Here is a 122,181-nt window from a genome sequence, read left to right on the forward strand (position 1 = left end):
TCGTCCCCTTCTCCTCCTGCCCCCAATCCCTCCCAGCGTTAGGGTCTTTTCCAATGAGTCAACTCTTCACATGAGGTGGCCAAAGCACTGGAGTTTCAGCTTCAGCATCAGTCCTTCCAATAACACCCAGGACTGATCTCCTTTAGGATGGACTGGTTGTATCCCCTTGCAGTCCAAGGGACTCTCAAGAGGGGGTGTATATAATTATATACTATTAAACATGTTTCATGAGTTTGAGCAAACTCCAGGAGATAGTGAAGGACAGGGAAGCCTGGCATGCTGCAATCCATGGGGTTGGGAAGAGTCGGACATGACCAAGCGATTGAACGGCAATAATATATTATATGCTATGTTTATATATACCGCTGCTCTTTGGCTCAAAAGCCACCCTTTAAGAAGTTTGCAAGCATAAACTCTCAGCATCATTTTCCATCTGATTTCCACTGCGTCAGCTCCTTCTGCGGTACAGAATACTTATGACCTAGCCACGGCATGAGCCAACAGCAGTGTGCCATTGGCCCTGACCTTAACTCCTTAAATCATTTCTAACAAATGTGAGGTACAGGAGGTCCCGATTTGCAATCAAAGTCCAGGATCTCTGACAGGAGCTGGTTTTAAATCTCACCTCATTGTTCCCTGGGAGTTCCCCACACTAGTTTCTCTACACTTACTCACAGCTGCAGTATGAAAGAACTGGTCCACAGTTTAGCTTGTTCCTTACCAGCAATGTGACCCACCCAGCAAATTATCTAAACTCTCCAAGTTTATAGAATCCCTATCAGTAAAATGGGGTTAACAACCAATGTGCCAAAAATCAAATGACAAAGTATAGTAAAAGCATTATAAGCTGGAAAGCACTATGAAAGTATTGTATTCCTATATTGAGATGGGATTCCCTGTTTTTCTTTTCTTTTTTTTTTTCATCTTGGGGAGTTTTGTTTGTTAAGGGCTGCATTTGAAGCATGAACTTGAGGTTGAGATCTGGGCTGGACTGGATCTGCCTCTGCCCAGAGAGAACTCTCTCCAGGCCTTTCACTTCCCTCTCTGAATTTCCTTATTTGCATGTGGGAAATAGAGGTAACAATACCAATGACTCAGGGATTGCATCATCCTTGCACGACAAAGCGAAGGTCAAAGAGCTATCTGAGAGCAGGTTCACAATATCTGGTGGCCAAGGTCTCTGTTAGAAAACACAGGCTGGTCTGGGAACCTCCCCAGAGAGTGGTTGTTCCCTGAATGGCCACTTGGACCAGGAGCTGCTCCTGCCTCCGCCATAGATAGCCTGGGCTTTCCACCCACAGGCAGACTTTATATGGGGAGGACAGCATTTCACAGCATGGGATATCGCATGTATTTTATTCCCTGACCAAACTGTTCCTTTGAGATGACAAGTCATTCAAAATAATAATGATGATGATGATAAACCCTCTCTGCCCCAGCCTTTCATGATATTAAGGGTTTTTCACAGCCTAACAGTGATAGGGACAGAGTAAAGGGACAAAATAGGTGCTTAAATACTTAATCCCACTAGGTAATTGTAAGTAGAAAAAAAATGGGAGACCCCTGTTAATATTTACTCAAGAAAGCAGGTTTGCTTAGCAACAGAAGCATGAAACATGCCCCCAAACAATGAAACAATGGTGGGGGCTTCCCTGGTGGTTCAGTGGTTAAGAATCTACCTGCCAATGCAAGAGACATGGGTTCGATCCCTGATCCAGGAAGATTCCACATGTTGTGGAGCAACTAGGCCCTTGGGTTACAACGACTGAGCCCAGGCTCTGGAGCCCAGGAGCTGGAAGTACCGAAGCCCATACGCCCTAGAGCCTGTGCTCCACAAAGAGAGAAGCCGCGGCCACAAGAAGCCCATGCACCGCAGCTAGAGAGTAGCCCCTGCCCAGCATAAGTAGAGAAAAAAGACCCAGCGCAACCAAAAAAACAACAATGGGCAGCATGAGACCCATATCCTGCCCAGTGAACTCAGCAAGTTAGGACACGCTCTCTGCACACATAAAAAATAACAGCAATTTGTAGACCTAGCTTGACCATGTAGGGACAAGAAAATTCCCTGCCCAACTTGGAGGAGAAGCTGATGATTTCTTCCTTTGATTGTAAAAATGTAACCCACTAAGTTCTCAGGCAGCATCTTCTAGCCTGCCTGCTTGTAAGTCTCACAACGTCCTATTCTAATAAATCACTTATCTATCACTTTGTTTCTTGCTGAATTCCTTCGAGCTGGGACATAAAGGACCAGAGCTCTTCAGAGCCCCCCAAAATACCACCTGACGGTTTCAACAGAAATCATTTTTCTTTAATGTGAGAAACCACATAATGAGCATTTACATTGGTCTATACTATTACAAAACACAGCCACATGACCATTTTTAAAAGCTTTATTGAGATACTTCACCCTTTCAAAGTATACAATTTGATGTTCAGAGAAGGAAATGGCAAACCACTCAAGTATTCTTGCCTAGAGAATCCCGTGGACAGAGGAACATGATGGGCTGCTGTCCATAGGGTCACACAGTCGGATACGACTGAAGCGACTTAGCATGCATGCATGCGTTGGAGAAGGAAATGGCAACCCACTCCAGTATTCTTGCCTGGAGAATCCCAGGGACAGAGGAGCCTGGCAGGCTGCCGTCTGTGGGGTCACACAGAGTTGGACATGACTGAAGCGACTTAGCAGCGGCAGCAGCAGTACATTCACAATGCTGTATATCCACACTGTTGTGTAACCATCACCACTGTCAAATGCTAGTACATTTTCATCACCCCAAAAAAGAAAGCCTTTACCAATTAGCAGTCACTCCCCATTCTCCCTCCCTAGCCCCTGAAACCACAAATCTATTCTTTGTCTCTATAGATGTATCTACTCTGAACATCTCATATATATTTTTTGTTTCTTTTTTGTTTTTTTGTTTCTTTTATTTCTGTCTTCTCTCACTTAACAAAATGCTTTCAAGATTCATCCATGTTGTAGCATGAATTAGTAACTTTATCCCCTTTTATTCACTGACTAATATCCCATTGTATGGATATGTCATATTTTATTATCCACTCATCTGTCGATGGACATTTGGGTTGTTTCCATTCTTTGGGTATTATAAATAGTGCCATTATGAATATTCTTGCAGAAGTATTTGTATAAGCATATACCTTCAATTCTTTTGGGTATATACCTAGGCATGGAATTGCTGGATCATATGGTAATTCCCAGGGCCTTCCCAGGTGGCATTAGTGGTAAAGAACATGCCTGCCAGTGCAGCAGCCGTAAGAGCCACAGGTTCGATCCCTGGGTCAGGAAAATCCCTTGGAGAAGGGGATGGCGACCCACTCTAGTATTGTTGCCTGGCGAATCCCCATGGACAGAGGAGCCTGGTGGGCTACAGTCCAAAGAGTCACAAAGAGTCAAACACAGCTGAAGCAACTTAGCACCACAACATGGTGACTCTACGTTTAATTATTTGAGGAACGATCAGGCTGTTTGCTCTAAATTTTGCATTCCCATCAGCATGTATGAAGGTTTCAGCTTCTTCACAAATTCAACATTTGCTATTGTTCATCCTTTTTTGTTATAACCATTCTAGTGGGTGTGAAGTAATATGATTTGCATTTCTCTAATGACTAATGAGGTTAAGCATAGTTTCATGTCTTATTGGTTATTTGTATATCTTCTTTAGGGAAAAGTATAATCAAGGCCTCTGCCCATTTCTAAATTGAGTCTTTTTGTTGCTTAGTTGTAAGAGTTCTTTACATATTCTGGAAACTAGAACTTTATCAGATGCATAATTTGTAAACATTTTCCCCTATTCTATGGATTATCTTTTCACTTTCTTGATAGTATTCTCTGGTACGTAAATGTTTTTAATACACAATCTGTTAAATTAGAGTGAATCTTTATTTCATCATTATAAAAGTGACATTTTATTACACTCACAAACTAAAAGAGGAAATCATTCTCATGTGGAATTGGGCACAATTCAGCAGCCATTTCTAAAAAACTTTGAGTAAAACAGAACTAGAAGAAAAATACTGGACTCTGATTATGAATTCATAACACAAACAAGTAGGAAACATCAAACTAAATGAGCCATCCTGAAGCCACTGCCATCAGACACAGGAAGAAGGGATGGATGTCCACTGTGATTCAATGCAGGGGGCCTGGGCTCACTCCTTTGTCAGGGAACTAGATCTCGCATGCCACAACTAAGACCTGGCATAGCCAAAATAAATAAATAATTTTTAAAGATTCAGATCAGTATATAAAGTAAAATGTAAAGCAGTTAACAAAAGAAATATTAGAAGGACAGCTGAATAAGCTTAGGTTGGGAAGGTCTTGTTAAGTAAAGCAGAGAACCTAAAAACCTTAAAAGACAGATTGGGGCTTCCCTGTTGGTTCAGTGGTAAAGAATTCGCCTGCCAGCGCAGGGGACACAGGTTCAATCCTTGGTCTGGGAAGACTCTGCATGCTGCAGGACAACTAAGCCCCCGCGCCACAACTACTGAGCCAGCACTCTCGAGTCGGTGCCCCGCAGCAAGAGAAGCCGCCGCAATGAGAAGCCGGAGCAACACGGCAAAGGGTAGCCCCCAATCCCCACAACGAGAGAAAGCCTAGGCGCAGCAACAGAGACCCATCGCAGCCAAAAATTAAATAAATAGTTTAAAAAAAAAAAAAAAGAATGAGGAAGAAAGTGGTCTTTTCCCCTCCCCACTTTTCCTGTGATTATAAAACTGTAGCCCAATAAATTCTTGGGGTGTGGCACCCTCTTGCCCCCTCACTTGTAAGCCTTGTAAGAACAAGGGTTCTATTTTAGTAAATCACTTCTTATCTATCACTTCGCCTCTGAGTTCTTTCTGCACTGAGACATAAAGAACTAGAGCCTCTTGGACCACCCCAAAATACGACCTAACGATTTCTCTAGGGGTGTGATGTACAACATGATAAATATAACTAACACTGCTGTACACTATATATGCAAGTTGTTAAAGAGTAAACCCTTGGAGTTCTCATCACGAGGAAAAAATTTTTTGTCCTATTTCTTTAATGTTGTATCTCTAGGAAATGATACTTGTTCACTAAGCTTATTGTGGTCATCATTTCACGATGTAAGTCAGTCAAATCATTATGCCATACACCTTAAACTTATACAGTGCTGTATGTCAATTATATCTCAATACACCTGGAAGAAAATAAGATAAAAATACCTTTGCTAAAAAAAAAAAACCTGGGAAAAATATACGTGCAACACATTTGATGGACAGTGATTACTGTCTATGGCAAGCATCTGCAAACATTTTCTGTACAAAGCCAAACAGTAAATATTTGAGGCTTCAGGGCCTCAATCATAACCCTTCAAGTTTTTCTCTGTAGCACAAATGCAACCATAAACCATTCATAAACAAATAAGCACGGCTGTGTTCTAAAAAAGCTATATGGATACTGAAGTTTGCATTTCATATAATTTCCACAAATCATTTTTTTTCAACCATTTAAAAATGTAAAAACTGAGGGACTTCTTTGGTGGTCTAATGGTTAGGAATCCACCTGCCAATGCTAGGACACAGTTTTGACCCCTGGTCCCAGAAGATTCAACACACCTCAGAGCAACTAAGCCCACACACCACAAGTACTGAAGCCCACACACTCTAGAGACTGTGCTCCACAATGAGAAGCCACTGCAAAGAGAAGTCTGCTCACCACAGCGAAGACTGGCCCCCATGCGCCTCAACTAGAGAAAGCCTGTGCCCAGCAACAAAGACCCAGGGCAGCCAAAAAAACTAATAAATAAAATTATTTTTTAAATTATAACATCATAATAAAATTGATAATCACTGTTGGTAATAATGCAAAGTAAAGGAATATCCCTTTAAAAATGCAAAAACTGGGAATTCCCTGACAGTCCAGTGGTTAGGACTCCACACTTTCATTGCTGTGAACCCAGATTCTATCTCTGGTCAGGGAACTAAGATCCTACAAGTCATGCTGCTGCTGCTAAGTTGCTTCAGTCGTGAGCAACTCTGTGCAACCCCATGGACTTCAGCCTACCAGGCTCCTCCATCCATGGAATTTTCCGGGCAAGAGTACTGGAGTGGGTCACCATTGCCTTTTCTGACAAGTCATGCACCATGGTCAAAAAAAAATAAATTAATTAAATAAATAAACAAATAATTTTAAATATAAAAACCATTCTTGACTTGCAAGCCTCATAAAAAAGATAACTGGTCAAATCTGGCCTAAGGGCCATAGTTTTTGACCCCTGTCTTTGATGTACCAAAAGCTCCTGCTGCTTGGTAAGGAAAGGCAAAGGGCAACGGATGTAAACCTGCAGGAAAAAACAATCTAAACGGTCACTAAGCATTTGTTACAGGATGTAGAATGAGATTTTTTCCCTTTCATCTGAATACAATATATGATGAATAATTCCACATTCTAAAGAGAAAGTCTTGACATGCTCTTGAAAACTTTCTAGAAGAGACCAGAACCAGTCCTTTGACTATCAACACTCATCACTTATCTCTAGGTAATAATAGCTAATAAAAAAAAACTGGGGGACTTCCCTGGTGGCTCAGATGGTAAAGAATCGGCCTGTAATGCAGGAGACACTGGTTCGATCTCTGGGTCAGGAAGATCCCCTGGAGAAGGGAATGGCTACTCACCCCAGTATTCTTGCCAGGAGAATCCCATGGACAGAGGAGCCTGTCAGGCTACAGTCCATTGGGTCGCAAAGCTGGGCACGACTGAGCAATTAAACATGATAATTCAGAAAGGGAGAGAGAGGAAGGGTCAAAGTCATTCTTAGCCTTTTTAACACCCAGAACAAACAATGTTTTAACTCTCTCACCATTATATGACACTATTTTGGTAATTACCATGTAATGAAACCATATCCAATATTGAAGGCATTATATATTTCAAAATAGATCATGTCATTTTCTAACAACTTCTTCTGCTTTTTTTCTTTGTTATGCTCTACTGGGTCAATATTAAAAAACAGAGACATTACTTTGCCAACAAAGGTCCATTTAGTCAAGGCAATGGTTTTTCCAGTAGTCATGTATGGATGTGAGACTTGAACTATAAAGAAAGCTGAGTGCCAAAGAACTGACGCTTTTGAACTGTGGTGTTGGAGAAGATTCTTGAGAGTCCCTTGGACTGCAAGGAGATCCAACCAGTCCATCCTAAAGGAGATCAGTCCTGAGTGTTCATTGGAAGGATTGATGTTGAAGCTGAAACTCCAACATTTTGGCCACCTGATGTGAAGAACTGACTCATCTGAAAAGACTCTGATGCTGAGAAAGATTGAAGGCAAGAGAAGAAGGGAATGACAGAGGATGAGATGGTTGGATGGCATCACCAACTCAATGGACATGAGTTTGGGTAAACTCCGGGAGTTGGTGATGGACAGGGAGGCACGGCGTGCTGCAGTCCATGGGGTCGCAAAGAGTCGGACATGACTGAGCAACTGAACTGAACTGATTGGGTCAATGTCTTTTCCTGTTGAAGCAGTACCCTCCTCACACTGCTATCAGGGGATTTGCAGATGTAATTATGTCCCCAAATCAGTTGATCTTAAGGAAGTGACATTATCTAGGTGGTCCTAACCTAATAACATGAGCCCACTAAAAGTACTGTCCCTAGCTGGTGGCAGAAACTTCTAGAAAGGAATGCAACTTAGCCAACACTTTAATTTCTACCTTACTGAGAACCCAGACATGTTGTGCCCAGACTTCTGACCTACCGATCTGTGGGTTAAAAGATGAATGCTGTTTTATGCCACTAAATCGGTGATAAATTATTACTGCTTGTCCCCAGGTGGACTGATCCCACCCTCGTCCTTGGCACCCACCAGTAAGAAGTCTTAGGGGGATGTAAGGTAGTTTTCCTTCTCCAACACTCTCTCAGCTGCAGTTAATATGCAGAGTACACCCTGTTTCACAGGGCCGGACTGCAGCCAAGACATGGGCTCTGCCTGGCCCTTCCTCCCGCATGTCCTCAGGTGCCCCCTAAAAGTGTTTGACCCCTATAGTGCAGTCTCTTTTTAATGGTCTGTTGCTGCTGTTTTGCTTCTATTTTTTGGCTGTGCTTCAAGGCATACTGATGTTTGTTGCCCAGGCAGAGATCAAACCCAGACCCCGTGCCCCTGCAGTGGAAGTGCAGTGTCTTCACCACTGCACCACTTGGAAAGTCTCTCTAGTACAGTCTTGAGAATCACTGCTCTAGTGATACTCTATACTTTCTTACCTCTGGATACTCAGTTTCCATTTTTTAATTGCATTTCCTTCTTCACAAACAACAACAACAAAAAATGAAGAGCATCTTTGTGTATAAAACTTTGAACTTTGGCTGGTTTTCTTAGGATAAGAAATGCTGAGTCAAGAAGGATGAATATTTTTAAGGCTCCAGATATATAACAACAAGTTTTTCTAGAGACTCCACCTACCTACCATCCCATTACTGAAGTATAATGTCTAAGGCTGAGCCAATGGAGATTTTTGGCTCAATGAATTAGGAGATATTTGGGGGGAAGACCCTCTTCTCATCCTACCTTTGAACTCTCTCCCACTTACTGACTCATCTTCACTCCCAAGCTTCCAGTAACTCACTGGGAACCTATACCTGAAAATTCCAATTGGGTTGTCTCCAAAACTAAATCACTTGTCTCCTTTCCATTTCTTCTCCACTGAAATGCTCCAGATCCAGAGAACAGATCTATTATTGTGACTGGGGCCATGGTAGTAATCATGACAATAACCATGGCAACCAGATTCCCTAAAGAAATCATACTGAGGGCAGAGATGACCCAGGAGACTGAGTGGGACCACAGACCTTCTTCTCCCGCGTTGGGCACAGAATGGGACACTTAATGGCATGTACTGGAAGCACCTGCGCACCAAAGGACAAGACGAAAGAGTGACAAACACACCTCAATGAGTAACATGGAGCAGGCAGTGCCCGGAAAGCAAGGTACAAAACCGGGATTTTGGTGCTGGCAGTTACAGCTTTGGGCTTCCCTGGTAGCTCAGCTGGTAAAGAATTTGCCTGCAATGCAGGAAACCCCAGTTTGATTCCTGGATAGGGAAGATCCCCTGGAGAAGGGATAGGTTACCCACTCCAGTATTCATGGGCTTCCCTGGTGGCTCAGATGGTAAACAATCCTCCTGCAATGTGGAAGACCTGGATGCGATCCCTGGGTTGGGAAGATCCCCTGGAGGAGGGCATGGCAACCCACTCCTGTATTCTTGCCTGGAGAATCCCATGGACAGAGGAGCCTGGCGGGCTAAGAGTCAGATACAATTGAGCGACTAACCACAGCACAGTTACAGCTTTTGCACGCAGAAGGCTAGCTTTCATGCCAGGCAAGTCACCCTGCTTATTTAACTTACATGCAGAGTACATCATGCGAAAATGCGGGGCTGGATGAAGCACAAGCTGGAATCAAGATTGCCGGGAGAAATATCAATAACCTCAGATACATAGATGACACCACCATTATGGCAGAAAGCGAAGCGGAACTAAAGAGCCTCTTGATGAAAGTGAAAGAGGAGAGTGAAAAAGCTGGCTTAAAACTCAACATTAAAAAAACTGAGATCATGGCATCCAGTCCCATCACTTCATGGCAAATAGATGGGGAAACAATGGAAACAGTACAGTTTATTTTCTTGGGCTCCAAAATCACTGCAGATGGTGACTGAAGCCATGAAATTGAAAGACGCTTGCTCCTTGGAAGAAAAGCTATGATCAACCTAGACAGCATTTTAAAAAGCAGAGACATTACTTTGCCAACAAAGGTTCATCTAGTCAAAGCTATGGTTTTTCCAGTAGTCATGTATGGTTGTGAGAACTGGACCATAAAGAAAGTTGAGTGCCAAAGAATTGATGCTTTTGAACTGTGGTGTTGGAGAAGACTCTTTGAAGTCCCTTGGACTGCAAGGAGATCAAACCAGTCCATCCTAAAGGAAATCAGTCCTGAATATTCAATGGAAGGACTGATGCTGAAGCTCCAATACTTTGGCCACCTGATGCAAAGAACTGACTCCTTGGAAAAGACCCTGATGCTGGGAAAGATTGAAGGCAGGAGCAGAAGGGAACGACAGAGGATGAGATGGTTGGATGGCATCACCGACTCGATGGACATGAGTTTGAGCAAGCTCCGGGAGCTGGTGATGGACAGGGAAGCCTGGTGTGCTGCAGTCCCTGGGGTTGCAGAGTCGGACACGACTGAGCGACTGAACTGAACTGAAGGAATCTCTTCCCAGGTGGTGCTAGTGGTAAAGAACCCGCCTGCCAATTCAGGACATGTGAGAGATTCAGGTTGGATCCCTGGGTTGGGAAGATCCCCTAGAGTAGGAAATGGCAACCCACTCCAGTATTCTGCCGGGAGAAGCCCACGAACAGAGGAGTCTGTCGGGCTATGGTCCATGGGATCGCAAAGAGTCAGACACGACTGAAGACTTGGCATAGCACCAGGGCTAACTGCGCAGCCGCCGGTAGAGGCGGCAGGCAGCGAGGCACCAGCGCGCGAGCCGGCGCTCAGGCGTTTGTGCTCAAGCTCCCTCGGCCGCGCGTGCGCGCGCATAGTCAGGGACCTGACAGCCGGAAGCAGGGGGAAGGGGTGGGGTTGAACCCGGGTCTCGCGCATGCGTGCGCCGTACAAAGCATTTGGCGGGTTTTTCCGGGCTAATCTATTTTGCTTCCATCAGTGAGAAGCTCTGCGGTAGCTTTTAGGAAGCAGGATGTTCTCCCCAGGATAACGAACTTCTCAAGATTTCTGTTTTCTTCCTCTAGGCGTTTGAGAGCTTCCAAAAAAAGAGAGAAAGAAAAAGTGTTTCTACGTGACTGACAACTGGGGCCTTCTGACCGCCTGATCTTGGTCCATTTGGTCACTCTCCGCCTCAGGCCCTCGGAGGGTGAAAGGATCAGAGGAACCTCGTTCTGCTCATCGATCTCCACGCTTGTGGGTTTCTTGGCGTCAAGTCGGAGCTGGGGTGGGCCCGGCCCCGATCCCCCTCCTGGGTCATCATGGCTGTGTCCGCCCAGCTCTTGGTGGAGGAGTTGCAGATCTTCGGCCTAGAATGCGAGGAGGCTGTGATTGAGAAATGTGAGTTCCTTGCCCCCTCGCTGGACCCCAGCCCAGGTCAACCCCCCCCCCGCCCCGCCCCCTGCTCGATTCCGTGGTTCACCTCCCTAGATGGGGCTTGTCAGTGTTTGTGAGATGAGTGAAACTGAGTTTGAGACTTTGAAATGCTCACAGGGTACTGCTTGGATCCCAACTGAAAAAGAATGTGAAAAATGGTTTTCAGTCAGCGCAGTTGCACAGAATTTAAAGCTCAACAGCAAAGCAAGAGATGTTGGGATTTTGAAATGTAGCTTTTTCTTCCTGGCTCCTCCCTTTCCAGCCTACACCTAAACTTCTGCTGATCCATCACTTCTCATCAAAACTGTTGGTCTGTGCAAATATGAGTCCCTGACGTGGGTTCCTAAAATTGAATTTTAGCTTTGCAAGGAACTTTAAGGAGCTTGTCATCTGTTGCTGACAAAGCTTACAGGTGGAGAAACCTATTGTTGTTTAGAGGCTAAGCGTGTCCAACTCCTTTACGACCCTTTTCAGGACTGTAGCCTGCTAGGCTCCTGTGTCCATGAGATTTTCCAGGCAAGATACTGGAGTGGGTTGCCATTTACTTTTCCAGGGGATCTTCCCGACCCAGGGATCGAACCCATGTCTGCTGCATTGCAGGCAGATTCTTTACCACTGAGCCATGGAGAAACAGATAAGGAGAGTTAATTGCCTGAGCTGGTCTGTGGACCAGATCTCCTGCGCCTGTGTCCAGTGCTTCGTTGTATTGGTGAGGCTCTAGGGCAGTGTCAGGAAGCAAACTGTTAGGAGGTATGGAGTTCCTGGTTTTAGAATCAGGGTGATCAGGCATCTACCTTTACCCTTCATCAGCACAGTGAACTTCTTTTTTAGTATATAAAACCAGAATGCAAACATTAATTTATGAGAGACTGGAATACTCTAAATTTTTATCTCCAGGGCATTCTCTTCCTAACAGGAGACCTGAATGAGAAAACCAATCATAGTCAGAAATTTATTTGGTGAGCCTAGAGTCAAAACAAGGAGAAATCAGTTTTGTGAACTAAGTTTTTAAAGGCTTCAATCCAAGATGCCTGCTGGTTCCATTTCACATAGAACTACGTTGGCAGTGATGTTGGAATTCTAGACTTGTACTTCATAATTGCTAACCTCATCTGGACCTTAATATTGCCTGACATATCATACCATATTTCCCTGATCACTCTGAGTCTCCTGTGGGAGACATTCGTCACCTGCTCCTCCTTTGACAATCTTCTGTCCCACGCTCACTCTCAGCTGATGAACTTACTTTCTGTTTCGCTGAGAAAAATAGAAGGACCTGTGTCTATGCTATATTCCTTGCCTCCTCCCATTACAGTGAATAAATTCTCCATATTTCCAGCAAAAGCTACACGTTCCACTTGAGTCCTGAATCCCATTCCTTCTGTCCTCCTTAAGGACATCACTCCAGTAATTCTTCCCTTTCTTATTTTCTATTTTCTCTCCATAAGATATTTTTTCCTAGTAGTCTAGGAATGTGACTCTTATCCCAACCTTTAAACACTCCATTGTTGCCCCGTCCCGCTCCAGTTATCTTCTCCCAGTTACAACAAATCTTCTCAGAAAGATGGCCTCTTCTTCAGATTTTTCCTCGTTAAGCCCATTTCAGTCAGCTTTTTCATCCCCACGACTTCACTGAAACTCCTCCTCTCAAGGTCACCAATGACCTTCACCTGGCCAAAGCCACAGATGCATTTTTTAGTCCCCCTCTGAATGAGCAGCAGCATTTGATGCCATTCATCAGGTCCTCTTCTAAGGGTCCTCTCCTAAAATGCATTTTCCTCTTAGCTGCTTGGACACTCCTCCTGGGTGTTCTAATGTGCGTGTCACCACCTTTCAGCCTCTGCAGATTCCTCTGTATCCTGAGCCCCAAGATACACGCAGCTCTTTGGTGATCTCACCTGGTCTCATGTGTTTGCTGGTGGTCCCCAAATTTATAACTCAGCCCAGGCCTTTTGCCTGATCTGCGGGCCAGTCTACCTCCCACACATCTCCAGCTGAAAGTCTGATTGGCATCTCAGCCTCAGGTGTCTGAAGCTAAGCTCCTGCTCCCTCTCCTCAGAGTCCTTCCTGCTGCCTCCCCACCTCAGTTAATAGTAAGTGCCCCCTTCTAGATGCTCAGGCTAAACTCACAGCATCATCCCCCATGGCTTTCTCTCTTCACACCCCACATCCGGTCAACAAATCCCAGTGGCTCTACTTTCCGGATATTTCCAGCCTAGAGTCCAGCCACTTCTCCCCTCCTCTACTGACACCGCCTCGACCCAGGCAACCGTCATGTCTCACCATGGATTTGGCCATGGTTCTCTTCACTGGTCCCCCCGATTCTGCCCTCATCCCCTTCAGTCTGTTAACGCAGCAGTCAGGGGGACCCTGTTCAGTGGAAGTCAGGTTGTGTTACTGTTCTGTTCAAACCATCTAGTGATTTCTCAACTTTCTCAGAATAATTACAGGCACCCCCTTTACCCTTTCAGCTTGTCTCTGTCTCCTCCTTCCTCTCTGCATTCCAGCCGTGGAGGTCTTGCTGCTCTTGCTTCTCCCTCAGGATCCTTGCCTAAAAGCCCTTCCCCCTCAACACTGCCTGCCACACTGCTTTACTTCTTCCAGGTCAAATGTCATGCCCCCAATGAAGCCTTCCCTAATCACTGTGTTTAAAATTTCCAGCCCTTCCCTCCAGCCCCCTGATCTCTCTCCAGGCTTTATTTTTTCCACAAAACACATTTAACCAGCTAACATACCTTTTTTACCTATTTGGTTGTTTTCTGTCTCCCCTCCATAGTGAGCTGCATGAGAACAAGAGTTTGTCTCTTTGTTATTCGCTGCTATTAATATATTCTTGTGTCTAGAACAGTGCATGTCCTTAGTAGGTGCTGAATAAATGACTATTGAATAAATAAAGGATTATTTTCACTTTTCAAGGTGAAAGCCACAAGAAATGAACTCACTTCTTATGTGTCCAATTTCCCCCTACAGTGGTAGAACTGTGCATTCTGTATGGACAGAATGAAGAAGGAATGGCCAGCGAGCTTATAGCCTTCTGCACCAGCACACGTAAAGACTGCCTTTCCTTGGAGACCCTGAACTCTTTTGAGCACGAGGTAAGAAGAAACTGTAGGCAAACTAATAATGTGAATTTCCGTGTCTGCTCTGTCGGAAGGCGGAGCACTGTATTGAGGAGTGTGTACCTTAGAATCAGACCTGGATTCCAATCCCAGCATGAGCTTGGACCAGCTCCTTAATGACTCCTAACCTCAGTTTCCTCTTCAGTCAGTGGTTCCCATGATCCGTATTTTTTATGGTTATTGAATGAATTGAGAATGGTTGTGAATCCCTCCTAAAACTATGCTCAGCAGGTGGTAGTTCTTCAGCAAATAATTGGTGTTAATATTAGAATTGTTATGTGTTGGAGAGAAACAGTGACAGGTTAAGTCTTTAGTCTGTCATGTACATCTTTATTCTTCCTTTGAGGAATTTTATACCTTCGATTATATTTCAAATGCACATTATTATTTCATGACTGTGGGAAACGCGTCCTCTATAACTTGACTATGGAATAATATATTCATTATCTTTTCTTCCTCAGTTTCTGAGCAAAAGATTATCCAAAACCCGGCATGGTGCCTCCAAGGACAAAGTGCACGGCGGCCACGCAGGAGCCAGAGACATTGTTTCCATACAAGAGCTGTATCCTTTTCTGCTCCAGGCCCTTGTATCAAACTACATATTGTATTTTATCATTTGTCTGTAGGTGCATGTGTAAGTTAAGAACAAGTAATAAGGGATTTCCCTGGTGGTCCAGTGGTTAAGACTCCCAAGTTCCCAATGCAGGGGACATGGATTCCATCTCTGGTCAGGAAACTAAAATCTGGCATGCCACATGACATGGCCTAAAAAGAAATTTTTAAAAAATAAATAATTTTTTTGAAAACCACAAAAAACATGAGAACAAACTCAAATTAAAAAAAAAAACAAGTAATATACCTAGTATTCAGATTTCTTATTTGATCAATCCTTGCCTTAGATTTTGGGTGGAAGTTTATTGTTTCTCTTAACCATGGTTTTTAGAATTGAAGAGGAAGAGGAAGAGGAGACCCTCTTGAACTCTTACACCACACCGTCTAAGGTGCGTGCACCCTGTTTGGAAATTGCATTCTACACGTAGCATTTTTTTTCTTTATTCTAAAAATAACAGCACGGCATCTGAAGTTCTGAAGGAGAAAATTAGCCACTCATACAGTTCCTACTCTATTTCCACATATGCATCTTCCTTTCCGATCATGTGCGTAGATGATTTTACATGATGGCAGTCCTTGTGGACACACAGGTATCCTGCTTTCTCCAGTTAGCATATCATAAAATTTTTATCAATTTAATTTCTCCATAATTGCTCTTTTTTAATGGGTGTCTAGTTTTGTATCAAGTAGAGGCACTATAACTATTGCTTATCCAGTTTAGGTGTTGAACCCAAGGGTAAGAGGTGGAGTAGGGCAGTGGAAAGGCACTGTCCTCAAAGCCTGAGTCAAAGAGCTAAGTGACCTTGAGTGAGTTGCTTTTATCTCTCTGAGCTGCCATTTCCTCTCCTACATAGTCAGGGTTCATTCATTCACTTACTAAGCAACTACTGTGTGCCAGACACTGGATGAACTGGTGAATGAAACAGGCAAGGTTGTGCTCTGCCCTCAAGAAGCCAATAGCCAGCAGATAATACCCCGTGATATTATCTTGAATAATATCTTGAAGGGCTTGAAAACTAAATGAACATGTAAAGTGCCAAACCCAAAGCAATGTATTCGGTAATCATAGTTAGTCTTTATAGAAAATGAATTTGTGGCAATCCTCAAACAAGGAGCAAGCCTTAATCTGTCAAAGTAAATTATTCTGTAAGAAAAAAGATGATTAGGGAATTCCCTGGCAAGAGCTCGGTGCTCTCACTGCCAGGGCCCTGGGTTCGGTCTCTGATCTGGCAACTAAGATCCCACAAGCCACGCTGCATGGCCCCCCACCCAAAAAAAAGAAGGAAGGAAAGGTGAGTCATTTAAATGTGCCTGTGGAGAATAAGAAAGCTAAAATGTTCGCAGCATCAGAGTTCATATTTGAGAGGACTGACTCGTGGTAACTCAGGTCTCAGTAGACTGACGCATAAATCAGATGCAAATTTACTTAATTTACTGTTGAAGTACACACCTTTCTGATGGCTGAAATACCATATTGAGGACACCCCATTCCTGCTACAAAAGTACTCAGGAGGCTCAGTCACAGATCAAAGCTTGGCCATGAAATCATAGCTAAGAGATGAGCTGAAATGAATGAACAATTTGAAATATGCATCTGAAGCTCAGAGGAGAGGCAGACTGGATCTGGGGTAGAAACAGGAAAAAGGCTTAGACAGTGCCCAGCACGTGGGAACTCGGGCATCAGCGCAGCACGATGACAGGGTCAGAGCCCAGGGCTGGCCTTTCCCACCCAGACCGGTGCCAGGGGCAGGAGAGCCCATGTTGCAGAGGTGAGTATGTCAGTGGTCTTAGCTTGTCACCATTAAACATTTAACTTGTACAATGACAACTACTCTTTTTTTATTTTTAAATATTTATTTATTTCTTTGACTGCCAGTTCTTAGTTGCAGCATGTAGGATCTAGTTCCCTGACCAGGGATTGAACCCAGGCTCCCCTCCATTGGGAGTGCAGAGTCTTAGCCACTGGACCACCAGGGAAGTCCCACCAGCTACTCTTTTGCCCCTATGCTCACCATAAACCTTCTGGTTGTAGTCCGGCTCTCCACATGTCCTGCCTGACAGGGAGAGATGTGTCAGTCTGGGGATTTGAAGTTCCCATGCTGCTGGCATCACGTTTCTAATAAGTGAATAATCTGGCTATAATTTGGGTTCCTGTGTGCTGTGAGGATGTGTTCCCCCCAGGGTATGAGACTGTATTTCTCATTATGGGTGGATAAACCGGCCCGTAGTGTTAGCAGTGAGTCTCCTGAACTTGCTTCGAGTGAGCACACCCCAGGAACGTCTCAAGCTGGTTTACTGACACAATCAGGTTTCACCACGTGGCTAAGGGCTGAGCTCTTTGCTTCATCCTGGGAGATGAACCTGGAGTTCTGTAGCCCCCTATATATTAGAAGGGTCTTCGGGAAAAATAGTTGGAGAAAAACCTATTAAAATCATAAAATTTTTGCCATCGTTTGGCCCAGTAATCTCTCCTACTAAGAATCTCTCATAAGAAATCATCCAAATTCCAGGAAAAGCTACGTGTGTGATAGTGAGCACCTCAGTATTTGCTTTCTCCAGAAACAGATACACCCAACAATAGAGAAGTAGTTACGTAAACTATTATATATCAATTCCATCAACACAGCTACCAGAAAGGATGAAGACTGACAATGTGGGAGAAATGCTCAGAATTAATATAGAGCAAAAAACTCAGTATTTACAATACTTCAATGAAGGATCATATTCAAACTAAGATTATAACTATTAGAATTTTTTCAATTGGAAAAATATTGAAATACTAGAAAGGAGTATTTTTAAATGACTATTGTATAAGTGTCGTACATAAGGAAGGGTCCTTTTAAAATTTAGTTTCCATTCCAGCCACTTAAGGGTGCTTTCGAATCCTGCTTTCTCTCTCCTTGCCTGTCCGTAATCACCCCTGTAGGCAGCTTTGGTGGCATAACCTAAACCCGCAGCCAGGAGGAGCCCAAGGGCAGGGGAACGCCAGCCAACTAGCTGGCTGCCTGGTTTCCCTCCAGCCGAGGATTTTGTCTTTGCTCAGCCATAGTCTGTTGTCCCAGACTCTGGGGAGCAAGGGATCTCGGGATTTGCCGGCTTCACCCTCCACTCCAGGCATCTCTTTGGATTCTTGTTGATGAGCAAAACCACCCAGAAAACAAAACTGACCATCAGCGAGGCGTGTGCTAAATACTCTCCAAGTATGAGCTCACCCGTGTTATCTGCCTGGAGTCACTCCCTTCTTTAATTCTGAAAATGTGTGGTAGACTTTGCCAGAATAAATAGTAACATGGTCCCATCCCCTGACAGGAAAATGTGTCCGTGCAGGTTAAAACTGTGTGTGTAGCCAAACTCCCAGCTGCGGTAAAGCAGAGAGGTAGAGAAGGAAAGTGAACACACGAGCAATTTGACAGGACAGATCGCCTACTTGGCAGTCCTTTCGGGGGATGTCATTGGCATTTTTTTCACAGTTGCCTCCAAAATGGAGACAGTGTACTGATGAGGACTGTATTACAATTGCTGAAGTCTGAGATTCTGCTTGAAAGATGGGGCCTTCAGAAGAAAACCAGCTCTATGCGGTCTGTGCCCTTCATTCAGGCACATCCTCCCTTTCTGCCTAAGGATCCGCACACTTCACTAGCAACCCCTGGGTCTAGAGTGACTGGGCCCTTCTCCTGTTTTGCTTCTAGGGTTCTCAGAAGCGAACTGTCACCACCCCGGAAACCCCCCTCACAAAAAGGAGTGTGTCTGCTCGGAGCCCCCATCAGCTCCTCTCACCGTCGAGTTTCTCTCCAAGGTATGGATCCTGCTGACTCAGCTGCCAGGCAGCAGGCCTGCCCTCCCCTCTCTGGTTACCTGGTGGAGGCCGACACTACAACCTGACTTAAGGAATAGGGGTGGACGTTTCCCTCTGCAATCAACTGGCTGCAAGGCCGACTGCTCCCTACCTTCCCCACCCTCATCCTGTGTGGAAAATTACTGTTTAACAGTAGTTAAGGAAACTCACTTTCCACCCTCTTTTCTGGGGCTCATTTCCTAGATCAGGAACTGATATCTCCTACTGAAAACAACCTGTCTATTCAGAAGTCTGGGAGGCCTGCGAGTCTCTTGCCAGTAGGAGGCAAATAGGTTTCCACCTGCTTCTGTTAGTTCATGTGTTGTTGGGTTTCTTTCTTTCTTCTTTTTTTTAGGTATTTATTTTTAAAAAAGAAAAGCCCATATCTTTGTTCATAGTGTTGCGTAACCTGTTCTTTGTTCCTCACTCAGGTTACAACTAGTTGCCGAGAGTTTTCTTGTCCCTGAACCTACCCCAACTTCATTGGTATTTTATCCCTGCTGCCACTTCTGCACATAAATCCACAGGGATCACGTGTGACTTTTGGAAATCCATAAATGACATGTGTTCCGTGAGAGAATTCTGTAGTGAGAGCTCTGCTGAGGAGAAGAAAGGGCTTTAGGTGCTGCCGCATCGGGATGGGGCAAAGGAACAGTGATGTTCACCAGTTAGGGCGACACTGGCTGCCGGGAGTCACTTCTAGACCAAGCAGAACTTAAGACTTGCCAGCCTAAGGCTTTCTGTCACATCAGAAAGGAAGTGATAGGGACATCCCTGGGAGTCCAGTGGTTAGAACTTGGCACTTTCACTGCCGTAGTCCCAGGTTTGATCCCTGTCAGGGAACTAAGATCCCACAAGCCACTTGGCAGGGCCAGAAAACACAAAAGAGAAAAAAGAAAGGGAGCAATAACATTGTTCAAGATCAGAGGGGGTTAGATTCTTCCTTTTTTACTTAATTTTTTTTCTTTTTTTCCTTTTTTACTTAATTTTTTAAAAAATTTATTTGGCTCTGCCTAGTCTTAGTTGTGGCACGTGGAATCTTTAGTTGTGGCATGTGGGCTCTTGGTTGCAGCCTACAGGATCTAGTTCCCCAACCAGAGGTTGAACTCTGGGCCCCCCGCGTTGGGAGCACAGTCTTAGGCCCTGGACCACCAGGGAAGTCCCCTGAAAGGTAGTTGGATCCCAAGGGCGGATTTGACTTTAGTGTGGCCCACTCCTGCTTTCAGGAGTTTTCACCCTGGCTTCCGAATAGAACTTTCTAGATTTAGAAGGGCATCTTTGGATGCACAGAGATGGCTGGTTACAGAGCGGTTCTCGTAGGTGCCAGCACCATGGCAGCAGTTCTAGTCTCTCAACAAACAAGACTTTGAAACTTGTAGATCTGTTTGCAACGGACCCCGTGTGAGCATCTCCCTGGGTTAAAGGGCCGGCTGTAATGTGCGCCTCACAGCTTCGCAGGGAGGAGCTTGGCGAGTCGAGATGCGCTGCCTAGTCATTCTTTAATGCACGCTAGTAAAGCTGACATCAGAAACTGGGTTCGTAATTTATGAAAGTAACTTCTAAATTATTCAGGTGGAGGCAGCACTGGAGACAGAGGTAATTAATCAAGCTCGTTTTTTGTAGCCTCTCTGGCAGCACCCACTCTAACTGCCCACGGAGAGCTGGTTCCTGCAGGGTTTCAAGGCGTTAAATGAAGCCTGTGGTAACCAAGCCTCTCGGTGCACTGTGTTCACAACCAAAGGCTTAGAAGACCTCGCTGTCCTCTAAGCAGATCAGCCACACTCGTGTGTCCCTGGAGGTGGAATTTATCAGTGAGTGAGGAGAAATATGAGAACTTGCTGGTTGAGACTTGGAGAATGGGAGTGTTTGTTCACTAGCTGACAGAATTCATTACCTGTCCACCTCCAGAAACACTGGGGAAAGCTGATTCCCTTTCATTTAACTTCATTTTGTTACTGTTTCTACCTTGAACTATATCATGAGGTGTTATGTGTACACAGAGCAACTTTTGGCTTATCCACAGTTCCAGGCTCTGATGATATTCTAACAAATGCTAAAAATTCATAAGAAAGAAAACGGTACTCGAAACTGGCTCTTTAATCAATTCAGAGTTTGGATTTTGTTTCACTTTGTTAGTTTTAATCCAGGAGAAGACCTTTTAAACTGCGTCTCTGTGTCTAAGCTTTTCTAAACACGTTTGGTATTCCTCAACCCCCCCTCATTCCTGAAATTCCTTAAAGGTCCAGAATGTCCAACCCCATTAAGCTGATTAGATTTATAAAATGTGAGGCCAGGCTGGCATGTCTTCAATCCCAAATTTTCAAGAGGTAACCTCATCTTAGACTCCTCTCTCTTTTTAGATATGAACGCGGTAATGTTGATGTCTTTTGCTTCCAATCAGTGCTACTCCCCCTCAGAAATACAGCTCGAGAAGTAACCGGGGAGAAGTGGTCACCTCCTTTGGCTCGGCGCAGGGGGTGTCTTGGTCCGGGAGAGGCGGAACTAGTCACCTCAGCCTGAAGGTCTTGGGACATCCAGAGCCGCTCACCGGGAGCTACAAATGCATGTTTCAGAAGCTCCCAGACATTCGAGAAGGTATTTGTTTTTCCCTTTGACATTCTGGAGGGTATAAAACCACCTGGAAGGATTTGAATCAGTAACAAAGCGTCAGCTAGGCTGGTAGAACAAGTTCAAGGTTGCCTTTGATTGATAGATGTTGTCTGGGCACCCATATTAGGAAACGGATATGAGATGACCACTCTCAATAATTCTCCCAAATCACAATCACTTTGCTAAGAAAAAGCACATAACCATTTCCCAGTAACAACCACTTGAACTGTATAAAGGAAGCCAATTACAGTGTTAAAGGAAACAGAGACATTTATGGCTTCTTCCTTGGAAAGACTAGAAGGCTCTTCAGGTTGTTCTTGGCTTCCCTGAAACCCCCCTGACCACCTGAGTAAGGGGGAGGCTGGGGAGGGAGCCAGGCCAACTTTGGGACTGTGACCTCATCCGTGACCCCTTCCCTTCCCCTGCCATGGCCAAATGGAAGGCCGGGTTCAGCAACCAAATATTGGGCAATTGGCTCGAGCTTGAGAAAGTTACCAACTGGCCGGTGTCCTTGGCACCCTGCCTGCTTCTATAAAATGACTGACTAATGTTTTACAAGGTGTTGTGTTTTCTCTGCTTGGCAAGTAAAATGTCTTAAACATGCTTTTCCCCTCTGGGTTTTCAGTTCTGACCTGTAAGATAGAAGAACTTGGCAGTGAACTCAAGGAACATTACAAGATTGAGGCTTTTGCTCCCATTCTAGTCCCAGCACAGGTAAGAGTTGTTCTAATAGTCTTTCCTGATTGATATTGTTTTTTTAAATCAATGATGAAAAGTCAGCCTCCTGCTTCCCTTTCACTAACTGTCTATCTTCTAGTTAGAACATCCATCTTGGATGAACTTGGTAAAATGGGTTATAAGTGCTTTCTGGCTTTGTGACCAGATTAAGTCGTTTTCTTTGCACTTGGGTTAGAGTCTTGCATGTAAACAAGATTGAGGGCCTTAAGCATTCAAGTGTCAGGATATGAGAACAACAGCAAGGTGAAGATTTCCGGAAACGGTGACTCATGGTCTCTCCCCTTCTTTGGTCTCCGTCATCAGGGATCAAGTGCTGTGAATAGTGTCCACGTCAATAGTTTAATCTGGCATGTGTATAGTGCTTTCTCTCTAGAACGTACTTTAAGGGGAGATGTGTTCTCAGAGTTTCTTTGTGGTGCCTCTGTCACATATTTGCATTCAGAGGAGAATGGCCGGCTGGGGAAGATATGCAAAGCCATGTCATATAAGGAAGATTCGGGGGAGCTGGGAGGAAGTAGTGGAGGGGAGACTGGGTTGTACGATCTCATGGGGAAAGATTAGACTTCCTCGGTTTGCCCCCGGGAGTGAGAACAGGATAGAGGAAGCCACCGAGAGAGGAATTTCAGCTCAGTTTAATGAAGAACTTCCTGTTACAAGGCAGTATGGTGAGTGGTTAAAGGATATGGCCCTGGAGCCAAACATCTGGCCTTCAAACCCACACTTTGCCCACTGTTTGACCGTGGTTAAATTATCTAACCTTTCTGCTGCTGGTTTTTCTCATCTCTAACATGGATGCAATAATAATATCCACTTCACAGTTTTTGTGAGAATTAAGTGAGTTGATACACATAAGCCTTTAGAACAGTGCCTGGTGTTTAGTGAGCCCAGTAAACCAGAGCTGTCGTTAACAGTTATTCAGGAGATGTGTGAAGAAGGAAATGGCAACCTACTCCAGTATTCTTGCCTGGAAAAGCCCATGGATGGAGGAGCCTGGCGGGCTGCAGTCCATGGGTTTACATGACTGAGCGCGCATGCATGAGGAAGGTGGAGGGAGATGGATGGGTTGGTAGCAATAAACTGGTAGAACTTAAAAAAAGAGAGAGAGAGATCTGGTAAGTGGACTGGTGGCGAAGGGGTGGGCTTGGAGGCAAGTTCCCCTTCACTGGAGATGCTGTGGCTCAGACAGCCACTTAGAGGGGCTGAGACATTAGATGGTGGGCCGGCTAGATGCCCTTTAAGGGTCCTTTCACCCCTGGGAGCCGAGTGGTCACCTCGGGCTCAAAGTGATGCCCCACCAAAGACACGTGTGCTGTTGTTGGAGGTCTGTTTTGCTCTCCATCGCGCGAACCAAATTTTAAGCTCCTGTGTCCCAAAGGCTGTTGTTCTCCTGTGTATCTCGGTAGGAGCCTGTCACCCTGCTGGGCCAGATCGGCTGTGACAGCAACGGGAAGCTGAACCACAAGTCGGTGATTCTGGAGGGAGATCTGGAACATTCCTCAGGCGCTCAGATTCCAGTGGATCTATCTGAGCTCAAAGAATATTCTCTATTTCCTGGACAGGTGAGATCAGGGGTGTGACTTGCCTCTGGGTGCGGCTATGCTATCTGCTCCTGGTGTGTGTAGTGGGCTGTGGCCAACTGCCCCGCGCTTTTGACCTCCGATGCCAAGAGGTGTAACTGGAGCTCAGGCACCAGAGCAGATGCCAGTATGAGGGTTCCGATCCCCTGTGTGCTCCGACCTTGGCTCTGGGATCTGCGGCTAGGTTTCAACCCCAGCTCCACCCTGCAGGGCGGATGAGTATGGCGATGTTACTTAACCTCCCAAACCCAGAGTGTCCTGATCTGTGAAATGGGAATGATAATTCTCACCTTATAGGAATGTTGTAAAAAGGAGATTACCGTGTAAAGCATAATTATTATTACACTAATATAACCCCCTTCCTTTGTTTTCTAGAAAAACACCCCCAAGTTTACAATTACAGGATGAGAGTAGCTGGGCAGTACTTGTAACTCTATCACAGTAACTTACTCCAGACCTCCTGTTGATCAAGTCTGTCTGCTGCCTGCCTTTCAGGTGGTGGTCATGGAAGGAATCAACACCACGGGTAGAAAACTTGTTGCCACCAGACTCTACGAGGTACAGTGTGTGGGCTTCTGTCCATCCTGAAAGTCGTCCTCTGTAAGGGCCTGTTGATTCGCTTCTCAATTCTCAGTAGACTACAACCTACCTCTAGGTCAGGGCTTAGCAAACTCCTCCCCTAAATACATATTTCAGACTCCACAGACCTGGTCTTCATACAATGTCGACTCTGCGATCATAGCACAAAAGCAGCCGTGGTCAGCCCATTATCCAAAGAGCGTGGCTGAGTGCCAGTGAAAGTTTACTCACAGCAATAGGCGGTAGCCGGATTCGCCCGTAGCTTAGCAGCCCCTGCTCCTACAGTAATCCTCTGCAGGCTTCAGGGGACGCGGAAGAAGTAGCAGCACCGTCCTCCCAGGCAGAACACCGATCCTACAGTCGCCTGTTTTGCTCCTGCTCTTTCCTGGATGTTTTTTTGAGTTTAGTCATGACCTCATGCTACCAGGTGTCTTGCCCACTCTGAGCAGTAAAGAAAAAGGGAAGGGTCATCAACGCTGTAGTCTTACCTGGTAGCTCAGCTGGTAAAGAGTCCACTTGCAATGCAGGAGACCCTGGTTCAATGCCTGGGTCGGGAAGATCCGCTGGAGAAGGGATAGGCTACCCATTCCAGTATTCTTGGACTTGACTGGTGGCTCAGCTGATAAAGAATCCACCTGCAGTGCTGGATACCTGGGTTCGATCCCTGGGTTGGGAAGATCCCCTAGAGAAGGGAAAGGCTACCCACTCCAGTATTCAGGCCTGGAGAATTCCGTAGACTTTGTAGTCCATGGGGTCTCAAAGAGTCAGACACGACTGAGCAACTTTCACTTTCATCAACTGTGGGCTTTTAGCTCCAAGGAGCAAGACACCCACAAACATGCCCCCATTTAGTGCCCACCCCATTCCTGACCAGAGGCGGTGCCTGGGGCAAGACCTCACCACAGTTTTCTCTCCTGTTTGAAGGGTGTGCCACTTCCGTTCCATCAGCCCGATGAAGAGGATGGAGGTGAGCTAGTCTTCCAAGGGTATTTTGCCAACAGTACGGGTGGAGAGGAGTGGGCCAGGGTCTGGAACACAGTTCCTCTGGCCCTGGGAAAGCTTCAGAAGCTGTGAGAGCACCTTTCTGGAGCTCCAGGGGCGACCACAGATTCATGGGTTCACCGGCCCTTTGTGGTGGCGAGGGGTCTGAGCATATGTGGCTTGGTCAGCCTTACTTCCTGTGCTCTGATTCCACAAGAGCTGTCATTTCAAGACTAATGTTTAACAGGTGTTTGAAGGTTGCTTTGAAAAAGAAAAAAAAACAGTGGAATTCCCTGGCCATCCAGTGGTTAGGACCCCAAGCTCCCAGTGCAGGGGCACAGGTTCCATTCCTGGTTGGGAAAGATCTTGCATGCCGTGTGGCCAAAAAAAGAAAGGGAAGGAGGAAGAAAAGGAAAAAAAAGAAAAGGGTAAAGAGCACCAATTTAAAAAAAAAATTCCTTTAAATGCCATGTGATATCCTGGACAAGGAAAGGGGACATTAGTGGAAAAACCAGTGACATTTAAATAAAGTCATGAGCTAACAGTAACATACCAGTATTAATTCCTTCATTTTGATGAATGTACCCTAGTTATGTAAGATGTTAGCATTAGCGATTGCTGGGTGAAAGGTGTACACACCGGAACTCTGGACTCTGTTTGGGACATTTCTACGATTCTTAAGTTATTCCCAAAAAAAACCTGTATTTAAAAAATTAGACACATTTCTCAGGAAGCCTAGAGTTACTTGGTAGCTAACCGAGATGAGAAAAGATGAACATTTCAGTAAACTTGGCTTCAGAACAATTCCAAGCATTTTTGTAAGCAGAGCAGTAGACTGTTGAGGATTAATTAGCAGGGAGATAGCTGATGCTAGCTGTATTGTCAACATCCCCTCCACGTTAATATTGTGTGAGGTCATTCTTAGAGGCAGCCTGGAATTGGGAGCAAAATTTAGGAGTTTATGACATTGCACATTCTCTCAGGAAGTAAGTGTTTATGGAAGCTAGAGTGCTGGTATTGAATCAAGTTCAGGTAACAAAGGGAACAGACAGGGCTGAACTGCCCGGAGCCGGAGCTGTGCCAGGGGAATCTTTGGAAGCAATTGAATAAGTTGGTTTTATTTTGTTAATAGTTATTTTTATTTATTTGGCCCCATTGGGTCTGCATTGTGGCATGCAGACTCTAGTTCCCTGATCAGGGATCGAACCGGGACTTCCTGCACTGGGAGTGCAGAATCTTAACTGCTGGAAGTCCCTGAAAAAGTTGTTAATAGACAGTTTGTGAGCAAGGTGTTGGGCTCAACACCTGGGTGTGGAGACACAGAACACAACATGGACCTGGCCCCCGGGCACTCACCGTTTACCTGGGGCCGGCGTCTCCTGGGCTCCTGGGAACTGAATGTAGCTTTGTCCCCTCCCCTCTTCACAGCACCGGTATTACTCTCCTTGAATTCTCTATCTCAGTTCAGTTACTGCCACGCTCGACGAACAGTGGCCCTCATTCCTGGAATATATTCCTGAACATATTACTTTATATGGCAAAAGGGGCTTTGCAGGTGTGACTAAGTTAAGGCTCTGGAGATGGGGATTGTCTAGGTGGGCTCGGTGTAATCACAAGGGTCCTTATAAGGAAGGGCAGGAGGGGGCGGGTCGCAGAGATCAGACTTGTCAGGTTCTGGCTTTGAAGGTGGAGGAGGGGCCCTGGGCCAAGGATGCCGGCGGCCTCTGGAAGCTGGAAGGGGCCGCGAAATGATTCTTCCTAGAGCCTCCAGAAGGAATGCTGCCCTGCCCACACCTTGATTTTAGGACCTCCGACCTCTTGGACTGTAAGATAATAAGTGCGTATTGTTTTAAGCCACCAAGTTTGTGATAGTTTGTTATCGAAACCATAGGAAGCTAATAAAGCTGCCTGTTAAGAAGTCAAGGATCATTGCATTTGTTGTTGTAAGCTACAGAACCTGGTTCCAACTAACTTAACTTAAGAGAAATTTGTTGGGAAATTCAGGTAGCACACAGACTGGACAAGTGGCTGGAAAAGGCTTATAGCCCGTATCACGGCTCAGTAACGCCAGGTGTCCAGGTAGCAAAGAGTCCTGGGCTGTATTGACCAGGCACCTCAGCTGGATGGGTCAGCGCCAGTCTTTTTTCTGTCCTTGGATAGTTCACCTTGAGATTCTGGAATCCAGAGGAGTGAAAGGCTTAAGCCGGTCCGTGCCTGCTCTTTGGCTGGGGAGGAGGGTGCACCTAATTTACATCTCCATAGGGCAGAGGGGGAGGGGACCTTATGGACGCCAAGGCTGATTCTCCAAAAGGGAAGCAGATGCTTTGAGGAAAACAGCACCCCGATACAAGGCCTTGCACCCCATAACACGAGAGTCTCCCGTCCCAAGCCTTGCCCCCTAGCCTGTCTTCCTGGACCCCTAGATCTACCAAATTCTCCAGCTGCTCTCACCACTGATGATCCCTCCCACCGAGCTCTCAAACCTCAGTGCTGTCGGGGACCCCGCCTTGCCCTGGCTCCTGAAAAACTCTACCCTCAAGTGTAAGCAAAGTCACAAAAAGACAAATACCATATGATTCTCCTTAGATGAGGTTCCTAGAGGCATCAGAATCATAGAGGTGGTTGCCAGGGACTGCGGGAGGGGGAGCAGGGAGTTAGTGTTTAACGGGTACGGAGTTTCAGTTTTATGAGATGGAAAGAGTTGTGGAGATGGAAGGTGATGACAACTGCACAACATTATGGATTTATCTAATACCACTGAAATGTTGATTTAAACATGGTTATGATCAGGAGGAATTTCCCTGGTGTTCCAATGGTTAGACTCCGAGTTTTCACTGCTGAGGGCACAGGTTCAATCCCTGGTCAGGAAACTAAGATCCCTAAAACCACACAGCACTGCCCAGCCCGCCCCACCCCACCCCACCCCCCCGCCGAAAAAAAAAAGTTGAGTTTTGTATTTTACCACCGAAAAAAAAAGTTAAGAGGAAAACCATGTAAGCAAATGCCACTTTGATCAATTCTCTCGTGACTTCCACTTTCCTCCCATCGTCCACGCACTGCTGGTAAATGTCTCTGGAGTTCTGGTTGCTTGCACACTTGCCTGTCTGTGCAGCTCATGGAGGGCTCTTTGAGGCCAGGTCTTTCGATTCCCAGGGTTGCACATGTGAGACTCTTAACTGAGTCCCAAGGCATCTTGCCCTCATTGTCCTTTCTCCCACCATCCCAGCAGCTTCTCATCAACACCTTAACAATCCTTTCTGGCTTAGATTCTGAGCAGTTCATGGTCCTGGTGGCCTGTGGGCCGTACACCACATCTGACAGCATCACCTTTGACCCCCTGCTCGACCTGATCACCATCATCAACCGTGACCGACCGGACGTCTGCATCCTGGTAGGGCCCCTCCAGGGACACTTCACCTAGGGAGGCACCAAAGGGAGAATGGGGTGGGGGTGGGGGGTAATCTTGGAAAAAGGTCTGATGAGGTTCTAATCAAACTCTCCTCCTTCTTAAAAGTATTTTTGAGTTCTTGGTCTCCATCTTTGGTGAGGTGTGTGTGGTTTTTGTTTGTTTTAATATTTATTTATTTGGCTGCATCGGGTCTTAGTTATGGTGCATGGGGTCTTTGATCTTTGTTGCAGCATGCAAGATCTTTAGCTGTGGCGTGTGAGACCTGGTTCCCTGACAGGGATAGAACTCGGGCCCCCTGCATTGGGAGCAGTCTTAGCCACTGGCCCACCAGGGAGGTCCCTTTGTGTGCATGGTCTTAATCAAAAAACCCAAGGTGTTTTGCCACCTGCATTGATTTTTCAGTATTTCACCTCTTGTCTAATTACTCCCATTTGTGAACTCATCTCTTGAGAGCTCAGAGTACTGTTTCATAGAGGTAGATTGCCCTTGCTGGGTTGGAGGGGGAACAAAAGCCCAGTATTATAGGAGGCAAAGCAGCTAGTGACAGGCCCAGTAGGCCTTTCCATCCAGGAGGTTGTGTCCTTCTGCCTGTGATATTGGCTGGGCACCATCCCACCCCCACCCACCTGCTAACTGTCCCCAGCTGTACAGGCAGCCTTGGAGGGAGAGATGGACCCTGGGCAGAGAACTGCTAGGATCGGGTATGTGAGGGTGCTCAGAGGCACGTGCAATTCTGATGTGTTCTTTTGGTACCTTCATTTCTCCGCTTCGGGCTGATCTGCAGTTTGGACCTTTCCTGGATGCTAAGCATGAACAGGTTGAGGTAAGTGGCTGGGACTGGAGTCAGGGAGAGACTGAGTACTCACATTCAGTCAAGGCCTGTTACTTTCATCTCTTGGAGTTTATCCTGCTTCTATAACAGCCTAAATGAATCCCTGTGGCTGATCAGAAAAACATTATTGCAGGGCAAGTTTAATAAAGGTACGGAATGGGAGGGCTTCATTTCACCAGAATACAGAGCCATCTGGAAGCTGGGGCGGGTGGGTGAGGGGATCCAAATGTCTGAGTCCTGGTCCCCCTGGTGTGACGTGTGGCTCTGGGGCAGGAGGGTGGGGGAGGTGCCCATGGTCCCGGAGCTGTGCCTGTGAAAGCCCCTTCCCGGCTCGGGACCCTGAGTGTCACTGTCCTTTGAACTTAAAACACAAATGGCCCTTCTGGAGACAGCGCCTCCTTTTGTCTCAGGAGGGGTTTCTTTGTTTTGTTTTTTTAATTTTCAACTGCTGGGTCTTTGTTGCAGTGCGAGCTTTTCTCTAGTTGGGGCACGCAGGGGCTACTCTTCAGTTTCCGTGTGCAGGCGTCTCATTGCTGTGGCTTCTCTCGTTGTGGAGCATGGGCCCTGGGCCTGCAGGCTTCAGTGGTTGCAGCACATGGGCTCGGTCGTTGCAGCTCCTAGACTCTAGAAGCACAGGCTCAGTAGTTGTGGCACACGGGCTCAGCTGCTCCTCGGCATGTGGGATCTTCCCAGACCTGGGATTTAACCCGTGTCTCCTGCACTGGCAGATGAATTATTTACCGCTGAGCCAGCAGGGAAGCCCTCTCAGGAGGTTTACCAGCCACAGCAAAGTCTTCAAAGCTCTTTTCTTCCTACTTCTCTCCTCGGCTCATTTTCAGGACTGATTCTTCCCCGACCTCCTTGCCTGCTCCCAACTAGACTCAGCTCTCAAAAGGACAGAGACCCTTGCCTTGTCTTGGGTATCTTTGCATCTCCTTCAGCTCTTCACCCAGCATCTGCCCCCAGGGTCATCTAACCAGCATCATAAACAAGTGAACAGACACCAAACATTCACCCTGTAAATCTCCTTTCTTTTCTTGCAGAGCTGTCTGCTGACGAGCTCATTTGAAGATGTTTTCAAGCAATGTCTCCGAACAATTATTGAAGGAACACGAAGGTCAGCATTCAAAATACTGGGCAGAACCTTACATTTCCTGAGTTTCTCCAGGGTTCCCCGTTAAGAAACTGAAACCGTTCAAAAGTCGTGGTAGTTCCCACCCTTATATCCTTTTGAACTGCAGAGGTCAGCTAGAACCCTTGACCTTCAGGCGCGCCGACCCTGAGTGAAGAGGCCTCTTTGTAAAACACAAAGATAAACGCACTTGAAAGGACAAGGCTGCCCAAACTTTCACTCTTCCCTGGCTTTCTGTACTTCCTTCCTTTTCTCACTCCCTTTTGTAGAAATTCCTGTTCCCTGGGAATCTTCCCAGGGTGGGGCTGGGGAGTGTTTGATGGCTTACAGCGCAGAGTGCCGGGTGCCTGACATCTCCTGTGAGTGAGAGTTGGGGGGGAGGCCAAGTCCTTCCCCGAGTCAGTGCTTCCCTGGTTTCACGGGCACCCCGCGACGGCTCGCACGTGGGTGGGGATTTTGAATCCTTGCCACGGACTGGAGGGATGGGACTGGGAAAGGTCACAGCGGTGATGAGGGCTGGGCAGTTCTAATTTGAGAGAAAAGCCGCTATTCCAGGAAGAGCCTGAGCCAGAAGTAGAAAGTTTTTCTGGAAGCCGACACCCCCATTTCCTGTCGCTTCCCTCCAGTGCCCGGGTTCGAGAGAAGCTGCTCTTGGTGGTGGATCTCCTCCTCCGGGGATCTGCCTGCCAGGAGCTGAGCTCATCGAAAACAAACATTCCTGAGGCTAAGTGTAAAATACGTCTGGAACAAGGGTGGTTTTTGAAACAAGATGTATGTCTTCCGCCCTTGGCGGTGAGAACTGATCCCAGCAACGATTAGCTGTCATTCTACCTTCTCGTCCCAGCAGGGTAGGCCTCTCGGACTGGGGGAAAACCCCTACTGACGCCAGAGTTGGGGGGCTCGGATCGTGCGGTGTGACAGCCTGCAGCTGGGCCTGCCGCTCCTTTCTCCCTACCCCACTCCAAGTGATGCGACAGGTGTCTTCCCTCTGCTCCCCCAGGGTTGTTGGGACCCTGAATGAGTTTGTCAGACCTGGAGGCTCCTCGGGAGATAAATCCCTGAAAACCAGGGGCAGCCTGGCGTCTGTTTTGTCAGCCCGCGGGTCCCCTCCAGGATCGGCGGGGACCGCCCCGCACGCCAGCCGGGTGCTTTCCATTTGAGATGGGGTTCTGTTTTTGGTTCCTCACCCCATGTGGTATTGACAGCAATACCACAAACAAAGAACAGACCGGGCATTGTTGCCCTGGGGGTGAGCTCCCAGCACCACCAGGCACTTTCATCTGCAGCCAGAGTGCGCCTCGGGGAGAGGGGCTGCCCACCCTCCCCAAACAGTATAAAAATGGCCCTCTTTGGGGGGGATTTATTTTTACTCTGAGAGGTCAGCAGCGCAGAGCATTGAGCCCATTTATCAGTGAAAACCAGAACCCATGAGGAAGCGCCACCTCCCTCCCGGGAGCCCAGCAGAGCCCCGGAGCTTGAGGGAGCGGCTGCGAGGCCCAGCCCACCATGATGTGTGAAGTTGTGCAATGCTCAGCATAGTTGAAATTTTCTCTCGGATCCCTCCCCCTACAACCCGTGTATAACCCAGAGCAGGAGGCCCGTTTCCTCCTTAACTGTTGCTCTGCCAGCTCCCGCGAGGAAACAGAGCAAGGCCACGTCTTAGCCGCGGCCGGCTGCACCATCACAGACGGAGCCCCGGGGGTCTGGAACACACACTCCCCTCCAGGCCACCCCCAGGCCCATTTGCCAGGCTTCAGCGCCCAAATTGGTAGTCTTGGATAATCACAGGGAACTTTTCAGTGGCAAAGGAACAGTAACTAATTTGCAGAGTACCTTTGGTCTCAAGGTTCAGATTTTCCACTGCAGAAGTGTCGGCTCACGCTTTGAGCAGGCACGATAAACAAGTGGCATGTGTATGAACATCACCAGCACCTTTATCCCGCCTGAGAGGCAGCCATGTCCCTATACCTGCACAGGTGGGTACCTGCCTGTACCCACCTTTGGGAAGCCATCTCGTCTTAAGCAAGAGAGGGCGCTAGAAGTGAGAGCTCGTGGTGGATGTTGTTTGTTGTTTAGTGGCTAAGTTGTTAACGACTCTTGTGATCCCATGGACTGTAGCCTGCCGGGCTCCTCTGTCCATGGGATTCCCCAGGCAAGAATACTGGAGACGCAAGAGAAACAGGTTCAGTCCCTGGGTGGGGAAGATCCCCTGGAATAGGAAATGGCAACCCGCTCTAGTATTCTTGCCTGGGAAATCCCATAGACAGAGGAAACTGGCGGGCTACAGTCCATGGGGGCACAAAGAGTCAGACACGACTGAGCATGCACAGGGATCGGACCCGAATCTCCTGCTTGGCAAGTGGATTCTTCTACCACTGAGCACCAGAGAAGCCCAGTGGATGTTAGACATGCCTCCAAAATAACACCTTCCACCATAGGCCCCTCTGCCAAGGACAGTGAGGGAATCAAGGAGATGGCTTTTTTCCCTTTTCTTCTCTTGTGTGGCTAGAGAGGATAAAGCGATGGCCCCTAGAGTTACAGGGTTTTTCCTCACTTCTGTGTTATAACCCTCCACCAGAGGAAAGATCTGTCATCTCTGCTTTTACCGTTGCTGTCAGAGATTTCTTTCACGTTTGTCAGACAGTCGGCTGAGGAATAAAAACCAGCACTGATTCCCTGTGTGAGGTGGAGGGGCTGGAGCAGGGGAGGGGCGTGGGCTCTGGGAGAACCCACCGTGTCTCCCCCTCCCGGATCCACTCTGCCTGCCTGGTCCCTCCCAAGGGAAGAGCCCCCAGTTAGGGAGGCAACAGGACACCTAAAAGCCACATCTGTTCACCCAGTGTGAAGAGTCAGAACTTCGGCTTCAGCTCTGGCTCTGAGGAAAGTGAAGGTGTATCGTCTCTCAGCCGTGTCCGACTCGGCAAACCCATGGACTTCAGCCCCTCAGGCTCCTCTGTCCATGGAATTCTCCAGACAAGAATACTGGAGTGGGTTGCCATTCCCTTCTCCAAGAGATCTTCCCAACCCAGGGATCGAACCCATGTCTCCTGCATCACAGGCAGATTCTTTACTACTGCGCCGTCTAGGCTCTGAGGATTTCTAGTCACATCCTTGTCTTTCCTGATTTTCTAGAGCTCTGTCTCATCTTCCCTTTTTCTGCTGGTCATCCTCTTCCTCTCTCAGTAGAACATGACACGGAGCCGGGAGCAAGCATGTCCTCAGCCCTCGAGGTGGTCGTGTGATAGAACAGACATCTCTCACACCCAGTGTCCCGTGGGGAACAGCACCCCCTCCTCGTGGAAGAGCTCCGTTCTGAGCATTCCCCTCGGAAGCCGGCTCTTGTCTGAGGCCCTGACACTTGGAATCTGTCACCCGGCTACGAGCTGTGTTCATTTTCCTTCCTCTTCTGACATGTTTTTTTTTTTTTTGCAAACCAGCTCCGGCTCCCACCTCATCTTCGTCCCGTCACTGAGAGACGTGCACCACGAGCCCGTGTACCCACAGCCTCCCTTCAGCTACTCCGACCTGCTTCGAGAGGACAAAAAGGTACACACGTCCCCTCCTTAACAGCAGGCAGCCAAATGCAACGTGTCGGCGGCGACCACCCAGCTCCATCTGGAAGTGCAGGGTGGGGAGATGAAGGGCCTGATTCTCAGCTTCTCTTTATCACAAGCACATGTGTTATGTACTGTGTGTTGAACTTTCAGTGGTCTCCCCAGCCGTTGTGGACCCCCTACTTTGCCAGAGGAGAAGTTTCTAACTTCAGCGTGCTAACGCCTGCCCCACCCTTCTCGTTCCAGCGAGTGCAGCTCGTGTCCGAGCCCTGCACCCTCTCCATAAACGGAGTGATCTTTGGCTTGACGTCCACCGACCTGCTGTTCCACATGGGGGCCGAGGAGATCAGTAGGTGAGAAGGGGGTTCCAGTCCCACGGGCAGTTTCCGGCCTTCTGGACCCTGGTCCTGTCCTTGGCCAAAGGCCTGCTGGGCAGAGTCTTGAACGGGCAGTCCCTAGAGCAGCACTTTCTGCCAAACCCTTTGGCCACTGAGTTTCTCTGCACCCAAAGGGGGTGGCAGGACGCACATGTGTCTGTTACCACTGTCAACAGTGTTTGAGGCCCTGCAGGGCCCCTTCCATCCTGTCTTTGCCCTTAATTTCTAGTCATAGACATTCATCTACTTTGCTTCCTTTGCCATATGTGTGACCTAAACAAGCTGTCCCTGCACGTGGGGTGACTGTATTTACTCTGGAGGGTATTCCCCCTCGCAGAACAGGATGCTACTCTGCAGGGGATCAGACGCTACCGGGTCCCCGAGGCTCGGTGGTTCAGTTCTCCCATCACGGGAAGGAGCATGGAGCCATTCGTGTGTTAGGCGAGATGGGTGTGTGCAGGTTGGCTCTGGTTGGAGGTGCAAGGGTCACCTGGCTACAGCTGGCCCCTCGAGGAGCAGACCCCACGTGCTCTCACATGGTGTGGAGCTGATGACGGCCCTCCTGGGCCCTGATCACAAGGGTTCCTGCTTCTCCCCTTCTCAACCCAGTGTCCTGCTCAGCAGACCGAGCTGATTACAGACACGTCTTTAAACTTCCCCAGAGGCAACTTCCTGTCACACACCTTGGCCACATCGCTTCTCTCTAGTTTAAGAAATCCTCCCCGAAGAGAAACAGGCGCCGAGAAACAAGTTTCCACATTCCATTTCTTGCTTTTCTTCCTTCTGCAGTTCTTCTGGAACTTCAGACCGGTTCAGCCGAATCCTTAAGCACATCCTGACCCAGCGGAGGTGAGCCCGCCCTGTGGGGCGTCTGCCTGTGCTGGGAGTGCTTTGGAGTCACAGAGCTCGGACAGATTTGACTTCGAGAACCTTCCCCAGTGGAAGTGAAAGTTGCTCAGTCATGTCCAACTCTTTGCAACCTCATGGACGGCAAGGAGATCAAACTAGTCAATCCTAGAGGAAATCAACCTTGAATATTAATTGGAAAGACTAATGCTGAAGCTGAAGCTCCAATCCTTTGGCCACCTGATGCAAAGAGACAACACACTGAAAAAGACCCTGATGCTGGGAAAGATTGAGGGCAGAAGGAGAAGGGGCAATAGAGAATAAGAGGGTTGGATGGCGTCACCAACTCAGTTGACATGAGTTTGACCAAACTCCTGGAGATGGTTAAGGACAGGGAAGCCTGGCCTGCTGCAGTCTGTGGGGTCACAGAGTCAGACACGACTTAGTGACTGAACAACAGCCTTCCCCAGGCCACTACCAGGGAGCTCCCTCCTGGCATGACAGGCCTGTTCTGTCCCCCAAACACAGAGGGAAGGGAGAGGCAGTGTGTGACAGCATAGAAACCAGCAGCGGCGGAGGAGTCCGTCGGGAGGGCTCCCGAGGCCGCTGCTGCTGACTCTCTCTCTTCTCTGCAGTTACTACCCGCTGTACCCACCCCAGGAGGACGTGGCCATCGACTATGAGAACTTCCGCCTCTATGCTCAGCTGCCCGTCACCCCTGACGTCTTCATAGCCCCATCAGAGCTGAGATACTTTGTGAAGGTGGGTTTGAATTCCGCTGTTCCCCAGAAACGCCAGAACCAGCTCCTTTCTGGACCCCCGGCACTTACTCTTCTCAGGTCTGCTGGTGGGGACAGTGGCCTCGTTCTTTTGGGGGAGGGGGCAGGAGTAGAAAACAAATCTGTTAGTATAATGCTTAAGTAAGTGATGTGCCCTTGCTGCCTACCATCACCACCCCATCCTACCCCCAGCATGGTACTCAGGCAGCCCAGCCTGGGAGCCCAAGAGGCAGCTAGGAAGGCCCTCGAACCACAGTTCTCACCCATGGCCACCTCAGGTGACCTGGGCTTGCCTGTCCCCTCCCCAAACTCTGAGATGAGCTCCCAGCAGCTCTTGGGCACGTTCAGATTCGGGCCCTCGCAGGGAATCTACCCCGTCAACCTCCTCTTGCCAAACCAGAGCCAGTGCAACCTCCAGAGGTAAACCTTCTTTCACACTGTGAAACAAATAGAGCAAGTGTGTTTCCACGTTTGGGAATTGGCTGACTCACCTTCTTTATTTTGTTTTGGAGACACAAGAGAGACTCAGAGTTTTCTAGTAATAAATTAACATATTGGACCGAAGATGGTTTTCATTTGCCTTTGTTTCCAGTTTCTATAACATCCTCTGGGGCTGAACCCTGAGATGAGTCCAGCTTCTTCACATCCGTGCCCACGGATTTCAGCCTTTCAGCCTTCAACCTGGAAGGTTTCAGCCTTTCCAGACCCATAGTCACTCTTTCCTCCCCCCCAGGACATCCTCGGCTGCATCTGTGTGAACCCGGGGCGCCTCACCAAAGGGCAGGTGGGGGGCACCTTCGGCCGTCTCTATCTCAGGAGGCAGACCGCCGGCGGCGAGGGGAGGCGGAGCCCGTGTGCTGCTGCCCAGGTGGTCAGGATCTGAGCTGTTGTCCTTCGTCACCCCTGTCGCGCGGGCCTCACAGACGTCGGGACTGGGAGCAGCCCTCTGATGAGATCCCACCCGTGGAAGCGGGGGAGCAAGCTGAGGGCAGGGTGCCCTGCGGGAAGGCCTCGAGCAGCTGGTCCCCAGCCCTGAGTCCAGCTTCTCTGGAAGAAAGCAGTTGTTTCTTCCTGGACACTCGGAGTCCAGAGAGAACTGGCCGTGGGTGCAGCATGCTCAGGAAGGTCAAGGCTTTACGATTTCTTATATGAGTCAGACAGAAAAACAACTTTGGGAGAAATAAAATAAATTCTGTAACTTCTGCGTTGAATCTGTCTTCCGCTCCTTCTTTTTCCTGGTAGTGAACAAAGAATGTTGCCTCCTTGACCTCTGTCCAGAGAAGCAGAGCATCTGTCACGCTGGGTTTCCACCCAGCCCCAGCTCTGACCCTCTGAGGCCCCCGTGGCCTCTGTGCTGAGGAGGCGCTGGGCTCAGCTGAGGAGCGTGCAGCTGGCTGCATGCCGGGCCCGCCAGGCGCGGTCCTCTCAGTCCCGGCCCGACCCCTGCATCTGGAGGGGGGCCTCCCAGAGCTGCGCCAGAGCCAGATCCCCTTGCGCTGGCTCGGCCGAGTTGCACCGCCGCCCGGGTCTCGCCTCCAGCCCAGAATGCTCAGACAAGGCCAGGCCCTCCAGGGCCCCCGCCATGTCCCCACCCCTGGGGGTCCTGGCACCTGGCAAGAGGCTGTCGCTGCTAAATGAGGAGTGGGTTTCTGTTCTCAGCTGATGGCCGTCCTGCCTCAGACTCCAGAGCCACGGCTGGAAACCCCCAGCTGCCAGGCCAAGGGCCAATGCCTCGAGTCAGAGATAAATAGGTAACCTAACTGTGTCCAACTTTTGCCTCCCCCATCTGACAGTGAAGTGGAATCAACAGATCTGACCAGGCTTGGGCAGAACCGGTCTCCCTTTGAAAATAAGCAGCTGCTGTTCCATTGCATCCGTTTTACAGGCACCTCCTCTGAAGACCGGAATTAGAGACCAGCCCCACCTGGGTGAGGGTGGGGGTGGGGCTGGTTTTCCCTCCTCCCCAGGGCCCCCCACACATGAAGCACCCAACCATGTTCCAGAAGGCCACTGTGACTTATCAGCCTCCGGACCTGGCATTCTTGGAGCCTGGGCCCCTCTTCCACAATCCCATAGAATTGCCACAGTTCAAGAATGTCATTTGCATTTCTACCAAGCCAAATGTCAGCTAAAAACCCACCCTGCCCCCCCGCTTGGAAAACCCTTGCCTGGGGAGATGACAAGCCTTTGGCCACAATAAACAAAACGACCCTCATCGTGAGCCACGTGTGGCTCCCAGGGTGTGTTATGGCACACCCTGGCAATTATTTTCACATTGCTGCTGGAGAAGCCGTGTGGGGAATGGTAATGTCTTGGTGCCCATTTGGCAAGGATGGGCCAGAGATCCCAGTGGGATGGGGATGGTTAGCAGAGGGGAAATAATACCTGTATCCTGGTGGGGGTGGGGACAGGGCGGGGGGAGGGGAGGGAAGCCCGTGCCGGGCAGGTGGGGGGAGAGAGCTGGAGCTGGCATGAATGGGAACAAGAGCCCGTTGCCTGGATACAAGTCGTGTGACTGGACAGCGCTCTGGGAGGGCCTAGGCAGGCATTGAAAACAAACAGAAAAAGCAGGATGAGAACCCCAGATTCAGACAGGTCCAGCAGACACGCGCCCCCTACACCAGAAACTTCCCTTGCTTTCGGCAGGACGTCAGTGCCCAACGACTGCCAGCCGACTGCTCCTCGGCCCCCTCTAGCTGGCTCAGCAGTTTCCTTGAGCCTCGTTCCTCTCATTTGTCTGGGGCTCACAACTCTAAAAGAAGGCTCTGGGGGTGGGGGGGCCTTGGCGACGGGGTTGGGAGGAGCAGAGGAGCCCAACTGGGCCTGGACTCCTGGGACCCACCTGCCCCAGAACCCGCTTTGGCGGCATCTTCCCTGGTCCGGGTCGTGCCCCGAGCCCTTGAGACACAAGCCCATGGGTGAAGCAGGTGGTTCTGCAGAAGCGAAGTCCTGCACTCTGACCAAGTTTGCCTTCCACACCTCGATGCCCCAGCCCTGCCCTTGGCAGGGTTCCCAGCCCTCTCTCACCCGCTGGCCCGGGGGCCCTGTCCTGCCTCCTTTAGCCCCTGCTCAGCCACCCTTCAGGCTCAGGCTCTGTCTCAAGAAAGGTCAGGGGAGAGCTGCAGAGGGAACAAAAGCCCCTCGTAGCTCTGTGTCTGGGAACCCAAGTGTATACCAACCAGGAAGCTGGGGGTTCTTGGGGGGGGAGGTCCTGGGGGGTGAGGACCTGGGCAGGGCCATAACTTCTCCTCTGCCATCCATCCTTCCTGCCTCCTGCGGCCATTTCAGCCTCAGTGTTTCCTTTCCCTTGGCTTGGGGTCACCCAGGCCGGCTCAGCCCAGCCTCACCGCTTCCCTTGGTGCTGGGAATAGCCATTTGGGCTGATTTTTCACTTCTCTGTTTGATACATACTTCCTTTCCCCTGACCCTGGGGCTCCTGGCTGAGCCATCTGAGAGTCAGTCCCGGCGGGACACACGTGGCCTCTCCCTTAAATAACCCTGTAAGTAGACAAGAAAGACCTTGACTGGTAGGGGGTAGAGGAGGGTAGTTTTGTGTTTTTTTTTTTTTTTTTTAATTAAAAAAAAAAAAAAAAAGTGTTTTTTAATTAAAAAAAAAAAAAAAAAGTGTTACTGAGATATTGGTTGGCCAAAATGTTCATCCAGATTGTCAGTACAGAAGACTCAAATAATTTATAATTGTAACAGAGACCCCCCCCCCTTTTTTTTTTGCCATGTGGCTTGTAGAATCTTAGCTCTAATCAATCAGGGATGGAACCAGGGGCCCCAGCCCGGAAGTGGATGCACCAAGTCCTAACCATTGGACAGCCAGGGAATTCCCAAACTTCACCACTTTAATGCATATAATTTAGTAGGTTTTAGTACATTCACAAGGTTGTACAAACATCATTACTACTTCTAGAATATTTTCATCACCCAAAATAAACCCCATACCCACTAGCAGTTACTCACCATCTCCACCCCACTCCCATCCCCTGGCAAACGCTAATCTACTCTCTGTCTCTACAAGTTTACCTCTTCTGGGCATATCGAATAATTGGCATCATACCAGTGTGTTCTTTTGTGTCTGATTTCTTTCACGTAGCATAATGTTCTCGATGTTCACCCAAGTCATAGCATTATCAGTGCTTTGTTTCTTTTTATGGCTGAATACCATTCCATTGTATGTGCATGTGTCCTAAGTCGCCTCAGTTGTGCCCAACTCTTTGCGATCCTGTGGGCTGTAGCCCACCAGAATCCTCTGTCCATGGGATTCTCCAGGCAAGAATACTGGAGTGGGTTGCCATCCCCTCCTCCAGTGGATCTTCCTGACCCAGAGGTCAAACCCAAGTCTCTCAGGTCTCCTGCATTGGCAGGTGGGTTCTTTATCACTAGCTCCAGCAGGGAAGCCCCATCCCATTGTACAGATGGACTGTATTTTGTTTATCCATTCATCAGTTGATGGACATTAGAGTTGTTTCCACTTTGGGGCTATTGTGAGTGGTGTTGCTATAAACACTCCTGAACAAGTTTTTGTGTGAACGCGTTCTCAATGCTCTTGTGTATACACCCAGGCTCTAAATTTATGAAGGAAGGGAATACAAGGGAAGGGAGGGAGAAGGGAAAAAAGAAAAAAGACCTGAGTGACCTGGAGCCGTGTTTTAGAGCCAGATGACTCAAGCAGTCTAGACTTGTGAAGGAGTTTGGAGAGATTCTGTGTGTCTCAGGGGATCTTTGAAGGCTTTTCTACATCAGACAGACAACATCCAACCTGTAACTTAGGAAAGGGCTGGCAGTGCCGCACAGGGCGAAGTGAAGCCAAGAGAGATGAAGACACTTGAACGGCTGTCAGAGGACAGGACTTCCTTGGTGGTCCAGTGGTTATGAATCCACCTGCAGAGGACATGGATTCGATCCCCGATCCAGGAGGATTCCAGTTGCAGAGAGGAACCTGAGGCTGTGCCCTAGGTAACTACTGAGACCGCATGCTGCAACTACTGAAGCCCACAGAGCAACAAACATGGCCGCATAGCAACAAACTCGGCCGCATAGCAACAAACATGGCCGCATAGCAACAAACACAGCCGCATAGCAACAAACATGGCCGCATAGCAACAAACACGGCCAAAAAAAAAAAAAAAAAAATCAGGACAGAGCCTCCCCAGCACCCTCTGTCTGTTCCTACAGAAACAGTACCCCAGTTTCCGTGGTGGGCAGAACCTCCCCCTTCCTCCCTTGCCTAAACCGAACCACACACTGCATTTCCCTGGCCTCAGTAGTTGGCCAGGAATAGGCACAACCCAAGACACGGTAAACACAATGGCTCCAAGGCTTCTGCTGGAGGTAGGAGAAAAGACACAGCCACGAGAGTGGAGCTGCTGCAGCCATCTTGCTTCCATGAGGGGAAACGCCTTCTGAGTATGGATCAAACCAAAGGACAGAGAACCAGAAGCTGGGGAGAGAGGGGTCAGCACCAGGCCACATTGTCTGGCCATAAAGTCCGGAGGTTGAAGGGATGGGACTTAACCACTTGCACGCAGGCATTTGGACCCCTCTGGTTCCCTGACATCATCATTCTAGATCTTCTATCCCTGAGCAGCCAGGCCTATCTCTGCTCCCTCTGGGTCTTCCTGGAAATGCCAGGGCCTTAGGGGAGTCAGGGCTGGCCTGCTCTTGGGCCCACCAGGTCCATGGCCAGCTCCAGACTCCCCCACCCAGACCCACACTCCTCCTCCTGTCAGCCCAGAGCCTGCCTGACAGCTGAGCACCATGCAGCTGCCCAGGGCCCCTCAGAAGTCTCGGGACAGCTGCCGGCTGTCACCCCACTGACCCCTGTCCTGTACACTGCTCCTTGAGAGCCCAGGCGTCTGCCCCGAGCCTGGTGGGGCCCTGAAGAGCCCCATCTCTCCTGCCAGCTCCATTGCTCCCAGATCTTCCCAGGGTCTGAAGCATTTCTTACTGAGAAACAGAACTGGAGGCCTGGAGGGCAAAGTCAGTGGGCCCCAAAGAGTGAGATGCGGGAGAGCCAGGCCAGCGGAGGCAGCCCTGCAGCAGCCTCTCTGGCTTCTCTGCTCCCAGGAGCTGGAGGAGCCCTCAACCAGAATCTGGAAGGCTCGCCTTGACTGAGCCCTGGGGCCCACCTTCCCCTGAGATCTGGAGTCCTCCTCAAATGTTCTGCCCCCAACTTAACTTCTAAAATACACACACACACACACACACACACACACATACACACATACAGGCTTCCCAGGTGGCGCTGGTGGTAAAGAAACCTGCCTGCCAATGCAACAGACTTAAGAGACTCAGGTTCGATCCCTGGGTCAGGAAGATCCCCTGGAGGAGGGCATGGTAACCCACTCCAGTATTCTTGCCTGGAGAATTCCATGGACAGAGGAGCCTGGTGGGCTATAGTCCCTGGGGTCACAAAGAGTCAGACATACACTTTCACACATATATAAACAGCTCATACACTCAATAACAAAACAAAACAATCCAATCGAGAAATGGGAAAAAAAAAGAAATGGGCAGAAGACCTAAATAGCCATTTCTCCACAGAAGACATACAGACAGCCAATAGGCACATGAAAAGATGTTCAGTATCACTAATTATATGCTGTTGTTTAGTCGCTAAGTCAAGTCCAACTCTTTGCAACCCCTTGGACTGTAACCCGCCACACTCTATTAGAGAAATGCAAATCAACACTGCAATGACGTACCACCTCTCAGGAGTGGTCAGAAATTAAAAAGTCAGTGGTCATCATTAAAAAGTTTACCAAAAAAATCTACAAGTAACAAATGCTGGAGAAGGTGTGGAGAAAAGGAAAACCTTCTACACCATTGGTGGGAATGTAAATTGGTGCACCCACTATGGAGAACAGTATGGAGAGTCCTCAAAAAGCTAAAAACAGGATCGTCATATGATCCAGCAATCCAACTGCTGGGCATATATATAGACAAAACTATAACTCAAAAAGATGCATGCATGCAAATTAAAAAAAAAAACACAAAAATACACAGGCACCCCTGTGTTCATAGCAGCACTATTTACAATAGCCAAGACATGGAAGCAATCTAAATGTCCGTCGATAGATGAATGGATAAAGAAAATATGGTAGTGATTTTCCTGGTGGTTCAGTGGTTAAGACTCCCGACTTTTGAAGCAGGGGGCAAGAGTCCAATCCCTGGTCAGGGAACTAAGATCTCACATGCTGCCAAATATAAAAAAAAAAAAAAAAATGTAGTGTATATATATATATATATATATATATGTATATATATATACCATTTGCAACAACTTAAAGATTTTCATACTAAGAGAAGTAAGAAAGAGAAAGACAAATACCATATGATATCACTTATACATGGAATCTAAAATATGACACAAATGGGGAATTCCCCGGAGATCCTGCGGTTAGGATTCTGGGCTTCCACTGCAGGGGGGCACACATTCAATCCTTTAGTCCAGGAACTAAGATCCTGCATGCTGAGGCATGCCAAAAAAAATAATAGTAAAATGAAATATGACGCAAATGAACTCATCTGCAAATTAGAAATATACTCACAGACATATAGAACAGACTTGCGACTGCCGAGTAGGGGTGGGTGGAGGAGGGATGGTTGGGAGTTTGAGATTAGCAGATGCAGATTACTATATATGTATAACTGAACCACTGTACGATACACCAGAAGCTAACACAACATTATAAATCAACTGTATTTCAATAAATTAAATTAAAAGCAAAACAAAAAAATCTCAAATGTTCTGCTCTTAGACTATCTCGGGGACTTCCCTGGTGGTCTGGTGGTTAAGACTTTGGCTTCCACTGCAAGGGGGTTCAATCCCTGATAGGGGAGCTAAGATGCCACATGGTGCACACCCCAAAAAAACAAAACATAAAACAGAAACAATCCTGTAACAAACTCAGTGAAGATTGTTCAAATGATCCACATTCCAAAAAAAAAAAAGTCTTTAAAACAACAAGAAAAGAATATTTCCAATCACAGTGGTTTTCCTCTGGGGCTGGGGGTTGAAGAAGCAGGGTCAGGAGCAGGAGGTCTCAAGAGAATTAGTCATGTCCATTCTCACATCCTGTTTAAAGTCTTTTGCCATAGGCATGAATTTTTTTTTTAAAGAAAGAAAATAATGTATATATATGTGCATGCATGCTAAGTCGCCTCAGTAGCGTCTGGCTGTGCAACCCTATGAACCATAGCCTGCCAGGCTCCTCTGTCCATGGGATTCTCCAGGCAAGAACCCTGGAGTGGGTTGCAATGCCCCACTCCAGGGGATCTTCCTGACCCAGAGATCGAACCTGAGTCTCATAAGTCTCCTGCATTGGCAGGCAGGTTCTTTACCACTAGCACCACATAGGAAGCCCCATATAGATAAACATACATCTCTCTCGCCCTTCAGCTCTGTAAACCTGTCCCCTGAGGGCAAAGACTTTGTCCTGTCCCTGTAGAGTGCCTGGCACACAGTAGATCCATAAGAGATACCCACCGAAGGAATGCATGGTCATAACATGTTCTCGTCTCCATCCACCGAAACAGATTCTTAGAGAGAAGGAAGGAGCAGCGTGCCGCCCTGGGCCTCAGCCCATCAGTACCCACACCCACTCCTATTCAGACGCCTACTGTGCTACCAGCTCCTGTCGGGATCTCACCTGAGCATCGAGATGCAGACCTCCGAAGAGAATACCTGCTCTATCTGGAGTTTCCACTCCAAGGTAGAAACTGCAAGCCAGCAAGCACTAGCACAAACGCTAAGCAGAAAACCCAAGCAAGCCAGATGACAGGGGGCGCCAGGGAGGGGCCAAGCGGCTGTGCCTCACATGGAGGTGGCCGGCTCCAGGTCCTTCGGCTTCCTAAACCCTCGTCTCCTGTTTGCCCCGTTTGCTCCCTCCCGCGCCCTGCCCTTCATTCATTCATTCACATTCATGGGCATCCACTCCGGGGAGACAGCCCTGGTTACAGTCCGGTGTGGGGGTGAGGGGATGGACATGAATCAGATGATGATGGGACAGAGAGAACTGTGGTCCAGAGTTTCTCCGAGGCAACATGACATCGACTGGGGTTGACCCCATGGCTGAGAGCTGCAGAACAACGGGAGATGGCCCAGAGAAAGGAGAAGCTATGCAAGGTGCCTGTGCCTGGAGCCCGGGTGTGTGCAGGCCGGGTCCAGAGCAGAGGGAGCCAAGAAGTGGCTTAGGGTTGGAGGCGAGCAGGGACACTGCCCAGGGTCTGTGGCCACCGAAGCATGTGAGCCCGAGCGTGTGGCCATCAGCTCGGTGTTTTGCATCAGTCACGATGTGGGATGGAGAGTGGGCAGGGACTCGCTGGGCTCCTCCACCGCCCTTGATGACTCGCCTGTCCTCCCCTTCCTACCCTGCCCCCTCATATCAACCAAGTCATCACCCTGGACTGGCCTGACCCCTCCTTCTCCTTCCTCCCTGGCCCCCGTAGCCCATCTGTCACCAAATTCCAATCTTTCGACCTCACTATCTCCAACGCCGGCTTTTACACCACAGCTCAGAGCCAAGTTGTCTGAACCAACTGTCTCCAAAGTGGCCCCTGCCTCCAATCAGGCCTCTCGCCACACCCTCGTCTCTGAATCGACCCGCCGAAGCATACTTCTCAGTCAGTTCATGGAAAAGGAAAGAGAGCTGGCCCTGAAGACTACGAAAAATGGCCAACCTCATTTATCATAAGAGAAATGTAGGTTAAAACCTCACCAAGGCTTCCCTGGTGTCTCAAATGGTAAAGAATCTGCCTGCTAAGCAGGAGATCCAGGTTCGCTTCCTGGGCTGGGAAGATTCCCCTGGAGAAGGAAATGGCAACCCATTCCAGTATTCTGCCAGGAGAACTCCATAAACAGAGGAGCCTGGCATGGAGAAATCCCCATGGACAGAGGAGCCTGGTGGGCTACAGTCCATGGGGTCACAAAGAGTTGGACACAACTGAGCGACAAACACTTTTGCTTTGATTTTTCAAGCTTCCGTTGTCTTTAGTTAGTGTTTATCAATCACGGTGACAACAATAAAAAAGATTGGGACTTCCCTGGTGGTCCCACGGCTAAGACTCTGCGCTCCCAAAGCAGGGGGCCTGGATTCGATTCCTGGTCAGGGAATTAGATCCCACAGGCCACAACTAAAGATCCTGAATGCTTCAACTAAGACCTGGCAAAGCCAAATAAATAAATAAAATTTTTAAAAATAATCAAAAAAGCTGAGAAGCTGGTACCAATGAAGCTTGAGGAGAAACAGGCCCTGTGGTCCATGTGGGGACCCTGGACCTGGTACATCCCCTGAGAAGGACAAGTGGACAGAGCTGATCAAATGACAACTGCGAGTGTCCTGTGACATTCACGTGCCTGCATGCCAAGTTGCTTCAGTCATGTCCGACTCTTTGTGACCCCATGGACTGTAGCCCACCAGGCTCCTCTGTCCATGGGGATTTCTCCAGCCAAGAATACTGGAGTGGGTTGCCATTTCCTCCTCCAGGGGATCTTTCAGACCCAGGAATCAAACCCACGTCTCTTATGTCTCTTGCATTAGCAGGTGGATTCTTTACCACTAGCACCACCTGGGAAGCATATGACTCCTGAGTTCACGCGAACTTATTCTGCAGCTGTGCTCACGTGTGTGTAAAACAGCATCTATACAAGGCGATACCCTGCAGCACTGCTTGTCACGGAAAGGCCTGGGGACAAGCTAAACACCTATCAGCTGAGACCATTATGGGTTGATAGGCCCATGTCTGCAGCAGAGGGAGCAGAGAAGTGTCTTGAGACTGGAGAGGCCATAATTTAGGTAAATTATGGGGCACCCCATATGGAATACTATGCAGCTATGAGGAAATTACACTGAGGACATACTCTATGAACGGATATGAAGTGGTCATAAGTACAGTGTTAACTGAAAAAAGGAAGGTGCACGACAATATGAATAGTAGAGGTGCAACAAAATGCAGCTTCCCACGGCCCCTGCAAATTCTCCCCCACCACCCCCGGCAATGGGGCCTCTCCTCTCCCCACTCCCACCATGGCCTGCTGTACTTTGGGGCTCTCCTTGTCTAAATATTGCCATTTGTGTAAAAAAGGGCTTCCCTTGTGGCTCAGCTGGTAAAGAATCTGCCTGCAAGTCAGGAGACCCTGATTTGACTCCTGGGTTGGGAAGGTCCCCTGGAGAAGGGATAGGCTACCCCACTCCAGTATTCTTAGGCTTCCTTTGTGGTTTAGCTGGTAAAGAATCTGCCTGCAATACTGGAGACCTGGGTTCAATCCCTGGGTTGGGAAGATCCCCTGGAGAAGGGAAAGGCTACCCACTCCAGTATTCTGGCTTGGAGAGTTCCATGGGCTATATATTCCATGGGGTCGCAAAGAGTCGGACACAACTGAGCGACTTTCACTTGTGTAAAAATAAGATGGGCGAGGTCTTGCTTGTGCAAAGAGTATCTCTAGAAGTGTTTATGAGAAACAGTACTGGTTGTCCATGGGGAGGAGAACTGGTGCCTGGAAAACAAGGGTGAGAGGGAGACATTTTGCCTCTTGTGATTTCTAAATTGTGAACCGAATGAAAGCGCTACCATGTCAAAAAAAAGTAATTTCAATGAAAAAATGCAATTCTGGTCATATCACACTTACACAGATCCTTCCTTCCTCCCCATTCGGCAGCTAGCACAAGCTATTGTCTGTTTTTAATTATTCTTCTTTTTGGCTGTGCTAGGTCTTCGTTGCTATGAGCGGATTTTCTCTAGTTGCAGCAAGCATGGGCCACTCTTGGTTGCAGGGCTTCTCACTGTGGTGGCTTCTCTTGTTGCCGAGCATGGGCTCCAGGGTTCAGTCATGCAGCACACGGGCTTAGTTGCTCTGCAGCATGTGGAATCTTCCTAGACCAGGGATCGAACCCGTGTCCACGGCCTTGGCAAGCAGATCTTATCCACTGCGCCACCAGGGAAGTCCTGCTTTTAATTATTCTTTAATAGGTAAGATTCTCAGTGGCAAGTGACAGAAACCCAATTCCAACTGGACTAAACAAAAGTCGTTAAGTTATTGATTCATATAATGGATGTCTGCTTCAGGCAAGACTGGATCCAGGAGCACAAGCCGTGTCATTGAAAGTCATTCTCTAGGCTCTGTTTTTCTCTGTGCTGGCTTTATTCTTGGACAGGCTCTTCCCTCAGAGTGGCAGAGCTGGCCGCTGGGAGCCCTGAGTTGACGTCTTGCCATTTGTCACCTTATCAATCACAGGCTGAAGCTCATTGCTGGTATATGGTTATGAAAGTCGCTCAGTCGTGTCCGACTCTTTGGACCCCATGGACTATACAGTCCATGGAATTCTCCAGGCCAGAATACTGGAGTGGGTTGCCATGCCCTCCTCCAAGGGATCTTCCCAGCCCAGGGATGGAACCCAGGTCTCCCGCATTGCCAGCAGATTCTTTACCAACTGAGCCACCAGGGAAGCCCTTGCTGATATATACCTATCCCTAAACCATCCCCATCACTCAGATTGGGTAGACCAGGGTCTCAGATCCACTTTTAGAGCTTGGCGGTGGGGTCAATCATACTGGAGACTCTGGAAATTTGAGGGGTGGTCACCAGAATAAGAAGGATGGGAGCTGGGCAAGGCAAACGGTGCCCTCTGCCCTCTTGGTCTTCCCCCCTCTTCTATGCCATGGTCTGCTAGACATCTCTTATTTCCTGATCACACCATGCATCTACTCACACTCCTTCTGGCCTCTGCTTTTGCCCCTGCCTGCTCCCCCTGAAATATCTTTTCCATTCTCCAACTGGCAAATTCCTACTTACCCATTAATATCCTGCTCAAATATCACCTTTTCCTTGAAGCCTTCCTAACTCTTCCACCTGCTTCCCCACCACTAGCAGAACAAACTGGTTTTACTGCTGTTCTTTTTAGTTCTTCCCTCAATCCATTTCCCAGGTGGCGCTAGTGGTAAATCGCCTGCCTGCCAACGCAAGAGACTTAAGAGATGTGAGTTCAATCCCTGGGTCAGGAAGATCCCCTGGAGGAGGGTATGGCAACCTACCCCAGTATTCTTGCCTGGAAAACCCCATGAATAGAGGAGACTGGAGGGCTAGAGTCCATAGGGTCGCAAAGAGTCGGACATGACTGAAGCGACTTATTAATAGTATGCATGCAATCCATTGTCGCTGACTGGGCCTCATCCATGCCGCCTGGGAAGGAAAGAGATAAATCAGAGCTGGCCTCTGCTTTCAAGGATCTCCATCATGGCACAGAAGTGGTCATTTGTTTTACCCAGGGTATTTATTTTCTGAGGGCTGGAACCCAGCCTTGGCCATCTGTGTCTTCTCCAGTTGGCACAGCCCTGGGCACAAGGTAGATGCCAATGAGTTTTCAAAATGAATAATGACAAAGTGTCTCAAAAGGGTGGGAAGTGTTGAACACAACCTCTGCTAACTCTGCGTTGCCCAGACCAAAAGATGGCCATGTGGCTTGGAGGCGCCCAAGGAAGTGCCTGGACTGGTCCCTTCTAGGACAGGGCTGTCACAACTCTGGAAACCCCCTTGGCCCTGGGCCTGGGACCAAAAATCCAGACCCACAGGGAAGTCCCCCAGTCAGGCCCTGCCACCCAGTTCCCACGGAGGGGACCAAGGCAGAGGCAGGAGCTGGGGGCGCTCTGGGGGAGCTCTCATCTGGAGTCCCAGCCTCCGTCGGGTCAGAGCTCCCTAAACGCGGGTGAGAAGCGAGGAGGGCAGGGCTGGAGTTGGCAGGAGCCCAGGGGAGGAAGGAAACAAGAAACAATCAAGGAAAAATCCATCCCAGGCCGGGGGTTGGCTCAGGCCACAGAGCCTTGCAGGCTGGCCTCAGGCCGCCACGGAGGAGGCTTCCTAGGGGCAGATGCAGCCTGTCCCACTCCATGCCTCCCATGGCAAGGGATGGGGGTGGGGGGAGCTGAGACCCTTTCGGAGACCTTGTCTCCTCTCTCTGCCCCCTTGATGTCCCTTCCCTTGTGATGCCTTGCCCCCAGACCTGTCCCCAGACTCCTGGTCCCCCACGTCTCACCTGCCTCCCTAGGTCCCCAGTGGGAGGGGCCGAGGAGAGCTGGCTCCAGCCTGGGAGTCTTACCCTCCGGCTCAGTTCCTCCATCATTCTCCCCAAATGACCTTGGAGAAGGGGGCCTCCAACGCTATCCCCCAGGGCCCTCAGAGGCTGGGGCTGCTGACGCAGGCGATTTCCAGGAAGAAGAGGCCGGGAGGGGAAGGAAGGACTGAGTCAGTCCCTGTGTGGCGATTACAGGTCCTTGGGTGGGGGAAGCAGCTGTGGGGTTGGGGGGCAGCGGGCCGGCGCCTGGGCCTAGCTCAGGATCAAGGCGAGGCTCCAGGCTGCGGGGAAGGGACTTGAATGACCCATTGGGGCATTTCTCCCTCCAGGCTTCCTCACCTCTGAGCTCCCCTGAACGTCCCTCAGGGTCCTACCCCTTAGACACTAGGCTGTCTGAGACCCCTTCCAGCAAGATCAGTCCAGGCCCTGGTAGAGACGGCAGTCCCTGGACATGGGGTCAGGCTGAACAGGAAGCACTTGGCCTGAGCGTCCACTGGGTCAGAAACGCAGGACACCTCGATGTTCCCGTGGCTCAGGATCCCAGCCTCATCACCTGTACTCAGGCCTTTACACACGGCCTGAGACATTGCATAAAAAAAAACAATTCTAGTCAATGAAATCCTGTATTATAAACGCTCATTAACTGCAGGGCTACCATGGCAACACAGGGCGTGTCTGCAAGGATCCCGTCCATTCAGCAGAGCTGAGAGCAGCCAGCAGCAGGCTCCCCAGGGACTCCGCAGGCCCCGGCCAAGCCACACAGCTGCCTCTGTGAATGGTGAGAATGGACCGCCTACCTGAGTGCTTGCAAAGCACAGAACCCAGTGCCAGGCACAGAGTAGGCCTTGGATGTGGGCTTTGCGGGGGCCAGAACTCCGGTTGATAGCCGGAGAGTAGGAACCGTCCAGGGAGCCAGCGCTGGGTGGAACACATCCAGGTGGGCTTCGAACAGCCCCAAAGCGCAGGTGGCACTTCCTGTGGCTTTGGGCCCTGCTTGGGAGCCCTGACCACACAGCCAGGCTGAGCAGATCACTGACTGCTGAGGGAGGGGCCCAGGATTGGGTCAGGCTTGGGGGACAAATCATCGCCCAAGTGCTCTGTCATCCCCAGTGCTTGTCAGTTGCCCTCCCCCATACACCAGAACTTCTCCAAAGAGCTCCGGAGTTGCTTCCTGGCTTTGAGTGGCCTTGGATAAGGGTCTTTGCCTCTCCAAGCTTTCATCCCTGTAATTTTGTTTTGTCACCAGCCCTGAATGGGGCTCCTGACCTTTCCCAAGTCCCTTCCCCCAAAGCAGGATGCTCACTGATGGGCAGAGAGTGGGGGCCGCATCTCAAGCCTTATTCCCACAGGCTCAGAGGAGTCATTAACAGAGTCAGCTCTTCATCATTAGACTCATTCCAAGTCAGGTGGCAAGGCCATCCGCCATCCCCCAAAGCTCCAGTTATAATGTTTCCACGAAACTCCTGCCTGCAAGGACTGTGTGTTCCCATCAACAAAATAAGCCCAAGTCCCTTATCTTGTTTGGGACTCATGGAACTCCACTTTTACAGGCAAGGAGGCTCAGAAAGGGATTGTCCTTTCTTTGTGGCCACAGAGCAAGTTGGCAGCACAGCCAGCTCAGAACCTGGGTCTGTGGCTCAGAGACAGTGCTCAGGGCTTGGCATCGAGCTGGCCCCCCAACCTGGTTGCTTTATAGGAATGAGGGGAGGGCAGGGGTGACAATGGCTGGGTGGGAAGCCTGAACGGGGAGGAGGATCCAGAACCAGCAGGTCTTGCCCTTTCAGGCTAAGTAGATCACTGTCAGTGCCCCGAGTTTCAGTTTTCACTTCTATAAAGGGGGATAGTGATGCTGGCTCTGTCCATCTCACTGGCTCTCAGAGGATTTGAGGAGCTCAAGGGCAAAAGGCACTGGGCAAAGGGCATAGGCCGGCCTGGGTGGGTTGTTGACTGACAAAGCCTGGGTGGTAGGAAGGGGGAAGGTACAACACTTCCCCATCCACATCACAACTTGACCTAGGGCCCCCTTCCTGCACTGTCCAGGTCTCAGCTTTCCTCTGAGCCACTAGGCCAGTCCTGGCAGAATCCACCTAACTGATGCTCCTTGGGGAGTTGAAGGAGCAGCCAGGAAGGCTCAAGATTAAAAGTTGAAACTTCCCTGTATTTGTTTTCTATTGCTGCTGTACGAATCGCCACCAACATGGGGGCTTTGTTGTTCAGTCACTCAGTCCTGTCCAACTTTTTGGGACTCCATGGACTGCAGCATGCCGGCCTCCCTATCCTTCACCAACTCCCAGAGCTTGCTCAAACTCGTATCCATTGAACTCCTGACGCCATCCAACCATCTCACCGTCTGTCATTCCCTCCTCCTCCTGCCTTCAATCTTCCCCAGCATCAGGGTCTTTTTCAGTGAGTTGGCTCTTGGCATCAGGTGGCCAAAGTATTGGAGCTTCAGCTTCAGCACCAATCCTTCCAATGAATATGCAGTACTGATTTCCTTTAGGATTGACTGGTTTGATCTCCTTGCAGTCCAAGGGACTCTCAAGAGTCTTGTCCAGCACCACAGTTCGAAGTCATCAATTCTTTGGTACTCAGCCTTTTTTTTATTGTCCAGCTCTCACATCCTAACTTGGGGGCTTAAAACAAGACAAATTTATAAACTTCCATTCTCATTGGTGAGAAGTTCCAACATGGGTCTAAAATCAAGCTCAGTGGGATGTGTTTATTCTGGATGCTCTAGGGGATGACCCTTTTCCTTGTTTTTTCCAGCTTCTAGAGGCTGCCTGCTTATGGCCCCTTCCTCCGTCTTCCTAAGCAGCAACACAGCATTTCTGCATCATCACATCTCTTTTTCTGACACTCCAGTCTCCCTCTTCCACTTTAAGGACCAGCAATAATTATTGTGCTGGACCCACCCAGATAATTCGGATAATCTCTCTGATTTTTTGTTTTGTTTTTTAAAAGCACAACACAATTTTTAAAAATTTATTTGTTTGTGTTGGGTCTTACTTGCCTCACATGGGATATTTTGTTGCAGCACAAGGGCTCTCTAGTTGAGGATGCATGGGCTTAGTTTCTCCGCTGCACGTGGGATCTTAGTTCCCCACCCAGGGGTAGAATCCATGTCCTCTGCATTGTAGGGTGGCTTCTTAACCACTGGACCACCAGGGAAGTCCAAATCTCTCTGTTTTAAAGTCAGTTGATTAGTAACTCTAATTCCATTGGCAAACTTAATTGTTCTTTGCGATGTAAGAAAATACATTCACAGGTTCCCCCTCTTTAGGGGGAGCCATTACTCTGCCTACTGGATTCTGCTTCTCCCCATCCTTCCCTCCCTCCTGGCTTAGCTGACCTTCACCTCCACCCTCAGCATCCTTCCTTCCTTCAGGATGCCTTCCTGACCCCCTCTCCTTGAGTCCCTCCCACATCTACAGTATGGAAGCTTCTGTCATCTTGGTCACATTGTACTGTCACAGATGTCAGGTCCCCTTACCTCATTACCATCCACCCTTTGCAGGGTCTGCCTTTCAGTAAATGTTTCTTCTACTAAATGAATGAATGAACCCACCAACCAACCAATCAATTACCCCCCTGGTCACCGTCATCCGCGAGCCCCAGGACCTCACCCTGCCGCCGCTCAGGCCCCACCCAACGTTGTAAAGTCTGAGTACCAGTCCCACCCCCACCCCGGAAGCCACCTAGCCTGAAGATAAATACGGTAAATACGGGCGTGGCCGGGCCACTCATCCCGCGCACACCCCCAAAGCCCTATTTTCTAGGGGACGGCAAACTCCTGAAAGCTCTCGGAAGTCTGTAATATATTGACGTAAGCGCCTCCGAGGCCTCATTCATTTCCTCAGCAGTTACTCAATACTTTTATGGCGGTGCCCTCCAGGGAGGGAACCCTCCAGGGACACTCCTCTTCTGAATTCTAAGAATTCGGTCTTCCGGCTACCTCCCACCTCGGCCCTCCTAGAACCGAGAGTTTGGGCTCTGACGGACATAGCCGGAGTTCGCGGAGTCCAGCCCCATCACTCGACGCGGCCTGGCCCGCAGCTACCCAAGCTCGGACTGGACCCCCGCGCCCCCGCGGCTGCTGGATCCCTGCGCTGCGCCTCGGAAGACTGAGCCCAAGCGGGCCCGCGAGTGGGGCGAGGCTGTGGGTGTGGCCTAGATGGGACGGCCCCGGCATTGGCTCTACGGGCAGGGGGCGGGGCCTCAGGGGCCACGGTCTTCCCTGTAAGTTCACAGCTCAGGTCTATCCCACCGCCGCGCGGTCCAGCTCCTGCGCTTTAGCCTCTCGCTGGTCAGCCGCCTAATCGCGCGTCAAGGTGAGTTCAGGCCCGGACTCTGCAGCCAGACCGCGGCTCCTAGCGGGGCAGGGGGTGGGGTGTCCCTCGAGAGGCCCATCCTTAAAGCGCCTCATCCCCGATCGCGCCTCGGTCCCCAACTTATCTCTACGTAGGTCCTTTCTGCCGTGAGATGCACGGCATTTCTCACCCGCGCCTCGGTCCCGGCGGCCACGCCCGCGTTCCTCTCGGCCTGCGGGGCGCCGCGCATCCCGAACCCGAATTCCCGGTCCAGCCCTCCATGCTGCGCCGGGGCCCCCGCCCCACCCCCGGGACCCTGCAGTGCCCTCCTGACTTTCAGCGCCCTCGCCTGGACCCGGGGTCGTATTTTTAGTCGATGGTGAGGTGTCCTCCTATCTTTAGCCGTGGCCGCGAGTGTCCTGAAACGGATCCGGACGGGGCTGGGCTGCGCTCGGGCAGAGGGCGGGGAGGGGGTCGGCGCCAGAACCCGAGCTGAGCCTGAATAGCGGGGCCCGCGGGAGCCACGGGGCGGGGGCCGCACGCCGAACTCTGGCCCTGCGCCGAGCGGACACTCGGACATCGCCTAGGCCGGAAAACACAGGGGAGGCTCCTCCCTGAGGTTGGATACCCGGGCAGGGTCTCCGATCGCTCCCTCTTCCCCCGATTGTCTGGTTGTGAGCCCACAATCCTCCAAGGGAAGAAGATCCTGCAGACAGTCCGCACCTGGTACGCGAACGTGCGTGCCTCTCCTTGGGAAGCGCCCGCCTAGAACTGTAGGTTCGCTGGAGACCCCGGCGCTTGCAGGACCCCTCCGGGACGAGGGGCAGTAGAGGGAGAGCGCGCGCCACCTGGTGGCCACGGAACCGAGCGCCGCTCTGCACAGGGAAGCGGGGAGACCCCGTGGCCAGCGAGGGCGCCTGTACCGGAGGACCCCTCCCCCCAGGGGCTGCTCTTTTTCGGTCTTGTCTGGAGCACTGTCCCCGGAGAACCAGAATGCTTGAGGAAGTCCCTAGAGCCATTTGTTGAATAAATGTCGGCGCTGACAGTGACCCACTAACCCCCTCTTACATCCACACTCTCTCTGACTTCCACTAACTCCCTCATAATGGCCTTGTCGTCAACCCATTTCATGGATGAGGAAGGTGAGGCCAGAGAGAAAAGATGTTTTCCAGGTAGCAATGGGTTCAAGGTTAGGGGCCTGACTTTGAAACACCCCTGGTGGGGAGTGACCTAGTATTCCTTGTGAGGAGGGGGCTCTGCCTCCAAGAAGTCATTTTCTCTAAAGAAGGCCCTTGGCACCTTCCAGAGCAGGCCCACAGAGCTGGGATGGCTCCCATCTGCTCCTCCTAAAGCTGCAGGGTGCAGCCCAGCCCAGCCCCTAGAGCCTTGTCCTGATGGACAGCTCATTCTCATATATCTGGACACATGCACATTGAGAGATGGAAACAGTCAAGAGGTAGGACTTAAATGGAGGAGGCCTGGGGACCTGGCAGCCCCAGCCCAGGTGGATCCCTCCTGCTCTCCAGGCAGTGCACATATTTTGGCACGGCCCATTGTATCAGAGCCACTGGAACCCAGCTGGGTAGCAGCGCCCACTCTTCCTCTTACTAGCTGGGTGACCTCGGCAAAGTTGCTTGATGTCTCTGAGATTCAGCTTCTGCCTCTGGATGACACTGTGTTGTGCCTCAGAGGTTAAAATGGGAACCATGCAAGGCCAGCTGGAGCCTGGGGTCTTGGAGTTGCCAAATCTGAATATTTGGGGCTTGATGGCTGCGGTTCCCAGCTCTCCCCGGTGGTTGACACTGGCCCAACCCTTCCCCCCAGCCTCAGTTCTCCTCACATCTGGAATTGGGTGGGTACATCTGGCTTAGAGTGCAAGAGCTGTCAGGGACGCCGGATCTGTTGTGGAAACACTCAGGCTGTCTTGGCGCCCCTGTATGATGGAGGGCGGGGGGAGGGGGGAGGTCTGGCCCAAGTTCTGGGCAGATCCCACCAGTTGGCCTCCTTCTCCATGAGTGAAAAGGAAGGAAAACTATCCCAGGATTTCTTGCCTGCCAAGGGGACAGATAGGATATATGTCAGCATGCCTCCAGACCTAGCATGGTGGGCACAGATAAATGTCTTTTAGTTAAATGAGTGATGGGAGTCCAGGACCTCAGAGCACGTCCTGCCTCCCTCCCCTTCCCCCCCAGCTCCTTCCAAGCTTAGCTGGAATTCTGCCACCAGAGAGTCATTCCTTTGTTTCCTGTTAAGCTGCAGGTGCTCTGGGAGGGGCAAGATGTCCGGTCTCTGTGGCTCAGCACCACTGACCCGAGCTGTCCGGTCCTGGGGTGGGGTTTCCTGAGTAAGGGCCTGGCTGGGGGGAGGGCCGTAGTTGGGATTCTGCGTCTCCTGCATCCTCCTTCCTCCTTCCTGCTCCCTCCTGCCAGCCCCCTCCATCTTCTCTCACCCTGCTCCCCAGGCTGAATGCGGCAGAGGGGACTTCCCTGGTGGTCCAGTGGCTAAGACTCCATGCTCCCAATACAGGGATCCTGGGTTCTATCCCTGGTCAGGGAACTAAAAGATCCCACGTGCCACAAGTAAGAGTTTGCTTACTGCAACTAAATACCCAAGTGCAACAACTAAGACCCAGCACAGTCAGATAAACAAATAAATTTTTTTTTTAAAAAAAGATGAAGAGAAGAATGGGGCAGAAGAACTGGCAGAGGCTGCTTGACCCTTCCCCAGCGATTTCCCACCTGCTCAGCCCCTGTTGGCCCCAGGAGGGTGTGCTCACGTGGTCACCCATTGGGCGACCTTGGATAAGTTTCTTTGCCTTTCATGCTGATTCTACACATCAGGCCAGTCCCCTGCTGCAGGAACTAGAGGGAGTGCTTTTTCCACTTCCTTTTTCTGTTAAACCTGTATGACATCCCTCCAGAGTGTATTTATTTTTTCCACCTTAGAAATATCTGTGTTTATTCTGACTACATGAATAATAGGTGCTCATAAATAATACATGCTTCTTATTAAGAATTTGAGCTTATAGAAGTATGAACAAGAAAGGGGAAGTCACCTGAAATTCTACCATCTTAGAACTACCGTCAACATTTGGCAACCATCCTTTCATACTTAGCTTACTTATATCATTTTTTAGTAATGAGACCTGATATCAAAGATAATTTTTACTGAGAACAACTTTCCTCCCATGTCACAGACCCCACATCCCTGCCCCCCCCCCCGCCTGTAGGCAGCCCCTATGCCAACCTAGTGCCAGCCTTCTATATTATTTCCTGCTCCGATATAAGATATAATCCTATGCAGACCTGTATGTGTAGATACACATACAGGCATGTATGGGGAGTGGGGAGCGGAACTGCTTTCAACAAATGGAACCTTCTAGACTACATTTTTGCATTTTGCTTCTCTCATTTTGCAATGCCTTATGGGAATCCCTCCAAAATGTCTGATAGCTCTGATTTTATTTATTTATTTGGCCATGTCATGTGGCTTGCGGGATCTTAGCTCTCCAACCAGGGACTGAACCCGGACCTACAGCAGTGAAAGCTGTGAGTCCTAACCACTGGACCACCACGAAATTCCCTGAGAGCTCTCATTTTAAATGGGAATGAAAGGAGAGAGTTTGTGATGATTGAATGAGATGGGTTTGCAAAGAACTCAACAAAATCCCAGGCATGGAGCAGAGCCTCCACGCCCCAAATATTTATATCCCCCACTCTCTCTTCCCCTTAGCCGCTGGGACAGAAGGGAGGGGCAGAAACTACAGTAGACTCAGTTCCTGCCCATAAGGAACTCCTAACCCGGAGGAGGAGAAAAGGGAAGCTCTGAGCAAGCATCTCCCTTCCAGGTGGGATGTGATTGGGCCAAACCGATGCTCCTTTCTTTGGCTGGGTGGGCTGAACACCTGCTGTGCGTCCAGTCCTGGGCCTGGCCTAGGTGGGCGAGACAGAGGTCACAAGACCTCCATCCTCGGTCAAGTCAGGAGCTGAGACAAATCTGAGACAAGCGCCCCCCTCTGCCCCCCACGCCCCCACTCCCGATGACTTGGCACTGGTCACGTCTTGGGCACAATTGAGTGCAAACGATGAAGATGAGCAGAACTGCGGACTCAGAACAGGAGACCGGAACCAGGGCTGTGTATGTGACTTCAGGCCTGTCACGCAGGGTCCCCACTCATAGAGGGAGGGGCTTGGCGCTTGGGATCCAGGCCTTGAGGCCGCAGTAAGTCTGTGGAGGAACACAGGATCTTGCCAGGAGGGCTCCCACAGGAGTACGGCCCCGCGTGGGCTCCTGAAGCTCCTGAAGGGCACCCGGAAACCAGACAGGTGCCTCTGCCTTTGTCCTTCCATCTCTTACTGATATCCTTGGTGTTTCAGTTCCTCAGCCTGGACCGGAAAGAATCTCTCAAGGACAAGCCCAGAGAGCATTGCTGACTACCAGCTCTGCGCCTGCCTGCTTCCGGTTTTCAGAAGCGTTTTCAACCTTCTTGGGAGAAAGTGATTTTAGTTATCTCGACCCTCTGACTTCACTGATCGTTTCTTAGCCCTTTGGCAAGTGTTTGGTGTCTGGACACCTCTCTCTGGGTGTTTGTGGTGGACGGGGGTGAGAGGAGACTGCAGAGGGCGCGGTCCTGCAAGTGGCCGGTCCCGGTCCCCGGGGGTGAGGTCGCCATGTCCACCAAGGTGCCCATCTATCTGAAGCGCGGCAGCCGCAAGGGCAAGAAGGAGAAGCTGCGGGACCTGCTGTCCTCGGACATGATCAGCCCGCCGCTGGGGGACTTCCGCCACACCATCCACATCGGCAGCGGAGGTGGCAACGACACGTTCGGTGACATCTCCTTCCTGCAGGGCAAGTTCCACCTCCTGCCGGGGACGGCGGTGGACGAGACCCAGGAGGACAGCGGCTTCGAGATGCCCTTCCAGTTCACGCGCACGGCCACGCTGTGCGGGCGGGAGCTCCCGGATGGGCCGTCCCCTCTGCTCAAGAACGCCATCTCCCTGCCGGTCATCGGCGGGCCCCAGGCCCTCACCCTGCCCGCCGCCCAGGCCCCACCCAAGCCCCCTCGCTTGCACCTGGAGACCCCGCAGCCCTCCCCGCAGGAGGCGGGGACTGTGGATGTGTGGAGAATCCCAGAGGCTGGCGCCGCCCACAGCGGGCTGACCCCCGAGTCCGGAGCGGAGGAGCCCTTCCTGTCCCACGCCAGCTCCCTGCTGTCCCTGCACGTGGACCTGGGGCCTTCCATCCTGGACGACGTCCTCCAGATCATGGACCAAGACCTGGGCCACCTGCAGATCCCCACATAGGACCCGAGAGCGGCTAGTGGGGTGAATGCCGTGGAGGCAGGGGGTGGACACCAACCCTGGTCTAGGAGTCGGGGTCCCCGGGTCCCACGTGTGTGGTTGCTGGCCAGTGATTTCTCACTTTGAGCCTTTGACTCCCTCCCTCCCACCTCCTCCACGTGGACACGGTGGCCTCTTTGCTTCCCCCTAATCCCCACAAGGACACGTGCCGACGTCAGCCCGAAGCGCCCCGTGCGTCTCGGGCCACCTGGACCCCCACCACCAAATGCTCCTCAGACCCCTCAGACGAAGGCTCTGCTGAAATGGACTCCACATTTCACCCGCCTCTAACTCAGCCTCCATGACACCCTGATGGGAGGGGGGCCGGGGAAGAGGCGGGGCACAGCCAACTGGACCTTTGGCTCCATGCTGTGGATTGGGAACGTGGCGTCAGTGACCGGTGTCCCTCCGCCCCACCCCTCCCACGTGACCAGGGGATTCTAGTTGCAATAAAACTTGCTGCTCTGGTACTTTTGCTCCCGGTACTCTGTTCCAGGCCCCTCCTCAAGACAGGCCAGGCTCTAGGAGCTGTGGGCTCACTCACTCCAGCCCCAGAGGGCTTTATATGGTGGGATGGAGTTGGGGGAAGGCATGCCTTCTGGAAGAAACTGTATGGCATTCTGAGCCCATAGTGAGAGTGAAGCTGGAATAAACCAAGTGCCAACTGGGGATATTTTGACATTGATTAGGGTGTCTGATGAGAGGTAGCTGGAGTAGGCCAGGCACTGGGCCCAGGAGACAGGTCTATCAAGAGAGGCCCAAGAGCCAAGGAATAACCAGACCTAGTGCAAGGGACCCGGAGAAGGCAATGGCACCCCACTCCAGTACTCTTGCCTGGAAAATCCCATGGATGGAGGAGCCTGGTGGGCTGCAGCCCATGGGGTCGCTAAGAGTCCGACACAACTGAGTGACTTCACTTTCACTTTTCACTTTAATGCACTGGAGAAGGAAATGGCAACCCACTCCAGTGTTCTTGCCTGGAGAATCCCAGGGACAGGGGAGCCTGGTGGGCTGACGTCTATGGGGTCGCACAGAGTCGGACACGACTGAAGTGACTTAGCAGCAGCAGTGCAAGGGACCAACAGCTTTTCTGGTGTCAGAGGACTGAGGGAGCATGCAGAAGGGCAGGTTAGACCTGGCACTGCGAGGGATCCGACTCATCTCATCAGTGCTGCTTCTTGGTCTACAGTGCATCACATGTGCTCCCGGTGCTGGGGCACCAGAAGACATACAGACACAACCCCCTGCTCTCCTGGAGCTCACAGTCTAGTGGGGGGAAGGATAGCAAATCTGTTATCAAGGGCATTTTCAACAGTGTTGAACACTGTGAAGAAGACACCAAGATCATGAATACCTGGGGCAGGGTGGGGTGGTGTCACGATTCTGAGCCAAACCTGAGGGCTGACGGGCTTATGCTCATTCTTGAACAAAGGCACTGAGGCACCTGAGTGAATGAGAGAGAATCCAAAGCATGGCCAAAAGGGCCTAGGTCTCTGAGTCCAACCTAGTCTTGTGAGAGTCAGTTTCCCCATCTCTAAAATGGGAATCAGTGACACCTGCCTTGCAGGGTTGCTGAGAAAATCAGGGGTAACATTTCTTTATTTGCAGATGGAAGGTATTCAAACATGGTTATGATGTATGTCTTAAAGGAACTCAGGGCTCAGGAAAGACAGGACTGTGAAGCTGGAAAAACAGTTTTAGAGTCAGTTCAGAACTGTTCTACTTGCAAGACTGAAGCTGAGGCCATGAGAGTTGCTGAAAGAGTAGAAGAAGGAGAGCAGACCCAGGTTTTAGAAGGGTCACTACAAAGGCTGAGTGGGAGATGGACCACAGATTAGAGAGGAAAAAGCTGTTGCAGGAAGAGAATTGGCCCCAAGTGGGGACTGAGAAAAAGGGTGGGGCTTGGTGTCTCGAGGTAAGCCAGTCACTGAGGAGGCCCCAGTGACTCCCTTCTCTTCCCCTCTCTTCCATCCTTTTGACCCTACAAAACTGACTCCCACCTCACCTCCAGCCTTTCCTGCTTCTAGGCCAAGATTTCATACTAGAGGTAGAGGCAGAATTGGAGCAGGGGACATTTTTCTTGGTCATACTACCTTTTTATTTTTCAGTGATTTTTTAAAAACTGTGATAAAACATATATAACATGAAATTTACCATTTCAATCATTTTTAAGCATATGGTTAAGTGGCATTAAATACATTCACATTATTCTGCAACCATCACCACTATCCATTTCCAGAACTTTTTTCATCTTCCCAAAGTGAAACTCCATACCCATTAAACACTAACTCCCCATCCCCCCAACCCCAGCCACTGGCAACCACCTTTCTACTTTATCTCCATGACTTTGACTTCTCTAGGCACCTGACACGAGTGGAATCACATGCTATTTGTCTTTTTTGTGATTGTCTTATTTCACTTCGCATGACAACTTCAAGGTTTATCCATGCTGTAGCAGGCACGGAAATTTCATTCTTTTTAAAAGCTGAGCGATATTCCATTGGGCTTTCCAGGTGGCACTAGTGGTAAAGAACCCACATGCCAATGCAAGAGAAATAAGAGACACAGATTCAATCCCTGGGTCAGGAAGATCTCCTGGAGAGGGAAATGGCAACCCACTCCAATACTCCAATATTCTTGCCTGGGAAGTCCCATGGACAGAGGAGCCTGGTGGGCTACAGTCCATAGGGTCATAAAGAGTTGGACACAACTTAGCAACTTAGCACCCAATATTCCATTGTCTGTATATTCCATGTTTTGTTTATCCATTTATCCAATCAATGGACACCTGGGTTGCTTCTACCCTTTGGCAATTGTGAATAATGCTGCTATGAGTATGGGTGTACATATATTTGAATCTCTATTTTCACTTCTTTGGGATGTGTATGGAAGTGAGATTGCTGAATCCTATAATTATTCTATATTTAATTTCTTAAGGAAGAGCCATTTTCCACTGGAGCGGCATCATTTTACATTCCCACCACCAGACTTTTTATTTTTAGTCCGAAAGTTTTGCCATCATTTAGAAATAGGAGTTGCAGTATCTGTAGTGGGATTTTGAACCCAGGTCTGTGAGGCCCCAAAGCCCATACTTGATTGCAACCCTCTACTCCCACTGGTGTTCAGCTTTCAGGCCCTGGTAAAGTATGAAGGCAAAGGGCGGGGAGCTGAAGGCCAGCACCGTCTTGCTTGCAGGCTCCCCCTCAGTTCTTGGGTGGCTTGGCCCCATCTGCCTGGGAGGGGAAGACAGGAAACATGACACCTTCCTTATAGCTTCACCCAGCCAGAAAACAGCCTGTCACCTTGGACCTGAGATGAGGATAAAGTGGCCATGGAAGGCGGACCTTCTTGTCCCAGGTTCTCGGAATTGCTCCCTACCTAGCAGGCACAAAGAACTCTGGGAACCCACTCGGGGCTACCATGCCTGGGTGGAGAAACGGAACTGGATGGGGAAACTGAAGCATCGGACTATCTAAACTTGGGACTAAGGTGGGCAGAGGTGGAGTGAAGGACCTTCCCCCTTCAGCTTGTATAGAGTTGTACCTACTCCCTACAGATACCACTCCCACAAAGGAGTGGCAAAGAGCTGGACATGGCGTAGCCACTGAACAACAGTAACAATGTATACCCACATATCTGCATCTAGATCTGCCAATTAGTACCATTTTTCCTAATTTGCTTTCTCTCCTTAAAAACTTTTTTCCCAACCTTTTGAAAGTAAGTTATAGACATCACGACTTGTCAGTATTTATTTCTGTTAAGTCTTTCTTTAGCTTTTTTGGGCTTTGTCTTCTTCAGTGTGTGAATTGGTGTATTTCATCACTTTTGTAAAATTATTAATCATTTTCTCTTTAAATATTGCCTTTACACCTTTTCTTTCTCTTCACCTTCTGGGACTCCAATTAAATATATCTTAGATCTCTCTATATTTATCCTCTGTTTCTACTCTAATTCTGTATTTCCTGTCCATATGTCTTCCATGCTGTATTAAGGATATGATAGTATCTTCCTGCATATCATACAATTCAGTGGTCCCCAACCTCTGGGATCTAATGCCTAATGATCTGAGGTGGAGCTGATGTAAGAATAATAAAGTGCACAATAAATGTGATGCACTTGAATCATCCTGAAACCATCCCGCCCTCCTCCAGTCCATGGAAAACTTGTCTTCCACGAAATGGGTCCCTGGTGACAAAATGGTTGGGGATCACTCTGGTAGCACACTTGTTCTGTCTTCAGCCGTGTCTAATATTCTTTTTAACCAATCTACGGTGTTCTTAATTTCAGTTATTCCATTTTTCAGTTGGAGTAGTTCAATGTGATTCTTTAAAAATTCCGTTGTGACACTTAACAGAAATTTGTTACCTGCAGATATTTTTACACTTGTCTTTATCTTCTTTAAACTCAGTAAGCAGTGTTCTTTTATGGTCGGTATCAGATAATTCCAGCATCTGTAATCTCTGTAGGTCAATTTGTGCTTTCTATTGGGTGCAGTCAGTTCTTATGCAAAGTTCCTTGTTTTTTTCTGTGCCTGAATGTCTTTGACTACGCGCTGGATATTGTATATGAAAAAGCACTTTTAAGACATAATTTAAGGACTGCGATGGCAGTACGTTCTTTCAAAAAGGATATTGCTTCATCCCAAACATGCTCACTTCTACTAGGTGAGCAGAGGCATTATAAGGATGGGTCCACTTTAATCCAAATTCAAGGCTTGAGTTCCAGGGACTACTAGTCCATTGATGTTGGGATCACATCTTAAAGTATATATGTATTAGTAGCAGGGTATCTGACTTGGGGTATCTGACCTTGCGCAGGCTCTGAGTTTTGATTTTGACCCTCCCCACCAAAGACCACCAAATAAGAGCTCAGTTTCAGTTATATCTTCAAGATCAGTAAATGTCTCCAAGACAAAAACCGTCCTGAATTCTGGGCTTCCGCTGTGTTTCAACCTTCTAAATGTTGGAGCTGTAATTCTTCACTATATTATTAGCTTGTCAATGCTTTTAAGATTTTTTTCCTTTTTTTAAAAGATTTTTTCCTCTGTTTTTTATTTTCTTTTCAGTAGAAAGGTTGGAATTAAATATCCAACCAGGAGGCCTGTCTCCCATTAACTACCTGAATGTGATATTAGAAAGATCTCCTGGGCTTTGTTTACATTTCTCTTCGTCCTCAATGGGTAACAGCAATCCTGTTTACCCTAAACAATTAGAATCAATCACCCCAGCCATCAATGATACTTCCTTTTTACTTTCTTGCCCAGTGACAGGTAGAACTCAAAACAGCCCATTGGCAATCTCAGATTCTGTTAATAATTCAGAGAAATTATTATTGTGCCCCCTGGTGGAAGCCTTCCTCCCTTGTGTCCTAAAGGCTCTGGATCAGCCAGAGCCCAGAGTGGCGAGAACAGAAAACAAACATTTTGCAAAAGAACCATTAGCTGAGATTGCAAGACGCTGCACCCCCCTTCCACTTCTTGGTTCCTGCCTGTAAGAGAAACACTATATGTATCAGTCACTGGTTCAGTGATAGAGCATTTCTTAAAAGAATCCTAACAGAGAGACTTCCCTGGTAGTCCAGTGGCTAAGACTACATTCCCAATGCAGGGGGGCCCAGGTTTGATCCCTGTTCAAGGAACTAGATCCCACATGGCCCAACAAAGTGTCCACATGTCACAACTAAAGATCCTACATGCTGCAACAAAGATCAGAGATCCTACATATGGCAACCAAGACCCAGCACAACCAAATAAATAAAAGAAATAAAAAATCCTAAAAGAATCAAAAGCCATTGGTACTGGGCTCATAAACTGCCTTTCCAATAACAGAGAACTAGGCTAATTATCATTACTAATATCTTTTATTTAAAAACTTTTATTGAGACATACTACAGAGAAGTGCACAAATCTAGCGTAGGTCAATGAATCTAAGTGAACAAACTTGTGTAACCCAGAAAAGCAATATTACTAGCACCTTGGTAGCCACCTTATGCCCCCTCCTTGTTATTATCTTCCAAAGTGAACCACTTTCCTGATTTCTGCCCCCATAGTTTAGCATGTGTGATTATTTAATTTGATATAAATGGAATCACACAATATGTCCTCTTTGGAAATTGGCTTTTTTCAAATATTAAGTTTTTGAGATTCATTCATGTTGTTGTGTAGCAATAGTTTGTTCTTTTCCATGTTGCTTAATCCACTCTAGTGCTATGGGCATTTGGAATGTTCTAGTTTGGGGCTAATACAATTAATACTGTTGTGAGCATTCTTATACATGGTTTTTCATATATGCATGCACGAATAGAATTGCTGGGTCAGAAGGTATGTGTGTGTTCAGCTTCAGTGCTTGCACACTGTCTTAGCTCAGGCTGTTGTAACAAAGTACCATAGACAACAGATATTTATTTCTGACAATTCTGGAGGCTGGGAAATCCAAGATCAAGGTGCCAGCAAATTTGGTTCCTGATGGAATTCCACTTCCTGGCTTGTGGACATCTGCTTTCTTGCTGGGTCCTCACATGGCCTTTCCTCATGGAGAGATCTCCAGCTTCCTCTTCTGGAAGGGCACCAATCCCACCATGAGAACTCCACCCTCAGACTGCATCTAAACTTAATTACCTCTGAAAGACCCCACCTCCAAATACTATCAGACTTAGCGGGTAGGACTTAAACCTATGAATTTCGGGGTGGGGGCTTCCCTGGTGGTTCAGACAGTAAAGAATCTGCCTGCAATGCACGAGACTGGGATTTGATCCCTGAGTTGGGAAGATCCCCTGGAGGAGGGAATGGCTACCCACTCCAGTGTCCTTGTCTGGAGAATTCCACCGGCAGAGGAGTCAGATGGACTACAGTCCATGGGGTCGCAGAGTCGAACACAACTGAGCAACTAACGCTTCCACTTTTCACAAACATTCATGCTGAAACACACACTTTTGAATTCTTTTGGCGTCACCTTTGGTTCCCAGAATCATTTGGGGAACAAGAGTGCAACAGTATTGTCACTAGGTTTTCCTTCCAAGCTGCTGACATCTATTCTGCAAATTTGGTGCAGGGTAAACAATGACAAATACCACTCAACTCTCACCTGCCAAACTTGATTTTAAGGCACAATGATGGTAAGATGTGTCCTGATTCTGAAATACTAAAGGGGGGGGGGGCAGAGAATATGTGCATCTTAGAATTGATGAAATATGGCATATTACCAGGATGAAAGACCAAGCCCTGAGGACTCTGATGGGTCTAGGTAGATGTAAAGACAGAGAGCCAGCAAAAGAAGCTGAAGGAGCTGCCAGTGTGATAGGCAGACACCCAGGAGAGTGTGTGTCTCAGAGATGAGTTTGAAAAAGAAGTGAATGGCCAGTGTTGTCATGGGGGTTGATAGGCTGATAAAGACAGGGAGATCTCTAAATCTGTTGAAATGGAGATCGTGGTGTCTTTGTTAGCTGTTTCAATGAACTGATGAGAACAAAATCCCTATTAAACTGGGCAGAGAGACACTTGGAAATAAATCAACAGAGATAGTAAGTATAAACAGAATATGTGCTCTGAAAGTGTGAAAAGAAAGAGGGTGATAAAGGCAAAAAACGGCTTAAGGAAGGGCTCTGATATTTTTTAAAGAGGATATTAAGCCATGTTTGCAGATGAATTTGCATGATTCAACAGTGAAGGAGAAGTGAATGGTAGAGGAGAGGAAGCTGCAGGAGAGAAGTTCTTCAGAGGAGGAAAAGAGCTTAGGGGTAGGAAGCAGGGGAGAAGAGGTGGGGATCAATTAAGTCGGTGGCAGGAAGGTGGGGGAACTTTTGTCAGAACCCAATATTCGGGCTAAAGATTTGCCAGGTTCTTGGAGTTAATATTTCTCTCCCTAAAATGGGCAGCCCAAGAGGAGTGTGCACTGCTCTTACCTTCGGCTACCCACCAAACCCTAGTCTGTACGTGAGGGCAAAGGGCTATTAACTACGAGGTTAAAGGTCGGCGAGGTAACAGGACGCATGACCTCCATCTAGACCATCTCTGGGCTTGCCAGTTCTCACCAACTTCTCACCTTCTCATTTCTGGACCTGGTCACATCCTCCCTCCCTTCTCTCTTCTCACTAAACGGATGAGGCAAAACATGAGCAGAAGCCTCTGGGCGCGCGCCCGCCTCTATTGCGCCTGCGCGTTCGTCCCTGGGTTTCCAGGCCGGGGAGAACCAGCCAGAAGCTCCTTCTCCGTCGCTCGCTCTCGGGCGCACGCGCCCGGGTGGCGCTTGCGCAGAAGGACAAGGAAATTGGTTCCCCCTGCGGTCCCAGCGCCTGCGCGCTGCGGGCTCTGGGCCTCCCGGCCTGAGGGAGAGAAGCCGGGAAGATGGCGGCTGTGGTGGAAAATGTAGTGAAGCTGTGAGTGGCCGTTTCTTTCTCTTCTAGGCTGGGAGGTCTTGTAAGGGACCTGGAAGCAGGGGGCGGTGTGGGAACAGACGAGGCGGAGAGAGGGACGTGCCCGGAGAGGCCGTGTTGCGACTCCTAGAGGGGAGGGCAACAGGAGACTCGGGAGAAGACGTTGCGCTTCTTTAGAAACTTGTGGAGGCCCTGAGGGGGGCACACGGGAGCCCCTAACGGGCAGCCTCCTTGTGGGGCTGGGCGCTCCTTTAGGCGGAAGGTTTCCAGAGTATGGCTTCCTTGTTGCGTACGAGAGACGGTCCCGGGTTCGCCTCAGTCCGGGGGAGCCGGGCCGACCCCCGCGAAGCCCGGCCGCCGACCCCTCCCCATCGGCTGCCCGCAGCGGGCCCCGGCGGAGCAGGCTCGGCCGCCCTGGCGCCGTTAAGCGCTCAGGGCTGTTTTGTTCTGAACAGCCCCGTGACGTTCCTGGGCGGGCGGGGGCGGGGGTGGGGTGGTCCTTGAGTATCAGGTACCCGAGACCAAAAATATTCCTGGGAAGAATTTGTGGAGGAACCGATACAGAGGGAAAGAACTTCAGGGAAGAGGGGCTTAGCGCCGGCCAGCCCCAACCATCAGAAAGCGGGCACTGGACGGACGCAGTCCAGTATGCCCTGGCCGCCCCGAGGGGCATCTAGGTCGGCCGTCTTCGCTTTGCAATACTCTTGGACTGGGCAGATTTCAAGCAAAGTTAAAGTTCATGGTGGTTTGGCAAACTGAGAATGGCCTGTTAGCTGTGAGTTAAAGATGCTTTGGGACTTGATTTAACCCAGCCTCCTCCCCCAAGAAGAATCTAAATGAGTTTTGCAATGGGTTCTTGCCCCCCACCCCCGTCGGCCAATAGCAAGCTCTTTAATGGACACATTTGGCTTGGTGCAGGGGTAGGAAAAATGAGGTGTCCAGCTTGGCTTTTGGATTTTGACTGGGTGAGAAGGTAAAGGTTTGGGAACTCTTCTAAGGGGCACACAGCTTCTCATCTGTCTTTGTAGTAGACTGAGCCCCACTCTTCACAAGAGCGTTTTTTCTAAGGGTACATTGCTTCTCTCCCTCCCCCTGCCTGGAGCCTTTTCTTTGAGAATGCTTTCCCACTTCCATTAAGCTAAGTGCCTTCTCCTTGTGGGTTTTTTGATTGTGTTTTTTTTTTTTTCTAACATGCTTTCAGCTCCATCCTGCTGCCCATTTCAGCCACCCCTCCTCCCAACACTATTATCTTCCTCTCTGATCTGCCCACTTGAGTTTCCCCAGCTCTCTCTCCAAGCTGACATTTCCCTCAATTTAGAAATGACGCTGCTGATCTACCATTTATATGTTATCCATACTGACTCAGATGTTCTTTCTTTGTTTCCCTGCCTTTCTCTTTGTTGACTGCCCCTGTCCCATTGTAAAGGGAGGTTTTACACAGGTTTCATGCCTCTCGAAAAAGAATCAAAGCTTCTACCTTGGAAAGCTTACTGTAATGGGGGAATGTCAAAACTTGCCTAGGTTTAAGAGTTTTACGTAGTGAGATTGTTTATGTTGGAAGACTTTCATCTGGGAAATAAGGTCACCAACCCTTTTATGCAATATTGGAAGTGAGGGGTTGCCGGTTTAAATAGAGCTTGTTTCTCTTTAAAGATCTGTAGAGATAGTGAGGGTCACCAACTCCTGATTCCTGGGTACCAGTAATAAATAACCAACTTTCTGCTCCTCGATTCTACCTGTAAAGAGCTGTGGACCACAGTTAATACATTTGCCTACAGAACCTGCTCTTTAAAAAGAGATTTCCAGTCTTCCTGTACCGTTCTCGTCCTGGAAAGAGATCCTTTTCTTGACCACGGTGTGCCTAGTCTTTTGACTGCTGAGGTTTTACATCGAGGTCAGGACTACTAGCTCATCTTTTCTGACTTGCATCTTGTTCTGGGAGAAGAATTTTCCTATTTGTAAATTCTCTGTCCCTCCCAAATGTGGTGTCAGAATTGAAACAATCTTTAACGGATCTTACCAGGGTAAAATAATAGTATAAAAGAGCTGTGGTTGCTGACTGGTTTTGAAATCCTCTAAGTTAGGTAACAAGATCTGAAGAATGATGTTAGCTTAAAATTTCTTGCAGTAGGAGCCTTAGATTCTTAAGAGAGCTCTCATTCTTCCTTGCTCTATTCTCATCAGATGCTCTCTTCCTCCAACTTGTATTTCGTTATCAGCTCTCTCACTCACAATGCAGTTTGCCCCACCTTCTGAAATCCCATTTAACTCACAGGAGCTTTGATAGAACATCTCTCTCTCATCCATATCTCAACACCCCCCCCCCCCCCCCCCGCACCGCCACACAGTTTCCAGCCTCCTTGCTCTGACTTTGCAGTTCTCAGCCTGTCTAGCCCTTCCTTCCATCTGACTTACAGTGTCAGTATCAATTTCCATCAGCAGAAACAAAGGCGCTGCCGCACTTAGCCTTGTTTATCCAATTTTCCTCTGTTTAGTGAGGACGTGGCTGCCTCCTAAAGGCGAGCAAATATGAGCCTATTCCTTCTCTTTACTCTCCAGCACAGGCTTCATGCCTACCTCAAATTACAGTCATTACAGCACATTGACTCAAGCCAGACTGTCTTGTGGTGTCACTGCCTGCGTGCAATGTGTGTCTTTTTCAGTTGCTGGGAACGTTCTAAGCTGTGCCTCAGTGGTCTATTGTGGCTGCCCCGTGAAAGCTGCTCTTAGATTCCAGAGCAGGGTTTGTTGCTGCAGGTTGAGTTATGAACATAAGCGACAGAGATTTGCTGTGTTCAGCTTCTCATGCTTGGAGTCTCCCTCTTGTAGAATATGTCAGAGCTTATCTAGTTCAGCGTCCCTAGTCAGTAGGCACCCCACTCCAGTACTCCTGCCTGGAAAATCCCATGGACGGAAGAGCCTGGTGGGCTGCAGTCCATGGCAGCACTATGAGTCAGACACAACTGAGCAACTTCCCTTTCACTTTTCACTTCCATGCATTGGAGAAGGAAATGGCAACCCACTCCAGTGTTCTTGCCTGGAGAATCCCAGGGACGGGGGAGCCTGATGGGCTGCTGTCTATTGGGTCTCACAGAGTCCACGACTCAACTTAGCAGCAGCAGCAGTAGTCACTAGCTACCTGAGGTCCATGAGTCCACATTTATGTGGTGACTTGCAGCCAAGCCAGATCTTTTTACTTCTGAGTCAGGATATTCCAGACACCTTCATGGGTGCTGAGGATATTGTGGGAAAGAAATCATCTGCCCTCAGTTTGTTTACTTTAAGATCAATCAAGGGGAATTCCCTGGTGGTCCAGTGGTTAGGACTCGGCACTTTCACTGCTAAGGGCATAGGTTCAATCCCTGGTTGGCAGACTTTAAGATCCTTCAAGCCACATAGTGCGAGGAAAGAAAAAGTTTGCTCAAATATATAAATGTGAATTGAATTAGTTTAAGCTCTAGTATTACTGTGCTTGTTAAACCCTGAAGGATGAGAACAGGGTTGGTTCTATATAGATGCTTCCTAGAACCAGATAACTCCTGGCATGGTGCCGTTTTGCAGCTTTTTAAAGTGCTTAAAAAATTCGGATTTCAGAGTAAGTCTTTTGAGTTCAAAAAGGTTTTCTTTAAAAAATTGATGGTGTGAGAATGGAGAAGGTTCTAGAAGAGGCCTTTGTGCAAACAGGTTTTCTATCAGTGTAATGGTACTTAGTAGAAAGTAGGCTTCAAGGGTGTTTACATATTTCCAAATGTTTTCTATTGGTTGTAAAGTTAGTATATAGAATTAGCTACTTTGCAAATACCTAGTTTAAAACTCAAAAGATATAGAATGGCACAAAGGAGAAAGTCCCCTAGTCACCTGGTTTTTCTCTTGGATGCCTACAGTTTCTCTTCCACCACTTAGGGACATAAAAGGTAGCATCTCATAACACTCCTCAGCCCTGTACCTTTTTTTTTTTTTTTTTTTGTAGTTATCTTAGAGATTGTTTAATATTTGTACATGAAGAGCTTCCTTTTTTTTTTTTTTTAATAGCTATGTTGAATTTCTTTTTATGGATGGAGTTTGCTAAACTTTAGTAAGTCCCCCCAGATCTTTTGAACTCTTCTTTGTAAACAGGAGTAACTTCAGCTTCTCAGAATCCTGAGGGGTAAGAGAAGTAGCACTTTGGTTACCAAAGGGTTGGATTCATGAGTGGCACAGAACGAACATTATTTTCTTCTCCTCTTTGTGGGTTAGACTAAGGACTGATTAGACACAGGGTGCAATCATGTGCTCTGACAGTAATTTATTTGTAAGATACTTTTCCTCATAATGGCCTAGTGAAGGGGTTTGGTGTCCCATGAGGCAGAAATGGAAGCAAATAAAAGCAGAGTGACATTCTCCCTGTCCCTTGAGCCTTCTAGAGAAGCAGATGGCAAGGGAAAGGGATAGCCCAGCACATAAACACACACATGTGCAGTCACACCTAAGTTTTATCTTTTCTGCAGGCTTGGGGAGCAGTATTACAAAGATGCCATGGAGCAGTGCCACAATTACAATGCCCGCCTCTGTGCTGAGCGCAGTGTACGCCTGCCTTTCTTGGACTCACAGACGGGAGTAGCCCAGAGTAACTGTTATATCTGGATGGAAAAGCGACATCGGGGTCCAGGTGAGAATCCACTCAGGAGCCCAGGGAGGAAGCAGCTTCCTCATCTTAGGTGATGAGCCAGCTGAATGGGTTTTCCCTTTTGCTTTCCACCCAGGGATGCATACGGTCTTCCCATGATTAGAAACCTGGAGAGGTTGAAGCACCTTTTGTTTTCCACAGGGCTATACTGCTCAGGGTCTTGCTGGGCTCTGGAGAGCTATGTGTTAGCCAAGGCCCCTGAGCTTACATCTGTTTTCTTGTCCATAAGCCATGCTTCCTCCAACCCCAGGCGCTCACCATCCATATTCCTCCCTTGCTCTAGAACACTACTCATGTAGAAAGTGTTTGATACTATTTTCTAGGGCTGTGTTAGGGTTTGATTTCTCTCTTTTTCCTACCTTCCTTAGGATTGGCCTCTGGGCAGCTGTACTCTTACCCTGCCCGGCGCTGGCGGAAAAAGCGGCGAGCCCACCCTCCTGAGGATCCAAGGCTTTCTTTCCCATCTATTAAACCAGGTAAAGCACAGTCCTCCCTGAAAGGGATATACCCTTCTGCATAGTCAGAGGCCTGCTAATCGCTTGTTACATACCAGGCCCAGTGCTAGATTCTAAAGATACCAAAATGAATGAGATGTGAGTCTCTCTGTAAAGAATTCAGTCTAATAGTTAAGAGACAAGTAAACAGATAAGTTATGATGCCAAGTAAACCAAAGCATCTTGGTTCCTGGGCAGCCAGAGACCAGAAGACAGTGACTGGCTTGTGATTGGTCTGACACTGTGTAGACCAGGCAGGTCTGTGTTCAGCCCTTCTGAGCCTTACCTCCTCCTGACCTTGCCCGCAGACACAGACCAGACCCTGAAGAAGGAGGGGCTGATCTCTCAGGACGGCAGTAGTTTAGAGGCTCTGTTACGCACCGACCCCCTGGAGAAGCGAGGCGCCCCCGATCCCCGAGTTGATGATGACAGCCTGGGCGAGTTCCCTGTAACGAACAGTCGAGCGCGGAAGGTACACAATTAACACTGTGGTTAAGGAAACTGTGGAGGAAACCAGCCTCCTCTTCATCAGAGGCCACCCGGTAATCAGAATAGCAGCAGAAGCTATGGGCCATGGGGGGCCCCTGCTCTTCTGTTCCTGCCCCATTCCTTAATGAGCGCCGGGTACTGACTGGCTTCATTGTCACCATCCTGTCTTTCCTGTTCCTTTTCTCGTAACTATAGACTCTCGTCTTATGTTGCCACCAGAGTTTTTTTAGTGCCTGAGGTTACATAGGTGATGTCCCTGCCAACAAGGAAGCGAAAACTGTACATAAAAATATGTCAGGCACTATGCTGAGCGCTTTTCTATCATTTTCTGCAGTCTCTACAATCTTAGGAAATAGGTACCATTGCCCATTTCACATACCTGGGAGCTGCAACACATTAGTGAAAAGAAAAACTTGCCACAAGTAAGCAGCAAAGCTCCAGTTTAACTCTAGGAAGTTAGGTGTTGGAAGGGAACCGCTGCTGACATGCTTCCAGGTGGCAGATCAGAGGCAGAAGAGGGCATGCTACTTGGGGTATCAGGGAAATTTTTATGAAAACATGGCGTTTGATTTAGCTACTTGGAGATGGTGAGAAAGGCATTCCAGGCTGGGGGAACAACATGAAGAAAGGCCCAGAGAAAGGAGAGCCCAAAGCCTTGAAAGAACAGCAGTGAGGAGTGAGGCTGGAGTGGAGCCGCTGGGTCATGGAGGCGGGTCTGGCAGCCTTGGCCAGTCCCATCATGGGGGAGCTGTTGGATGTTCTCATTTCTGCCCATCCTAATCCTCCTGTCTACTCAGCGGATCCTAGAACCAGATGACTTCCTGGATGACCTTGATGATGAGGACTATGAAGAAGACACTCCCAAACGTCGGGGCAAGGGGAAGTCCAAGGTGAGGGGCAGCCCGGGGGGTTGGGGAGCCTGCAGAGTCCCACAGTCTTACTGCTTCATGTTGCTGTCATCCTTCCTGAATGAGATTAGCAGCCAATACCAGGAGAGTAACTCTTCAGGCCTAGACACCTTAGTAAGGGCATCTTTTTGCTCTTCTTTGCAGAGTAAAGGTGTGGGCAGTGCCCGTAAGAAACTGGACGCTTCCATCCTGGAGGATCGGGACAAACCCTATGCCTGTGACAGTGAGTGCCTCACGAGTGGGTGGGTAGTCCTTGCCTTGGACCCAGCTCCTCAGGATATGAGAGGAGGGAAAGTTGTATTCTTGCTGAAAGTGGTAAAACAAGCTTGGACTCTTGTCTTGCCTGCTGACTGGTTCCTTCTGAGATCCCAAAGAGGCCCTGGCCTCTGCTGCACGATGGGTGAGCCTTGCATGCTCTGGGGGAGATTTCTGCTGTCCTCTGGGGTGGGGGTGCCCATGAGGGACACACAGCAGGCAAAATTGGCCTCTCAGTAGATGACATCTGGGCCTGCTGGCCCCAATCAAGTCAGGCCCCAGGAGTCCAACGCTGACTTTTCCAACGTCTGTTCCCTCTTCCCCTTTTCTCTGCCTCACCCCACTTCTGACCCTCCACCCTGGGAGCACCGTCACCGCTGGGGTTTCTCTCTCGTTTGCTCTGCTTTCCTGCTGCTGCCGTACCTGTCTAAAGTGTACCAAGGCCCTCTTCTCATGACTTTTCTTTCTGTCTTTCAGATAGTTTCAAACAAAAGCATACCTCGAAAGCGCCCCAGAGAGGTAGCTCTCTCAACTTCTCAGACTTTTGGTTTTCCTATCCCTTTTCCCCTTCTCCCTTTGTTCCTGCCTTTCTCATCTGTGATGCTAGTGTTAAGGTCCCTGGAATGGCATGGAGATAGGAGCCCTGGACCTTCTGTTGCGGTCCACTCCTCACAGTCCTGGAAGCTGCTTCTACCTGCTTGTCTCCACCACATTGCTCTAGGGCTGCTTGGGCCCACTGCATGGGGTGGCTTCAGAAGCATTCTGAGGGACCCGTTATCCCAGATTCCTCTGCTTCCGCTTCCCCAAAACAGACATGTGGTGGTCAGCTAACGTTCCCCATCATCCTGCCACCCTTCCCATCCCTTCCCCATTCCTTTCCTGCCACCCCCCTATTCTTGATATCACTGCTCAAAGGTACAGGGTGCCTCGTGGGGATCTGCTCTCCTTGCTGGTTGAGGGGTCGTTGGTTGGACAGAGCACTGATGTGGGCATGTCTTTGAGTTTCTCTGGGGGACAGCTACCCCAGCAGACTCAGTTGATAGATTTTCCCCGAGAGATCCACCCCTACTTCTTTATTTGGGCAGAGGTGGGCTGTGTTGTATATAGGGAGTAGCATGAGCCTACATTTACTGAAAGGTAAAAAAGTTTGGAGTCTTAGCTTTCCTCCTGCCTGCCATTATTGCAAAACTATAGAAGGTCCCTTTCCTTCCTGACCTGGACCTCCCCAGACTATTCCCAGGGTAGGCAGAAGGTAAGGGCTCAGTCTCCCAGACAGCTTGAGTGGAGGAGTAGAGAAGGCTGTGCTCTGGGCTTTAGTAAGTGGAGGAGCCATGGAAGCTTGAGAGCACCTGGGCCTGATGTTCCTGGCCACGGGGAGGCGGCTCTCAGTAAAGGTCTGTCCCTGAGCAGAGCTGATGGGGGTGGTTACCTCTGCTCAGGTGGAGCCTACAGCTTAGAGGGGCAGGGATGAGGTACCCTCAGATCCTAACACCTTTCTCTGCAATCTTCTCCCCACTCAGTTTGTGGAAAACGTTACAAGAACCGACCAGGCCTCAGTTACCACTATGCCCACTCCCACTTGGCTGAGGAGGAGGGCGAGGACAAAGAAGACTCACAGCCACCCACCCCAGTTTCCCAGAGGTCCGAGGAGCAGAAATGTAAGCTGGTGTCAGGTGGGGCAAGCAGGAGTCAGCCTGGCTGTGAAAAACCCTCCTCGCAGGGATGTCAGGAGACCCAGAGGTCCACATGGGTATCGTCTGAGTTTTTCCCTTTCCCGTTATAGCCAAGAAGGGTCCTGATGGATTGGCCCTGCCCAACAACTACTGCGACTTCTGCCTGGGGGACTCCAAGATCAACAAGAAGACAGGACAGCCCGAGGAGCTGGTGTCCTGTTCTGACTGTGGCCGCTCAGGTATCTCCAACCCAGGGCCAGTGCAGCCCCTGCCGGCACCCAGACCCTGAGGGGCCCATGGCTCACCAGCATCCAGTGGCTGTTATAGCCAGGTCACCTCACTGCTCCCCAGTCTTCAGCTCCCTGATTCACTCGCTCTCCTCCACAGGGCATCCGTCCTGCCTCCAGTTCACCCCCGTGATGATGGCAGCAGTGAAGACCTACCGCTGGCAGTGCATCGAGTGCAAGTGCTGCAACATCTGTGGCACCTCCGAGAATGACGTGCGTGTCCCCCCACCCCCACCCCAGCACACTCCTGCTCAGCTTTTCCTGTCCTTTCCACCAGTAGGAACTTTGATTTATTTGGCAGGTGTTCACTGAGTATCTACTTTGTGTCAGACCCTGTTTTAGGCACTAAGGACGCTGAAGACAAACAATGTCCCTACTTTCATAGGCTTTACACTCTTGTGTGAACAAGCAATTAGCAAGGAAATGAGTGACATCTTTATGATGTTCCATGCAGAGAATGAAACCAGTATTTTGGTTAACTGTTAGAGTAAGTGAATAACTGATTTAGATAGCAAGGTCTTTTCTGAGGCTGTTGGGGTCCCGGTGGGATGACAGTGACTTTCTGGGTGGAGCGGGACAGCAGTGGTTTTTTGCCCAGAGGGTCCCACATCTGTTCTTCCTGCCATCTGCCCCCGCCCCTCTTGGAAGAACCCTCCTAACCCATTCAGCAGCCCAGGCAAGGGGAGTCGTTCACCTCCCCCTTCCTCTTCCATCTCACCTCCTCTAGGATCAGCTGCTCTTCTGTGATGACTGCGATCGTGGCTACCACATGTATTGTCTAACCCCGTCCATGTCTGAGCCTCCTGAAGGTAGGTTTCCCGGTACTCTTACTTAGAACAAGTAGTTATTAGCGACTTGGAAAGTCACTTACACAGTGGGTGTCTTCCCGTTATCAGTGATGCAGTCTTCCCGGTTAGGGAGGAGGCTCTTAGCCTTCACTCAGTCCAGAGTGCTTTACGAGCATTGCAACTTCTAGGGTGTGACATTCTTACGTTAGCACCAGATAACATGTACAGCCACAGAAAATGGACAGCCTGAAGGAAAACATGCTGAGCAGAAAATAATTACCAGAGGAGAGAGCTGTTATCCTTCAGCCAGCCTACAAAACTCAGTCATAGTTTGTCCAGTGAGGGACTTTGGTTTCACCACTCCATGCCTGACAGATTTGAGTGTTCATTTCCACCAGTTGGGAGAGGGAGCTGAACCTGGAACCTGAACAGTTTGCTCCGGCCCTCCAGCAGTGCTTAATAAGATGCTTCAAATTTATGGAAGGTCTTCGATGAAACCAGTGGGGACACCAAAAAGCGGCTGCCTCTCCACAAGTCCTCTTCTCACCAGATTTCTATGCTGAAGTCCCTCCTTTATAGAAATTCAGAAGCTTACTCAGGAGCACATGAAGCCCAGGAGCTGTTCCTGTGACAGAGGATGTGGGCCAGCATTATAGGCGAGAGAAAGTAGCTCACTGCCTGATGTGAGCTGACTTGCAGTGTAGGTCAGACTGCTGTCACCTCCTAGAGGAGGATGTCACTAACAAAGTCTGAGGGTCCTTTAACAGCTGCAGGGAAGCACTCACTCGATCTTTCATCTGTCACACCACATTTATTTGTTTTATCTGTCAGGCAACATTTAGGGAGAAGTAGCATGTTTGGTGGAGAAGGAAATGGCAACCCACTCCAGTGTTTTTGCCTGGGGAAGCCCAGGGATGGGGGAGCCTGGTGGGCTGTCGTCTGTGGGATCACACAGAGTCGGACACGACTGAAGTGACTTAGCAGCAGCAGCAGCATGTTTGGTATTTTTTTTTTAACCATAAAATACCAATTCATAGGCAAAATTCTGCATTAACTATAGAAAGGCTTTTCTATGGAAGTGCTGTCAGACATTGAGGTAGTAGAGAGTTGCAGGCAGCTGGGGAGTACCCGCTAGAACCATCAAATGGTCCAGCCTCTAGGTCAGGAATTCCAAACTATGACCCCAGGCCAAACCGAGCTGAACCCCGTATATATAACTCACAAGCTAAAAATGATTTTTACATTTTTAAACAGAGTTTAAAAAAAAAAAAAGACTGCACTATGTGGCTTACAAAGCCTGAGGTAGTTAACACTGTCTGGCAGTTTACAGAAAAATGTTTATCAACTGCTATATATTGACCATTGGGTTAGAAAGGACCTTAGGTTTTTGAGAGTCACCTCTGAAGAGCTGACTAAAGCTATGGATTCTTTCCCTCAGAATGATGTTGAAATACACATAAGTACAACTATGTTTATAGTTTTGAGGCATTAAGGGCTAATTTTGTTTCTCCAAAAAAAAGGCATAGAAGAATTTAGCTGTAGCAAGTATTAATAAATGAGGTATCAACCAGTTATTTTTCTTATAAGGATTATTATTTCCTATTTGTTTTTTTTTTATGAAACCAGACTTGGGTCACAGTAAGTTGCATCATCATAGCTGGCCCCCTTTTCCTCTCATTGGGTCCTCGGCCTCTGCTCAGACACCTGGTGATGGTGGAGAGCCCTTCTCTTCTGTCTGTGGGCTTTGCAGAAAACTCTACTGTGGAATCAGTATTGGTTTCTCTAGACCCCCTATTCATGATTTTTATTCTAGCCTTTGGGGCCATGAGAACAAAGTCTGGCTCTTCTGTAATCACAAGTTTAAAGTTCGGTTGCTTTAAAAAAGTTTTATGTCTCCCCAGGTCCTATTTGGTGATTATAATTTATTAGGCCCAGAGGTCTTGGGAATCTGTATTCTAAAATAGGCCTCTACGGAGAAGGAAATGGCAACCCACTCCAGTATTCTTGCCTAGAAAATCCCATGGGCAGAAGAGCCTAGTGGGCTACAGTCCATGGGGATACAGTTTAGCAACTAAACAACAACAATAACAGGAACTGTGCAACAGCTGCAACAAAGATGAGTATTTTATTTTAAATCTCTTATAAAATTTCAGCTGTACAGTATTCCCCACAAGTCAGCTAACTTATATGAGATTCACACATTTCCCATTCTATAAAAATGAAATTTCATGTCTTGATGTCTCATTCTTGAGGGTACTGTCAGAACTGCCTGAAAATGGAAACAGCTATTATTTGGATAAAAGAGAATTAAAAAAAAAAATAGGCCTCCAGGTGATTCTTTCATCTCCATTGAGAATTATTTTTCATGCTGTTTCAAGACCTAGAGTTTGTCCCTGCTCAAGATAACTGTGAAACTTTGCTACTGCAGCACATCTCCAGTCCTACCTGTAGCCAGTCCTGCCACTGGAGGTGAGGGGTGGAGGTCGAAGGACAGCAGGTGAGGATTGTGTGGAGCCCTCCTAACCCTTTATGCTTCTCTGCAGGAAGTTGGAGCTGCCACTTGTGTCTGGACCTGTTGAAGGAAAAAGCTTCCATCTACCAGAATCAGAACTCCTCTTGATGTGGCCACCCCCGACCCCTCATACATCTAGGGCTGTTCTCTCCTCCTTTCTGTTTTTCATACCCACTTTCCCTTCCCCCTCTCTTTCTCGAGTCCAGAGAATCGCAGGGTGGTCACGCCAACCTGCCTTTGGCAGCAGCAAGCTGAGGTGGTAGCTCTGACCACCTCTGGCCCCAGGCCCTCAGGGAGAACGGAGCAGCACACTGCTCCAGGGCATGGCTGCGGGCCCAGCTTCCCCCTGCTCGCCCTGAAGTGCATTCGCTCTGTCTGCCTTGGGCCGAGGCCCTGGTGATCACAGGGTTCAAACCTCCGAGAAAGAGTGGGAGAGCAGCTCACTTCTCTCAGCTCGGCCTCCACTCTGGCCCCAGGGTTTTCCCTTCCTGTGAAGGTGAGTCAGACTGGGGCCTATGCCAGAGCAGCTGGGAGTGAGAACTGAGCAAGCTGGCAAGCAGCTGCCCATGCCCTCGTGCTGCTTAGCCTCACCGCCTCCTTCCCCGAGTGGCTTTCTGCGGCCCTCTGTTCCTGCAACCCAGGATCCTTTACCTGAGCCAGGACGCTCTTGGTCCTGCTCCTGACTCTACCCGGTTCCCACCGACCTGCCCCAGGGGGAGTAGCAGCCTCGCCCTGATGTTCCTTGTGCTTGCCTGTTTCATTCTCACAGGCCCTGGTCTCTAGTGACTGAAGCATTCCCCACCCTTGTTATTTTCTGTCTTCTGCCCCGCCTCCCTCCTTATTCCCTTTGGTTTTGTGGGGAGAGGGGAAGCATCACGGGGCCAGGCCAGAAGCTTGGGGGCCACTGGGAGATATTGGATAATGTGCCTGTTTTTTAACTCGATGAAAAAGCCTACCTCCGAAATCCCCTTTTTGTTCTTCCTGGACCTGGGCATTCAGCTCCTGCCCTTAACTGAATTGGGAGCCTCTGCCGCCTGCTCTTGTGTATCCTGTCTCCTGGGTCGTGGGGAAGCCACCTAGACATCTCTTTCTTCCCTCGCACACTTGGCTAGCAGCTGGTAAGGTCTTTCACACCCTGATTCTTTAATTTTCTGCCTGGTGACACTTTAAGTAATAGGGGGAACTGTTCATCCCAGGACAGCCTGGAATGTCCTTCCCCTTGGCTGTGGGCAGGCCCTAATTCACTGTCACTTTGGAGTTGAGGTGTCTTTTTTTTCTTTCTTTCCTTAGTTCCTATATTCTAAGCATTAGTACAAATAAACATTTTTACACAGAGCCTTCTGGTTTCTTTTATCTCCAGATTTCCTTTCCTGCTTAAGGCCACTTTATCCTAAAACTTCTTCCTAAGGACAGTGGTTTTTAAATGTTTCGAGGCATAGCTGTTCACCCAACTTAAAATTTTTGCTTAACCTTAGTAGATTAAGTTGATACAAAATTGGGTACTTTGTTTTAATCTTTTACGTAAATTAAGTTATAACAATATCTTACAAAGAAAAATGAAGTTGTTTTGATTAATACAAAGTTTGGGGGCACTCCTGGTGGCTCAGTGGTAAAGAATCCACCTGCCATTACAGGAGAAACAGGTTCAGTCCCTGGTCTGGGAAGATTCAATGTGCCTTGGAGCAACTAACCCTAATCCGGGGGCTACAACTATTTAAGCCTGTGCACTAGAGGCTGGGAGCCACAACTACTGAGGCCCACACCCTAGAGCCCATGCTCCCCAGCAAGAGAAGGCACTGCAGTGAAAAGCCAGAGCGTTGCAACTAGAGGAAAGCCTGTGTAGCAACGAAGACCCAGTGCAGGCAAAAATAATTTTTAAAATTGCAGTTAAAAATAACTTTAGAATCCTGTTTGTTTCTGTATTTTTGTGTTTTGGGGGGAAATTCTGCTGGATTTGTACATGCAAGCAATGACAGGTTTATAACAGCTGACCTTGCAATTTACTTAAAAATAGGTCCAGAAGCTTGATTATTATATAAATAGAATGACAGGAAAACTCATGACATCATGGTGAGACACGACTTTTTGCATAAGCCATGAACATGAGAGACCCCAACCTTGCTTGCCTGGCGTTCATTCATTTAATTGAATGCAGTGTGAGGGAGCCCACAATGCAGTGTTACAGCCTTTCTCCAGACAGATTTATTAGCAGAAAAATGAATTTCCTTTTCCTGCCAATGTATGAAAGGTATGAATCAGTTATGAACCCGCTGAAATATGCCTAGGGTTTTCTGGGACAGCCTGAAAGCCGTGTGTTTCCTCCTGGAAGGCAGTGAGTGGCCTGGGCCCCTGTGCTCCGTTAAGTAAGCCAGGTGCTCCAGTTTGGAATTGTATTAGGAACACAGCACAGCCCCCATCCTCAAGTCTGTACCTGGAAGTAGGCCTGGAGCAGAGGGAATAAAGCAGTGAAACGATCCTTGCTGGTTGAGTAATCTAAGGCCAGATAAGATGGTTAAAAGAAAAAGTGTAGAAGATGAGAATGCTGATGAGAACCCTGTATTATTGAGAGATTCGGAAAGGTTGCTGAAGGAGGATTTAAGATGGGACATAGAAGGATGGAAGAGGGATCAGGGTTGGGATGGGAAGGAAAGCCTGTGAGAAAGGGGACTGATCTGTGGCCCCAGCCTTCCAAGTGACTGTGAAGGGAGAAGAAAGCAGGCTAGAGCTGAGGATTCGGCATTCTAGACCCGGCGTTAAAAAGTCTTTATTGGACTTCAAAGAACTGAAGTCTAGCAAGGAGAGGAATACTACTAAATCTTGACTTTAGGAACTTGAGTCTTGCCAAAAGGTACCAAAACTAAATAAAAATTAATCTCCACATGCCCTAAATCAGAACTAGCCCCAAGCAAGTAGTCTTGAAGGAGGAGAAAGAACAGGCTCCATCTTGAAAGCAGAACTCCATTTTGGGCCATACTGTGGACTTTGAGCGATAGGCTCAGTGTCTATAGAAACGATATACCAACTGGAAAACCAGAACCCCGGATGGAAGAGCCCCAGGGCTCGTACCTAGACTCTCTGTCGCCTGAAAGAATACCCTAATTATCTATCTAACCCGATAGAATCATAAATTCTATTATGCTTATTGGGGTATGACCACAGGCCTATTGATAATTGTCCACTGTTAACTACCTAGGCTTAAGGCATGTGAATCACAGGCTAACTTTGACTGTGTCTTCCTTTGTTCAAACTAGTCTCAGGGAATTTGGGGAGGTGGGTTTGGGCAGATACACTGAGGGTATTGTAGCATTCTGGGAGACAAAGTCACTCAGAAGGACAATGCAGATAGTGGAGTGCAGTTATTACACTGGTGGGCCCAAGCAGAGTCTCCTCTTAGTCAAGGACCCTGACCAGTTTTTGTGAAAACCTTATATACCCTAAGTGTATGTGCCCAAACCCACTTCCCCGAATTCCCTGAAACTAGTCGAGCAAAGGAAAAGAAAGACACAATCAAAGTTAACCGGTGATTCATATGCCTTAAGCCTAGGTAGTTAACAGTGGACAATTATCAATAGGCCTGTGGTCATACCCCAATAAGCATAATGAAATTTATGATTCTATTGGGTTACACAGATAATTAGGGTATTCTTTCAGGCGACAGAGAGTCTAGGTACGAGCCCTGGGGCTCTTCCATCCGGGGTTCTGGTTTTCCAGTTGGTGTGTCGTTTCCATAGATACTGGCATATCGCTCAAAGTCCACAGTACGGCCCAAGATGGAGTCCTGCTTTCAAGATGAAGCCTGTTCTGTTTCCTCCTTCACGGGTATATAAGATTTTCACAAAAACTGGTCAGGGCCCTTGGCTGAGAGACTCTGCCTTGGGCCCGCCAGTGTAATTAACTGCACTCCACTATCTGCATTGTCCTTCTGAGTGAGTTTGTTTCCCGGAAGGCGTGGCTACAACAGTCTTGTATCTTGGCTGACGGACCTGAGGTCAGTGCTGTCCATGGTAACATCTTTTGTGTGGCTTATAACCTGCTTCTATTTTTTAAAGACCACTGGGTGAGGGGAACGAGATCTGTTTGGTAGATGCGGAAGCTGCCTAGGGTCACGGCCAGGAAGACGTCCGGCGTCCACGCTGCCGAGTCCTGTCAGGCTCCGAGGGCCGGGCCCCCTGAGGCTGGCGGCGCATCCAGGACTCCCGCCGCGACCAGTCTCCGCCTCGCCATCCCTGCTTGCAGAAAGCTCCGTCCCCGGGGGGACCTGACGACCCGCCACTTTGTCAATGTCCAATGAGACTTAGCCGGGGGCGGGACAGACTCCACCGAAGGCCAATCCAATTGGTTCGGGGCGGGGCTGCGGCGGGTGGGAGCTGAGCGGCGAACCGCGGTCTTCCCAGCCGGGAGAGACCGCCGCGCGGGCTGCGCGCAACGGGTGCGCGCGCCCGCCGCCCGCACAGCCCCTCTGTCCGCTCGGCGCGTCCCTCTCCTGCTCTCCGGTAGCCGCCGGGAGGGGGCTCGGGAGTCCGGCCCCAGCCAGGGCTGAGACCGGGGCAGCAGCCGCGGGACGAGCGTCTGAGGTGGGTTCGGAGCGGAAGGGCTGGAGGCCGGGAGGCGGGGAGGCCGGGCAGGCGGATGACTGGGTTCGCCCCGCCAATGGACTCCGGGTCACCAGAGGGAGAGGCCGGCCGAGTTGCGGAGCCTGACTCCTGGCCTGCCTGGGTCCCGGACGCTCGTCCCCCCCGCCCTCCCAGGCCACAAGCCTCCCCGCTGAGGGCAACCCTCCCTTCTGGCTGCCCGCGGCCTCCTAACCCCTCCTGCCCTTTGTCGCCTGTGCACCTGCCTTTCGGCCTTGTGCTCCGCCCGCCCTCTCCAGGCCAGGCCCCGGCCCAAGCCTTCCCTGCTCAGGACCCAGCCCCAAATTAGACTTGCTTCTTCAGCCCCTAGTCCGTCCCTCTTTGTCGTCTGTACACCTGTCACCCCAACTCTGTTCATTCACTCCACCACCCTGCCCCCAGCATCTTCATCTAAATTCAGCCTAGGCCTCCGCCCCCTGCCCGTCCTGGGGGTTCCTCCCGCAGCTCTGATTATCCCCTACACCTGCCCCCCTCGGCCCCAGCCCCCTGTCCTCCCCCGTCCACGCTCCTTTGTTGTGTCTGCAGCTGTCCCCTCGGCTCTATTCATCCTCCTCCCGCGGACCCCTTTCTCCCTCTGACCAGGGGGCCACCCCCTCCAGGCTCTGTTCTGTCATGCCTCCCATCAGTGCCCACCCAGCCTGGCCTGTTCCCTTCCTTTCAGCCCAGCCCTCTCACCTCCTACCCAGGGTACCCTCGCCCTCTCCCAGCTGGTCCAGCCTTCCCTGGACTGCCCCCCGCCCCTTCACACCAACCTCTCTCCCTGCCCAATATACTCTCTTCCTTGCTGCGCGCCTCTCCTAACCTGCGTAGCCTCCACCGTTGGTCCCCCGTTCACCCTTTCCTCCCCGCCCAGGTGCTGCCGAGAGGCCATGGAGCTGTGTGGCAAGAAGAAGCTTCACGCCCTGTCCCTGGCCGAGAAGATCCAGGTGCTGGAACTTCTGGATGAGTCCAAGATGTCCCAGTCGGAGGTGGCCCGGCGTTTCCAGGTCTCCCAGCCTCAGATCTCCCGCATCTGCAAGAATAAAGAGAAGCTGCTGGCGGACTGGTGCAGCGGCACGGCCAACCGGGAGCGCAAGCGCAAGCGGGAGTCCAAGTACAGCGGCATCGACGAGGCTCTCCTCTGCTGGTACCACATTGCCCGGGCCAAGGCCTGGGACGTGACGGGGCCCATGCTGCTCCACAAAGCCAAGGAGCTGGCCGACATCCTGGGCCAGGACTTTGTGCCCAGCATCGGCTGGCTGGTCCGCTGGAAACGCCGAAACAACGTGGGCTTCGGGGCCCGCCACATATTGGCGCCTCCGCTCCCCCCTGAGCCGCCTCCCCCAGCTCCCACTCCCCAGGCCCAGCTGCCTCTTTCTCTTAAAGATTTCTCCCCAGAGGACATTTTTGGCTGTGTTGAAGTGCCCTTGCTGTATCGGGCAGTGCCTGGCAGAGCGGGTACATGTGATCGGGTGCAGGTGCTGCTGTGTGCCAACAGCAGGGGCACAGAGAAACGGCGGCTGTTGGTCAGTGGGCCCCAGGCTGCCCCACGATGCTTCTTCGGGGTCAGCAGTGAGGCCCTGCCTGCCTCCTACCACCCTGACCTGGCCATCCCCTGGTCGGAGTGGTTGTCACAGTTTGATCGGGACATGGGGCGGCAGGGCCGGCAGGTGGCCTTGCTGATGGCTGCCCGAGTGGCAGAGGAGGTGGCAGGCCTGCCTGGGCTCTGCCACGTGAGGCTCTTGCCTCTGTCTGCTGCGAGCCCCACGCCGCCCCTGCCCAGCTCCGTGGTCCGGGCGTTTAAGGCTCATTACCGGTGCCGTCTGTTGAGCAAGCTGGCTGCCGCCCAGAGCGATAGGGCTGGCATGTCACTGGCTGAGGTCAGGATGGGCATCACAGTGCTGGACGCTCTGCACATGGCAGCAGCGGCCTGGGCCAAGGTGCCTCTCCAGCTCATTGTGAGCAGCTTCATTCAGGAAGGGCTGGCTCCCGGCAAAACACCACTGGCCCAGGACCAAGCCTCGGAGGTGCCTCAGGTCCCCAGTGGGCTGAGCCTTGAGGAATTTTCCCGCTTTGTGGATCTGGAGAGTGAGGAGCCTGTGTCTGGAGCCTGCAAAGAGGAGGTGGGCCCTGCAGACGAGGCGGGGGGCGGAGAGGACGGCTTCGAGCCCCTGCCCACCAAGGCCGATGCCCTCCGGGCTCTGGGCACCTTGAGGAGGTGGTTGGAGTGCAGTGGCACCACCCCGGAGCTATTTGAAAATTTCTATGCCTGTGAGGAGGGGGTGGAGCGACTCTGCTGCCTGTGAAGGGCCCTTCCTGCCAAAGCCCCCTCCTCTCCTGTTTCCCATGGAAACGCCCTCTCTCAGAAGGCAGGTTGGGGGCTGGTCTCTTTCCCGTGGAAATGGAGCTTTTGTGAAAGGTGTTGAAGGGAGACAAGTTGGGAGACCAAGTCTAGGCTCTGAGCAAAAGTTGTCCAAGCCCTGAGAAGAGAGTCTAAAGACAGGGCATTGGGTAGTGAAGCTCAGCTGCATAGTTTCTGAACCTCTGTGGAGGCTGGGACTTAGGAAGGTGGAATAAGGCTTTACAGACAGACAGACCCCTTGAACTCCGTGTTCAAAACAGTTCTGCTTCTAGAAATAAAGCTTTTAATCAGAAAAGAGGCCAAGGTGTTATTTTCATGTGTGTATGTGTGCTCAGTCATGTCTGACTTTTTGCAACACCATGGACTACAACTCACCAGGCTCCTTTGTCCATGGAACTTTCCAGGCAAGAATCCTGGAGTAGGTTGCCGTTTTCTCCCCAAGGGGATCTTACTGACCCAGGGATCAAACCAGCATCTCTTGTGTCTCCTGCATTGGCAGGCAGATTCTTTACCACTGTGCCCCCTGGGAAGCCCATTATTTTCATGGGAGGAGGGTATAGAAACTTTCAACTCAGGTTTTTTTGTTTTTGTTTTATGCAGGCTACTTTTAAAGTCTTCATTAAATTTGTTACAATATTGTTTCTGTTTTATGTTTTGGGTTTTGACCTCAAAGTATGCGGGATCTTAGCTCCCCAACCAGGATGAACCGTCATGCCCTACACTGGAAGACGAAGTCTTAACCACTGGGTCACCAAGGAAGTCCCAAGACTCAGATTTTTTAAACTGATTGCCAAGGATTGCTGCCATGCAGCTGTCTAGAGTTGTCTGAGAATGACCAGGAGTGAACCTCCTCTCCCAGAATTCCAGCAAGAAGGGACCCTGGTCATGAGGATTCCTCATGGGCTAACAGACAGATTCTCAGGACATTCTGCTTCTCCGATCATTTCCCTCTTTGGGGAATTCACCTCTATTGGGGTGGTGTCTGAGAAAGGAAAAGGGGCAGCTAGGAACATTCTAGGAAATAGAAGGAGCCAGAACTTGGAAGTCATTCATTCTTTTTTTTTTTTTTTTTTTTTTTTTCTGATTATTTCACATCTCTTTAGCAAGGCTTCTTGAGGGCAAGGTTGCAAAGATTGTGTCCCTGCCAGGCAGGACCTTGCGGACAGTGGCTGTGGAGTGCGATTAATGGTCATCCTAAAGGCATGTCAGGACTGTGAGCCTAGGAAGCCTCCGGAGGAGGGGAGCTTTGAGTTGCAGCTGAAGGACAGACGAGAGGCAAGGACAAGACAGGACAGTCCTGGCCAAAGGGCAGCGGGCACGGAGGCAACTTTTCCCAGAGCGCACAGGGAGCAGGAGAGGCCTGGAGCCCACCGAGCCTAGCGGTGGGGCACCCCCAAAGAGTTTCAGTCATGGTGGGGACAGATTATTTGTAAGGTTCTAGAAAACTGAGGTGTGGAGTTGGGTCAGAGATGTGAGACCTGGAGGAAGAGAAGCTCTCACTGGTCCCCGTGAGAGATGGGGCAGCCCAAGCCAGATCCAGGGAGCAGGGCAGGAAGAGGATGGCTTACCTGGAAAGGATCGGGACTTTGGACGCAGACAGACTCAGGCTGGTGAGGAGTCGGCTCCTGGCAGAAATCGTACATGTGGTCTTTCAGGTCGACTGCGGGAATCACAAGCCAGCACAGTGCAGTTTTCTGGGGGCATCGCTGGCAAGGACGCAGGCCAGCTGTGCATCTCCAGCCCAGGCTCCTCCCCATGGGGGCCTCAGCCAAGACCGTTACTGGGTCTTACTGGGATCCTTACTGGGGTTGTGGGCTGAGACACTTCTTCTGCCTTGATGCAGCATTTTTCACTCCCAGCCCTTCTCTCCCTCCCTCCCCCACTCCGACCCCCAGAGCCCATAAAGAGGAAGGAGCCCCTTCAGCAGCCTGCCATCTGACCCTCCTCTCCAGACTGGTGAAGGTGGGCCCCTGGGGAGCTGGTGCCTCTTTCTGCCCCTCACAGGGACACCTCAGTGAATAAAGGCCGACTGTCCTTTCAGTTTGGCTCATCGTCCTCACTGACCACCTCCACGCCTGGCTGCTCAACAGTGAGACAGACGTATGTCACGGTCCACTCGTAAACGGTTCTGAAGCTTCTTGCCAGCTTTCCATTCACAGCATAAGATCCCAAGTCATCTGTCTTTCCCCATAGATTCTGCTTTCCTACCTGCATTCATTCCTTTTTCCTTATATTTATTTATTTCCCTGCTCTGGGTCTTGGTTGCGGCACTCGGGATCTTAGTTGCAGCATGTGGGACCTAGTACCCTGACCAGGGATGGAACCTGGGGCCCCTGCCCTGAGAGTGAGAGTCTTAGCCACTGGACCACCAGGGAAGTCCCCCTGCCTGTACTCATTTAAGTTGTCCTTTTTCTGAAGTTATTCCAGTTCTGACATAACTCTTTAAATGTTGAAGCCAAAACTTACAGGATCTGTAAAGACCTGACCAGAGCAACAGAGGGGACGGATGAGCTGTGTTTCCAGGGGTCCGACTCCCGTTGGAGGAGCGGGATACAGCACAGGGTTTTCTCATTGACTTCAGCTCAGAGCCTTTTCTTTTTTTTTTTTTAACCCATCCATTACGTCTTCCTTTCTTGTGTTGTTACCAGGTATCATACTTACCTCTTCCTGGGTGGCTCCATCTGCTCATTTAAGCAGCATTCACTGACATTTACTGAATGCTTTGCTTGTGAAGTGAGTCCTGTTCCAGGACCTGAAGCTAGTGCTGAACAAGACAGAAAAAAAGAGGATCTTCCTCGCTAAGCCCTTCTTTCCTGGTAGAGGGGATAGAGAAGAGACAAGTAAAGAAATACACATGGTCATTTCGGACAGCAATCAGTGCAAGATGAAAATAAAATAGCGACGTTCTAGAGAGGGCTTCCCTGGTGGCTCAGTAGTAAACAATCCTCCTGCCAATGCAGGAGACACGGGTTCGATCCCTGGTCGGGAAGATCCCCTGAAAAAGGAAATGGCAACCCACTCCAGTATTCTTGCCTGGGAAATCCCATGGACACAGGAGCCTTGTGGGCTACAGTCCATGGGGCCAGAAAATAGTTGGAAACGACTGAGCATGCATGCACACAATAGAAATTATTGTTGTTATATTCATCATCAGCATCAGTCTTGAGATAATGAACGTGGGATGCAGAGATCCCCAAAGCAGGAAGATGGGTTCCCTGTCTTCTTATATCTGCATTGTCCTGTGAGAAATTTCTCCCCATCTACCTTCCAGTTCTCTTCAGCGGTGACAATTCTTTTGGGTTGTTTTTTTAACATATATAATCATTTTTTTCAATGCAAAGAAATAGAGGAAAACAATAGAATGGGAAAGATTAGAGATCTCTTCAAGAAAATTAGAGATACCAGGGGAATATTTCATGCAAAGATGGGCACAATAAAGGACAGAAATGGTGTGGACCTAACAGAAGCAGAAGATATTAAGAAGAGGTGGCAAGAATACACAGAAGAACTATACAAAAAAGATCTTCATGACCCAGATAACCATGATGGTGAAATCACTCACCTAGAGTCAGACATCCTGGAGCGTGAAGTCAAATGGGCCTTAGAAAGCATCACTGCGGACAAAGCTAGTGAAAGTGATGGAATTCCAGCTGAGCTAGTTCAAATCCTGAAAGATGATGCTGTGAAAGTGCTGCATTCAATATGCCAGCAAATTTGGAAAACTCAACAGGGACTCCACAGGACTGGAAAAGGTCAGTTTTCATTCCAATCCCAAAGAAAGGCAATGCCAAAGAATGTTCACACTACGGCACAGTTGTACTCATTTCACATGCTATCAAAGTAATGCTCAAAATTCTCCAAGCTAGGTTTCAACAGTACGTGAACCACGAACTTCCAGATGTACAGGCTGGATTTAGAAAAGGCAGAGGAACCAGAGATCAAATTGCCAGCATCTGTTGGATCATAGAAAAAGCAAGAGAATTGCAGAAAAACATCTGCTTCTGCTTCATTGACTACACTAAAACCTTTGACTGTGTGGATCACAACAAACTGTGAAAAATTCTTAAAGAGATGGGAATACCAGGCCACCTTACCTGCCTCCTGAGAAACCTGTATGCAGGTCAAGGAGCAACAGTTAGAACTAGACATGAAACAACGGACTAGTTCTAAATTGGGAAAGGAGTACATCAAGGCTATATATTGTCCCCCTGCTTATTTAACTGATATGCAGAATACATCATGCGAAATGCCAGGCTGGATGAAGCACAAGCCAGAATCAAGATTGCTGGGAGAAATATCAACAATCTCAGATATGCAGATGACACCACCTTTATGGCAGAAAGTGAAGAGGAACTAAAGAGCCTCTTGATGAAGCTGAAAGAGGAGAGTGAAAGAGCTGGCTTGAAACTCAACATTCAAAAAACTAAGATCGTTGCATCCAATCCCATTACTCCATGGCAAATAAATGGGAAAACAATGGAAACAATGACAGACTTTATTTTCTTGGGCTCCAAAATCACTGCAGATGGTGACTGCAGCCATGAAATTAAAAGACACTTACTTACTCCTTGGAAGAGAAGCTATGACAAACCTAGAGTGTATTAAAAAGCAGAGACATTACTTTGCCAGCAAAGGTCCATCTAGTCAAAGCTATTTTTTTTCCAGTGGTCATGTATGGATGTGAGAGTTGGACCATAAAGAAGGCTGAGTGCTGAAGAATTGATGTTTTTGAACTGTGGTGTTGGAGAAGGCTCTTGAGAGTCCCTTGGACTGCAAGATCAAACTTGTCAATCCTAAAGGAAATCAGTCCTGAATATTCATTGGAAGGACTGAAGCTGAAGCTCCAATACTTTGGCTCTCTGATGCCAAGAGCCAACTCATTGGAAAAGACCCTGATGCTGGAAAGACTGAAGGCAGTAAGAGAAGGGGATGTCAGAGGATGAGATGGTTGGATGGCATCACCGACTCGATGAACATGAGTTTGAGCAAGCTCCAGGAGTTGGTGATGGACAGGGAAACCTGGCATGCTGCAGTCCACGGGGCCGCAAAGAATCAGACACGACTGAACCACAACAATAAATCATTTTTTTAAACTTTTTAAAAAATGATTTTATTTATTTATTTTTGCCTGTGCTGGGCCTTTGTTGCTGCACAGGCTTTTCTCTAGTTGCAGTGAGTGGGGGCTGCTCTTCAGTTGCGGTGCACGGGCTTCTCATTGCAGCGGCTTCTCTTATTGCAGAGTATGGGCTCAGTAGTTGTGGCACATGGACTTAGTTGCCCTGAGATATGTGGGGTCTTCCTGGACCAGGGATCGAACCCATGCCTCCTACATTGGCAGGTGGATTCTTTACCAGTGAGCCCCCAAGGAAGCCCTATAGTCATTTTTATACTCTCTTGTTTCCTCTCTTTTAATTCTTTTATATATTTAGATCTTTCATGCATGGTTATTTTAAATTCTGTATTTGCTAAGTATAATACCTGAAATCCTGGCGGGCTAAATCTGTTGCTTTTGTTTCTCCTAATGCCTTAATTCATGGTGGCTTTTTTCTTAGTGGGCCTGGTGGTTTTTTGGTCCTGGAATTTTTTTTATTGGTTGCACTTTATCTCTGGAAAACCTGAAAATCCCCATTTGGGGACTCTCCTTTAGAAAAACCTGTAGTTATGCCTATGAGACACAAGGGGGCACTACATTCATGATAAATTAATTTCTGGGATGAGGGTGTCCCAGAGCTGAAGGACACTGGTAGCAGATGCTGTGGTTCATAGGAGCCCATCTTTTTTTTTTTTTTCTCTAACTTTTTATTTTAATTGGAGTATAGTTGATTAACAATGTTGTGTTAGTTTCAGGTGTACGGCAAAGTGATTCAGTTACACATACACATGTATCTATTCTTTTTCAAATTCTTTTCCCATTTGGGTTGTTACACAATACTGAACAGAGTTACAGGAGTCCATCTTAATTTTTTCCCACCACAGGGAAAGGCAGTTTTCTTTGTGGGTTCCCTTTACGGTAGGTGGAGTTTTTCTGTTCTACTCTTTTACTGAAGGTGTAGCCCTTTCCAGGATCTTGACTTAACTTATGAATGTTGGGCTCAGCTTCCTCACTCTGTGGGCCAAAGTCTTCTGTTCTGTGGGTTTCTTTCATCTTCAAGTTCTCAGTGCCACCGTTTGCCTCAAGGGCAGCACAGTTCCAGCACATACTCACTTCCTTGTTTTGAAGGGGTCTTTGGGAAGTTCCCTCACTTCTTGCCAAGTTAGCGATGGTTTTACAATCATATTTTGTCATCATGGTTGAAATCTAATGCCTTATAGTAGGAGCGCTCTGTGTAAATTTAGAGTACCAGCCTGCCAGGGGGAAGTGGGGAAGACCAGTTTTCATTCATTCATTCATTTGTTCATTCAACAATTATATATTGAGCTTCTGTAAGCCCACTAGTGTTTTAATGAGCAAAAGAGTCAAGGTCTCTGCCTCATGGAGCTTGTAGTTTAGAGAAGAGACGATTATAACCAAACAGAAAGTGTTAGTTACTCTGTCAGGTCCGACTCTTTGCAACCCCATGGACTATAGATTACTAGGTTCTTCCGTCCATGGGATTCTCCAGGCAAGAATACTGGAGCAGATAGCCATTCCTGTCTCCAGGGGATCTTCCCGAACCAGGAATTGAACCTGGGTCTCCTGCACTGCAGATGGATTTTTTACCATCTGAACCACCAGGGTCACGCAAATGAAAGTATGTGATTACAGACTGAGAAAGGGGAGAGAACATGAAAGTACAAGCCAGTGGTTCTCAAACTGTGGCTGAAACCAGCAGCATTCAGGAATAGAGTGCAAAGCAAATTCTCAGACCCTCTCCAAACTCACTGAATTGGAAACTCTGAGGGGGACCCAACAATCTGTATTTTAACAAGCCCGCCAGGTGATTCTGAATCATTGGCCTAAACCAAAGGACACTGACCTAGAAAGAGGAGCTGAGGACAGTTTCACTAGGGAAGTGATGCTGAACTGAGAGCCAGAGGCACACAGACAGTGAGAACAGCGTTCGCGACGCAAATGTCCTGTGATGGGAGGGAACCAAGAGAAGATGAATGTCCGAGTGCTTTACAGGCTGTGGAAGGGGACTGCCTCGATTCCTCCGAGCAATGGGAAGCCATGGAGGGGCAAGAGCAGTAGAGGGACCTGATCAGATTCGCATTTGAAAAGTTATTTGTCCTGATTTCAGACAGGACTTGAGGTGTGTTAGTAAAATCAGAAAAGGGAGAATAAGTCCCAAGTTTAGAAGCAGGATTCACAGAGGTTGGGGACCCCTTTGAAGTGGGAGCAGAGGAGAAGGAGAGCTGCTTTTCTGGCCTCCGGAAACTCTGGGCACGTGTGGGATGCTCACGGATCTGCAACCAGAGACAGTTAGTTGGCCATGTGGGCTGGGAGCTCAGGACAGCACTCAGGCCAGAGACGCCAATTAAGTGTGACTCCTCTTGGCCCAGGGAGTCTGGCAAAAGTGATTTAACCAGAATCATCCCAGGGTGCTGCCTTGTCCCCCTTTACCTGCATGTGTAGCCCTCGAGTCTCTATACCCAGAAATTAATCTCCTCCATTTCTCCTACTGTGATTGATGCTGCAAGAACAAATATGACAGGGGACTTCCCTGATGGTCCAGTGGTTAAGACCTCACCTTCCAGTGCAGGAGGAACAGGTTCAATCCCTGGTCAGGGACCTAAGACCCCACAAGCCTCAGGGCCAAAAACCAAAACATAAAATAGAAGCACTATTGTAACAAATTCAATAATGACCTTAAAAATTAAGGATGACATTTGATGACCCAAATCCAATGAGACACTGTTTAACATGTTTACCCAAGTTGTAAACCCTTTACTTGTGACCCTCAAACACCACCCCCATGTTCAACCTCAAAGCAGGTTTGTTTACTATTTCCTAGTTTTCAGGGACTCATCTCCGAATAAGTCTCAAATAATGATGCGTGAAAGTGAAAGTTGCTCAGTCTTGTCCGACTCTTTGCGAGCCCATGGACTATACAGTCCATGGAATTCTCCAGGCCAGAATACTGAAGTATTCTGGGGATCGAACCCAGGTCTCCTGCCTTGCAGGTGGATTCTTGACCAACTGAGCCACAAGGGAAGCCTAGTGATGCTCAAACAACTTGTGTTAATTCCTTAAGGAGTTTAACAGGCTATTCTGAGCCCCTGCTGATGTAAAAACATCTGGCTTTTTAAAATATATTCAGTCATTTCCTGCCTGATCTTTGTTTGTCTTTCCACCCTCCTTTCCAAGAGAAGTGAGTTGTTTTCTTTCTAATCACACCACGCTTAACCCTCACCTCACCGCAGTGCTGTTCTCCGGGCCAGCTGGAAGCCCTTGCCATAGGCCAGTGGAAGCGACTCAGGCTTGGGACTGCATGGCCGGCCAGACGGGGGCCTGCCACTCTCTCTGGTTCTAATAAGGAGCACAGAGGAAGGGCGCTCCCGCCCCTTCACACAGAGAGGAAACAGAAACTCTGTGCCCTGCAGTGTAAAGACAAGCTTGCAGGTAGAATTATAGCCCGCAAAAGGATCTAATTAAAACAAAGTTGCAGGACTTCCCTGGTGGCACAGTGGATAAGCATCTGCTTGACAGTGCAGAGGACATGAGTTTGATCCCTGGCCTGGGAAGATTTCACATGTCACTGAGCAACTAAGCCTGTGCTCTAGAGCCTGCAAGCCACAATGACTGAGTCTACATGTCACAATGACCGAAGCCTGCATGCCCTAGGGCCTGTGAGCCACAGATGAGGAGCTCTGTGCCACAACTACTGAAGTGCTTTGAGCCTGTGCTCCGCAGCAAGAGAAGCCACTGCAATGAGAAGCCTGTGCCCTGCAACTGGAGAGTAGCCCCCGCTCTCTACCACTAGAGGAAGCCTGCTTGCAGCAAGGAAGATACAGCGCAGCCAAAAAAACAAAACATAAACAGAAGTGATATTGTAACAAATGCAACAAAGACTTTAAAAAAATGATCTACATAAAAAAAAATCTTGAAAGAAAAAAAGGTCAAAAAAGAATTTTGGAAATTTTACCATTATTATTTTAATTTTTTTGAAGCTGTGTGATTCTGTTTTATTTTTTATTTTTTGGCTGTACCACACAGCATGTGGGGTCTTAGTTCCCCAACCAGGGATCAAACTTGCACCCCCTGCTTTGGAAGTGCTGAAGCTAAACCACTGGACCACCAAAGAAGTCCCCTAAAAGCATTTTTCGATTTTCTTCTCTTGCTAACTGGTGAGGTGGTAAAAATGACAAACTGCAGAGGACCACTCTGACCTCCTTGCCCGGTTTCTAAGAACCACCTCCTCTTTCACTGCATACTCTTTGCTCCCTCTGAAGCAGCCACCGACTCCCCTGAGAAGTTCTGATGACTGCTCCCCAACGCTGCAGTGTGTGGCTTAAAATCCCTGGCACTGCAGCGATCCTGGAGATCTTGGACTGGCCACTTGGGCTTGAGGACAGACCAGTTAGAGGGGATCTCAGAGGAAACTGGGGCACAGAAAGGGCACTGGCTGCCTCGGACAGACCCTGTTTTCCAGACCAGGAGCACGGGCTTCCTCACTCCGTGTGAGAGTGGAGGCCACCGGAACTGGAGTTCAAGTCAGCAGAATGACAACTTCCTCAGCTTGAAAAGGTCATGCATTTCTTCCCTTAGAAGCATCCAAAAAAAAAAAGAAGAAGAAGAAGAAGCATCCAGAGCACCATTTCTTAAACTTTAGCCTGGAAAAGTCCCTATAGCCGAAGCTATGGCTTTTCCACTAATCATGTATGGATATGAGAGCTGGACAATAGAAAAAGGCTGAGTGTCAAAGAATTGATGCTTTTGAACTGTGTTGTTGGAGAAGACTCTTGAGAGATCAAACCAGTCAATCCCAAAGGGAATAAACTCTGGATATCCATTGGAAGGACTGATGCTGAAGCTGAAGCTCCAATACTTTGGCCACCTGATGTGAAGAACCAACTCATTGGAAAAGACCCTGATGCTGGGAAAGGTTGAAGGCAGGAGAAGGGGACGACAGAGGATGAGATAGTTAAATGGCATCACCAATTCAATGCACATGAATTTGAGCAAACTCCAGGAGATAATGAAGGACTGGGAATCCTGACGTGCTGCAATTCATGGGACACAACTGAGAGTCAGACACAATTGAGCAACTGAACAACCACAAAAGATCACCGTGAGAGTTTTGTGCAATGCTGATTCCTAAGCCCCAGCCTCAGCAATTCTGATTCCATCAGTTCAGGGTGGGGCCTGGGACTCTGCCTTTCTAACCCCCTCTAGGAAGTCCTCTTGCTGCTGCTCCATGGACCACGCTGGGATCACCTCTGACCTTACCCACTGTGTTAGTTCGGGTAAAGGCTAAAGAGATGTCAGAATGCAGCACCCCAGGCAGCTGGTCAGCGGTGCTCGCTGAGTCCCTGGGTTCCAGGAGCCTCCTATATCCTCGGCAGTGGCCCCTATTTCCAGCCAACAGTGAGGAAACTCCTCTGAAGCAAGCGATGGGCAATTTGCACACATTTCTTCTGGTCACATGTCGCTAGCAAGAAGCCAAGCAGCAGTCTCCACCGAGGTGAACAGAGCCTCACTCAGTGGCCACGTGCTCAGCGGCCATGCGGTGAGGAGGGAAGAAGGGCAGAATGTTTAGGGTACCGTCTGCCACCTATGATACACGATCCCGTAAACAAGAGATCTGAAGAGCGCACGGGAAGGCTGATGTCGTGGTCTGGTGAGTCTGGGTGAATCTGAGCTTAGGTGTCTCGTGGGAGACTGTCACAAGCCCCAGGCAGAGCAGGGTAGCAGAGCAACCAGGCTCTGGAGGCAGAGGCTCAGATTCGTGCAGGTGAGCTGTGTAAAGCAGCAGCCGTGCGACCTGGGACGGGTGACACACTCTGAGCCAAGGCCACCTCCTGTGTAAACCGTGGTGATAACACTGTGATTGTCTTTATACGGGGCCCCAGTAAATGGCAGGAATCCCAGGCGTTCAGGTCACCATGCGGCGGGGTAGGGGAGGGGGGAGGGCCCTGGTTGATCTCAGACTAGAGTAGGATGTCTGCTCACTTTATTTGCCAATTAAGTGAACCCTTTCAGCTAGTTTTTAATTCCCCCTTAGCAATAGAGATGGTGAAGAAAACAAGTGCCCTCGATGGGAGTGGGAGAGGCAGACAGTGCTCCGCTGCAGACCCCAAGAGGGGCCGGGTGAGGGGCTCTCTCAGTGGAAGCGGTAAGAGGGTGTGGGGGGCGGGGGGCAGGGATGTGGTGGTTGGAGTCGCGGATGGAGGTTGGGCGTGCACTTCATTTCACAAGCATTTATCAGGCTCCTTCAAGCATGGGGCTCTGTGCTGGGAAACAACCAGAAATATGACCCTTGACCTCAAAGAGCACCCAGTCTAATTGGGAAGCCGAGAAGCAAACCCGCAACCATGATTAAGTACAGGCCAAGGCTGTGATCGAGGCATGGGGATGAGCAGAAAGGTCTGGAAACCTCAGGGTCAGTTCCGGGCAGGGGGAGGCGAGCTGAGGAAGGACTTCAGGAGACAGCACGTGGCCCAGGTTGGAGCTGGCTCAGCCCTGGGATGGGGGAGTCAGCCTGCAAGCACTGCCCACTGCTGGCCGAGAGGAAAGGAACCTTCTAGGTGGGAGGCCATGAGAGAGTTCGCCTTGTTCAGGGACCTCAAGCAGGACTGGGCTGCTGAGAAGGGAGGGAGAGGAAAGTTGGGGGGCGGGGGATGGGGTGGGGGCCTTTTCCTGAAGGTGACGGAGTCACTGAAGGATTCTGGACTAGAGGAGGCATAAAGGCTACCCTCAAGTCCCGCACAGAGAGGTTTGAAGGGAAGTGAGGTGGGGACTGAATGAGGATCTCCTCACTCGAATCCAGGGAGGGTGGTTAGCACCAAGCAGCTCTTAAAGGGGCAAAGTCACAGGATGTAGGGGGAGCGGAATGTCACCAGCACCGCTGGCTCTGAGTTAACTTCTCAGATTCAGGAAGCAAAGGAATCAGGGCACATGCTGCTGAGAGGCCCGGGCCAGCCTTGGACTTGGCGGGGAGGGGAGGGGCGCGCCAGGGACCTCAGGCTTCCTGGTCCCATGCCATCTCCCCAGCCCCGTCTGATCTGAGCACTGGAGGTGACTTGATAAAGTCACCCTCTGCATCAGACCCACAAGCCGGCGCTCTCAGCTTGGCCTCCAGTCTGGGTAGGTGGGCGGTGGTCCCGCCGGGGAGCTGCCAGAGTCACCCGGCCTGGCTCACCCCCAGGAGAGGAGGAGGTACTCGTAGCTAAGGAAGGTGATGGCGTTGACCGGAAAGGCGCGGGCACTGTTGATGGTGAGCCCCCGGAAGAAGACCCCCAGTCCTTCCTGCCGGGCACTGCTCACTATGCAGTCCAGCAGCCCCCCGTAGGCTCTCTGCTTCAGCCCCGCCATCTGCATCCGGGACTTGATCACGTCTAACGGGGTGGCGGCGACCCAGGAGATGATGCCGGCAAAGCCCCCTGCCACCAGCACTGTGCCCGAGCCTGGGGGACAGGAATGGGGAGGTATTCGGCGAGGAATGAAACATCCCCCTATCCACAGTCTCCCTCCCCATCCTCCAGGCCAGCCCCCTTTCCTCCCTCCTCTCTGTCCCCCACCCTCTGACACCACTTCACTTACTGGGGTTCTGGCCATCCGGTGTGAATTGGCGACACAGCCATTCATAGGTGACGAAATAGATTCCCAGGGTGGGGGTGTCCCTCAGGGTCAGGGCCCAGGCTCCCCGGAACAGCCCCCGGGGCCCCTCGGCCTGGAAGATGGAGGCGGCACAGTGAATGGGGCCCCGGTACCGGGGTGGGGGGCTCCCCGGCTTCGCCCTGGGCTCTGTCTGGTTTTGTAGCCGGACTTTGATGAGATCAAAAGGAGCCAAGCAGTAGGCCTGTAGGGAAGCAAGCACGAAGGGCCTGGGTGGACCTTTGGACAGGAACAATCTCTCCGAGTTATCTTAACGGGAGGAAGGCAGCGAGCAGACAGGGCAGCATCTTTCTGCAGGACCTCGCGGGCTTCCGTGACCACTCAGCCTCTCTCACACTCAGTGGGGAATGGGCTATAGCCCCTTCCCTTACCATCAGACCCATGACAGCAAGGAGCCCTGCCCCTCCCCTCGGCCAAACTTGCTGACACACCCATGGCACTAAAGAGTTCCCTAGTGGGCCAGCGCTTAGGACTTGGTGGTTTCATTGTCATGGCTGGGGCCCCCCAAAAAAACAAAAAGAGAATTCTCTCTGTGCCCACAAAACAGCAGGGGATGGACCCCTCCCCACGGATAAAGAGGTCACCTCGATAGTGTTGGGGACTCAACTTCAAAGACTCCTCCGGCCTCACCCCCTGCCAGACGCCTCTCAGAGGCCCCTGGGTGGGGAAATGCACCTCACAAAGCCCCAGACTCTAGCGTCCCAAGAAGGTGGGTGACAGGGTGGGATCTGAGGGTCCTCGAACACGATGGCTGAGGCGGATGAGACAGATCTGGGGTAACATTGGTGCTGGAGGGAAGGGAGGGGCCAAGGTGTGAATCAGGGATGCAACCAGGGCAAGTTCAGGTGAGGACTGAGGTCCCAGCCGAGGTTAGCACATCATTTCTGGACTTGGGTGTTTTTTGTTTTTCTTTCGTGGAAGGCACACAAAGTCCTCAGCCCTGGAGATGGCTGATGGCAGCCGGTGGAGGCTGCAGGTTGGCTATGGTGGTGACCTTTAGAGGGTGGCAGCTGGCTTACTTCCTCCCCCGCAGGAAGGGCAGTGGGCTGGGGTCCCTTCCTATGAGAAGGTGCTGTGATGTCACCCTCCCAGCAGAGCCCAAGGGCCGTACTGAGCTGAGGGTTTCACCTGGGGGTGAAGACTGACCCTGGGGGCTGGGCCAAAGGCAGTGTGGCAGGGAGGGGTGGGCTCGGGTCCCTGCCATCCCCACCCTGTGCCCACAGGGGCCAGAGGGATATCAGACACTGTACCAGCCTTAGCTGAGTCAAACGCAACTTTTATACACAAGAGGTGGTCATTCCTTGCTTTATGCTAACCAGAGTCTTCCTCCCCATCACCATGCAAAATATACATTTTCTGCTCTAAGGTGGAAATCAGAGCCTTGGGCTTGGTGGTAAATGGAGCTTCACGTGGTCCCTGGACCCTGTCCCCATCAGTGACCTGACCGTCCCCAGTTCTGCCATCTGTTCTGCTTTCTGAGGAACCAGAGAGGAGGGGGGGATGGAGGAGCTGGGCCCAGCTGAACCTAAATCAGGCCACTTGACCTGGGGGCTCACTCTCTTTCCTGTTTTTTGGGGTGCAGGTCTCAGAGTTTGGGAAATATGCAGGCATGAACCCCACACTAGGGGCAGAAGCAAAGCCAGGACCTTTCGGGTCTCATGAATTATTAATTCACTCAATGAGCCCCTGACTCTGTTCTTTGTCCTTGCTCTCTGCCCTGAAGTGGACAGAGCATCAGGGCAGGTGTCAAGTAGAGGGTGACCTGGGGTACTAGCTGGGGGGTGGGGTACAGCCGGGTGCACGCCCTCCAGCCTCTGCACCCAGCCCCGCCTTTAGCTGGGGTTCCCTCCACCCCACCCCTCAAAACCCAGTACTCAAGCACTGAGAACAAAGACCAGAACCAAATGGTTAGTCACTTAATAATTAACACCCTGGACCTCTCCCAGCGAGATCTGTGAATGGGTCACGGGTGAGGATCAGAGATGGCAACAGACCCCCCCGAGGTGGGCACCAACGGCTGTCTTCTTGGCACTGTCCCCCCCTCACCCCAGCTTTCTCTCCCCTTTGCCCCTTCTGTTCTCCATGACTCTCCCCTCCAGACCTGCAGCCTAGAAGGCCGCCACTCAGCCAGGCCAGGTCCCAGAAGCAGGCCTTTCCCCACCACTCCTCATGTTCCCCTTGAGAAGGCTGGGGATCTGCGGCTGTGGGTCACCAGAGGCGGGTTGGAGGGAAAGGAGTGAACTGATCATCACTATGCAAGTGTGTGTGTGTGTGTGTGTGTGTGTGTGCACCTGTGCACCCCCTCACCTGCAGGAACCCCCCGGTGCAGCCGGCTATGAAGACGTGCGTGTAGCTGGGCGGCTGGGCCCGCCGTTCCTGGTGGGAGGTGGCTGTCAGCGCCAGCAGGGCGTTGCTGTAGACCCCAAACAGGACGGAGTTGACCACAGATATGCTGGCGATGGGAAAACTCATCCCCTTGAAGAAGCCCAGGAGCTGCAGAGACACGGTGTGAGCTGGCTGGGGGCTCTGGGAGCCTCCCCTTGGCCCCCTCCAGGCCTGGCACTGCCTCCTCTGGCTGGAAACCACTCCTGAGTCCGGCCACAGGCAGGTGGAGGCCAGCGAAGACTGGGTATGGCCTCAGCTCCACTTTGGGGGGCGTGAAGCTACTGCTCAGCCCACTCCTGGTGGCCCCAGACTTGGGTCTTGTTTCTCTTTTCCAGGGGGCAGAGCCCTGCTGGGGGAGAAGGAAGCTGGCCCTGACCCCCCAGAGGCCTCCTGCCCACAAACCCCCCAACGCAGGCCACCCACCGACTCATGGCGGTAAGTCTTGACCATACAGTCGACGATGCCCCGGTATGTGGTCTGGGTCTGCAGCCGCACCTGGACAGGGAGGACAGAGCAGGCAGGCAGGCCGGGCGTCCAGCCAGCCCGGCCCTCGGGCCCTTCGAGCGGGACCCCAGCAGGGAGGAAGAGGCAGGGAGAACCTCCACAAGCCAGGCCCTGCTCTCTCCCTGATGTCTGCTTCAGCTGACATCTCTCCTTTCTTGGCGCCTCCCCTAGACTCACCTTCACAGTATCAAAGGGGTGTCCCAGGACCAAGCCCAGAGCTCCTGTGGGGATGATAAGGTGCTAGGAGTGAGGCCCCTCAGGCTGGGCTGAGGAAGCCAGGGTGTGCCAGAGGGGAGCGGGATTCAGGCCAGAGGAAGGGGGACAGGGCCCACCTGCCAGACTCCAAAGAAATGCCAGTTGCCCCCTGGCACCTTCCTCCGTGCCAGGCACTGGGCAGGGAAGGTGTGGGGAGCAGAGAGAGCGAGCCTGGCCCTGCCTGGAGGATACACACGTGGAGGGGAGGAGCCAACCCCAGACACACAGGGTCTTCACCCGTCTGGACTTGACACCCAAGCAGTCTGCTGACTCGTCTAACTTGGGGACTCCAGGGCTCTGGCCTCCCTTCGGCTCACAGCTGCTGTCGAGGGCAAGGCCTTAGTCCAGCCCCTCCCTCCCAGCCCTCTGCCCTGGCAGTGCAGAGTCAGGGGCCTTGAGAGGATGCCTGCTGGCACCAGGGGGGCCCAGCCCCCCCAGCATCTCCCCACTTCCTGGTCCTGCCCTACTTAGCAGAAGCTGGTCCTGGAGCTTTGGGGAGGTCACAACCCTGGAAGGCGAGTTCTGATGTCTCTTTCTCTTAAAGAGGAATGTCACTCAGATGCTGGGCCAGGGCGACAGTGCAGCTGGCCTCAGGGCTCACAGCCCATTGCCAGGTAGGACAGAGGTCCAAAGCAGAATGCAGGACAGCGGGTGATGTCAAAGGTGAACTGTCCTTCTGAGCCCTGGGGAATGGAGCTGGCGGTGCAGGTGAGTCTGGGAGAGCACTCACCGTGGCCCCACCCCTGACAGGTGTCCAGGTTGGGGGGGGCAGCCTGGGGCTCGGCAGTAGCCCCCGCCTACTGCACCTTCCTCTCCTCACCCCCTCAGGCAACTCCCAGGAGGCCCAGGGATGGCTGGTTCTGGGCACTCCCAGGCCACCGGGACTTTGAATTCAGCTCCTCTCAGGTCACCCACCTTCCCCAGGAAAAGTGACCTGCAATATGACAGAGGGAAGGAAAGTGTCTCACCGGAGATCCAGCCGGCCACAAACTCCTCCGCGGGCATGTCTGGCAGGGGTGGGCACAGGTGGCTCCAGCAGAGGAGACGCTGGTGAAAGTGTAATTCCACCCTCCCCGGACCCTGGACTGATAATCTGCTACTAATGTTTAACCCCGGGTGAGGGCCGGGTGCCAAGACCTCAGGGGACCAGGATGGGAAGCCAACCAGCTCTAGAGATGTGCAGAGTGTGAGATCTCATGGGGCAGGGAGGATGGCCCACCGTGGCCTGAGCCCCCTGACAGCCAGCAAGGGCCTCGCGGTGTGACCAGGCCCAGCAGCTGGGCTCGGGAGCTGGGGGGGTCCCTCCGGGGCTGCCTCAGTGGACAAGGATCTAAGGAGCCACCCCCCACCCCGGCCCAACTCCTGCTCATCCCCCAGCCCTGCAGAGCAGGCTGCTCACCCCAGCCGGGGTAGGTGGGGCCTGGCCACCAGGAGCCAGGCCCAGCTGAAAGGAGTGACTCACCAGGGCCGGAAGCTGCCTTCTCCAAGAGTTGTTTACCACGGACTCCACAGCATGTGTCAGAAACAGCCTCCCTCGCCTCCTCCTCCCAGAGCCTCTTTCCCAGGGGAGAGCTGGGGACTTGGTGTATAAAGGGTGGTGTGTCTCTCTGCCTGGGGTGACCAGGCTATTATACCCACTTCTCTGTGGACAACAACCCAAGCCAACAGGCCAGGGACCGGAATCGCTGTCTTCCCCTCTGCTTCCTTAGACCGACTTCCCCTGCTGCCAGTTCACTAAACGAATGGTCACTCCAGTCACCCTCTTGCTCTGTTATGAGCTGTGCCATGCTAAGTCACTTTAGTTGTGTCTGACTCTTTGTGACCCCACGGACTGTAGCCCGCCAGCCTTTTTGTCCATGGGGTTTTCCAGGCAAGAATATTGGAGTGGGTTGCCATTTCCTCCTCCAGGGGATCTTCCCAACCCAGGGATCCAACCAGCTCTTAGTTCTCCTGCACTGGCAGGCAGGTTCAAAAGACACACGCTTTGTTTTGAAAATGCTATTTTGTATCATTTAAAACTGTGTTGCCACTTGAAAAACGTGTTGCCACTTGGCCATACACCAGCTACTAACACAGCATTGTGAGTCAGCTATGCTGTTGTTGTTCAGTGGGTAAGACCTGTCCCACTCTTTGTGACCCCATGGACTGCAGCACGCCAGGCTTCCCCGTCCTTCACCAACTCCCTAAGTTTACTCAAACCCATGCCCATCGAGTCAATGATGCCATCCAGCCATCTCATCCTCTGTCCTCCCCTTCTCCTCCTGCCCCCGATCCCTCCCAGCATCAGGGTCTTTTCCAATGAGTCAACTCTTTGCATGAGGTGAACTATACTTCGACTTAAAGATTTGTGTTGCCTCTCCTTATAAATCGGATGATTGCTCGTCGGTCGTGTTTTCTCTGTGTCTGGTACTTTGATTTTTTCCTACTCTGTCATCTCTCTCTGCCCCACAAGGGGAGACATGTGCACGGAGTGAAAGAAGCTCAGGGTTTGGCATCTTCTAAACTGAGTTCCAGGGGCTTCCTTGGTGGCTCAGAGGTTAAAGCGTCTGCCCGCAATGCAGGAGACCTGGGTTCGATCCCTGGGTCGGGAAGATCCCCTGGAGAACGAAATGGGAACCCACTTCAGTATTCTTGGCTGGAGAATCCCATGGATGGAGAAGCCTGGTGAGCTACAGTCCACAGGGTTGCAAAGAGTCAGACATGACTGAGCGACTTCACTTCACTTCACTTCAAACTGAGTTCCAGTCTGAGCTGCCCCAGCCAGCAAGGTGATCTGGCCAGGCACAAGCATTTTGAGGATCTCTTGTCTCACATCATTTGGGAGGCTTGGGAGGTCATCAAGGGGGTTTCCAGGTGTTGGTGTTGTCGACAAAAATAATCAACAACAATCTATAATAAGAATTGAAAAGAGTTTTATTTGAGCCACACTGAGGAATATACCCCAGAAGACATCCTCAGATAACCCTGAGGAACAGCTCTGGAGAAGCATGGTTTTCAGCACAGTTTTATGTCTGATCAGAAAAAGATTCGTCTAGTCTTTGGTTTGGTTTTTTTCAGTAGTCAGCTATGGATGTGAGAGTTGGATCATAAAGAAGGCTGAATGCTGAAGAATTGATGCTTTTGAACTGTGGTGTTGGAGAAGACTCCTGAGAGTCCCTTGGACAACAGGGAGATCAAACCAGTCCATCCTAGAGGAAATCAACCCTGGACATTCATTGAAAGGACTGATGCTGAGGCTGAAACTCCAATACTTTGGCCATCTGATGCAAACAACTGACTCACTGGAAAAGACCCTAATGCTGGGGAAGATTGAGGGCAAGAGGGGAAGGGGGTAACAGAGGATAAAATGGGTGGTTGGCATCACTGACTGAATGGACATGAGTTTGAGCACACTCCGAGAGATAGTGAGTGACAGAGAAGCCTGGCTTCTGCTCTGCTGGACTGCTCTGCTGCACTTCATGAGGTCGCAAAGAGTCAGACAAGACTTAACAACTGAACAAGAACAAAGAACATCAAGGAAATCAGTGATTTAGTCCTGCAAAGTTTCAGAAAAACAAATAAGCACAAACATAGCAAGCCAGTATGGCCTTGGTGCCTGGGAAGGGTGTCTTATCATTGAAGAAGCATTTCATGTTTATTTTTAAGATAGTCATCTTTTTTTGTTTTTTTTTTTCCAGCTGCCCAGCATGTGGGATCTTAGTTCCCTGACCAGGGATCGAAACCGCACCCCATGCAGTGGAAGCCCACAGTCTTAACCACTAGACTGTCAGGGAAGTCCCTTTTCATGGACATTCTTTACTTCTGGTCAATAATTACAGCAGATCTACTGTGTATGTTTGATAGGCCACAAATAGGCTGTTCTAATTAGCATCAAATTCAAGTTAACTCATGTATAAGCCAGAATGACTTCCCCACATCTCAATAAATGAATATTCCTTTTGTCAGTGTCCCCACATCAGGACCACATCATCCAGGGTCATGTTTCTGTCTGTTAATCTCATGTGTATTCCTATGTGGTAAGCCCGGAAGACAGCAGCGTTGGGGATGTGGTGGGGCAGACCTGTGGAGGCAGGCAAGGTGCTGACCGCAAGTTTGACTGCAAACCTGGAGGAATATGGCATTAGGAGAGCCTGGGGGCACTCCGATGGAACACGTACTTCACATCGACAAACATGAAATATTCTGTCAGATTTCTATTCTCAGGAATGTTGGGCAGTTAGGGCCTGGGGGTGGAGGTTGAGGAGAAAGGGATCTTCGCTCAAGGGCACGGAGACCCCGGGCTCAGGTGTCACTGCCCAGAGAAAGCTGTGATGGCCCCAAAGGCAGCCCCAACCCCTGGAGTTGCCTGGACACCTCCCTTTCTCTTTACCTCACCACCGTTCCATGGGGAAACACGTTCATAGTACCTCCAAAACAGACGCTGAATCCAATCCCTCGCTGGCTCCCCCACTGCTTCTGCCCTGGCCCCAAACCACCATCACCGCCACTTGGATACCTGCCCGCAGCTGGCCTCCCTGCCCCTGCTCCATCCCTTCCACTTCCCCTTCCAGCCTGTCCTCCACCAGCAGCCCGATGATGCAACTGAAATTGAAGTAGACCATATCTCTCCCCTGCTCCACACCCTGCAATGGCCTCATCCTGCTCAGAGTCAAAACTGAAGCCTCGGGGACTTCCCCAGTGGTCCAGTGGCTACGAATCCACCATCCAGTGCAGGGGGCCCGGGTTGGATCCCTGGTCAGGAAACCAGATACCACATGCCACAACTAAGACCTGTACAGCCAAATAAATAAATCTTTAAAAACAAAACAAAGCCTTCCAGGCACTTCCCTGGTGGTCCAGTGGTTAAGGCTCTATGCTTCCACCCCACAGGCCACTAAGATTCCCCCCATATGCCTTGCATTGCAGCAAAAAAGAGAAACCCAAAGCCTTCCTAGGCTCTAGGGCACCTCTGCCCACGCTGGCTTCCTTCTCTTCTCCCAAGAGCCTCCTGCCTCCATCTTTCACACCACTGCTCCTGCCCTCCAGTTGGCCTCCTCTTGCTGGGCTCAGACATCACCTACGCAGTGAGTTGGCTCTGACCGGCTGGGTGAAGGTTGTCGTCTGCCCTACCTGCCCAGCATTCCTAGTGCCCCTTCCCTAGCCCAACCCTCTCTTTCACTTGTCAGCTTCTGACACACTAAGCCATTAACTTGTCTGTCTGGGCAGGGATCACTGGCTGTTTTGTTCCCTCATGTTATCTTAAAGGCTTAGAACTATGTGTGGCACAGAGTAGGCAATGAATGAGATATGAATGAGTGGACAAGTCAGGGAAGAGCATTAGATAGCCCTGGGTCTCCAGTTCTCTCTCCCCATTTCCAAAGGGCCCCAAAGAATGTAAAGTTCCCAAACACCCCCTACCTGCCCCTCCAGATCTCCTCCAGCTCTTAGTTTCCCATCTGCCCGAGGACCAGTCCCGATGGTGCTTCTCCTCTCCTGCAGCTGCCAAAGCAGAATGCCTTCCTCCCCCACCACGTTCTCGTGGGTGGACAGGTTCTAGGGAGCAGGGTTCCATCTCCTACCTCCTCCCCCTGGAACTATCCTGGGCTCCTTGGGCTGCCCCCAAAGACCTTCCCGAGCCCTGGTCCCTCACAGACAGCTGGGCTGTAATCCTAGTTTTGCAGTTTGTTCTCTCCTGAGTGATGCTGGATGATCCCTCTGTGGGCCTTTACTGTTTGCAAAAGTCAGGGACCAGCCCAGCAGATAGCTGAATCCAAGGCCTCTTGGCTGTGAAGGCCATAAGGCTGCCTGTCTATTCAGAATGGGCCCCACTCTGTCCTCTAAGCCCACCACACGTCCCCAGCTCAAGCGTCCCCAAAGACCCACAGCCACTCCCCAGGGCCTTACAGAAAGGCCGCCGCACCCCTGGCTAGCTCTTCTCCAATTCTCCAGCAAGGTCCACCAGGTTAACCCTTGGCCTGGCAAAGCAGAGCTCAGGTCTTGACATTCTCTAGCTCACAGCCTCCAAAATGGCTTCACTGCCTGCCAACACCCCACCTCCGTGCCCCCCCCCACATACTTCTACTCCTGGTGTTCATGCCATCCGTGACCCCCGCTGGGTGCCACCCCACCTCCCCACCTGCTGTGCTGTTTGCTCAGGGCTTCCCTGCTGTCCTAACCTTGCTCCTGCCGCTCTCACTACCCGGAACGCTTTTAGGAATTTCATCCAGCACCTCTCCTCGCTGGACCTCACTGGGTTCGTCTCTTCACCACCACCACACATACTGCCAGACATCAGCTTTGTTATTGAACCTTCTGATCCTGTTTTCTCATGAAATGGAAATCTGATGCTCACCTCTTAGTGTCTTAGAAAGATTATAGCACTTAGAAAAGGATCTGGCATGCTTTCTATGCTCCACAAACAGCAGCTACCATTATTCTTATCAGCACTCACAGGGTCCCTGAGGTTGACATGAGGAAACACACATGAAAGGGCCTAGCACACAGTAGGTGCTCAGGAATTGAGGACCTGTTCTTCCTGCTTTTGACACTCTTTGGCTCTTAAGGCAATTCTGTCACCTTATGGGGCTTTACGGGCTTCCCCAGATGGTGCAACTTGGGACTTCCCTGGCAGTTCAGTGGTAAAGATTCTGCCTTCCAATGCAGAGGGGGTGGATTCAGTCTCTAGTTAGGGAACCAGATTCAGCATGCCACAGGGTGCAGCTTTAACATTTTTAAAATAAATAAACACAACATTGTAAATCAACTATACTTCAATTTTTAAAAAATTTTAATGCAAAAACAAAAAACCATGCATCTTTCTTGGTGTTCTCTCTCCTCTCTCCCTCCAGTTCCCAGTGAAACCACAACATAACCTTCCCGAGGGCAGGAGCCGTGTCTCACCCAGATCTCCACACCCTGCCCCAGCCCAAGACCCACACCCCAGTAAGCACTCAACACACTGAACTGTGATCGCACTTCACCCCGGCCGGTTTAGGGAAGACACCGAACTATTGTGTCCCATCCCAGAGCCAGGAACCTGGAGGCAGAGGCCACTTCCCACTGCTCACATCTGAGCTCCCTGAGTCCCTAGGTCATGTTGGGAAGGAAGACATGATGTAATGGGCCAACCATGGGGCAATCTGGGTCCTGGGGGGGTAGGCATAGAGCTGTTTCAAATATTAAGACTTGGACTGTGTTAGGCTGGAGCTGCCTTCCAACACACTGCAATCAGGGCAGGTGAGCCCTCTACCCTCCACCCCTCACCCCACCTCCTGATCACCCAGCCCATTGCTGTCATTTGGAACAGTCTCTGGAAGGTGATCCATGGACCTGTTTTTTTTCTGAGATCTACACTGCAGGCACACACATGCTGGCCTTGCCAGGACACGTTGGTGGCATGACCCTGGGGATAGGTGGTTTCACACCTGCCTCCTCTGAGCCCAACACCTCTACCCAGCCTGGGAAAGCCGCAAGGTGTCCCAGGATGTGTGTCTAAGATAGTGAGGGCTCATGTGACTGCTCCCTGGGATAACAAGAGTGCCCAGCCTGGATTCCTGACACGTAACTAGAGGATCTTTGGAGGTCCTCGAGTCCAATGTCTTCGTCTGACAGAGGGGGTAACTGAGGATCCGAGGGGAAAGAGCTTGTCTGGAATAGTCAAGACAGGTACCCAGTTCCTGACCACCGTGGGGAGCCCATCCCCACTCCCGGCCCCGAGGCACTGAGGCAGGCTGCCAGCATCAACTTTACCCAGAGCCCAGCACATTATGGCTCCGGGACACGTCCCCATGAAGCACCTCGCCTTCACAGGTGAGGGGACTAGCTCAAAGTCACAGGCGTGTGTGCGCCAGAGCTCGCGCCCCGAGCTCTATTCCCTATTTCCTTGAACCTTCGCCACATTCTGTTACAGGACAACAGACGGGGCCTGTGTGTGGGGGTCATGCGCCCTCCAATCACTCTGGTAGGTGGCGGGGCAGTTTGTCCACTCGGCTACCAGGAGACTTAGGCTCGCGGCCGGCATAAGCGCGAGCTTGCGAGGGACGGGCGCGCGCGGGCGGGAGGCAGGGCGCGTGCGCGGCGGCCCCTGGCTCCGATTGGCTCCCGCGGGGCCGGAGAGGCGGGGCCGTGCGCGCCGCGCTTCCTCCGCCCGGGCTTCCGCGTAGCAGCCCCGGGAACCGGAGCGCGGGCGGGATCCTGCGTCTCGGCGGGCAGTGAGGACGGAGCTGCACCTGGGGGCCCGGGTCGGGGCAGGAACCTGGACTGAGGCAGCGGGCGCTGCGTTCCTGCGAGGTGAGAGAGCGGCGACGCCCTGCACCGGCCTCCGCCCCTGATAGGGGTGTGCCGTGTCGTGCCTGGGCATCCTGGCGAGCCGAGCTTGACCCTTCTCCTGACCGCCACGGCCCCGACTCCTTCCACCAGCCCCGATCTAAAGTTGACTGAGGACTCCCCCCAACCCCTCACCCCGCTAGTCTGCACACCTGTGCCTTCAACCCTGGTGTTCACCTTCGTAGATCAGCTCTGAACCCCTTTCTTCCTCAGTGACAGCACCCCCATCCTTGGACCCTCCAGGAACAACTTTTTCTTTTTCCTTCTGCAGATGGACGGGCCGGAAGGCAGTACCGGGCAGCCCGGCCCAGCTGATCGGTCCCATCGAAGCAGTGTGTCCTCCGTGGGAGCCCGAGGTGGGTCCCTGACCCCAGTCCCCACCCCGCCGTACCTTCCTAGGGTTCCAGCCCCGAGGACGTGACCCTGGCTCGTCATCTCTGTCATTGAAGATAACTTTATTATTAACTAACAAATAAGGTCTGTTGGGATGTGGAAAAGTGACAAGTTAGTCTGAAGACCTGAGCTCTGTCACTAGGCTACTTGCAGAGTTGGGTACTCACTTGTAAATCTTACTCACTTGTAAATCTTCCTCACTTGTAAAACCTTAGGTAGCTGTGAAATTCACATGAAATCTCATGAATGAAAAGTGACATATTCACTTTCTCTGTTTGGTAAATAGTTTTTTGAAAACAGGGATCATTATTTACATTTTATAGGAAGGAAATAGGGCCCTAGAGAGGTTAAGCACAGGACACTGGAGCCTTCACTGCCCCAGATGTCCCTCTGAATTTCAGCCTCCTGGCGTGCTGCAGTCCATGGTGTCTCAAAGAGTCGGACACGACTAAGCGACTGAGCTGAACTGACTGAACTGGACGTTATTTTATGATCTCTCAAGAAAGTGACTGTCAGAGCCAAACAGATTGGGGATCCAAAAAGCACCTTCATTTATGTTAGTAATAAACTATCCTCATTTGATTCACAGAAGCTCTGGGTGGGGTAGAGGGGGATGGGTAGTGGGGGATGGGTTTGGCGCCTGAGGCATGGGACATGCTGAAGTCAGTCAGCCAGCCGGAGGCCAGGCAGTACTGGAGCCCTCAAGGCTTCTTCACGGTGCCTCTGGTTCCAGTGATGGAGATTTGAATCTGGCTGCCCTTCCAAGGGTCTCCTTTGGGCTCCAGGCTCCAAACAGGCTGTCACCAGGGAACACTCAACTTCCAGGGTTGTACCTCAGCTGGCCTGTTTAAGACTTAAGTCCTTCTGAAAGGCCATCGTGTTGAGTCCTGAGGCTTGAAGAATCCTAAGGAGGCTAAGCCCTGAAACTTGCTGTACCGCGGGGTGGCCTTGGGAATCCTCTGTCCCCACGTAGCTTGGGCCAGAGAGAGATAGTGGCTTGCTTAAGGTGTGTCACCAGCTCTCTCCCTCCCTCCTTGCTTGATTTACTAACTGCTGTAATCTCAGGATGGGTTCAGTCTCTCTCTGCCTCAGTCCCACCTGTGGAATGTTCTCTTTCAGGGGAAAAGCATACCAGAGTCCTTGGGGCTGCCGGGGGAGTGTGTTGGGGGTGAAGCGGCCAGCCCCAGTTTGAAACTTTGGGGGTTTAGGGTGGGACAAGGCTGGTTCCTGGGCCAGAGTTGCTGGCTTTCTGGGTGGTTTGAGGGTCTCCAGTAAGTCCCGGTAGACTTTAAAAAAAATAATTATGTGTTTATTTCGGCTGCACCGTGTCTTAGTTGCCATGTGCTGGCTTTTTAGTTGCAGCATGTGACCTCTTAGTTGAGGTACGTGGGATCTAGCTTCCTGACCAGGGATGGAACCCCGGGCCTCTGCATTGACAGCATGGAGCTAACAAGCACTCTTCACAGGGTCCTTCGGGGATGCTGGGGCTCTGCCTCCGAAGTGTAGCCTTGGTTACCCCAAGGAATACAGGGTCCAACCCCAGCAGGTGAGTGGAAGATGCTTAGATGGCATGCCTGTGCTAGCTGGCCCAGCTGACCTTGCCCGGCCCACATTGCAGCAGCCGACGTGCTGGTGTACCTGGCGGATGATTCGATGGTGCCCCTGGCCGTGGAGAACCTGCCCTCACTCAGTGCCCACGAGCTGCATCGGGCCATCCGCGAGGTTCTACAGCTTCCAGACATTGCCCTGGACGCCTTCGCTCTCTGGCTCGTCTCCCCTCTGCTGGGTAAGGCTTGGCACTGAGAAGCCCAGGGTGGGGGGCGCTGGAAGGGCACTGACTGGCAGAGGAGAGGGCAGCTTCTAGAACCTCTGGCCACTATACATCAGGGAAAGATGGGACTCACATGTGTCCTGGAGCCACCCATGGCTTCCAGGACCCAGAGCCCTGGAACGATGCCTGGCTCCTCTGCCCCCATCTCCTTTCTTGGTGCTGGTGGCAGGGGATGCTGGAGCCTGAGCATCAGGAGGAGCGGGATGGGGGACAGGGAGGGAGCCGTGCACGTTCACAGACCGCGTGGTCCGTGCCACAACCTGAGCTCGCATTTTGCAAGTAGAATTTCACCGTACCCTCATGGCCCCAGCCTGGTCACACTGATGAGGAAATTGAGGTTTGGAGCAGCAAATGGTGGGACAGAGGTCAGAACAGAAGCCTGGGTGGTTCCCCCAGCCAGCCTCTCTGAACTGCTCTTCAGAGGCTGGGAGGAAGGTGGGACCTGGCCCAGGATGCAGCCACCCCAAGGGTGCAGCTTTTCCTGAGGGCAGGGATGATGAGTGGGAACCCAGCTTCTCTGCAGGGACCCTCCAGCCCTGCCCGGTTTCTGATCACCTGCTTTTTCTGTCCTGCTTTTTCAGGCTGAGATCCCAAGGCAGGGGTGGAGCAAGAGTGAGGGCAGTGGGGGCTCTCCAGCCCTCAGGCCTGGGGGGTGTGCGGCGGGCTTGCAGAGAGCCCCCTGGGGCCTCCGAATAGGGCCACTCGTCTGCTGGCTTGGTCAGAAAAGGGGCCAGGGAGAGGATGCTCCACCTGGTGCCGGGGCCAGGCTTGTTCTGGGATTACATACTCTCCCTTGTAGAGAAACAGGGTCAGAAGGGTGAGCCTGGTCCCTGGGCCCCTAGGAGTGTGTGCCTGTGCCCTGGAGGGAGGATATGCTGGCTTGGTGGAGGGGGGGGGAATGCCTGTCTCCCCACCCCCACCCACCGGTGGGAGCTTCCTGCCCAGCTGTTGCTCTCACCCACCCGCTTCCTGCTGACCAGTCTCTCTCGGCTGCTTCCCACCCAGCTCAGCCACCCCACCTTCACCCTCTGGCTATCGAGCAGGACTGCGGGCCCCTCAGCTTGTGTCTCTGGAAAACTGGGGGTGGTGGTTTCACGTGGCCCCTGCCCGGCCTTCAGCTCCCTGTCCCTGCAGTTGGCCAGCTGACTTCCTCCCCAACTCCCTCCTCGTTGCATTCCGTCTGCCCCCTCGCAAGAACATGAATGGGCCTCCTGTGTGGCCAGTGGGTTATGCCGGGCACCGCCTTGGCCAGGAGGCCCCAGCACGGGGTCAGCGCCCACTCTGTTCCCAGGCTGGGTTCAGGAAGGCTGAAAGGCCACTTCATCTTTGATGCGGGCCCTCAGGCCTCTTGGCCCCAGTCCGCCCCCAGAGCGGGTGCGGCGGTGATCCGTGCCCCAGGGCCGTGAGGCAGGGAGGGGTACCGCCTGCTGGAGCCACCCTTCAAGCTGGCTGTTTGGGAAGGTTTGACCTTCTGAGTGCCATTGTCACTCTGTGTGGAACAGGGCTCCAGGGACAATCTGTCTCGCTGGGGGGACAGCCTCTAGGCAGAAAGGCCCCATCTGGAACTGTGGGACCACAGTCCCGTACTGATAACAGGAGTCCTCTGAGCTGCCAGAGCTCGGGGTAAGGCTGGCTGGAGACCAGAGCCCCCTGGGGACATGCTTGGGTGGGGGCTGGCAAGGCAGAGGCCCAGGCAGGGCCAGGAGCAGAACAGTCCCCTGGGCCTCTGAGCCTACCACCAGCTTTGGGCTCTGCTTTCCAGGTCATGCCAGGGGCATCAGGACCGCCACCCCCAGCACCTTCTGTCTGCCACAGCCTCTCAGCTACAGCCCACCCTGGGCGCTGTAGGGAACAGTCAGACTGGCTGCCTGAAATCTGACCCCCTCTCACTTGCTGTTTGACTTTGGACAAACACCTTAGCCTCTCTGAGCCTCAGTTTTCCCTGTGGATGAAATGAGAGTAGGGTTATTTCAGGGCAGTTGCTGTAAAGCCCTTGAAATGGTTCGGTGAACGTTGGCCCTGAGTGCGTCGTCGCTGCTGTGAGCGTGGGCAGTTGCGCTGCTCACGGCTTCACGGTGGCTTTCCCTCTCCTCCCGCAGAGGTGCAGCTGAAGCCCAAGCACCAGCCCTACAAGCTGGGCCGCCAGTGGCAGGAGCTGCTGCTGCGATTCACTGACGCCCCAGATGACGACGTGGCCATGGGTCAGTGCTGCTGCCTGTGCGTCCCTAGCTCGGGGACTCACCCGGGTCTGGGGTGTGACCTCCCGGCCCAGCCAGGCCTCCCCTGGCAGGTGGAGCTGCCCTCGCTGAGGCCAGGGCCGGCATCTCCCCCAGGGGAGGGGAGCTCAGGATAGGGTGGGCTGGGGGAAACAGTGAGCACCTTGAGCTAAGCCACACACCCCCATCTCTGGGCAGCTCTGGGGTTTTCTGAGTGGTGGTGGAGAAGGCTCGGGGACTGAGGAGACTGGGTCAGTTAGCGGGGAAGACAGGGTGGCTCTGCGGGGTGGCCAGCAACCCCCTCCTCTCTCCCCAGATGAGCCTTCCCTACAGTTCCGGAGAAACGTGTTTTTCCCCAAATGGCGGGAGCTCCAGGTGAGGCAGGGAGCCCCAGGCGGTGACATCTCCCAGGGTGTCCAGCCTCCCCTTGTCCCTTGACCCCGGGTCATGGGTGTCCCTCCAGACTGAGCCACCCCTCCCCGCTGTTCCGGCTCGCAGATCCACGACAAGGAGGTCCTGCGGCTGCTCTATGAGGAGGCCAAGGGCAACGTGCTGGCTGCCCGGTACCCCTGCGACATGGAGGACTGCGAGGCCCTGGGCGCCCTGGTGTGCCGCGTGCAGCTCGGGCCCTACCAGCCTGGCCAGCCCGCCGCCTGCGCCCTGAGGTGAGGGCCCGTGGAAGGGACCCCCCTGGTCTCAGAATCCTGGTTGCAAGTGGTCTTGCCAGGTCCTGGAGTCAGGAGGCCCTGATGCTGTGTGACCTTAAATGAGTCACCCCACCTCTCTGGACCTCCTCTTCCTCATCTCTGGGCTGAGCGGCCTGGGCAGTGGGAGACAGGTGAAGTGACACCTGTGAGAAGACCCCTACTTGTGTGCAAGGGTGGAGCCCAGGCCCTGTGTGAGGTCAGAGGGAGTTGGGTTTATTCTCTTGGAAGTCATAGCCGGGGACTGACCACATTCTGAGTCCTAGTTGCCACTGATTATCTGATTTAGTCCTGAACTCCAGAGACAGGCCCCATTTCCTGACACTCCAGCATGCTGACTCCATGCTTCCCAGCTGTCTCTCAAGAAACCGTGCTCTTTGATGGGCAGGGGCCTGGGGTTGTGACAATTGAGTCTACCTGGGAAGTAGAGCAGGCCTGTCTCTGACCTCTGTGGACGAATCCTGAAGTTTAGCAATAATTGCAATGAGGATGTACTTGGAACACAGCCTGTCCTAGACTCAGGGTTCCCCCCAACACCAGCCCTTTGGTGTATAGCTGTGTTGCAGGGGGAAGGATGTGCCCAAACTGGGCCCTGTGCCTGGTGACTAACAGCTGGGGCCTAGCAGGGCCACCCACGCTCAGCGGAGCCTGAACGCTTCCAGCTGAGCTGGCTTGAGGCTGGCATCCATAGAAATCCTGGCTTTTGTGATGGGCATGTCTGGTCCTATTGCAGGTGACAGCAGACCCAGCTCAGACTGTTTGGACTTGAGGGACTTTGTCAGGAAATGGATGGGTCCATGGTGACTGAGGGCTTCCCAGGTGGCTCGATGGGTAAAGAATCCACCTGCCATGCAGGAGATGCATGAGACCTGGGTTCGATCCCTGGGTCAGGAAGATCCCCTGGAGAAGGAAATGGCAACCTACTCCAGTGTTCTTGCCTGGAGACTCCCGTGGACAGAAGAGCCTGGCGGGTTACAGTCCATGGGGTTGTAAAGAGGCGAACTTGACCGAGTGACTGAGACAGCAGAGGGTGACTGAGGTTCAGGGGCTCTGATTGGGTCTTCCCCGCCCACCAGACCCGGTCCTCGCTCTCCTTGCCCAGCCCTGTGTCCTCCGGGCCAGCCTGCGCTCAGGCAAGCTCTTGCCACACAGTGGCCAGGTGGCCACAGTAGTTGCACGTTGGCAAGAAGAGACCTCATCCCTCACGTGACCAGAGTCCTGAGACTCATCTGATGATGACGGCTGGGCCCAGGTCCACCCAAAGGAGACAGAGTGGCCAGGGCACTGATTGGCTGAGGTCCAGATCCTCCCTTGGACCCGCCATGAGCCTGCACAGACCCCATGGACTGAGGGTAGGAGGCCGGATTTCCAAGCGACAAGGGAGAGATGTGGGGGGACAGATGATGAAAATGGTAGTCCTGAGAAGTCGGGGGACAGCCCCCTGGATGCCCCTTCTCCTGCTGCTCTGCAGCCAGGCCTCTCCCTGCATCACATTCCTTTCTGTGTCAGGGCCACAGGGCCGGCCACCCCTCCCCGTGGCCTGGAGTCTTGCTCATCCAGAAGCCTCCTCCCCTCTTCAGTGAAAATGACGACCTCAACTGTGTTTGTTCGGCACCTGCCATATGCCAAGCACATGTCAGCACCCATCTGTATGAGTAGGGATCCCTGTCATTGAAACGTGGAGAAACGGGCCTGGAGAGGCGCTCATACCCAGGGCCCCAGCTGCGGTCCACCGGGAGGGCCGGCGCCCAGCCACAGTCACAGGGCTCTGAGGGGGAGACACGGCGCCGTCACACCAGGACTCTGAGTCTGTGTGATTGAAAATGCCCTTTCATTCATGAGCCTGTGCTGATGGTGATTTTTTTTTAACATCTCTATTTAGCAGAACAAAACATCAATGGCTCTAGGTCATTTACACTATCTTTTGATTGTAAAATTGCTGGCTTAGGAATCCAGACCCTCCGGACTCGGTGACACAGACTTGGCCCCAAGGCCCTCTGGTCACCGTCTGGTTCTGGGATGGGCCTGGTTTCAGCTCTCATCTTGTCTCCTGGCTTTGCCTTCAGGCCTCTCACCAACCAGGCAGCTGCAGGGATGGGGGCAGTGGGCTGTCTGGGGGCTTATGTCCAGGCACCCCCCCCCCATGCTTCCTGCACCCCATGACTGCACCTTCTTCCCTGCCTGCAGGCATGGAGCCGTCCTCAGCCCAGCCCCATCTCCCTTCCTCTACAGGGAGAAGCTGGACTCCTTCCTCCCTGCCCACCTCTGCAAGCGGGGCCACAGGCTCTTCGCTGCTCTCCGGGGCCGTGGGGCCAAGACCGGCATGGGCGAGCAGGGCCTGCTGAACGCCTACCGCCAGGTGCAGGAGGGAGCCGACAGCGAGTGTGAGGCCTCGCTGAGCCCCCACTACCGCGCCTACCTCCTCAAGTGCCACGAGCTGCCCTTCTACGGGTGAGCGGCTCCCAAGTGTGGCCACAGCCCCGGGCGCTGTGTCCCTCCCCGGCCCGTGAACCCATCTGCAATCCCACTGAGCTCTGTCCTTGAGGTGCGTCTAGATGCCAGCACCTCAGGCTCCACGGGTCCCGGGCTGGACACTTCCTCCCGCTCTCCTGTCACGAGCTCGGACACCGGGCAGGTCCTTTCCTCCCTCCTGCTACAGTCACGTGGCCCTTGGACCTGCCACCTCCCCTTCCGCCAGCTCTCGTTCACACAGGCACTTTTAGCCCTTAGCTCTTGGGTACCTACTGGGTGCCAGCACTCTCGAGGTGCTAGAGACCCCTAGGTGAGCAGAAGAGACCACCGTTCCTGCCCATGAAAAGGCCGTTCTAGGGGCAAGAGAGACAACAGTAGAAGCAGAGAACAGACCATGGGCAGGCAGGATGTCCGTGAGTACAGTGGCCACACTCCAAAGAGTGCCAAGGCTCAGGCCGGGTGGTGGTGCCACAGGAGGGGAGATTCCAGAGGTGGTCGGATTCCAGAGGTGGTCGGGTTCCAGAGGTGTTGAGGGTGGAGTGGAAGGAGCTCGTTAGGTGTGCAGGAGAAGAGGTGAAGGGGAGCAGGCTGAGGGGACTCCAGATTTCTGCCTGAGCAGCTGGGGGGTGGTGACACCAGCTGAGACAGGATGGTGTGGGGCGGGAAGGGGAACAGGTCAAGGCAGACTGGGGGCTTGTCTTTGGATGTGTTGATTTTGAGATGCTTGCCAGACCTTCAAGTGGCACTTCCAGGCGAGCCCTTGGGTTTCTGAGAAGAGAGTCAGGTAGTGAATGAGTCATCAGAATGCGGGCGCTGTCTGAAACCAGGAGCCCCAAGAAATGGCCACAGAAGTGAGTTTGGACCAGGCAGAGGATGCCAGCCAGCCCAGCAGGAGGGTCTCTGCCAGCCGGGTGAAGGGAAGGGTGAGGAGGAAGAATGACCAAGCTTCAGGTGCTGCTTCTGCAAGGTCGAGTTCAATGTGGCCCCTTGGGGCCAATCATTGACCTTGGCTCCCGCATCGTGGAGGTGGCAGCGGGTGGAGGAGCGAGAGAAAAAGAATCAGTGACAGTACGCGGAACCAGCTCTCTCGGGAGCCTCCCTGTGAGATGGAGCCCAGGGGTGGAGCCGCTGTGGGGGCGGGCAGAGAAAATCTTCTACTACCATGATGAGCGAGAGGTGCGTGTGCGGACAGGGAGGACCTGATCGAGTGAGGAGTTGAGGTGCGGGTGGGCAAGTGGCCACTCCTCCGGTCCTCAGTGGAATCAGGAGTCTGCCCAGAAGGGGAGCCCTCCCCAAGCTCAGAACTGAAGGCGGAGCGGGCTTGTCTCCAGTCCCCTCCTGGGGCTGCAGGATTTAACTATGGCTTTGGCTTTGCCAGAGACCCAGGTTCGATCCCTAGGTTGGAAAGATCCCCTGGAGGAGGGCATGGCAACCCACTCCAGTATTCTTGCCTGGAGAATCCCATGGACAGAGGAGCCTGGCAGGCTGCAGTCCACAGGGTCTCAATGAGTTGGACACGACTGAAGTGACTAACACCTTTGCTTTCACCAGCTTAGCCAGGGGTGAGGGCCCAGGGCACAAGTGTGACAGACCATGGCGGGGCAGGAAGGAGAGGGTGGCAGCTCAGTGCCTGGGTGTCCCAAGGCCCCTGGCCCCTTGCCCTTTCTCAGTGTCAAGTCCTGAAGTGGCTTCCCTGCCTGAGCAGCCCGTGGGGGGATGGTGGGCAGCCTCAGCCCCCAGGCTCTCCCAGCCTCCAGCAGCCTCAGCCCCCAGGCTCTGAGCTCTCGGGCTCCTGGCCATTCCTGGAACATCACTCACTCTGTCTCACACCTGTGTTCATGCTCTGCCTTCTGCCTGTGGGGCCCAGCTCGCTCTGTACCACCCAGTTCCCCTCCTGTCCTGTCTATTCCAGCCCTCCTGTCCTGCCTGATCAGAGGCCACCACCTCCACAAAGCCTCCCTCTGGCCCACCCGCTCCGTTTCTCCCTCCCTGGGCTGGGTTTCCACTTAACCTTTAGTCACCCAAACAGCGTAAGCTTCTCAGGTGCCTGGGACAGGGCCTGGCCAGTATACTTACTGGTGGGTGAACCCCGACCCTGGCCTTGTTCTTGGTGCTGGAGGGGACAGACTAACCCCAGTTTCCCTCCCCAGGTGTGCCTTCTTCCACGGCGAGATTGACAAGCCAGCCCAGGGCTTTTTGCACCGGGGCGGGCGCAAGCCAGTGTCTGTGGCCATCAGCCTGGATGGCGTGCATGTCATCGACTGCAGGGAGAAGGTAGGTCCTGCTCCTCCAGGGGGGACCTGAAGCGGGGGCCTCAGTGGAGAGGAGGGGAGGGGGGTCCTTACCCAGGCCTTCCTGATTCCCTTGAGCCTGTGGTTGGCCTCGGGGCAGGGTGGGCAGCCTCTCTGGCCTCCCTCCCTTGGATGTCTCTGCGTCTTCCACTGTCGTTCTGGGGGCTTCGCTGAGCCTACTGTGGGTCAGCTTTCCTGCCCAGCCTGCAGGGGAAGGGGGTGACTAGGGGGAAGGGGCTGCAGCTAGTGGAGAGCATCTGGCAGGGCCTGGCTGCTGTGCCTGACCAGTGGCTGGAGACTGGTGGTTTTCTGGAAAAACCCCACGACTGGGAACCCTCCCGGCTGTCAGAGTCCTGCTCCGCCTCCTGCTTTTGGCGCTAGCTGTCTCCGCTGGTTGTCTCAGCCTGTGTAGAAGTGATGTTGGCAGTCCGCCCCAGGGGCTTCTATGCACCTGGGCAGGAGTCCCTCCCATGCTAGCCGACAAGTTTTGGGGAGACTTCCGGTGGTCCCCAGAGAGGGACCCCAGCCCTTCCTGGGCACCTGCTCCCCGACATGCCGGGCCCAGCTGCACCTCCTGCCAAGATGCCACCCAGCTGATCTCTGGGGGAGGAGGGTCTCCCCTCCCCCCCATCCCAGCTCTCAGAGCTTGACCTGCTGGTGAGAAGGGCTGTGGGTTAGAGGTCTCAGTTCCTGGACCACAGCCCTCCTTGAGGGTCCGATGGAAGCAGGGATTCCACTCCTGAGAGAAACTCACACCTAAGTTTAGGCTCAGCCTTGGAGGTAAATATAGCCTGGCCAGGTGTCTGCTCTTGG

General features: G+C 51.0%; 6 protein-coding genes across 15 annotated transcripts in view; 5 read left to right on the forward strand and 1 right to left on the reverse strand.

The window, feature by feature from the left end:
• Positions 1-10,644: 10,644 nt before the first annotated feature.
• Positions 10,645-37,329, forward strand: POLA2 (DNA polymerase alpha 2, accessory subunit). Its single transcript, XM_043452188.1, has 18 exons — positions 10,645-11,102; positions 14,109-14,233; positions 14,719-14,819; positions 15,201-15,258; positions 18,559-18,665; positions 21,106-21,299; positions 21,940-22,028; positions 23,456-23,611; positions 24,125-24,187; positions 25,133-25,175; positions 28,456-28,580; positions 29,383-29,421; positions 30,474-30,547; positions 34,000-34,108; positions 34,363-34,469; positions 35,283-35,342; positions 35,975-36,101; positions 36,852-37,329. The coding sequence occupies exons 1-18, from the start codon at positions 11,024-11,026 to the stop codon at positions 36,999-37,001; spliced, it is 1,806 nt and encodes a 601-aa protein (XP_043308123.1). The 5' UTR covers positions 10,645-11,023; the 3' UTR covers positions 37,002-37,329.
• A 17,046-nt stretch (positions 37,330-54,375) lies between these two features.
• Positions 54,376-60,312, forward strand: CDC42EP2 (CDC42 effector protein 2). Of its 2 annotated transcripts, none has more exons than XM_043452491.1 (2): positions 54,376-54,524; positions 58,880-60,312. In XM_043452491.1, exon 2 carries the CDS (start codon positions 59,174-59,176, stop codon positions 59,804-59,806), a length of 633 nt encoding a protein of 210 aa, XP_043308426.1. In that variant the 5' UTR covers positions 54,376-54,524; positions 58,880-59,173; the 3' UTR covers positions 59,807-60,312. The 2 variants fall into 2 exon arrangements, with proteins under 2 accessions (XP_043308426.1, XP_043308427.1); XM_043452492.1 differs by lacking the exon at positions 54,376-54,524 and adding an exon at positions 58,239-58,350.
• Positions 60,313-68,063: 7,751 nt separating this feature from the next.
• On the forward strand, positions 68,064-81,619 carry DPF2 (double PHD fingers 2). Of its 2 annotated transcripts, XM_043451993.1 has the most exons (12): positions 68,064-68,215; positions 72,700-72,860; positions 73,247-73,354; positions 73,681-73,844; positions 74,659-74,751; positions 74,914-74,992; positions 75,502-75,543; positions 76,545-76,682; positions 76,808-76,936; positions 77,085-77,197; positions 77,712-77,793; positions 80,316-81,619. In XM_043451993.1, the coding sequence occupies exons 1-12, from the start codon at positions 68,184-68,186 to the stop codon at positions 80,390-80,392; spliced, it is 1,218 nt and encodes a 405-aa protein (XP_043307928.1). In that variant the 5' UTR covers positions 68,064-68,183; the 3' UTR covers positions 80,393-81,619. The 2 variants fall into 2 exon arrangements, with proteins under 2 accessions (XP_043307928.1, XP_043307929.1); XM_043451994.1 differs by lacking the exon at positions 75,502-75,543.
• Positions 81,620-84,667: 3,048 nt separating this feature from the next.
• On the forward strand, positions 84,668-87,551 carry TIGD3 (tigger transposable element derived 3). The gene is made up of 2 exons (XM_043451995.1): positions 84,668-84,858; positions 85,769-87,551. The coding sequence occupies exon 2, from the start codon at positions 85,785-85,787 to the stop codon at positions 87,198-87,200; it is 1,416 nt and encodes a 471-aa protein (XP_043307930.1). The 5' UTR covers positions 84,668-84,858; positions 85,769-85,784; the 3' UTR covers positions 87,201-87,551.
• Positions 87,552-98,338: 10,787 nt separating this feature from the next.
• SLC25A45 (solute carrier family 25 member 45) lies at positions 98,339-104,881 on the reverse strand. Of its 8 annotated transcripts, XM_043452702.1 has the most exons (7): positions 104,620-104,881; positions 103,888-104,091; positions 103,080-103,123; positions 102,822-102,893; positions 102,321-102,506; positions 99,939-100,197; positions 98,339-99,802 (listed from the first exon to the last, which is right to left on the reverse strand). In XM_043452702.1, exons 4-7 carry the CDS (start codon positions 102,846-102,848, stop codon positions 99,534-99,536), a joined length of 741 nt encoding a protein of 246 aa, XP_043308637.1. In that variant the 5' UTR covers positions 102,849-102,893; positions 103,080-103,123; positions 103,888-104,091; positions 104,620-104,881; the 3' UTR covers positions 98,339-99,533. The 8 variants fall into 8 exon arrangements, with proteins under 8 accessions (XP_043308637.1, XP_043308640.1, XP_043308636.1 ...); XM_043452705.1 differs by lacking the exon at positions 103,080-103,123; XM_043452701.1 differs by lacking the exons at positions 103,888-104,091; positions 104,620-104,881 and adding an exon at positions 104,126-104,590.
• Positions 104,882-111,264: 6,383 nt separating this feature from the next.
• Positions 111,265-122,181, forward strand: part of FRMD8 (FERM domain containing 8) — a 21,491-nt gene continuing 10,574 nt past the window's right edge. Inside the window, exons 1-8 of the mRNA XM_043452102.1 lie at positions 111,265-111,425; positions 111,733-111,817; positions 113,473-113,640; positions 115,785-115,886; positions 116,218-116,276; positions 116,400-116,566; positions 118,838-119,056; positions 121,228-121,351. Of these exons, the coding sequence (XP_043308037.1) occupies positions 111,733-111,817; positions 113,473-113,640; positions 115,785-115,886; positions 116,218-116,276; positions 116,400-116,566; positions 118,838-119,056; positions 121,228-121,351 (924 nt within the window). The 5' untranslated portion in view covers positions 111,265-111,425. The remainder of the gene's footprint in view (positions 111,426-111,732; positions 111,818-113,472; positions 113,641-115,784; positions 115,887-116,217; positions 116,277-116,399; positions 116,567-118,837; positions 119,057-121,227; positions 121,352-122,181) is intronic.

The sequence above is a fragment of the Cervus canadensis genome, chromosome 29 (assembly GCF_019320065.1).
Source record: "Cervus canadensis isolate Bull #8, Minnesota chromosome 29, ASM1932006v1, whole genome shotgun sequence".
Taxonomy (NCBI): Eukaryota; Metazoa; Chordata; class Mammalia; order Artiodactyla; family Cervidae; genus Cervus; species Cervus canadensis.

What these genes read in the sequence shown, in the direction of transcription:
- TIGD3 (XM_043451995.1), top strand. Translation starts at nt 85,785, where the DNA reads ATGGAGCTGTGTGGCAAGAAGAAGCTTCACGCCCTGTCCCTGGCCGAG.
- SLC25A45 (XM_043452700.1), bottom strand. Translation starts at nt 104,162, where the DNA reads ATGCCCGCGGAGGAGTTTGTGGCCGGCTGGATCTCCG. An exon ending in TGTGGCCGGCTGGATCTCCG is followed by an intron (nt 103,124 to 104,125) that starts GTGAGACACTTT and finishes TCATCCCCACAG; the next exon opens with GAGCTCTGGGCTTGGTCCTG. An exon ending in GCACCGGGGGGTTCCTGCAG is followed by an intron (nt 100,198 to 102,320) that starts GTGAGGGGGTGC and finishes GCTTCCCTACAG; the next exon opens with GCCTACTGCTTGGCTCCTTT.
- DPF2 (XM_043451993.1), top strand. Translation starts at nt 68,184, where the DNA reads ATGGCGGCTGTGGTGGAAAATGTAGTGAAGCT. An exon ending in CGAACAGTCGAGCGCGGAAG is followed by an intron (nt 73,845 to 74,658) that starts GTACACAATTAA and finishes CTGTCTACTCAG; the next exon opens with CGGATCCTAGAACCAGATGA. An exon ending in CAAACCCTATGCCTGTGACA is followed by an intron (nt 74,993 to 75,501) that starts GTGAGTGCCTCA and finishes TCTGTCTTTCAG; the next exon opens with ATAGTTTCAAACAAAAGCAT.
- POLA2 (XM_043452188.1), top strand. Translation starts at nt 11,024, where the DNA reads ATGGCTGTGTCCGCCCAGCTCTTGGTGGAGGAGTTGCAGATCTTCGGC. An exon ending in CTAAGCATGAACAGGTTGAG is followed by an intron (nt 29,422 to 30,473) that starts GTAAGTGGCTGG and finishes CTTTTCTTGCAG; the next exon opens with AGCTGTCTGCTGACGAGCTC. An exon ending in ATTATTGAAGGAACACGAAG is followed by an intron (nt 30,548 to 33,999) that starts GTCAGCATTCAA and finishes TTTGCAAACCAG; the next exon opens with CTCCGGCTCCCACCTCATCT.
- CDC42EP2 (XM_043452491.1), top strand. Translation starts at nt 59,174, where the DNA reads ATGTCCACCAAGGTGCCCATCTATCTGAAGCGCGGCAGCCGCAAGGGC.